The following is a 144,179-nucleotide window of genomic DNA, read 5'->3' on the forward strand; positions in this document are numbered from 1 at the left end:
AAATGCATGAGATCAAAGCTTGATTATGTTGCATGATTAAGGATTTTAGTTCACTTAAAATCTAACCAACATAGTAAGAGCCTTAAGTTCCAAACTTAAAAATTGAGTTAAAAGGTGCCATGCCAAAATATACACTTGCTTGGATATCCTTTACATCAATCTAGTAATAGTTTTCGCTCAGCGAGGTGTTACTTATTGGTCCTAAAGGGGCAAGGTACACAAATAATTGTGAGTACATGTTAGTTTTTGTGAAACTCAACGATATAAGTAAGGAGTCCTTTTATGTCGTGGCAAAATCGATAGGTTTACCTAATAAGTTCTTAGACGTACCTATCAACCAAGAGTAGTTTCTAGACTATTAGCAAAAGGCTTTTGCTTACCTAAAATGTTTTAGGATTAAGTCGACAAACTGTGCTTAGTTCTTCAATGATTTTAGGATCTTGGAATCATTTTATTCACACCTGCCGGAACAATAAAATCGAATAAAATGCTAATAACTTGTTTGAATTGCATGGTTGCTTTAATTTCAAGTTATTATTCATGATAAATGTTTAGACTTTGCATGCTTCAATGTATGTTTTAATTATTGTTTATAATTAAATATCTTGCACTGCAATAAATCCTTTTAGAAAGGTAACAGTAAATTTCCTCGATTGGTAGTGAATCCAAGAACGATTCACGGAAAAGAGAGAAAGTGAGCAATTTAAAATGTACGTTTCTTATATCGAATTTTATGGTTGTTTTCGAATATCAAAATCGAATGGCAAACCAATTGGTGCTTGTGAATTCAAAATACACTGTAGTTTTGAGATCATAAAGCATTGAGTTTAATACGCTCAGCTTTACCAATGGTTAACAACCTAATATCTTTGTCCATTTAATTCTCGAATGAGTCTAGTCCCTAGACATTCGAATAGATCGATTCTTAGAGAACTTTAGAAGCTTCTGGTAAGATCATCTAGTTGAAACTTAATATTCAACATAAATTAAATGGTAAGAACCTTGTTGGGTGACATTGGACATGTCTAACAAAGTATAAAAGTCAACACTAAAGAATTCAATTCTTAAGACTATAAGAAAGGGTACAAGAAATAGGAAAACGAGGAACAAATAAAAGGAATTTACGATTCCGTTTCTACCTATAAATTTATGTTTAAAGAGAAGTGACCTAGCAATCAAACTTCCTTGGTATCATATACCGCTTGAGGTTCTTACTTCGGTAATAACTCAAACAATGGAAGCTAGGATACACTAATGACCTACAAGTGGGAAATGAAGCATGGCATTGCTACATTAATTGTAGGATCATCTAAGTTTGTTTTAAGTCCTTTCAAAGGCTGGAACTTAATGGCTATTTTGTTCCATAATCAACATACCTAAATTTCTGTTTTCAAACACAGAAATACTCACATTCAAGAAAAACAAAAACAATGTTTGTTTGTTTATTTGAATGAAATGGTCAATTACAGGTTGAGACAATATGCTTGATTAAAACAAACAACTCTTTAAAGAAGTTTACTAGGTTCAAATCAACCCCTTGATTTGAGTTCCACTAATCTTTGGCATTGTTGCTTAGACCATATCAATAAGTTAACATTCAAAAGCTCTATTTTGATGGACTTTTGAAAGTTGATTGATTTCTAGATCAATTCAAGACAAGCTAGTCTTACTTGTTGAAAGTAACAAAAGATATGAACTATTGTAAGAACGCCTAGACAATAGAGTTCAAAGCTAAAGAAAGATTTTATGACTTTATTATTTCACATGGATTTGAGTGAATATAGGTTTATTTACTCAAATGTGATATAAGTTGAATCTGTTTGGCTAGTTCAAAAATTCAGAAGTATAAAATCCACTTGGTAAGAAATCATAAAGATCTAGGTTAGATCATGTTGATGATTACTTAAATCAAGAATGATCATCAATGATTGTATAGTAAAATTCACAATCTAGCTCCATAAGATATGGCATATCTAAGTTGGAATGATCGAACTCGATTAGTACTTGATTCGATCAATGATGGATCATAAAGACTTTTCCTTTAATTTCTAAAACAAAATGCTCAACTACCACCAAACTAAACCAAATTCGTCAAAGCTATTGAAAAGTAATTTCAGAATATCTTTTCATAATATATCTAAAGAGTTCCTAAACTCAGTGGGAGCTTAGTGTTTGTTATTCAACAAACTAAGGCCCAAGTATAGATATATGTTTCATTGTGATTTATTCAAATGAGACACAAGGGTATTGTTTCTACCACGAATTTTTGAGAGCATAATGTTTGTTTGCTCGAAATAATGTCCTTTTGGAGATTCGTTTCCAAAATGACAAGTGGGAGAAAATAGACCTCGAAAGTTTTCGAGGCGAACAACAAACATAAACGGACATTCCGGAGGCTTTTCGAAGTGCTTCAGAAAATCCGAACTTATTCTTTAAGACTTTAGAAGTGGCTTTAAAGAATAGACATCTCTTAGAAGACTTTACAAGTGCTTCAAGGAGAACAGAATATTCAAAGGACTTTCAAGTGGCTATTGATATTCCATTGTTTGATGTTCTATACCCTAGTAGGCATAGAGTTCAAGTCACTGGAACTATGAGATTCTTCTATTAGATAGTGAAGAAACATGGAGTTCAGGTCATTGAAGCTATGCGATTCTTCCATTAGATAGTGAAGAAACCTACAACTTGCAGTCAAACTATTATCATTAGATTAATGAGTTTGTGACTTGTAAGAAAGCTATGACGAAACCCAGATTCCCTAAAATGGTTAGAGGCCATATATAGACTCAAATGTTTTAAATGGTTAGAGGCCATAAAACATACTCAATGTTTTGATGACAAAATTGAAATTTAGTTGATTTGCAAGAATAGTTTCACACCTATTGGTTGCAAGTTTGTTTTAAGGATAAAAACCATCAAACATGAATTGTGTTCACACACAAAGCTAGATTAGATGCTAAAAGTTACAAGCAAATTCACGATGTGGATTGTGTTGAAACCTCATGCAAAATCGTAATGCTTCAAGTCTATAATTCAAGCAATGATTGCATATTGATAAATATGGCAATTGGATGACAAAAGTATTCCTCAATCAAATGTTGGAATAAACTATGTACATGGCATGTCATAGGATTTGTGGATCCAAATAATGCTTGAAAAGGAAAGCTAGCTTATGAAATCTAAGTCCAGATTTAAGCAAGCAATTGGGAATTAGAACTGTATTTTAGTGAAGCTAATAAGTATTTTAGTTTCATAAAATATACATGATTCTTATAGATATATAAGAAGTTTAGTGGGAGTACATAAAACTTAATTGGTCCTATGTGTATCACACACATATCTCTCTATTGTGAAATAACATTCAAATGCTAATAACTTAGGTTTGAAATTATTCATCAATGTTGGACCAAGGCGAAACTTAGTGCATACTGGGTATTAAGATCTATTTACAAAGATCTTATGATATTGTTTTGGATTAAGTAATGGCATTTACTAAATCAAACACGAAAGACTCCATTGGAGATATTCGACCCATATGAATAAATCTAAGTAAAGGATGTTTGAACTATGTATAAGCATTTACTAAGTTAAACATCAAAGAGTCTAAATGAGATTCTTAACCTATATTATATGTCAAAGAATTTAGCTGAATTTAGTATCTACTGAAACTAGATAAGCTAAAGTTACATGAATAGAATTCAATTGGGAAATATTCTGCAAAAGAATTTATCATGTATGATATAATATGAGGATCGCCAAAAACGTATCGTATGACTTTAGGCATGACGAACATATACCAATCTCTATTGATCTAAGTAAAGATCAACTAGATTGAGATCAAGAATACTTATGGTACTTGAAAAGGTACATAGGAATAGTTCTTGATTCAAGGAAATAAGGATATGCTAAATATTGATGCTGCACGCATAAACACTGGCAAAGGATCAAGCAAGACCCTTTGGAGTTAACCATTGACAAGGACGAGCTATAGAGCATTGTGTTTTGAAAATGGCAACATGGATTGGAGACCATGAGTTGTTGCGTGGGAAATTAAAATAATAATTTCTATGTTCTAAGATATAGTTGGAGAATCTTCCACATATCTATGAACTGTCTGGATAGGTAAATCCAAACAAAGCATCACTAGCAACCTATACAGTTGAAGTAAAAGTAATTATTGCCTAAGAAGCAATAAAACAGGGTTGTTTAAAGTTCTTCACTGAACTTGGGTAGATCACCTATCTGCTGGCTTGATGGTTCTTCATTGAAAAATGCGTAGAACCACTCTTGAAGCAAGAAAAACGTCTACTAACTTGATGGTTCTTCATTGAAAAATGAGTAAAACCACCATCGAAGTAAGAAAGACTAGATCACATAATAAACAAACTCGAAAAGATCTTATCATCATATCTCGAAGAACATTCGATGAAAAGGATATTAAGATTGGCAAAGCATGATAACTAAACCTATGCAACAAGTGAGAAGCAACACTCACGTTGTAGCACTGGAAATCAAGCATAGCTTTGAATTCCATGAATTGTTTTAGAAGATGGGTTTGAGGCCCATGGTTATAAAACATTGGGGTTGAACATTTATCATATATGAAATGTATTTTCATATTCCATTTAATCTTGGTTTAGTATTAAATGATGAGTCCCTTCAAATTTGACAATATATTCAAGATAGACTGTCAGGACCAGTCCTGTGACTAAGAAATGTCTATCAAGTGAACTTGAATGTCAAAGGTTGAAAATGGTCCCTAGTCGGAGTTTTCTATAAAATCGGACACATAGAAAACGTTAGACGACTAGAATACAAGATGACTAGTAGTTCTGTTTCTTGAACTATGTGGACATGGCAATGTCATAATCATTTGCATAGATACTTACTTTGGGAAGACTAGTATCGGACAAGACCTATGAAACTTTACTGTAAGAGATGAAAATCTGTCATGAGTAAATTTCATTAAATTATTAGACACTAAATCCTCAATACCTGAGTGATTTGAGATTACTTGTTTGATAACTGGTTGCTTTGACGTTAACCAACCGTCACACCGTAAAAGGAGGCTATAAAGGCAACGCTCAGGTAATCACCTATCAAACGAAGTCTAATCTCAAGATCGCAAGATTGGGATTGTCCTCCCATAAATCGGGATGAGATGCTTAAAAGTTGTACAAGGCCACTCGGAGAGCTAGAAACTGTGAAATGCATGGCCGTGCTCGGATGAATCATAGGCTATGATTATCTGTTTATTTGATCAGTTGAACTCTGAAACCGAGGAACACCTCTGGACATAATAAGGATGACAACTCTTACCTTATGTTCAAGAGCAAGCATCGAGCGACAAAGGAATTAGGAAATGCACACTTGTCCCTAAGGACAAGTGGGAGACTGAAGGAAATAATGCCCTTGGTCCAAGTATGCATTCTATGTTAAGTCTAATAAATGCGGTTCAGTATTAATTAACAAGTTAATAATTCAGTGAGATCAAGTGAGCTGAATGCCTAGCTAGAGGCCGCTTCAGTTCAAGTGGAATTAATGATATTAATCCACAGCTTACTCTTAACTGAACCCGTAGGGTCACACAAATAGTACGTAAACGGATCAAGTATTTAATGGCATTAAATACTCCATCTATGAATATTCGGAACCGACGGATCTTGGTTTCAGTGGGAGCTAAGATCGTCACAGGCAAGAAATGAATACTCCGGAAACGATGATATTGCCGGAAACGGAAATATGGATCGTATCGGAAAAATAAATATTATCCAAGTCGTAGATGTTGCCGGAAACGGAAACATGGTACGTATCGGAAAATATTATCGGAAATGGAAATATTGCCAGAATCGGAAATATTGCCGGAAACGGAAATATTGTCAGAATCGGAAAAATTACCGGAATCGGAAAATAATTCCGGAAACGGAAATATTAAATATTTGTTCGAAACGGAAATTAATTCCGGAATCGGAAATATTAAATATTGTTCGTATCGGAAATGAATTCCGGAATCGGAAAATTTAATCGGAAGCGCATCGTACGAATAAGCATCGGACGAGGCCTGCCGGACGAGGCCCAGCACGAAGCCAGGCCATCGCCCAGCAAGCCAAGCGCGCCGCACAAACAGCCACGCCAGGCCCAGCGCAAGGCCAGGCCCAGCAGGCTGCGCACAGCGCGCACAGCACGCGCAGCGCGCAGCGCGCGCGGGCGCTGCGTGGGCTGCTGCTCGCGCGCACGCATGGGGGCCCATCGTGGCTGCCGTGCGTGTGTGTGCAAGTGTTTGTGTTCGTGCACGTTTCCTAAAACATGCAGAGTTCGGTTAATGATTAAATTCCTAATTCTATTTGATAAATTAATTAAATTAGAGTTCTTGTAGGATTCTAGGTTTAATTAATTTGTATCTGAATAGGATTTCGATTCCCTTTCCATACCCCTATAAATATGAGGCTAGGGCTCACAATTTATAACAAGTTTCAAAGTATTCAAAAAGTGAGTTTTTGAGAGAAAACTAAAACACACATCTTGCTCATAAAAGTGCCGAAATTTTCTAGTACCTTAAGGGCGATTCTAGTTGGTCAATCTTAAGGCGGATCCGGACGTGCTGTGGACTATCTACGGAGGGACGACACTTGGAGTCCTAAAGACTTGTTCTTGTTCGGTTCGGGCGCAGCTAGGGAGGGCACGCAACAAAGAGTATGCATCTAAATTATGCTATATGATTATGTGTAAATAATATGTTGTCCTGGGTTAATGGTTGTTTCCGCATGATCTATGTAATGTCATATGTATCATAACCTAACAATTCAGGTTACAACTAAATCCGAGCATCCCTCGAAAGAATTCGCTCTTGCAAGAATGAATAAAAGAAATTCTCAACAGAAATCACGACTTGCCCACCTCAATCGGGCAAGATCGCGCCACGAACCACGCGAGTTCCAAATCGAAAAGACAAATTCAGGGGCGTCCACCCTTAGCAGACATGGCTCGCCCACCTTCAGCGGGCGGGGTCTGCGTCACAAGCCGCGCAGGTCCTTAGTATTCGAAAAATAAAGTCTTCAAATTCAAAATAGGCTCGCCATCTTTAGCCGGCGGGGTCTACGTCACAAACCACGTAGGTCCTTATTTTCAAAAAGCACAAACAAATTTCAAAATAGATTCCTCCACTTCTATCGGACGGGGTGTCCACCCTTAGCGGACAGGTTCGCCATCTTTAGCCGGCGGGGTCTACGTCACAAGCCGCGTAGGTCCTTATTTTCACATTTTAAAAACAGATTCTTCCACTTCAATCGGACGGGGTTTCCACCCTTAGCGGACAGGCTCGCCATCTTTAGCCGGCGGGGTCTACGTCCCAAGCCGCGTAGGTCCTTATTTTCGAAAAAGGAAAACAAACTTCAAAACAGATTCGTCCACTTTTTCGGACGGGGCGTCCACCCTTAGCGGAAAGGCTCGCCATCTTTAGCTGGCGGGGTCTGCGCCACTAACCGTGCAGGTCCTTAGTCGCTGCAGCGATAACTTTTTCTGGTTTTCCCTTTTCCAAAAAATTAAAGATTGGTTTTCCGTTTTTTTCCAAAAAAAAAAGAGCGATGTGCTGGATTTTCCTTCGTTTTACGTCCCATAAAAACAAGAGGGTTTTCTCGTTTAGCTAGCCCTGAAAATGAGAATCTTTAAAAACATTTTTACCTCGTGGTTGGGCTTGGCCAGGCCCAATTACACTTTATAGCTTTGATTTCGAAAACATCTGTAGCTACTCCCAATGACAAAGTGAGGGAGTTTCTACACTTCTTTAGATACTTCCAATGACAAAGTGAGGAAGTTTCTATACTATCCGTTGACAAATCCCAATGACACGTGAGGGGTATGTCGACACTTCAAGTGATGACCCTTAAGTCAAATGTTATCACTCGGGGGCTCGTGAGACCCTCGCCAAAAAAAGTCACCACGGCTTGTGCGACGCACTCCGTCTAATACTTTGACCATCGTCTTACTCCAAGACTCAGTCAAAGTGGGGGCTAACTGTAGACACCTACTTTTGTCCCCATTCCCGAAAGGGAAGGTTCGATGATGAAAACATAATTCTCCACTTGACGACGCATCTTCTATAAAATAACGAATCTCAATTCTCCTTTTCATTTCACCCGAAACCTGCTATTTATAGAAACCTGCTATTTATGGAAACCTGCTAAAAATAGTAACTGCCATATGGGTAGTTGTTAAAAGTGGCAAGTCATAAAAGATAGAAACCTGTCAGAATTAGGTGTTGCACTCCAACATAAATCCTAAATGAGATAGAGATTGCGAGAGAATCCTATTCCTAATACGATTCGAAAATAAGAGTTACGTATTAATTAAAATCCTAACGAGCCTAGAGTTCATAACGGGCCCAGACGCATTCCGTCATAAAGTTAATACGCACTAAAAGACTCAGATATGTCTCAAACACTCCGGATTCTAAGAGTCCGAATCTGACAAAGAAACGGCCCAAACATCAATTTCAACGCCCAGCCCTGGGCGCAGAAATTGCCTGGATCCTATTTTCTACGCCTAGAGCTGGGCGCCGAAATCTTTGACGCCCAGCCCTGGGCGCTGAAAATACTTGGGACGTATTCTTTCCTAATTCCTCCTGGATTAGAGTTCTATAATTCTATCTTTTCACGAACTCTTTTCTATAAATAAGGCCCTAAGTTCGACGTGAAAACAACAGACACAATTATTATTCTGAGTATTGACTCTGAACCCCTAAGCCTAAGCCTCACGCTGCAAAACCGATCACGCGTTCTGTCGCAATCGATCCATAAATCGAACAGAACGTATCCCGTCCCATAATTTGAGATTCGTTAAATAAAAGGAGAAATAGCAAAGTCAAAGTGGTTAGTTTTCTGAGAACCGTGACGCACCTCTCAAGGGTGCGTCGTAATGTGTCCCTTTTCCATGGTTTAATTGCTTTCCTCGCCCTTTTATGAACTGTTAAACTAACTAAATCTGATTGTTCGATCACGCCTAATAAAGATTATGTTTTTGGGAAATTGGATTATCATGCTAGGTCCCTTAATACAATCTAAATCAGATAATCGCGCTCGATCTAGTATGATATGGTTCATATTGTTAAAATCGACTCAGATTAGTTTAGTAGTTAACGCATGTCCCATCAATTATTTATGCTGAGCTAGTAAGGATATCCTGCCTATGGAGTTATCGAAGAGCGAGTACTCCTCTCGGTAGTTACAGTCCCCCGAACCCTCAATCTCTACCCTGCGGGTGTACGTTGAGCGATCCCCACCACCAGGGATCACAAGGGAACCTACGGCCATCGTGGTCAAACATAATTGCACTCCCTTTATGGCACGATAACCGGGTTTTGTCAGTTTTTCTCATTGTCGTTAAAAACTGAATGGCGACTCCTATATTACTAGTCAATTGGGTGTAAACTCACAGGAAATCCAATGACACTTGATTTGACAAAAAGAAGCGTCACACCCACGAGGGACGAGGTCACGCATTAGCCTCGTGCTTTTTCGACCCCCTCACACCTGGTGCCGCCATCGTCTCGACGTCGAGGCTGGTTGCAGTTGCACCCTCCTCCACGTCTTCTTCATCGCTAACGGCACCAGGGGGGATATAGTCCTCGGGGAATGCAGTGTTGAACTGAGCAATGTCTTCGTCAGGAGTCCAGTTCACATGTTTGCCCGCCTTGAACTCCTCCATCATCTCGGCCTTCATTTTCCAAGTGTAGTAACCAGCACACTCGTAAATCCTCGCCTTGACTTTGGAGAGAGACGTCTTCAGCTCGTCGACCCCAGCAACCAGCGACTCCTTCTCAGCATTCAACTGCGCGACCTTAGCGGCCCCCTTCTCTTGAGTCACCTACAGCGCCTCAGCCCTTGCTGTCGCCTCCTTGGCCACACCGCCAAGACGACCAGCCTCCTGCTTTGCCTTTTTCATGTCATTTTTCAGTTTTACTATTTGATCTTCTAAAATGATGACATGATGACGTGTGGCTAGAGCAGATTGCAGGGCCTGTGCGAAAGCGAATTATTTAAAGTTTCTAAAATGACGAGATGAGGATGGCAGAGGCGAAGAAATTTACAAGAAAAAGCAAACACATACCTACTTTTGTCCCCATTCCCTAAAGGGAAGGTTCGATGATGAGAACATAAATCTCCACTTAACAACGCATCTCCCATAAAATAACGAATCTCAATCACCCTTTTCATTTCACCCGAAACCTGCTATTTATAGAAACCTGCTATTTATGGAAACCTGCTAAAAATAGTAACTGTCGTAATGGGTAGTTGTTAAAAGTGGCAAGTCATAAAAGATAGAAACCTGTCAGTATTAGGTGTTGCACTCCAACATAAATCCTAAATGAGATAGAAATTGCGAGAGAATCCTATTCCTAATACGATTCGAAAATAAGAGTTACGTATTAATTAAAATCCTGACGAGCCTAGAGTTCGTAACGGGCCCAGACGCATTCCGTCATAAAATTAATACGCACTAAAAGACTCGATTAAATCTCATACACTCCGGATTATAAGAGTCTGAATCTAACAAAGAAACGGCCCAACCATCAATTTTAACGCCCAGCCCTGGGCGCTGAAATTGCCTGGATCCTATTTTCAACGCCCAGAGCTGGGCGCCCAAATCTTTGACGCCCAGCCCTGGGCGCTGAAATTACCTGGGACGTGTTCTTTCCTAATTCCTCGTGGATTAGAGTTCTACAATTCTATCTTTCCACAAACTCTTTTCTATAAATAGGGCCCTTAGTTCGACGTGAAAACACAACACACAATTATTATTCTGAGTATTGACTCTGAACCCCTAAGCCTAAGCCTCACGCTGCAAAACTGATCACGCGTTCTATCGCAATCGATCCAAAAATCGAACAGAACGTATCCTGTCCTATAATTTGAGATTCGTTAAATAAAAGGAGGAATAGAAAAGTCAAAGTGGTTAGTTTTCTGAGAACCGTGACGCACCTCTCAAGGGTGCGTCGTAATGTGTCCCTTTTCCATGATTTAATTTCTTTCCTCGCCCTTTTATGAACGGTTAAACTAATTAAATCTGATTATTCTATCACGCCTAATAAAGATAATATGTTGGGAAATTGGATTATCATGCTAGGTCCCTTAAAACAATCTAAATCAGATAATCGCGTTTGATCTAGTACTATATGTTGCATATTGTTAAAATCAACTCAGATTAGTTTAATAGTTAACACATGTCCCTTCAATTATTTATGCTGAGCTAGTAAGGATATCCTGCCTCTGGAGTTATCGACGAGCGAGTACTCCTCTCAGTAGTTACAGTCCCCCGAACCCTCAATCTCTACCTTGCGGGTGTATGTTGAGAGATCCCCAGACCAGGGATCACAAGGGAACCTACGACCGTCGTGGTCAAACATAATTGCACTCCCTTTATGTCACGATAACCGGGTTTTGTAAGTTTTTCTCATTGTCGTTAAAAACTGAATGGCGACTCCTATATTACTAGTCAATTGAGTGTAAACTCACAGGAAATCCAATTACACTTGATTTGACAAAAAAGAAACGTCACACCCACGAGGGACAAGGTCACGCATTAGCCTCGTGCTTTTTCGACCCCCTCACAGTGGCGACTCCACTGGGGATAATGAAGGAAATACTCGTGCTTGTAGGTAATCAAAATAGCCGAAGGGTGAAACGATCCTACCCCGTGTTTATTTCCCCATCAAGTTGGGACGACCTGAAAATCAGCATGTTAATGTGAACGGACAGAACCGCATAACGAATCTTGGCTCCCTTGGATGTTTCATCTCGGGAGTTGGGACTAAGGATACCCATCGCCAACCGGGGGGTGCATACGCTTCGAATGTTGTCCACTTGGCAGTTTCGCTAGTAGTACACCCGTCCCAAACCCAATCGCTCGCCCATTAGGTCCCTCTCATTGGTGCATGCTCCCTTGGCTTACATCGTGATTGGCCTCTTGGGCAAAATTCGTCTGTTGAAGGCACTACCTCGACCGGGGCATGTGTTTGATCTGCGATAGAAACGGTACCAAGCCGGCGCAAATACTACCCATAGAAGCCTATCATAAACTACATGACATATTATTATCTTGCCTCATGATGTAATGGTAGTTATGTGTAGCGAAATACGTGATTGTGTGTGACAAATAATGCTAGAAAACCAACGACCTTAAAAATTGCCCAAACATTCATAAACCAATTGGCCAAAGAGTTATACCAAAATACGTGTTCCGCAAACCCGAACGATCGCCACAAAAATAAGCGACGCTCGGGATGGCCCGTAACGAATCCCACAAAACGCTGTAACGCGTAAAGGACGTTATTAGGCAAGCACGCAAAATCAAAGTCGCTTAAACAAAAAATATACGCAATTAAGAAAACAAGCACCAGCCAGGGACGCATTTTCAACGCCCCTGGCTGGGTGCCAATGTTTCTCACGCCCTACGCTGGGCGCTGAAGTTGCTGCCTGGCCTTTTGGTCAGGCGCAACAGCCTCGGTGCCTGCGCATAAAAAATATACGTAGCAAAAAAAACTATTCGTAAAGATTGCTGCAAGGGCGTATGAAAGGCACTCGATTCTAAAAGCGACTAAAAAAAATAGTAATATATAACTCTTTGTGTCGTTGTTAGGCCTCCTACGACGACAATGCTCGGCATCAAAACCGAACATGCTAATAACTATGAATATCACATGGGTAAAGTATTCAAAAAATAATGTTCAAATAGAGTCTTCAAAGAAAAATAATGTTCGAATAAAAATAAACCCGAGTCTAGACTAGGCTATGCCAAAGTACAATCTAAATCCTAAAGTCTTAGTTGTCTTATCCATAGAATCGGTCCTAATGCTTGGTGTCGTTCTGCAAATAAAAAGGTTAAAACATATTGAGTCTCCATTCCTAACATTTAAATCAATAAACACCCATATGTAATTGTCATCCCTTGCTAAGAATCTACGGCCTCAATACTCTCTCTCACCAATAAAAAGAATATGTTATGTATTTGCAAAATGGAAACAATCACATTCTGGAAATCATTCCCCATAGTCGCACAACCCCCAAAGTGAACCTAAGGTGTCAATACCATTAGCAAAAAATTAATGGCCTCAAGGCTTATGATCACATTGGGTCACGACTATCATAGTCCTCTCGAGCCACTCGCTCCTTTAAATACTCCTAAGTACGGATTAAAAGATTTTCCATGAATGCAACATGACCAACCATGAAAATACCCAGATCGGCATACCATAAGGCTACCATTGGGGTAAAGCAATACACACTAAGAGAGAAGCCGCACTAATGATTCTTGTCTTGCAAAAAAAAAGATTCAATCTTCCCAATTAACTACCTTGCCCACATTAAGCAAAATGGCACATGACAAATGAACACCCAAGGGTTAAAATCTAAAGTGTCAACCAACGAAGGTTATGGTCCAATTAGCCTAACTCTGAAAGTTGCTTGGTCAAGTATTATAAGCTTACGCCACGTCATTATTTTGAGTCTAGGCCACCTCCTTGTATTCATACACGGGTTATAATCAGAAAGATTAATGAAAGTTCGAGTCTAAATCACAACTTCCAGTTAAATCCCGAAAACTGGAATTTGAAAAAAAGCAAAAAAAATTATTTTCGATGTAATTCTTTCGTTAAATTTCAATAAAGTAAAAACAACATTTTGAATCTACGCTATTTGCACATTTTAAGAAACGACTAAATACGGTTGCAAAGTAAGACAATTTAAAGGTCCACCCTAGGCCAAAAAAAATTAAAGGTCCACCCTAGGCCTACTAAAATTAAAGGTCCACTATAGGCCTACCAAACGAGGCTCATTCAGTCTCGCCTCGTGACTCAAAGACCACAACCATCTACCTTTTAGCCTAAATAAAAAGGGGAGAAATCCCGAGCGAAAAAGAAAAAAAAGAGAAAAAGAAAAGGGAGAGCGAAAAGAGCGAGCCATGAAATACTTAGCCCGTACCTCCCAAAGTGCAAAGAAAGAAAAAAGAGAAAGAGAAAAGGGAGAGCGAAAAGAGCGAGCCATGGAATACTTATCCCTCCCAAAGTGCAACCTTTACCCAAGTAAGCGAAGGAAAAGAATTGAGTCAACCAATCCAAATCATAAGATTCTACGATGTCTACCCTTTCCAATCCTTATGCTCTTAGACGCCTTCGCTCTGGGGTCCCTGTTCAACTCATTTAACCCATCCATGTTCTCATCGCCATAACCCAAGAAACCATTAACTCGACTCTTGTTCTTGAACTTGTTAACAACTGCAAACCACGTACGGCCATTGACACGTGCGTCATACCCATTATTTCCAAAGCCCAAACCTGTTCTTACACCACCGTTAGCATAATGACCATATAACTTGTGTGGATACATCCTGTTGATATACTCGTGAGCCATCCCCATGCTACTCATTGGCCTTGGTTGATGTAAACTCATGACACTAGCTCGAGGTTGCAAATTGTGAGGCCTAGTAAATATAATCCTCATGCTTGACCAATACCTATACAAATTATCCTATCTCATTCAACCCATCTTTCAAACCGTCTTGAGTCACAAGTAAAAAAGAAGACAAATGAAAAGTACAAAAATGTAAATGATACAAAAGAAACTTTGCAAAGCGCCTTTAAAGGTTCGTCTAAAAAGAAAATTAAGCATTTAGCGCACCAAAAAAAAAGATCCGCCTCGAAATCCTTTCCAGCGCCCACTGCTGGGCGCCGAAATCATTAACGCCCCAGCCTGAGCGCTGAATCTCTCTGCCTGCCAAATTTTTGTCCAGAAGTACTCGTCATTTTATCCGCACATGCACGGAACAATAACGAACACTTGGGGGGGGTACAGCACGTATTCAGATATATGTACCACCAAAGAAATACATGTACTCAATCAAAAAAATATATAAAACAAATTTTTGGCTTAAGGCAAAGCAGCAGATTAAAATAATAATAAACTTCACTTATTCTAACGTTTCAAATAATATGTTTCCACCTCAGAACATAGTTATCGAATTCGGCATTCTAAGAAACCATTTTCTAGGTTAAGAACTACGCAAGACCTGATTCCAAATTAAATCTATTTAAGGCGGATACGTAGGCAATCCATAATTCGGTCCAACCAATTTGCAAAAATATTAAAGCCTATAGAATAACAAGAATAAGAAATAGAGTCCTTTATTGAAATTTAATTACTTGAAACCCAAGTCGAAAGAAAAATTTAAGTCAAAGGAAGAATCCAAGTCATCAAGATGCCAAAATTAATGAGCACACATCGAAAAATAATAAAGGGCACGTACCCTTGCTTGAAGGAGCACTCACACTCCTAGGCACTTAGCCAGGACTAAAAGATCGCTTTGCCTCAATTGAATGGGGGCTAGCGCAATGCGTCCATGACCTCTAAAGTACTCAACTTGACCCTCCCTAAAGCGAACTAACTCACTTAAAGACCTTCTTTCACCACTAGACACAGTCATGATCGCCAACAAGTAGTAAAGGCAGTAAGCTTGCAATAAAGAAGATTGTTCTACGGCATCGCCCATCGTTCCTTCGAACCCAGGGCACCCGTTCATGGTAATTCAAATGCTTGCTAATCCCCTTTGAAAAAAATCAGACATTGTCAATAGAACTTGGCACTTAACCAAGGCTCACCCTACTTAGACATATGACACGGGCATCTAAAATTGAAATCTAAAAACATCATTAATGGGAAGACATAATAGCAACTGGGGGCTAAAAAATTGAAATGTAAGAACTAGGGAAAGAACTAAGTATACCTTGACCTTTTTTGCAGACATACACCAAGTAAATCTAAGTCAATTTGAAAACGGTTTATATTCCCGCAATTCTGGAAAAGATGGCCCTAAAAGCCTAAAAGCATATGCCAAACGGGTACAAGTAATATCTTGACACCTGCACCCTGGCTTCCAGCAAATCCTTAGACAGCATTCCAAAAATCGTAACACTATTTTGATTCACTCATGTTATCCTGTACGAACCCTTCTATAAGTCAACCTACTTAGGACACCTCGGATTGTACACAGTAGGACTCGGATTTCAAATAATTTTCAAAGACTTCTTCGAACATAATAAAGAGTCGTTTGTTTAATCTAAGTATGCGTTTATCTCGACGTTGCAAGTAAGTTAAAAAGATTTCTAAATATAATTAGGGGTAAAGAAAGGCACCTAGATTTTGGTCAAGGCGTCAACATGTGACCACCTTGACCATGGCAACGTCGCACAATACGACATTTACAAGAGAAGTAGAAAATCACTACTCGAACGTAACTCGCACTAAACGAGTCTGGTTCAAACTATTCATGATACATGTCACCATGAATACATAAAAACTTATTCCAAGCATTATAGAACCAAGCCAATCCCGTAGCTACAATTGGGGGTTTGAGGAAAACACTCTAAAAATGCCCGAAATGACGATTTTATAGCAAATTCTCGACGCTAATGCTATACATACATCATAGGGGCACAATCCTAAGGTTTGATCGTGTAAAACGAACCTTAGAATGGCTACGACCCCTCCCGAATTCTAAAGCACTACTTAGAATATATAAAGTCACCCCACTAACAAGGGTAACTGAAAATCGCGAGTCACCAAAACTTCGATTAAACTACTGCACATAACGCTCGCCCTACAAGCGCCCGCTACACAGTCTACATCATTCCAAAGCAAAAGCGAAAGAAAAATCAAACATAAGAAAATAAAAATAAAGAAACATCTATGAATCCTCGCATCGAACGAAGTAATAAGTCGTGCACACCCACGCTGAAGGTGCTACACTTGTTCGAGCACCTGAACGAGGCGCGATGAAGAACTCCAATGCAAAAAATAATAATGATATCCCAACACCTGGAGAAATGTTCTAATACATGCGGTTAGGCCACACAAGCCTATGTCGCACCACAAGTTCAACCATCCCACGGTACAAGTCTAAAAAAAAAAAGAGTAAGGCATATTGCACTAATGCAGGCACGACCAAGGGCATGTGTAAAGGAGGCAAAGACTACTTATCGCCCAAATTCAAAATGCAAGCCACACGACTTCTACATTAAGGATTAAAGATAGCAAAATATTACCTACCACGACAGGGATAGCTCGCACCTACACGAGCGGAACCCCAAGGCATCTTTCTCGAAAGAACCTACAAAAATCGTACGCCGAAAGGAAGCATCCCAACATGCATACTTGGGGGCTCCAAGATACGAAACGACCATAGCAAAATATAAAATCTCGAAGAAAATGTTTGAACGATCGAAAGGGCACGATGCTTGAGCCCACTTCATGAATGGGCCTGAACCCTATCAAGCTTCTAAGCAAACTATTCAAAAGCAATCATTGTTAAAAAAAAAATGATTCAAGCAAACTGATTAATGGACCGCACACGACGGCCATTCTATGAACGCTCGTTCGCACATACATATCTTCATTCTAAGTATCGAACATTCACGAACGCGTTCAAAATATATATATATATATATATATATACAAGAGCGATCAAAATCTTACGCCTCAAGGTATGTTCCTCGGGCCAAATAGACTCTCCCAACTATTGCAATAACTGTACGCCTTATGAGCAACAGTTCCTTAAAATAATCGCCCCAAAGCGACAAGCACCGTAGTCCACCAATCGGCTACGGCTTCTCAAGAAAATCATCACGTTCTAAAAATAAAGAAAAAAAACAAAAGAGAAGAGAATACATAGAACTTCCAAGTGAAATAAACGAATGAACAAGAGGCCAACTGTGTCATTAAAAGACCAGCCCAAATAACATTTTCAACGCCCCACCTTGGCGTGAATTATTTCAACGCCCAGGCCTGGGCGCCGAAAACGATCCCAGACCCAAAAAGGCCCCTGACTTCTATAGGGCCCTGCCGTATCTGTTCGACTCGAAAATTACCGATTTCTGAAGCTCGCACCTCACGGCTTTGTTAAGAGTAGCACACCACTACAAAGGTCGCTCTCACTTACGAGCACAATCCCAAACACGATCAAGGACATTACAGAATGCGTATCCCCAAGGAACCTCTTTGACAAGAAATGACCGTCAAGCACGAGTGCTTGGGGGCTCGAAAGAAAATATATATTACAAAAGGATGTATACAAAGTTAAAACAATATTCCCAGACTACGCTATACACAGTCTCGTGTTTGGATAATCTCAAAAAGAAACGGTATTTTAAAAAAAAAATATCGTTAACAAAATATACACAGTGTGGGCCCACTTATAGGACACACTTAATCAGGAAATATTGCGACCCACCAACAGGTTGTAAACACAAAAGCCCTTCTACATAGGCAAAATGAAAAGAAAGTAAGAAATTCAAAATGGGCTCGCCCACCTTCAACAGGCGGGGTCTGCGTCACTAGCCGCGCAGGTCCTCAGTTTTCGAAAAATAAAGTCTTCAAATTTAAAACAGGCTCGCCATCTTCAGCCGGCCGGGGTCTACGTCACAAACCGCGTAGGTCCTTATTTTCAAAAAGCACAAACAAATTTCAAAACAGATTCGTCCACTTCTATCGGACGGGGCTCGCCATCTTCAACTGGCGGGGTCTACGTCACAAACCGCGTAGGTCCTTATTTTCAAAACCTCAAAACAGATTCGTCCACTTCTATCGGACGGGGCGTCCACCCTCAACGGACAGGCTCGCCATCTTCAGCTACTCCCAATGACAAATTGAGGGAGTTTCTACGCCTCTTTAGATACTTCCAATGACAAAGTGAGGGAGTTTCTATACTATCCGTTGACAAATCCCAATGACACGTGAGGGGTATGTCGACACTTCAAGTGATGACCCTTAAGTCAAATGTTATCACTCGGGGGCTCGTGAGACCCTCGCCAAAAAAAGTCACCACGGCTTGTGCGACGCACTCCGTCTAATACTTTGACTATCGTCTTACTCCAAGACTCAGTCAAAGTGGGGGCTAACTGTAGACACCTACTTTTGTCCCCATTCCCGAAAGGGAAGGTTCGATGATGAGAACATAAATCTCCACTTGACAACGCATCTCCCATAGAATAACAAATCTCAATCACCCTTTTCATTTCACCCGAACCTGCTATTTATAGAAACCTGCTATTTATGAAAACCTGCTAAAAATAGTAACTGCAGTAATGGGTAGTTGTTAAAAGTGGCAAGTCATAAAACATAGAAACCTGTCAGAATTAGGTGTTGCACTCCAACATAAATCCTAAATGAGATAGAAATTGAAAGAGAGAATCCTATTCCTAATACGATTCGAAAATAAGAGTTACGTATTAATTAAAATCCTGACGAGCCTAGAGTTCGTAACGGGCCCAGACGCATTCCGTCATAAAATTAATACGCACTAAAAGACTCGATTAAGTCTCATACACTCCGGATTCTAAGAGTCTGAATATGACAAAGAAACGGCCCAAACAACAATTTCAACGCCCAGCTCTGGGCGCTGAAATTGCCTGGATCCTATTTTCAACACCCAGAGGTGGGCGCCAAAATCTTTGACGCCCAGCCCTGGGCGCTGAAATTACCTGGGACGTGTTCTTTCCTAATTCCTCGTGGATTAGAGTTCTACAATTCTATCTTTCCACAAACTCTTTTCTATAAATAGGGCCCTAAGTTCGACGTGAAAACACAACACACAATTATTATTCTGAGTATTGACTCTAAACCCCTAAGCCTAAGCCTCACGCTGCAAAACTGATCACGCGTTCTATCGCAATCGATCCAAAAATCGAACAGAACGTATCCTGTCCTATAATTTGAGATTCGTTAAATAAAAGGAGAAATAGCAAAGTCAAAGTGGTTAGTTTTCTGAGAACCGTGACGCACCTCTCAAGGGTGCGTCGTAATGTGTCCCTTTTCCATGATTTAATTGCTTTCCTTGCCCTTTTATGAACTGTTAAACTAATTAAATCTGATTATTCTATCACGCCTAATAAAGATAATATGTTGGGAAATTGGATTATCATGCTAGGTCCCTTAAAACAATCTAAATCAGATAATCGCGTTCGATCTAGTATTATATGTTGCATATTGTTAAAATCAACTCAGATTAGTTTAATAGTTAACGCATGTCCCTTCAATTATTTATGCTGGGCTAGTAGGGATATCCTGCCTCTGGAGTTATCGAAGAGCGAGTACTCCTCTCGGTAGTTACAGTCCCCCGAACCCTCAATCTCTACCTTGCGGGTGTATGTTGAGAGATCCCCACACCAGGGATCACAAGGGAACCTACGACCGTCGTGGTCAAACATAATTGCACTCCCTTTATGTCACGATAACCGGGTTTTGTCAGTTTTTCTCATTGTCGTTAAAAAATGAATGGCGACTCCTATATTACTAGTCAATTGAGTGTAAACTCACAGGAAATCCAATTACACTTGATTTGACAAAAAAGAAACGTCACACCCACGAGGGACAAGGTCACGCATTAGCCTCGTGCTTTTTCGACCCCCTCACAATACCCTCCATGCATCCGAGACGCTCTCGACAGTTGCAGCTACTGAGGACAAAGACTCCTGGCGCTCCCGGCTTGACGGCATCCAGAGACGATCGACTTCAGGCCATAGCTGAACCCGTGGCGCATCTGCCGACCCGTAGTCGTCAGGGAACTCCACTGCAAGCTTCCTCTTCCGAGATGGAGGCGGTAGCTTTTTCTCAGCAGGCAGAAGCGAGCTGGTCTCCTCCGTCACCGTAGTGTCAGTTGAAGCCTTTGGCGGCCTCGGTGGTGACAACACAGTGATGGGTTTGGCTCGAGACACACTTCCCAGTGACTCCAGCCTCTTCCTCAACAATGCATCCGCAGATGGAGCCTTGCCAGAGCGTGTCGACGGGCTAGTACCTGTTGATAGCATTTATTTGACGACTCAGTCTCGTCACAGCAGTTGTAATTTGCATTTTGTATTGAAAAGGGCGACGAACCCAGACAAAATGTAAACTAACCCTAACCCATGTTTACCTGTTGATGTCGACATGTTCGCAGGTTCAGAAACTTCTTCTTCTTGAGAAGGCTCATCGCGTTCGAACTTGAGGCCGATGAAAGCTCTGTCCTTTAGAGGGACCCCCAACAGCACAACAGTCTTTTCTATGGCTTCGGCACCAACACCAACTGTGTCGAAGGATGCACCTACAAAAACACAGAAGTGAGACAAATTCAAATCAACAAGCCCAAAAAACACCAAAAACAAACAAAATACCTCTAGCCATCCACTCCCCCATCAAGAAGTCGGAGTCGGGCCCTAAACTAGCCAACTCCACAACAAAGAACCGACCCATCCACCCGCGGTCGTTCGACTTGTCCGCACCAAGAAGAGCCTCCCTATCATCCTTGACATGCAGCAAGTACCTACCAGCCCCATAATTTTGGACCTTGTAGGTGTACACAAGGTCCTCAACCCGGAACTCCATGTCCAGTTTGCCGGCCAGGTGGTCGACCAAGTGCATCACCCTCCTGACCTGCGGCATCAGTTGCGCCGGCGGCACCGCCAGTGCCCTTAGAACTCCTCTCACTAGTGGCGAGAAGGGATAAGTATACCCAATTCTGAAGCGATACTCGTAGAAGCACACCCAGCCGTCCGATACCCAATCGGCCCGTTCGTCGGGCTGCGGAAAACGAATTACCGCCGACGGAGGAAAACCACACTCCTCCCTGAGCGCCTCCACATCCTCCTTCCCCCAAGTGGCCGGCCGAGCATTCTTTTTGTCCAGAATGTGGGTAGGGCTGAAAATCAGCCCCTCAGTCAGATCGCACTCCACCACCACTCTCTTGTTCCTCGCACGGGTGGATTTCGTCCCCATTCGTTGCGACATGAAAGGCATCGAAGAAAGAAAGAAGAAGAGAAGAAGAAGAAGGAAGCCGAGCAGTTACCTGGAAAAAGGAGAGAGAAAGAGCGCCGATCGTTTTTTCTGGGAAAGTGAAGAGAGAGATTGCAGAAGTGATTGCGGATGGTTGGAAGCGCAGTCCTATTTATTGGCGCAGATGGACGGTTGGCGTCTCCAAGGCAAAAGTCATCATGATCTTGACGCCTTCAGTGTTGGGGAGGTTAAGAGGCGATTTCCGTTTTTTCCTTTCGTGAAACCCATTTCTCCTTTTTTGAACTTCCCGGAATAAATTCAAAATGGGTTTGGGGACAATTGTTAGGGGGAAAAATACCCTCTTGGTGACGTGGGCATACGTGGCAAGCATTGCTTAAGTGGCTGCCAACAAGGCGCAAGGTGGCATTATTCGAACGGCATTCCCAACTGCTGGGCTCAAAACGGACGTTACAAACCTTTGGTGAAGCCGGCCTTCATTACGTATTTATTATCTAATTATGGGCAATTATTCCATAAACGTTACATTCTTGTTGTAAATGCCTATAAAATGGCTTAGTCTTGTCTATTTTACATACACGATTTCCAAGCAATAAACCTACGATTACCTTATGCTATTACATCTTGCTCTCACCTTTTTCGATTATCTAGCTCGATCGATTGTTAGCACCTTCATCAAGGCAAGTTCGTCTCTAAGTCGAATTTGCTCAAAACAGACACCTAAGGATATCACATTGTTATATTTATCATTTATCTTTGGGGAGTGTGCCTAGGTGTTTATGCCCTAACCAGATACTTTTGGTTGTTTTCTGACTTTATATTGATGTTTCTATAATTTATGCTTGTAGACTAAGGTAACCCATTTCTATAAATCATGGACTTAGAATTTAGTGTGCCAGTGGTTCTGAAATACAGGTAAATCCATTAAATTTCCCCTCCACTTTTAAGTAATTTGTTACTTTTCTTATCTTGCAAATAGAGTAACCTCGTATTGTCACTTAATAATGTCATATGTAACTATTAAATCTTAACCAGCAGACTATACAATGAACTTTTATGAAATTTCATACTTGGAATCACATCATTGTATCTTGCAATACTGAAGACGATATAAAGCAAATAGACTATGACTCAGTCTGTACAAAATACCAGATTCTGATATGCTAGTAGTTGTTCAGTTTCGCAAGGGTGGCTATTCAGTTAGGTTTCTCCCTTCATGTGCAGTTATGTTGCTAGTTTATATTTCATCCCGGGAAGCTGTTGATGAGTGACATTTATGGCACTCATAGAATAGTAATTTAGGCATCGTTCGAGTCATTTTATTATATTTTTAGCATATTTAGTCTTTAATTTCCTTAATTTCTTATTTTGATTATTTATAACTTATTTTAGTGTAATTAGTATTTTTTTATTAGTTTTTAGGTCTTATTTTCTTAATTTATTTATTTTTCTTTGTTTTGATAATGATAAAGTTTAATTATTTTAGTTTTCGTTATAATTTTTCCATTTCATTTAATCAATGAGATTTTCTTTACTCTTCTCTCTTCATTTATTGTCTTATTTATTGTTTTATATGTTTCTTTGATTAGATTAGTTTCATGTTTAATTTATAATTTAATCTTTAAATTATTTGTTGTTTTGCTTAGTATCATGTTATTAGTTGTTAAAGTCTTTAAATTTAGTGTTTTTATGTTGATTGAGTAGTGTATTGGTTAGGGTTTGGGTGAAAACCTAACAATGATTGATTTGGTAAATAAGTTTGAATTTGGTGATGTTGCATGATTAAATGATTGTTTGTTTAATCTTACTTGAATTTGGTTGTATGCAATTTAGCTACTTGTGTATGACTTTGATTATGGGATAATTGACTTTAGGAAAATCGAGGGATCGTGACCTAAGTTGACTATTGTCTGGTTTGTGCTTAATCGTGACCTAAGGGTAGTTGTGTGTAGGACGGGAGTTCACATTTGACTATTCTAAGAATCGATCCAAGGCGGGAGTCATTTGGGGATCTATTTCTAACCAACGCATCATTCATACTTTGCTTGTGCTTCATCATTGTTAATGTTTGCTCGTATACTTGTTTCATTATTGGTTGTGTTTGATCTCATTCCTTGACCATGGTTTTCCTTTGGTAGTTAGTTTAGTTTTAGTTGGTTAGTTGACTTTTTCAACTCGTTCCGACCTAGCTTGTTGTTCGATTAACATAAATTAGCGCACCTTAGTCCTTGTGGATTCGGACCCTTGCTTACCGCTTTACTTGTGTTTAGTGGTCAGTTTAGACTTTTTTTGTTTGATTAGGAGAGACTAGTAACGACCTAGTTTTCCCCTTGATCAAAATGGCGCCGTTGCCGGGGATCGAACCCGGGTCACCCGCTTCTCCACAATGAGTTCCTTAATGCTTTGAAATCCGAGTCGGTCATTTCATTGTCCGAGTTTCGTATTTTTATAGCTCACTTAGATTTCCAAGAAGAACATAAAATGGATTCTTCTATTAAGGACTTTGAGGTTGCATCTCAAGCTTTTGTAAAAGGAATGAGTGAAGTCTCTATCCTTCTAAATGAATCCATTCGGGATGCTTCATGTAGAAAGAGATGAATTTGAGGCTAAATTAGGAATTATATTCCTACTCATTCCTCCTTGAGTGAATGCTTCGATGATGTTGATGAAAATCTCTTTGCTCCATTTTGTTTTCAAGTGGTCAAATCGATTCTAATTGAGCGTGAATGTAAATTTGCCAACCAAAAAGAGTTTCTAGAGGAGAGTTTCCCTATTCGTTTTTGCATTCCTTATTTTTATTCTTCTTTTTCTTATTTTGTTGTTTTTTCTTTTGATCCCTCTCCTTGTTGGCATAGAATGGCACTAATCTTTGTGCATGTGTGAGGGGGTCGAAAAAGCACGAGGCTAATGCGTGACCTCGTCCCTCGTGGGTGTGACGTTTCTTTTTGTCAAATCAAGTGTAATTGGATTTCCTGTGAGTTTACACCCAATTGACTAGTAATATAGGAGTCGCCATTCAGTTTTTAACGACAATGAGAAAAACTGACAAAACCCGGTTATCGTGACATAAAGGGAGTGCAATTATGTTTGACCACGACGGCCATAGGTTCCCTTGTGATCCCTGGTGTGGGGATCTCTCAACATACACCCGCAAGGTAGAGATTGAGGGTTCGGGGGATTGTAACTACCGAGAGGAGTACTCGCTCGTCGATAACTCCAGAGGCAGGATATCCTTACTAGCTCAGCATAAATAATTGAAGGGACATGTGTTAACTATTAAACTAATCTGAGTCGATTTTAACAATATGCAACATATAATACTAGATCGATCGCGGTTATCTGATTTAGATTGTTTTAAGGGACCTAGCATGATAATCCAATTTCCCAAAATATTATCTTTATTAGGCGTGATAGAACAATCAGATTTAATTAGTTTAACAGTTTATAAAAGGGCGAGGGAAGCAATTAAATCATGCAAAGGGACACATTACGACGCACCCTTGAGAGGTGCGTCACGGTTCTCAGAAAACTACCCACTTTGACTTTGCTATTTCTCCTTTTATTTAACGAATCTCAAGTTACGGGACAGGATACGTTCTGTTCGATTTTTGGATCGATTGCGACAGAACGCGGGATTAATTTCGCAGCGTGAGGCTTAGGCTTAGGGGTTGGAGTCAATACTCAGAATATGAATTGTGTTGTGTTCACGTCGAATTTGGGGTTGTATTTATAGGGAAGAGTTCGTGGAAAGATAGAATTGTAGAGCTCTAATCCAAGAAGAATTAGGAGAGAACACATCCCAGGTATTTTCAGCGCTCAGGGCTGGGCGTTAAAGATTTCGGCGCCCAGCTCTGGGCGTTGAAAATGGGATCCAGGCAATTTCAGCGCCCAGAGCTGGGCGTTGAAAATGGTGTTTGGGCTGAGTTCTTTGTCAGATTTGGATTCTTAGAATCTTGAGTGTTCGAGACTTATTCGAGTCTTTTAGCGCGTATTAACTTTATAACGGAATGCGTCTGGGCCCGTTACAAACTCTAGGCTCGTTAGGATTTTAATTAATACGTAACTCTTATCTTTGAAGCATATTAGGAATAGGATTCCTCTTGCAATTTCTATCTCATTTAGGATTTATGTTGGAGTGCAACACCTAATTCTGACAGGTTTCTATCTTTTATGACTTGCCACTTTTAACAATTACCCATTACGGCAGTTACTATTTTTAGCAGGTTTCCATAAATAGCAGGTTCGGGTGAAACGAAAAGGGTGATCGAGATTCGTTATTTTATAGGAGATGCGGTTGCCAAGTGGAGATTTATGTTCTCATCATCGAACCTTCCCTTTCGGGAATGGGGACAAAAGTAGGTGTCTACAGCATATTTTTCTTTTAAGCATTGCATACTTAATATCTTGTGAAATGTGTTCTAGTGCATTTGACAAGTTATTGCGATCTTTGAATTGTTATTTACTAGAAAGGTCATGCTTGAGACCTTAAACAAGCCTTTTTCGGGAAGTAACCCGTGCTTTATTGCTTTAATTTTCTTAATTTTTGTTCTTACTTAAGTTTCTTTTATTAGGTACTTAAGTGGAATAAACGCTCATTCTCGATAGCATATGGAAGCAAAGCATAATTTTGGAGAAAGTTGATTTCATATGGAGAAATTGGATCATTTGCGGGCATTTACACCCACGTACTATCCGGTAGTGTCCTTCCTCTCCCTCTTTTTATTACTCCATGGGTTGATTAGGCATATGAATTGATGGGGTATGGGATTGGATGGTTGAAATTGTTGATTTGGTTGCTTCCATTTCTCTTTCTCCAATGTGTTGTGATTTGCGTAACTATGTATATTGGTTGAATGCGTGTTTCCCCCCCCCCCCCCCCCCCCCCTTCCCTTCCCTTGAGTCTTTCTTTAAAGCATTGAGGACAATGCTTAATTCTAGCTTGGGGGATAGCTTTTCGCTAGCTTGGGGGAGGCTTCATTCTTTTCGTTTTTTATTTTCTTATTCTTTATAAAATTCAAAATCCAAAAATATTTTCTTTATTTATTTCTCTTTATTTATCTTTTCTTTCAAATTATTGTTAAATAATCACAAAAAGATCGAAAAAAGTTTTGAATATCCAAAAAAAATTCTCAAGTGATTGAATAAAAGCAGTAAAAATGATTTGTTCGTCCAAAGGAAGAATCTTGGTGTGGATTCCCTTGCTTGTCATTTGGATAATTGAGTAAATGTATTTCCTTTGGATATTTGCATGTGTGAGATAGGGCAATTAGGGATAGCTTAATCTTTGTTGCTTGAGTCTCTACTTGAAAAAGTTTTCAATAATTCCAAATGGTAAGCTTTGGTTTGAAAAGAATTTATTTTATTCTCTTTTGGATGTTCTTTGCTACCTTAATTCCCTTTGGTGCGCTTCATTCCCCCGAGTATATGCTATGCTAAGAGTTAATTGAATTGTAGAACAAAAATATTGTGATTAATGTTTCGAGTCCAATAAATGGAGCCAATGAGCCCACAAGACGAAAGCCAAAGTGTCAAGTCCGAGTCAATAAGTGGCGCCAATGAGCCCACAAAACATAATAAGCCTATTAAAGTTTACAAAAAGAAAAAAAAGTCAATAAGTGGTAAATACCACAAGTCCTTGAGAAAGTGGGTTAGTTTAGATGATTGATTGGGAGCTTGAAGATTTATTAAGTAAAGTTTTCCCTAGTGATGATGAATGTCATTGCGGCTCAAGAATCGAGAATCTCGACCCATTACTCAAATTCTTTACTCTTACAATCCAAGATTCTCTTAGAAAAATTCAAGTTTGGGGGAGTCAATGTGCATTTTAGGTGGTCGTGATCATATTAATCCATTTGAGAACAACTTTTGACTTTTCGATGCCTTAGTGAACCTAATTGATGATTCGATGCTATGAATGTGATTTTCTTGCACCTTATATTAGTCTATCCCCTATATCCCTAACTTGTGGATGCATCTTGACGATGATTATGCTTTGAAAGTTTGTTTGAATTGACCATGTTTGGTGAACCGTGCTTGATGATATGACTTTGGGCGGATTGTCTTAATTGTGCTTAATAAGAGTTATGGGTTAATCTTGTTGGAAACCCTTGCGAGATCTCAATCGCCCTCCTAAGCGATCTTGGGGTTTAAAGAGTTTGTTATTGCATGTGCTTAAATGCAACCGTGATTCCTACGCCAATGAGTTAATGTATATTCTTCCTTGATTTCTATTTTCTATTTTTCCTTAGATTAGTTTCTCAATAACTCATTTTACTCAAAATTTCTATGCCATTTTCCTTTGTGTTTCATTGTTCTGCTCGTGGACGAGCAAAAGCTGAAGTTTGGGGGCATTTGATGAGTGACATTTATGGCACTCATAGAATAGTAATTTAGGCATTGTTCGAGTCATTTTAATATATTTTTAGGATATTTAGTCTTTATTTTCCTTAATTTCTTATTTTGATAATTTATAACTTATTTTAGTGTAATTAGTATTTTTTTTATTAGTTTATAGGTCTTATTTTCTTAATTTATTTATTTTTCTTTTTTTTGATAATTTATAGTATAATTATTTTTGTTTTCGTTATAATTTTTCCATTTCTTTTTCTATTATTATTATTATTATTATTATTATTATTATTATATTATTATTATTATTATTATCATTATTATTATATTATTATTATCATTATATTATTTAGTAAAGAAGCGATTACACAAAGTTGGATGGGAGCTTAACCACTAATTGGGCTCCGACACCCTTATTCAAAGCAAAACACAAACGATGAAAAAGAAAAGAACGAATATATGTTAGCAGCAGGCGTGTTACTCTGAGCAATCCGTGAGACCCTAGACATGAACTCGGGGGCATCACTCCCTAGTTCTCCAAAGGTGGAGAAAGCAAAAGCGATAAAACCATATCCGTTGCCTATGCATTTCGCTTCATACTTCTTCTTCTTCCTGGCAACAGCATTAGCGACAGCAACCCTAGGAGCAAAAGCATCAACTCCTGGCCCAGTGAATGGAGAGATTATTATTATTATTATTATTATTATTATTATTATTATTATTATAATTATTATTATTATTATTATAATTATTATTATTATAAATCGAATGAAAACAAAGTCAAATAATTTACAAATAGTTAGTGGGAAGCCGAGATACAATTTGGGCCCCCACTCCTCTAGCTATAGCAAAGCCTATCCTGCTGAAAATATAAGCAGCACGAGCCCCAACGTCCTGAGTCCTAGAGAACTTCTTTTTATTATTATTTATTATTGTTATTTATTTTCTTTTTATTTTTGTTTCTCCCCTCGTTTTCTTTTCTATTTATGTAGGTGAGCCTATCAAAGTTCAGGCCGAGTTTAAATAGCCTAGCAAATTGCAATGTTTAGGTGGGCATTTGAGCACAATTCACAACTACCTATCCTACACCACACAATCTATTAACCTACACCATTCATCCCACCTCACCATATTCACAACAACACCATTGCACGCATCAACACAAATCCCAGCCACTGCATCCCACAACTCCCACATCAACCACCTCTACACCACCCCCTCCTTATCCTTCACCACAACAGCTGCTACCTTCTCGCAAGCTGCAACACCATACCACCAACACCAACAACAACCTGTTCGACTCCCTCTCACCACGCAACAAAAAACGCAACCACGAAATAGAGAAAAACAGAGTAATTAAGTTTGGTCGAATAGTATTCAAGTTCGACCAAACCCGAATTTTAGAAAAGTTCCTGACAAGGCCGGGTCCGGCCGAACCCACCGTGTGTTCGCCCAAACCAGAAACGGGTTCGCCCGAACCTCCATTAAAGTTTGATCCAACATTTGAACGCGAAGTTTAGTACGGAATTAATGAAGGTCACGTGCCTTCTTGCCTTGGTTGTTGATGGAAGCTTCGATTTTCCGCCGTACAAAAACTCAACCAATGGCTGCGATTTCTTGTTGATGCTCGATGATGAACAATGAGATGCAATGATGATCTACGGTGATGATTGTGGATAATGATAGACGATGAAGGGGTGATGATGGACGTTGATGAGGCTGGGAGCTGCAACAAAGAGCCGTTGATGATAGATGGATGATGAACGCTGATGATTATCAAACGGAGCAGTGTGAGTTTGGAGGAGGAGCAAACTCGATGAAAATGACGAAGGAAATCAAGTGGGTCTGATTGTTTTGAAAGAAAAGGGATGCTGATTGTGTTTGGGCTTTTGAAAGGAAAAAGCTACGGTGGGCTTTTTGGGTTTTGTTTTGTTTTGTTTTACTCTCTTTTTTTCTTTCTTTTTACTTTCTCCTCTTTTTAATTACTTTTCTTTTCTTTGTTTTATTTTCTTTTATGAATATATTTCTCCCTTTTTTTTCTTCTTATTATTAGTTTTTGGGTATATATACTCCCTTTTCTCTATTTTTTGGGGGATTACCATGTAATAGACTATGACTCGGTCTGTACAAAATACCAGAGTCTGATATGCTAGTAGTTGTTCAATTTCGCAAGGGTGGCTATTCAGTTAGGTTTCTCCCTTCATGTGCAGTTATGTTGCTAGTTTATATTTCATCCCGGAAAGTTGTTGATGAGTGACATTTATGGCACTCATAGAATAGTAATTTAGGCATTGTTCGAGTCATTTTATTATATTTTTAGCATATTTAGTCTTTATTTTCCTTAATTTCATATTTTGATTATTTATAACTTATTTTAGTGTAATTAGTATTTTTTTATTAGTTTTTAGGTCTTATTTTCTTAATTTATTTATTTTTCTTTGTGTTGATAATGATCAAGTTTAATTATTTTAGTATTCGTTATAATTTTTCCATTTCATTTAATCAATGAGATTTTCTTTACTCTTCTCCCTTCATTTATTGTCTTATTCATTGTTTTATATTTTTCTTTGATTAGATTAGTTTCATGTTTAGTTTTATAATTTAATTTTTAAATTAGTTGTTGTTTTGCTTAGTATCATGTTATTAGTTGTTAAAGTCTTTAAATGTAGTGTTTTTATGTTGATTGAGTAGTGTATTGGTTAGGGTTTTGGTGAAAACCTAACCATGATTAATTTGGGTAAATGAGTTTGAATTTGGTGATGTTGCATGATTAAATGATTGTTTGTTTGATCATACTCGAACTTGGTTGTATGCAATTTAGCTACTTGTGTATGACTTTTATTTTGGGTAGTTGACTTTAGGAAAATCGAGGGATCGTGACCTCAGTTGACTATTGTTTGGATTGTGCTTAATCGTGACCTAAGGGTAGTTGTGTGTAGGACGGGAGTTCGCATTTGACTATTCTAAGAATTGATCCAAGGCGGGAGTCATTTAGGGATCTATTTCTAACCAACGCATCATTCAAACTTTGCTTGTGCTTCATCATTCTTAATTGTTGCTTGTATACTTGTTTCATTATTGTTGGTGTTTGATCACATTCCTTGACCATGTTTGTCTTTGGTAGTTAGTTTAGTTTTAGTTAGTTAGTTAGTTGACTTTTTCAACTCGTTCCGACCTAACTTGTTGTTCGATTAGCATAAATTGGCGCACCTTAATCCTTGTGGATTCCGACCCTTGCTTCCCGCTTTACTTGTGTTTAGTGGTTAGTTTAGGTTTTTTTGTTTGATTAGGAGAGACTAGTAACGACCTAGTTTTCCCCTTGGTCAGCTGTGTTGTGTGGTTGTGTTACGTTGTGTGGTTTTCAGCTGTTGTTTTGCATAATTGATCATATAATTTCATTTTAATTACATGCACTAATTTTCCTATTATATTGACTATTATTTTTTGTTTACAGGATGGTAGATGGAAGGAGAATGGTAAATTAAAGGATGGCAAGGACTTAGAAATTCTTTTGGACTGATTTTGGACAAATAAATTAAATACTAGATTTTCGTTATTAGAATGATTGTTATGGATATTTTATTTTCGTAATAAGTAAAACTAATATGAAATAAATGTTTTCTTTTTGTAGTAGTTGGATCTTTTGTTATAATATTTTCATTTTAACGAGCTGCTAAATAAACGTGTATGATATTGTTGCTATAAGCTCACATTAAAGTGCCGCAATAGTTGTATCAAGAAACGCAACTATAGACTCACAAAAAATATCGTAATAGTGTAGCAAGAAACTTTGCTATAGACTCGTATAAAAGTGTTGCAATAGAGGCTTTATTCTGGGCTCTTAACATTAACACGCTTGTTTCTTTTTTCAGCTTTTATTATCCTGTTTTTCTTCGAACAGGGATGGGCATAGGCGGGGTTGTCTAACTTTGGTATTTAACTGTGGATACCTCTTTAGTTGAGAATTAAAAATAACCCAACTATGAAGATTCCCTTTACTATAGATTAACATAATCTTACCTGATGTATTCTAAAATCTGGCATTTTTCACTCTTAGGTTAGAATATTTTCCACTACTGTTTTTCTTAGAGAGAGATTCATTATTCTCAATGACTCTTGCCATTTATTAGCAGGGAGAAGATATTAGCTCCCTGGTTTATGGTATAGGAAACATACAACAGCTTGTAAAAGTGCATTTTTTTTTGTAATTGTAAACTTGCACTTTGCATCACTTTCATGATCTTATCTTCTTTTTATCACTACCTCAAAATTGGCCAAAAGAATCACTAATAAGAAACCTCTTTTGTAAAAGAAAAGGTTTCTTAATTAAAGAAACCTATTATCTTAGAAAAGAGGTTTTTTTAATTGAAATGCAAGAGACCTCTTTTACGAAAAGTGGTCTCTTTTTGTTACTTAAATATTGAAAACAAATAAACAATTTAAATTTTTAAAAATTAGATAAGAAACCTCATCAATAAACCAGTTTCTTCATTTGTTTTTTTTTTGTTTTTTTTTCTTTTAAGTGAAAAGCAAAACCTACGAGTAACAATTTGGAATGCGTTTATTTGGGTGTTATCTGCGATTTTTTTTAGAACTGTGTCTTCGTCACCCTAGCTTCCCTCACTACAAAAAAGAGGTACATATTGAGACGGATTCATTGTGACGGTCTAACAAAGAGTCGCAAGAAAGTTGGGCGCGTGAATATTAATTTGTAAATTGCGACGCTTTAGAGAGCCGCAAAATATTTCGACGTTCTAAAGCGTCGCTATTTACAAAAAAAAGACACGTGTGTTGCGCGTGTTTGTGAGGCAGCAAAACAACTGAATTTTTGGGCAAAAAATCCCGCCTAACTCTCTGCTTTTTTCGCAGAATCCCGCCTAACTCTCAACCCACCTCCCACGTTTCTCTCAACCTCCTCCCACCGACATACCTTGATGCGTTACGAAACTAACCACCCTCGTCAGATTTCCGATGAATTCGTCTCTCTCCTCCTCACCTTCAGCACCGGCCATTAACGAATTCCTTGAATTCCGTCTTCAACCTTTACGTTAGCAAAGTCAAATCTCCCAGTATAAGCTATCTCACTCCTCATCCTATAAATTCATGAAAAATCCCAATTATTGAATTCATAATTCGCCCAACAAATTCAAGATAAATTCATTGCTCTCTCTGGTTTTTAATTGGAGAAATTCAAGCATACTCTGGTTTCTTAATTGCTGCTTCATCCTCGGTGTTGCCGGATATATTCGCCAGGTATTTTTGGTCTGCTTCACGCCTTCACTATTTGATTTTTATCATATAACAATGTTTAGGTTTGATTCACTATTTTAATTTCCGTCATATATTGTTAATTCACGTTTTTTCATGTCAATTTCTAATGTCAATCATATGCCTTTAAGTTTTCCATGTTATATTGCATCCTTAATTCAAGAAAAAAACTAGAATGGGTCTTCTTAGTTTCTGTGATTTTCTATATACCGCTTACAGAGTGTTTGCTATTTCATTTATTTTAGTTTTCAATTGCAGATAGTTGGTAATTTGGACGATAGTTGGAAAGTGGTGAACGTCTGACTTCTTCTTCCGTGTTGTTACTACTGTAGCTAGGTATTGTCTATCTATTTCTAATTTTGTGCGGTATCTTTCTTGAATTACTTTGTACTTTTGTGATTCCATAGTTTTAAATTTGCAACTTTTAGTTGGCCTAGAATCTTTGAAATTTGGATACATGGCAATGCTTTGTATAAAGACACACAGACATTTATTGAGATTTAGGTGATAATCTCTGACCAAGATATCTGGTACTTAGTATGAAAAATCTGTTGTCAATCTTTAAGACACCTAGCTGTACTTGGTTAGTTTAGGTTGTCTTTAGTGAGAAACTCGGTGCATCAAATGTGCATGTTGTGACCTTAGAGAGGCCTTTTCTCTTCTTTGATTTCTTCATTAGTGTTTCTATGATTTAATGAATGACATACTTGTTAAAAGTAGTAATAGTTAAAAGTAGTAATAGAAACAGAGGCTAATTAATATGGCACTTCTATATTAGTTCTATATGACAGCTTTCCTGATGATTAGTATCCAGATGCCGAAGTGGTTGCCATCTTGTTGATTAATCTGTATATATATTGAGCTTACTAGCTTTAAAACTCAGAGTTGTTATGATTAATCTATATATATATGTTGAGCTTACGTAACTTATATGACACCAAGACGGTCTTTTGCGTAAGACCGCCTTTATAAAAGTTTGTATTTTCCTTTGTTAAATCAACCACACTCCAAAATACATTGACAACAAGATGCTAAGTAAAAGCCACTCTCTGGAAATGGTAGTAGCATGGTAAATTTTATTACATATTTACTCTACTCATAGTTTCCAACAGCTCATCATGTTACTTTAGAAGAGTTGTTTTCTTTTTTGTTCTAGTAGGGCCGTAGGGGTAAGTTAATATAGCAGTGAAACCAAACAAGCAATCCATACATATGGATATTCCAGTCCATTCTTTCCCTTTTGAAGACGGTGATACAGCTTCCAAGCAATTTATAGTACTAGAATGAGATTTTTCAGCTTAATCATTGAGCTACGCCACCATTTAGGCAAACATAACTCGTAGAAAACTAAAAACTAGGGGAAGGAATTGGAGCTAACTGTTCAGTTGCATCCCATAACTCAATCCTCGTTAAAAATGAAAAGAGGTAAGTGTGACAGACTTACCTCGGGGGCCATATAACCAAGTGTTCCTGTCTCTCCAGTCATGTCACTAGGATTTGACGCCTCTACACGGGCTACATCAAAATCTGATATTTTCAGAGTCCTAGTTTTATCTAGTACCATGTTCTCTGTCTTTACATCTCTATGAACAATCTTCTTAGAATGGAGATAGCTCAGCCTGTTGAAAACACAACATATTAGGTTGGATGAGTTTGCAAAATTATTTGTCGCTATAGAACTTATACTAATTATTTGAACCCTTTCACTTAGCATTTTCTACTGTTATCTATAACTTCTTTTGAGGCTACACTGTTTTCTGTGACTGATTATGTGAAATGTGTGACCGATGGACTGACTGTAAGTAGAAAAGAACTGAACAAACTTTGCACAAAACAGAACTGAGCTTTACAAAGCAGAACTTAGTATTAGGTGACTGATAAGCTCATTGTCTGTCTGTCATCGTTATGTTAAGCTACTGCATGCTTTCTATATGTCATAACTGTAGTATTAGGTAGTGGCAGTGTATCGCAGTGTTAAATATCTTATCTTATCAGCACTTTGCTTATCTTTATTATAAATTTCTTTGCCTTTCCCTACTTTAGTTGGCACCAAATATAGGTTTGACTACCAGTTGTATGGAGTAAGGAATAAACCTATGCAGTAAGCACCCTAATCTGAATATATGCAGTTCAAAACACAGAGAAGTGAGAGTAGCTTTGAACTATAGCTTAACTGAGTTAAGGGATAGAAGATCCGGTTTTGATTTTTGAACTGTCATAGCTGGGATGATAAACTCAGATAACCATTTCTGAGTTTCTATCATCCGGTTTTGAACTGTCATAGCTAACCAAATATTATCTTATCAGCACTAGCTTATTGTTTATCTGAGTTTATCATGCCAAGTTGAGAATAGCTTTGAACTATAGCTTATCATCCGGTATTATTTATCTGAGTTTGCAAAATTATTTGTCACTCTACAAAGATCAAGCGCTAACTGGTGGACAACCTTAAAAGCTAGCTTCTTCCTTCGATTATCAATGAGGTATTTCTTTAGGGCACCTCTAGGAAGATATTCCACAACAACACATCAGATATTACTAGGGATGCTAATTAGGCCACTTTCTGTTTGTATTTGTAGTCATGAGGCCCCCATCTTTGCCCCAATAAACTGCAGCATGCATAAATTGTTTTTATGACTACAAGCTTTGATAATGACATATCAGTTAGTTTCAACATGTATCGAGTTAAAAGTAACAGTAGCAAATTTTTGAGATGGATAGTTTGGCTACACTTTAGGTTCTATTGTTAGAAAGAAAGACATTGTATTCTTCTGTTGAATTATTTTGAACTTGCTAGTAAGGGTTTATGGTAAAGAGTCGTTACCTAGATTTTTTTAGTGCTTCTCTATAGAGCTGTTTAGAGTATTTTTGATTACATACCTGAACTTTTTATCTCTATTGATTTTAGAAAATAGATCATGCATTACATGACAATAGATCAGTCCTAGGCTATTTACGACATAGAAAATAGATCAGTCCTGCTCTCATCAATCCTGATCAGATCAGTCCTGATCGGGTCATTCCTGATCAAATCAGTCCTGATCAGTCCTTACTGATCCATCCTGATCAGTTCTGATCAGTTCACTTCTTCTCCTGATTTGTGTTGGTGTTGTTTAGGTTTAATTACTTTATCCCACACATAAATAATGTAATTGGAATTGGAAAACATCCCAATTTATGTTGGTGTTGCTAATATAACTATCGAACCTTAACTATATACATCATGTGTTGCGCATAACCGGGAAAAAATGGGAAACATTAACAGAAAAAGTTTTAGAGGTTATGCAATTGCACCGGATAGGAGTGTTTCACTAAATCAGTTCAAGCTCAATCATGAGATTATCGTTCTATTTGAATAACTCTATTCTTAACAAATTAATAGAATCTAATCCAAAATTGTGATTACTATTCTTATTTCATTATTCAAACGAACACTAGCTAAGAGCTTAAGAAGTGGAGTAATACATACTGATTGCTACGGTGTACAAGTTATAAATAATTGATCGTGGAATTGATGAGTCATAATAGAAGAGTAATCTATAATGACTAATATTTAGATTAGACATAACAAGGTAGGATTAATATTATTATAAAACTTTTGGGAGTCTCTTTAATTATGTGTTGTGTTCTGTCAACTTCCTTGAATATGAGATAATATGGCTTCTTAATACGGAGTATGGTGATCACTTTTGAGTAATAAATGGAATAGCTAGCTTTCTATGGACTGTGACACTTGCACTCTCAGACGACATAGAAAATAGATCAGTCCTGATCAGATCAGTTCTGAACAGTCCTTACTGATCAATCCTGATCAGTCCTGATCAGTCCTGATCAGTTCACTTCTGATCAGTTCACTTCTGATCAGTTCACTTCTGATCAGTTCACTTCTGATCACTTCACTTCTGATCAGTTCACTTCTTCTCCTGTCCCTCTGCGTTCACCACTATCTCCTTTCTCTCTCCTCTGGTATTTTTGTCGCCCCACAATAACGACTTTCGTAAACTCAATTGCTTGATCCCCTTATCGCGGAGTAGATTGCAGATAATATTTGCTTTTACTTTCCATGTAGAAAAAACTCCCTTCTTTGACCTGCGCTTAGCACATTGCTTCCGTACATTTGTTCATTTTCATGGAGCATTCATGGTCATGAATTGATATGTTTATAGTGTTTTCTGTTTAAGTTGATAACTTCATCTACTATATTTTTTAGATTTTAAATTCCTGATAATGTTGTTGTCCTTATATTTTGACCATAATTTATCAACATTATCAGGTTTCGCCGACCACACCGGTTCAAGGTTTCCTGTGATTCTTTAGCGTTGTTTGTAGGTTCGTGCATCAGTTCGTGCGTTGCTACACCGGTTCAAGGTTTCCTGCGAGTCTTTAGCGTTGTTCGTAGGTTCGTGCATCGGTTCGTGCGTTGCATCTGCTCTTTGATACTAGAGGTATGTATACTATAAAGTCCCTTTTAGGTTTTTTATTGGACAATTGTTATTTCCCTAATTTTGTATGGACAAGGGTGGGCTACAACTCTACAAGTTAGGTTTGTTAAGTGTTAGAATATAATTTCCGTGGCTTTACATTTCCTCGATGTCCAATATATATACAATGAGCATATACCGACGTTTATTGTGCTATCATAACTTACGTCAATCATGCAAAAGTTGGATCTTTCTATTGTATTCCTGTTGATTTAATTTCAAATTTTTTGATATAATAGCTTCAAATTTGTAAGTACGTATTTTTGTTAGCTTTGGCATTTTGTGTTGGTATTGTTTGTCTAATTACATTATCCCCACTACATAATTTTGCTTAGCTTAATTACATTTAATCCAAGAAATTTTACCATAATTTCTGATTATGTGATGCCACGTTACTTAAGGTACTCTTACTCTTTTTAAAAAATGGATTTATATTGTTGTCTTCGTGTGAAGTTGAAAGTATCACCTTGTGCGCTAAAATCACATGCATTATTTTCCTTGCGAATTCATGTGAAGTTGAAAGTATGATCTTGTACGCAAAAAGAAAATATAATATGGAAGTGATAGAGGGTAATAACTTTTAGAAGATGAAGATAGATCACAAATATTAGTCACTAAGGAAGAATGATTAAACAAAAAGCCATAAGTTATGGTATGAATTAAGAAGAGTTGTGTACGGAGGTGTTATGTGACTTAAATTAATCTCGTGTGATATATCAAGGTTCTAAGAATGATCATAATATTTTAATAAGTACATATAAAAATTTCCTATTCTGCGACCGACGTATATTACTAATTACTCAACTAATTTCGTATAGATATGGATAAAAGTTGGATCGATCTACCCACTGGTCATCGTGAATATATCGACGGTTGTATGGAATTTATTGAGTTTGCCAAGCAAGATCTAGTCGAAGGAAAAATTAGATGTCCATGTAAGAACTGTAAGGTAGAGAAATGGTTCTCCGTAAATGAAGTGGAGAGGCATATTTTGTTTAAGGGATTTTATAAGCCATATAAGGATTGGATTTTTCATGGTAAAGGGGATACGTTTCAGCGTATGTTTGAGAGTGATGGAGGGATTACTAGTGAAGGATCCCTTGATAACCAAAGTGGGTTTGTAGGTCGAGATAATATGGGAGGGCTATTAAGATCAGCATTTAGTGTTAATATGCCTCCCAATTGCCCAAATTTAGAAGCACGAGAGGATGATGAATGGATTGAGGAGCCCGTGGCCTATGACACAGATGTAGAATATGATTATTCTACAATGGAAGAAGATGTGACATATAAGAAGTTGCTTGAAGCTTCTGAGGAGAAATTGTACGAGGGGTGTATCGATTTTTCAAAGTTATCTTTTCTGTTACACTTGTTTCACTTGAAGTGTATGAATCACTGGTCCATAGAATCTTTCAATATGTTGTTGAAGCTAATTCTAGATGCATTTCCTCAAATACTTGATTTTCCCTCTTCTTATTATTACAGTAAGAAAATGATAAAAGACTTGGGCCTTGGGTATGAAAAGATTGATGCTTGTCCGAATAATTGCATGTTGTATTGGGGTGAATTTTTAAAGAAAGACAAGTGTCATGTTTGTGGTACATCGAGGTGGAAGAAAACTAAGGATAGGGGCAACGTTGTAAGTGATCAAGGTACGGATACTTGTAAGAAAGGTGTGCCAGCTAAGGTAATGCGATATTTCCCTCTTATACCGAGACTAAAAAGAATCTACATGTCATCAGAAACAGCAGAAGATATGAGATGGCATGATACAGAGCGATTGGGTGAAGATGATAAGAAGATTTTAAGGCATCCTTCAGATGGCTTAGCATGGAAGGCATTTGATGAGCGTCACAGTGATTTTGCATTAGACCCTCGTAGTGTTCGATTAGGTCTTGCGAGTGATGGTTTTAATCCTTACCGTTTAATGAACACCACTTATAGTACGTGGCCAGTGATGTTGATTCCTTATAATCTTCCACCATGGTTATGTATGAAACCGTCTTCTTTCATTCTGTCCATGCTTATTCCTGGAAAATCAAGTCCCGGAAATGATATTGACGTGTATCTGCAGCCATTAGTGCATGAATTGAAATTGCTGTGGACAGGGGTTGAAGCTTTTGATGCTTTTGCCGGAGAGAAATTTAATTTGCGTGCGGCTTTGCTTTGGACTATTAATGACTTTCCCGGCTATGCAATGCTCTCTGGTTTGAGCACAAAAGGTTACAATGCATGTCCTATATGCTTAGATTCCACGCCTTCTGATAGATTTGGGAGCAAGATTTGCTATTGTAGCTATAGAAAATGGTTACCTGCAGATTACCCATATCGATGTCAAGGTGACAAGTTTTGTGAGAAGTTTGGAACTAATGAGTGGGGTAAAGCCCCATCTCGTCCTAGCGGCACTGATATATTGAGGCAGCAAGAAAAGGTGAAGCATGTTTACGGAAAGTCGAAGGCACCACCGAAAAAGAGGCAAAGAGGACACGATGATGACGATGATGTCCAAGATGAAAGTGACTTTGGTACCAAGAGAAGCATATTCTTTGATTTGGTGTATTGGGAGCATAATCTTCTAAGGCATAATTTAGATGTGATGCACATTGAGAAAAACGTGTCTGAGAATAATTTGGGAACTCTTCTTAGTATGGATAAGAGTAGAGATAGTAGGAATGATCGAGAAGCCCTTGAAGCATGGAGAATAAAGTCTCACCTTTGGCTGAGTACCAATCCTAACGGAGGTGAATGCATGCCTCCGGCTTCCTATTCTATGTCTACGGAGGAGAAGGAGAGGTTCCTAAATGTTTTGCAGAAAATTAAAGTTCCTGATGGATATGGATCCAACCTTTCTAGTTGTGTGAATATGAAGCAAAGGAAGTTGATTAACCTCAAAAGTCATGACAACCATGTTCTAATGCAGGATATCCTTCCCGTTGCCTTAAGGGCCTCTAAAGCTACAATAGTAATTGACTTGTTGGCTAGATTGTCTTCCTTTTTCAAGAAATTGTGCTCTACTACTATTGATCCAGATGATTTAGATGGTCTTCAAAATGAAATTATTTTAACTCTTTGTGAGTTGGAAAAGGAGTTTCTGCCTTCATTTTTCACAATCATGGTCCATTTGTTGATTCACTTAGTGGAGGAGGTTAAACTTGGTGGACCAGTGCAATACAGATGGATGTATCCCATTGAAAGGTTAATATCTTACACGTCTAAATTATATTCTTTTTATTTAATATTTCACATTTATCATATATTAAGTACAAATGTTTTATTTGAAAGGTACTTGTCCCATTTGAAATCACATGTAACCAATAAAGCCCAACCTGAAGGATCTATTGCAGAAGGCTTCCTTTTAGAGGAGACAATTAGGTTTTGTTCGAGATATCTTCAAGGTGTTAAGACCATCTTCAACATACCTAAAAGGATATGATGGATGATGACATTCCAAATCCCAATGATTACTTGTTTAATTCCGGTGGTCGAGTTATTGGGAAGGAGGTCAGCATTCGCCTTGATGACAAAAGCTTAAAACAAGCTCATCGCTACATTTTGCTTCACTCTGATGAGATAAAAGGGGATCTGGAGTAAGTATTATGTTGGTTTTCTTTTGAATTATCAATTGTTATAATAGATGATTTTTAATTTTGTTCTTCTTCCATGAAGTGAATTTTTAACCGAGAAACGTGAAATGAACTTACAAAATCCTGTCACGGAGAGTGATGAAAGTAACTGGATCATCAATGAATTTGGAGGGTGGCTGCAAAATAAGGTTACTTAAGTTCTTTTAATGTGAATACATACTTCTTTTAAAAAAAATGTATTTGATTTAATGATGTATCATCGTAGGTACATTACATAGATGCAACCACCGAAGATGGGAAACTAAGAAAATCTTTGGCGGGTGGTTTGCATTCTTATGGTAGAAAATTAAAAGGATACATAATCAATGGATACAAATTCCTTTCCACGGATCGCGATTCTCGTCTTTTGACACAAAATTCTGGAATTATGGTCGAAGCGGATGGAGATGCCTACTATGGAAAAGTGAAAGATATCTATGAATTAGATTATTACGGAGATTACAAAGTTGTATTGTTTCGTTGTGATTGGGTAGACATTCATAGGGGTGTAAAAGCATATCCAAATGGCGGAGTATGTGTCAATTTCTCTAAATTGATGCATTCTGGACGATTGTTGCAAGATGATCCATTTGTATTCTCATCTCAAGCAAAACAAGTTTTTTACATAGAAGATGAGATACAAAAGGGATGGTTGCATGTTGTTAAGAACAAGCCTAGAGATGTGTTTGATTTAGGGGATTCTTTACTAGTAGAGGAAGAGGGTGGGACCAATTGATCATGCTTATTTTTTATTGTTTTGCTTTGGATTTGTATTTGTTCATGACGTTGTGAGTCATATTGTTTAATCTGGTTGAATAATGAGTTATATACTTAATCTATACTCACTTATTTTATTGTCTACTAATGTCCAAGTACCCTACTACTAGTTTCTTTGATGGTGATACATATATTATTATACCGTTATTCCGTGAAAAGGGGGCAATTTATCTTTATTTTTTGTGATTTCCCCCTTTTGTATTTGATTTGGTTCATTGTTGTTGCAGTGTTGTTGTTGCTTTTCTTCTTTTTTGTTGCGCCTGTGGTACACAAGAAAATGTGTGTCAGGGGTGGGTTTGTCCATTATAACTAAACAATAAGGTTTATTGGGAAAAGATTGATTCTTGTTTGTATGCATCTGTCTTGGTTCTGAAAGTTTTACCCCCCCTTGACAAAGCGTATCTGTCAGAGTTGCCAAAATATCATGCCTGGCTATCTAAGGAGAACCACACAGACAAACCGGTTTGAATCTGTAAGATTAGTGAAATGCTGTGAGTTAATCATGAAATGACTCCAATGTAAAATATTGCTAAAAACAATTCACTAGATTTCATTGTTTATAACAGTAAACATCACTCCAGTAGTTTCCAATATTACACAAGTATCAACACGTTACCTCTTTACTTCTTTATTTATGTTTCTGTCTGTTTCGAATTCTGCAATTCAGGCTTGATTCTCCCTTAGATGTTTGTGTTCTGCATTCATGTTAACAATTAACAATGTGCATCCACCTCTTCAAAGCTGTCATTTACTACTATACTAAGCTGCTGGATCACCCATTGGATCCTCTTTCTATGTCTTTTGACTTTGAGAATCATATGTGACCACCGACTTTATATAATTATAGCTAGCTTTTCTCAAGCTTCTCTAAGCTCATTTGTATTGTAATATTGATCCTTTTATCGCCTGTTTTCTCTCCTATGGAATGTATAACTCTCTTGATAATCATTTTCTTAAAACTACAGGCTCAGGATATTACTGATTTAGGCTCTCTGAATCAAGCAGCAAAGATCTTTATTCCAGGTATGGTTACCCTCCTTTCTTTTCAAAACAGAATGGGGAATAACTAATAAGGTAGCCAAATCATTTTGTTAATACATGTCAGACATGCAGCTGTTGCTTGATGTTGTTTTGCTGGTTCACAGCTTCATGATTTGTTTGATGACTTGTTTTAGATTGTTCTTTAGCTTTTGCCTGGTGCCATGATAATATAAAAATTGAGAGTTTTCACTGTAGTCTGAATCTCAGAAAAGGAGGGTGTAGCAGGTTCATCTTGCCCTTTCCCTCATAACTGTAGAGCAAAAGTGTAGTAAATGAGTGTAGGCCAACTAAAATATTGCTTATAACTTCAGTCTAAACTACACCCAAAAAAAAGGAAGTGTGCCAGCTATGAGATCATCTCTTTGATCCATCAGAACTGAAAAAATTGTTTTTTGGCAACTGACAATAAGCTAGCTAGCAGATTTCTCAACCAAAACAGTTAAAATCAGAAATTGAGAAAGTACCTTGAGCTTCTTTTCTATATAGCGTGCATAGTCAGTCCACAAATCACTAGATATAGGAAACTCAGTGATAGCACGTTCATATAGAATCTGAACACGCGCAGGGTCACCTGCAGATTCTTCAAATTTCAAGTATCTCTGCAGAAACATGAAACAAAATACATGTTAAAACCAATAAAGGGATAATTTGAGTTCAAGGGAGATAAACAAAATTCTTGCTACCCTCATTATCTTGATAGCTTCTTGTTCGTGCACCCAAAGATGTGAGATCAATCCCTCCAAATGCCATCCATCACCCTCCTCATTCCACCAAGCTGCTACACACTCATTCGCATCCACATTCGTAGGGGCCATAGTGCTAATTCGACCTCCAGGGAGATTTGGTAGCCACCTGGAGGTTGGTTGTTTCCATAGTGCTAATATCTTCACTTTCTGATAATATCTTCAGTGCGTTTCCGTTAGTTGTTTCCTTTCTGGTTTGCCTACTCTATCTTGTTTCGTGCTTATGCTTGTAATGTGACAGGTTATAGTGAAACTTAATAAAGGGATGAACGGAGCAAAAGGCCTTCCAATATAAAGTTTTCAAGTTCCTTGAAGGTTTCAGACTTTTGAGTCTATGACTTGTATATTCTAGACTCTAGATCACTCGTGAGCTAACGACCAATTAGAGCCAGGATGAATTTCTTTTTCTCAATCAGATTTGCACTTTGCTTCTATATTTACTGAGTTTTCTGCTCATTGTAATTCTTGTTTATGTGAAAATGTTAAACTGATTTAACGTGTATGATTGTCACTTTGAGTGAATACCTATTATCCTATTTAGTGATTCATTCTTGTAGCAATTGAGTTGGTTTAATGACCTTTTTATTCATGGCTGATTGTGTTTCTTACTTTCTGAGCAGGAACTAAAATATGAGTTACAGGACTAAAAGAACATTGGTAGCTATTGACGAAGGGTCGAGCATTGCTGCATCTAAGTCCCCAAAATCTTCTGATCCATCCACCCAAAACTGGGGACCGTTCAGTCCTCCAACACTTGGAGTGTCACAGACATTTGGGACGATATCACAACCCATTAAGAAACCAATAGCTGCTAAAAAAACCATGGTTGCACCACAATCATCCTTGCCTCGGCCTACTTCCATGGTTTCAAAGCCACAACTGAAGGCATTATCAAAACCATCCTTTACCCAGACAAAACCATCCTTTAACCCATTACAACAACCAATTCCGCCCACTCTTACAGGAACAACACAAAGTAGATGGTATAAAGGACCTACGTTTCCCAATATGACTGAAATTGCAACACAAAAAGCGTCAACACCGAATCCACACCAGCCTACTATGCAGCCTGTGTTGCAGCCTTTCAAAGCTACCTTGCAGCCTTCTTTGCAGCCTTTCAAAGCTTCCCAACAGCCTCAAACAGCTACCAATCAGCCTCAAAAAGCTACCCATCAGCTTCACAAAGCTACACAACAGCCTCAAAAAGCTACACAACAGCCGGTATCTTCTTTTACAAGTGTCAAACCATATTTAGAGAAAAGAGCATTTGTTGCACCTTTAAAAGCAACAAAACATGTGATGTCACAATATCCTACACCACCAGACACCATGGCAATGAAAAAGAGAACCGGGAAGCAAGAAGGTCAGTTGCCTCCAACATACATGCATGTGAGTGAGAATGCATTTCAACCTCTGCGATCTCCTCCATCCAATCAGGTTGAGAGTGAAGTTATGCCAAACTACAACTGGGACGAATTTGAAGAATCGGCTTCTGAGAGTGAAAATGAATTTGATCAAGGAGAAGGAAGTGATACTGCTGTGAAGAAAGCAACACTTCGACATCGAATCATTATTCCAAATTGGCCAGAATCGAGGGAGTTTGATGAGAAGGTGGAGGCTATAGCTATAGGTAAACATGTCTCTACATCAAATATGCAAACTGTAAATTATCAATCTTGGTGATTTTTTAGTCTGATTTAGCTCCTGTAACAGATGCTGATGGAATACGACATCTGGTAAAGGGACCAGTTCTGCCTCGAGACGTTTGGCATGATGCAAAGGGGTTCAGATACATTTTCAAGCTCAATGAATTCAACCAACCTATTCGAAAAGGTGGGAAGATCCTTGTGAGCTTCCTTGGAGATATTGCAAAAAATGATTCACTTTGTCTAGTGGGAGTCCCAAGTTGGCGTGCTGTGAACAATCAGTTAAAAACTAATGTTGTTACAATGATTCGGGTATGTGGATTTATTATTCTTAAAACTTATGTTAATTGTAGTTTTATTTTAGCTTGGTTAACTGTGTAAGTAGCTTTAAATTTATTCTGTTTCCATCTGTGTTCATCAATCAGTTGCCCGTTTTTCAGGTTTTTATTTGGTCATGGGGGTTCCGACCCCGGGTTAAGTTTCTGCAGAATCACTAAGTTCACCTAGCTAGTTCTAATTAGATCAGTGCTGATCAGATCAGACAGATCATATCAGTCTGATCTGATCTGATCAGAACTAGCTAGGCAAATTATTTTGTTAACACTGGTTTGCACCATAATCATCCATGCTTGAGTATTGAATTTTTCTTTCTACTTTACTGTTTACTAATGTGGCGTAACTTAATTTTTCCTTTTTTTTTTGAAGAAACATTTTGTGTTACCTGATGGACCTCTAGTTAACAAGGCACTAGTGATGCGTATTGACAAACCATGGAACAATCATCGATACAAATTGAAGAAGGATTTTTTCGATCCAGTGAATAAATCTCGAGAAGAGAACTACGCCAACGTGCCTGATGGAGTGTCCACTAGGAGTTGGACGGAATTGGTAGATTATTGGCTTTTACAAGAGGCCATGGTTTGTGACCCCAAAATATCCTAAATTTAGTAAGTTTTATTTGTTTCACCTATATATGCTAACATTGGTTTCATGAAACTAGGAAAAATATGAAATGGGAAAAAATGCTCGAGCTTTACAAGGCAATAAGCACAACAGTGGTGCTACAAGCTTTGCTAATCGAAGAGTTGATATGGTATGCTTTTCAACCTAGCTATTTGGTTTGTAGCATTTCAATTGCTATAGGTGCTAAGTCTAAAATTCATAAACAAATAAGAGTGATATAAAAGTCTAAAATTCATAAACAAATAAGAGTAATATTTACTCGTATATGCATATCTAATCTCACACATAAGGACATTCTTTAGTTTTCTAATGTTAAAGTAGAGAAATGCAGAAAAGTTGGCTATGCGGGCAAATGGAATTGAAAGCAGCAGCTGGGAAAATCTTCCTACTTTCCGTTTCTGTTATAAACCATGTTGCAGAAGTATACATTATGTGAATCTTCAAACGTTTTGGAGATAGTTGTCCTAGATTCTCATGAACTTAGAGCTTTTAGGATCAGGAAACGGGGTTACCTGACACTATTACTGTCAAATAGAGTCAACTTTTAACAAGAACTAAGAAGTATGATTCTGGAGGGTGGTCTGGGGATGGGAGCGGGTGTGCGTGGCTACTCCAAGTTTAAAGTAGAAAACATCAGAAAGCAGAGGCAATGAAGTCCATCTGCAGTGCATGAAGCTGCAAAAACTATTCAACTTAAACAACAAAGGCAGTATTTCATTCTTCCTGCGAGCAGTAATAGGGTGATGAACCACTGATTTAACAGGATCAAATGCTGGTTGTGATATCTCAAGTCCTTCACTTCTAATAATGTTGATGTACCTGCAAACAAGTTTGCAAAAACTTATTTACCTAATATCTTAATAACTAGAACTAATATTTGCCACTTGTTACAGAAACAAAACAAACTGAATACAGGTATAAAGCAACTATTGGCTGATATTTCTTCTGTTTATTATCTTCCCTGCATCTACAAGGAAACGTACTCCTGAATTCCCCTTAGCCCGACACAATTAGCAGAGAGCTTGCTGATGTCACTGCCTCTGTTGCCGACTCTGTCACCCCTTGCAAAGTGGCAATGCACCCAGCAACCCTACTATGGGGATAACAACTCAAAGTGTTAAACAAATATAGTGATAGTCGGTTTAAGAACTTCAAAATTTCAGTTTTCAATTTTTTTTTTCCTGAAATTGCAGAAAGAGAAGAAAGGAGAGTTTAGCGAATTGGCATTTTTTAAATCAGTTTACGCCAAAGAAGATGAAAGCTTTAAATAGGGCACACTTCCTCATCAATTTGTGGTATCATTGCATTGAGCTAATTCTATAAATCAATCTTGTCTCTTGAAGTCTATTTATTTTTTTCTTTACTTGTACATAGTATTCTTGGTTAATAGATTTTGAGTGATCTTTTCATATTATATAACAGGAGGATGCCAACAAAAAGGTCCAAGAAAATCTTGCGAGTTCCTCTTCTTCAAAGCCCGTAATTGAAATTGAGAATGCAGTCTTTAATGAGCTCATGTATAAAGGTGAAGTACCTAAACGTCCTCTGAATTATGGATTTGGAGTGAAGCAAAGCGACATCTTTGGAGTGGAAGGTTTGCTGAGGAAAGAAGGGTCAAGCTATGTTAACAACAATGCTATGGAAGTGGAGAACATGAAAGGTGAAATATCAGTTGTCAAGAAGCTAAATGAGGACCTTGCGCAACAAAATCAAGTTCTGAACACCAAGTTTGAAGGAACAACACAATCATTTAAAATGATTGCTTCTTTTTTGGGACAAGTTTTGAAGGAAGTACGCAAAGGGAATGTTTCATCGAACCTTTTAGATGGTGCGGAATTGAGCATCATGTATCATTACCTGAAATGTGGCATATCTAATTTACATATTAAAATGCTTTTTGTAGATTACTGATGATTCTGGTGGCAATGGTGATAACCAGGCCGAGAAATGAGACTTTGACACTATTGCCAAATGCAAGGTAATTTCATAAGGAATTAATTAACTGCATTTCATGCTTTATAGATAAACTTATAGCTGAAACAAGCTTTATAGTTGTCGATTACTTATGGATGATGGTGAGATTAGAAGGTAGATGCTTAGATTTAGTATTATCATAATAAGGTATTATGTTGATATTAGCTGAAACTTTGAGAATTATCTTTAGGCTGGTAGGATATGACGATATGCACACTAATCGATCCTAGATTCTAGCTCAAAACTCCGCGATGTAATCCATGACCATTACCTTCTCATCAGCAGGTGAAAATATAAGCTTGAACAGAACTGGTCTGAACAGACTGATCATAACATAACTGATCTAAACAAAACTGGTCAGAACATAACTGATCTAAACAGAACTGGTCAGAACATAACTAACTGATCAGAACAGAACTGATCTAAACAAAACTGGTTAGAACAGAACTGATCTTATAAAAAATAATCAGAACTGGTCTGATCAGTTCTGTTCTGATCAGTTCTTTTCTAACTTGGCCGTTGTATACTTTTGAGAAGTAATTATGAAAAATTAGTCGAGTTTGTAAAGAATACTTGGATGGCCATTTCCTGGTTCTTCTATCACCGAATTTCTTAGATCTTACCACTTAGTCTTAACAAGTTCAGTACAGAAAATGCTACTGTCATTATTGATGTTTTGGATGTCTTTCCTTTAATATGTTTAATTCTTACTTCATGTCTTCATGTACCTAGAAAGTTGTTGTGCTTGACAGAATATTGTGTATTTGAATTGATGTGAAAGGGTCGGTTTCACTTCATAGGTTCTCTTTTTCTCTTTTTCTAAGCGATTTAATGCCGTTCTTGGTGAGAGTGGTCTCAGCAGTAAACCTTCATCTCAGCAGTATGCCGTTCTTGGTGAAGTTGACTATTGTGTTCCATCTTTCTCTAGTTTGAGTTAGTGTAGACATGTAAACAGAAGAAACATTAATACAATAATATCTAGCTTCTTAGCATGGATCCTACCCCATGCTGTCAGAGTTTAGTCGTCCTGCCTTTTCCTCACAAGTAGAAAATGCAATTTGCAATTGACCCGCATGGTACAACCTCCGTTTTCCTGATTAGCTACTTTAACAACAAAAACTAAGGAGAAATCAAGATACTCAAGTGGTTACCTTACTACCTTTTTCTTTTAGAAGGAAAGAGATTGAGAGTAAGAGAATTATTAAATATAATTGAGTCCCGTGGAATGGGGTGGAAGATGATAAATTGAGAACAAAAAGTTGGCATAAATAGGACTAAGTAAAAGCGAGTAGATTGCTACTACTGCTGCTGCTATTGCTATTGCTACGGCTGGTCTAGCCTAGTTGTGGCATAGTTCCCCTGCGTTCTTGCTTTTCTAATTGCTTATCGTTCTGGCCATGTTTTGTGTAGACACAAATAAATTCTAACTTATTGAAAGTGTATTTCTACATTTTGAAGTGGGTCTATTCAAAATTAAATTTTACTGCTTTGTCAATACTAAATATCAAGAATTAGCCATGCATCCTTTGCCGCAGGGAATTTAAGAAGCTATTATGTGTGTACAGATTATGAGCTTTATTTTAAAATTCAAAATAGCTGAATGAATTAAAATATACTCCAGAGTATCATAATTTTCCATGGGATATTTAACTGCCGGTGAACTTGCACTAACATGATTGAACACTGATGATGTTGTTTAAAATATGCAGTATAGACAATGCTGCTATCAACACATGCAGACAATTGTTCTTTTTCTTGGGTTAGTTTTCAAAAGTACAAAAGAATGTGTTTCTTGTAGTTAGTGCCTACGAACCAGAATTAGACACTTACGAACTGTAATCTATTCCTTGCTTTATCAGTGGTTCTTTTGGCTTTCCTATTTGTGTGACCATGTTAGAAATTTTTCCCGTCTTTCCTTCTCCCTTGGTCTGATTTTTCCTTATTCTGAAGTCCGAACCCTCTTAAATTGTGATTGAGTGTGCATGGCTAGCTGGTTCAAATATCTTGTATGTTGCATGTTTCCTGTGCTTTGGGATGTAGTTTAAGTTTCTGGACTCACGGTTTTCTGGGAGGAGTTTGTGTTGTACTTCTGAGTATGCTGGGCTGGTTTCATTTCGCGAATAATGTTATTTCCAATTGAGGTAGGTCATTGTATTTTCATTTGCGAATATTGATGTGACTCATGTTTAGAAACAATTTCACATACTGCATTAGAGATACTAATAGCATACTGCAGTTGTTCTTAAGAGAACGATACATAACTACAGCTAGTCTGCTAGTATTTTTTACGGTGATTCATCATTCTAAGGTGATATAGCTCGATAGTCCTTTTTTTGGCAACCATCTCAGCTAGTGTGCCATGAAACTCAGCTAGTCTGCCATGACTGTGGTAGGCCAAGAATTCTGCTGTCTTGTGGTAGGCCAAGCTTGCAGATGTCTTCTAGTCCACTGTTGTGACATGTAGGCCAAGCTTGTAGATGTCTTCTAGTCCATTGATGTCTTACATTTGTAGTTGGATGCATAACTTGATAAGAGCTCCTGAACATGTGTAAGTAAATTATCAATCATTAGCCACAAGCTCACATGCCACAGCTTTCCAAGACTGATCAATAATTAGTCACATTATCTAATTGTATTTTAGAATTAAGAAGCAGAGGAAAATGTGGCCAGTTGCAGCAAGCAAGAATCTGTTGCAATATATCAGCACCCAACCAGTAGACTACTGATTATTAGATTATGATTAGTAATTTAGTAGTGACTGAATTGAGTAGTAATTGAATTGTTATTGAGGTGTTGTTTAGGGATTCATGAGATTGGTAGTCCGTAGTTGTGCCTGACTGAGTTACTGACTTGGTATTTGCTAAATGGTAAACAACTAATCATGATTCTTTAACATTGTTCTTGACCTTGTTGTTAATTTTCCCTTGATTTTATGGAATGTTCATCATACTCAATTCATATATATTTGACATAAATTTTCTTTGCAGATTATTGATGATTCAAGTGGTAATAGTAAATGTAGATCAAGAGATGAACACGTTATCTTGAAGCTAAGCTAGCATAAGGATAGGTTTACTTGTTCGTAACCTTGTTTTTATTTAGTTTTGGACTATCTTGTAGAAAAAATGATAATGCTAGTTAGAAAGTTATTTTTGTTTTAAAACTATCGCTTTTATTTCAGTTTGACTAGACTCTACGAATTAATTTAATGTATAGATGATTTTTATCACTTTTTCTAAATTAACTACTTAAGTATATATATGAATCATAGCATGATGTTATATATATATATATATATATATATATATATATATATATATATATATATATATATATATATATATATATATATATATGAAAAAAAATATGATGCAAATTGTGACGCTCCAAAGTCTCTAAATTATTACGTATATATGAAAAATAATATGATGCAAATTGTGACGCTTCAAAGGGTCTAAATTATTTTGGAGGGAATGGGTAGACCTCGCACGAAAGTAAACATATAGTGACTCTAATAAGAGTCTATATATTTCGGGTGTCTAAAGCGTCTCTATATGGTTTATAGTGACGGAAAAATGTGTCTATACGCGTGCAAATAGTGACGCTTTATATAGTCTAAATATTGCGACTCCCTATAGAGTCACTATATCCCGAATAGCGACGGAGAAATACATCGCTGTTTTGCAAATTGTGACGCTCTAAAGCGTCGGTAAATAGCGGCAATGAAAATAGCGACCCTCTCCCAAAGCGTCGCTATGTGAAATAGCGACACTTTAGAGCGTCGCAATTTGTCCCAAAAAGCGTCACAATGTGCCGCGTTTTTTTGGTGATTGCACCGGCTTTTGATTAGTGATTTCTCTCTCCTGGGGTTTCAATGTCGACGTTTATGGGGCTTTCCTTTCCTATATATTTCGATCGGTGTTACGGTGAATGATCAATCTCTGTCACTTTCTCTCTTAGGTACTTTTTGTTCCAATTTTATTCTTAATTCGATTTTCCGCAATTTGATCAAATTTTCGGTTTTTGATTGTTCCGTTGATCATCGAATTTTGTTGTTGCTTGTTTTATTAATAAGATTGGATTGTTGTTTACTTCGATTTCTTGTTAAATGTTGCAATCTAGAGCAAAGATTTTTTTTTTGGGTTTTCGTTCCTTACCGATTCCACCTAAATGATCGATTGATTAGGTAGATTTGCAGAGCGGAAATTAAAACAACCGAAATCAAGACGAACTTCTTCGTTATTCGTTATGAATTAGCTCCCCACTCCTCCTATCTTCATCGGCCTCCGCCCCGCCGCCCGCTGCCTATTTCAAGCACAAATAAAGCTGCTAATTATGTAAGTTATTGATTTTGTAGAGATTGAAAGGCATTCCTTATGATCTGGGGATTATGTATTGTTGGTTAATTGTGATATCCATAAATTCATTCACTTTCATAGTTACACCCCAACAGAGGAAGGGTATTCCTGATTGCCATTGTCATCAATTTCTGTAATTATACATAATAAGTTGGGTTCATTACAGAATTCAATTTATATTCCATGTCAAAGTTTTGTTTTTATTCTTCGGTTTCAGCTGCCCCCTTATATACCTTACTGTTTATCTAAATTCCAACCAGAATTCCATTTTTTTTTACTGTTTGTTTAAATTCTAATGGGTTGATTCTAATGGGTGGGATTTTCCCTCGAAATTGATTCATAGCACTATTATGTTATACTAGAATGACTAGTAAACTCATACTATACATATCAATGCAAATATGTTACAGGTGGGAATTTTCCTTGAAATTTAGAACATGATGACAATACAAGTCACGGCGTTACAAGATAAAAATTATGGATTGGTTATGTTAGCTTATCCGGCGGGTAACTTTAGACATGAGTCACATGATTCAGGTCTACTGAGGGCTGCTCAAAGTGGTTGTGTGCTTGTGAATCATCAAAATCTTATAATGTTTATAGTGATTTGGGTTTTTTAATTTTGGTTTAAAGATTTAATTGATGTAGTGTAGTTGTTAGGTTGATTTTTGGTTAAATTGCGATTGCGTTACATGCTTAGTGTATAAAAACCAGTACTGCTTTTAAATGTTGGTGGTTTATGTGATTATTAGCTGATGTTACTGTTAGATCTAGCTCTGATTTCTATATAAATGATCTATTTTAGTTTCTCTATATTTGATTAGCTCTCAAAGTTATGATGTCCATTATTGTGCTTTTGCAATCAATTGGGTGACTTGTTTATATCATGTTACTTGGAAATTAAAGTTGTTCCCTAGATAGAAACTATCTAATGAGCTACCTATAACCTGCATAAAACATTAAAACCTAATAGGCGGCTAAATCTGAACTATAGCCGAATAAAGAGAAACATTTTTCACTTTTCATAGCAAACTCTCCTCCTCTTAACATTATGCAGCACATTTGAATCCGTTACCTGGTCCACTGGTGCTCTGGTATCCACCAAAATTCCTGCTCCAGCGGCAGCCACCAAAGCTGCAGTACTAGCAGCCAAACCAGAATTTGTTGTCATAGCCTTAGCAATATAATTAAATCCTCCTTCAGTTGTTCCTTCTCTTGTTGCAGGATTAGCTTTCTGCTTTGCATAATAGTTTGATATCATATTCTGCTTGCGAAGTGTGTGCAATTAGTAGTGAAACTGGATTTGACCCATATGACAGTATTTGTATGTGCCAAGACTGCCCAACCCCTGCACTATTGTCATTATGTGATCTTGAAATAATACTAGTGTTCTGTGAGTTAGTTCTTAATCTAATTTTGTTTGACATTATTGCCTTAGCAAGTTCCATTGACATCTTGAATCTTGATATATTTCTGCTTTGCATCACTCGTTCAAGATGGTTGACGACTGCGTTTTTATCCATCTCTTGGCTTTGCCTGGCTTTTTCAAGTTACAAAATACAGACCATAAGCCTGATAATACCTTTCAGTGATTATCAGTGATTATGCTCTGAATTGTCCGTAAGTAGCCTGTTGCTTTAGCTTGATGTTTGTGATGAACAATGATGCTGCTTAGCTGCCACGGCTCAGTGGAAGATGAGATCTCCTGCTTCCTTTCTCTTTGTGATGTTTCATACATAGTAGTTGATAATGTGGTTTACTGTAGATTTACATGGTGTTATGTGTACAATGTGAAGGAAATAATGCCCTTGGTCCAAGTATGCATTCTATGTTAAGTCTAATAAATGCGGTTCAGTATTAATTAACAAGTTAATAATTCAGTGAGATCAAGTGAGCTGAATGCCTAGCTAGAGGCCGCTTCAGTTCAAGTGGAATTAATGATATTAATCCACAGCTTACTCTTGACTGAACCCGTAGGGTCACACAAATAGTACGTAAACGGATCAAGTATTTAATGGCATTAAATACTCTATCTATGGATATTCGGAACCGACGGATCTTGGTTTCAGTGGGAGCTGAGATCGTCACAGGCAAGAAATGAATACTCCGGAAACGATGATATTACCGGAAACGGAAATATGGATCGTATCGGAAATATAAATATTATCCAAGTCGTAGATGTTGCCGGAAACGGAAACATGGTACGTATCGGAAAATATTATCGGAAATGGAAATATTACCAGAATCGGAAATATTTCCGGAAACGGAAATATTGTCAGAATCGGAAATATTACCGGAATCGGAAAATAATTCCGGAAACAGAAATATTAAATATTTGTTCGAAACGGAAATTAATTCCGGAATCGGAAATGTTAAATATTGTTCGTATCGGAAATGAATTCCGGAATCGGAAATTTAATCGGAAGCGTATCGTACGAATAAGCATCGGACGAGGCCTGTCGGACGAGGCCCAGCACGAAGCCAGGCCATCGCCCAGCAAGCCAAGCGCGCCGCACAAACAGCCACGCCAGGCCCAGCGCAAGGCCAGGCCCAGCAGGCCGTGGCAGCGCGCGCGGGAGCTGCGTGGGCTTGCAGCTCGCGCAGGCCTCGCTGCGTGGGCTGCTGCTCGTGCGCACGCATGGGCGGCCCATCGTGGCTGCCGTGTGTGCGTGTGTAAGTGTTTGTGTTCGTGCACGTTTCCTAAAACGTGCAGAGTTCGGTTAATGATTAAATTCCTAATTCTGTTTGATAAATTAATTAAATTAGAGTTCTTGTAGGATTCTAGGTTTAATTAATTTGTATCTGAATAGGATTCCAATTCCCTTTCCATACCCCTATAAATATGTGGCCTGGGTTCACAATTTATAACGAGTTTTAAAGTATTCAAAGTGAGTTTTTGAGAGAAAAATTCAGCCACACATCTTGCTCAAAAGTGCCGAAAATTCTAGTACCTTAAGGGCGATTCTAGTTGGTCAATCTTAAGGCGGATCCGGACGTGCTGTGGACTATCTACGGAGGGACGACACTTGGAGTCCTAAAGACTTGTTCTTGTTCGGTTCGGGCGCAGCTAGGGAGGGCACGCAACAAAGAGTATGCATCTAAATTATGCTATATGATTATGTGTAAATAATATGTAATCCTGGGTTAATGGTTGTTTCCGCATGATTTATGTAATATCATATGTATCATAACCTAACAGTGGTATCACGAGCCCCTTATTATTTTCATAATCTAAAATTGCATGAACATGGTTAAATATTACAAATTTGCAAGAATTAAAAGGGGTGATTAATTTTCGTAATTGTTAATTAATTGCAAATTGCGTTTATTTAATTATACGTACGCAGTTTTTCGGCAGTTTCTTCGTTACTCATCCAAATCGAGTGATTTTTGTGTCAATTTCGCATGTAAAAGGCATTCTAAAATTTTGACAAAAAAAGTATTTTTCTGCCGAACCCAGAATTCTCAAATTCGAAGCCTAACTATGACTTTTCGAAGGTTTTAGTTTTTCGAATGCAAAATTTCGTAAATTTAAGATGTTAAATTAAATATTTGCGATTCTTGTTGATAAATCTTGAATTTTGATTGAGCTACTGCATATGTTTAACAAGTTTGAATGCCTAGTCTTGTTAATTATGCAATCTAATTTGTAATTATGATTAATTTGTTGAAAATTAGAATAATTTAGAATTAATTTGATTTTCATAATTAATTGTAATTTAATTAGAAACCTATGATTCAAAACCACCATAAAAATTGTAAATTTATGATAAATTTTAAATTTTTATGACCTAGACTTGAATCCATAACAATCGGAAATCAATTGGATAATAAATTTACGATTTTTCGCCCTAAAATTATGAAATTAATAATATTTATTAATTTGTCATTAATTTTATAAATTTTAAATTTTTTATGCGATTCGTTCATATAACTTGCACGCACAAAGCAATGGACGCTTCGTGTTACCCTTAAGGGGTGTTGTATAGTGCGGGCATGCGACGACGAGCAAGGGAGCTCGTCGCCCGTGCGGCACGAATGCAATGAGCAAGGCATGGTGCACGTGCACAAGGCAGCAGCCCTGCCTTGTGTCGTGGGCCACGAGCAATGGATGAATGGGCATGGGCGAAGGGCGAGCCAAGGCAGTCGCGTGTGGGCAGCAAGCGAGCTGCGCCACAACGCGCACTGCCTCGCAGAAGAGCGCGCAGCCTCGCGCGCAGCGAGCGCAAGCTCGCGTGCCACGAGCGCTGCGCCCAGCGTTGCTCGCGCGCACAGCGAGCGATGTCGCGCGCCCAGCGAGCGATGGCTCGCACGCACAGCGAGCGATGTCGCGCGCCCAGCGAGCGATGGCTCGCACGCACAGCGAGCGATGTCGCGCGCCCAGCGAGCGATGTCGCGCGCACAGCGGGCGATGGCTCGCGCGCACTGCGAGCGATGGCTCGCGTGCGACGAGCGCTGGCGCGCGCGCAGCGTGCGATGGCTTGCGATGGAAATGCAGCAGCTATGCGACGAGCGCATGAGCTGCGTGCACATGGCCAGCGATGGTTGTGTGCGAGCGGCCCATGGGCGTGCAATGTGTAGGGTGTTTGCGTTACGATTAGATCGTTTTGAATGTTTAATTTGAAAATTTTCAGTTTACGTAATTTTAATTAATTTTAAAATTAATAATTTAAATTATTTTCTTGGATTTTAATTTTGAATATTGTAATTATAATAAATGTTATTTATTCTAATTATTTTACTAAAATTAAAATCATGAATTAATTTAAATAACGACTGAAATTAAATTAAACTTTTTGGATTCAATTATAAATTTATATGAGCTTTAAATTTTAATTAAATTTGTATGTTTCCGGTTAGACTAGAAATACATTTTTATGTTTAAAATTAGTAAAGCATATGAATTTATTGGTTTAAGTGGGAGCGTATTTTAGTCATAAACTCTTGATTAGGTCTACAAATCCTTAAGGTTAAAACAACTTGATTAGAATTAATAAGGACTGAATAATTGGTAGATTATTGGTGCCCTTGATTAATTGCTGCAAATGTTTACGTGATGCATAATGTGTTTTACTAACCAGCTATGTGGGCCATTCATGATAATGAATGGGTGAATGGTATATATTGTATATGTACTGTTTTGCAGGTTATGAAGTGACTAGTATGGCCCAAATAGGATAGAAAATATGGTCTGCGTACCATTAATTTGAATGTAATTGGTCTAAAGTACCAAAGTTATTTTTCAATTCAAATATGGTCTGCGAACCATCAAATAGTTGTAATTAGTTATAGCTTATCCTATTTGAAGAAAATGGTGCCTCCCACGGAGATTTTCAAGACGGACTTTGAAGTCAAAGCTTCAAGATGAAGTCGGGCCATACTAGATCACAAATATCTTATGCATGTTTTAAGTTATTTATTGCTTTTAAATATGTTTTAAAATGCATGAGATCAAAAGCTTGATTATGTTGCATGATTAAGGATTTTAGTTCACTTAAAATCTAACCAACATAGTAAGAGCCTTAAGTTCCAAACTTAAAAATTGAGTTAAAAGGTGCCATGCCAAAATATACACTTGCTTGGATATCCTTTACATCAATCTAGTAATAGTTTTCGCTCAGCGAGGTGTTACTTATTGGTCCTAAAGGGGCAAGGTACACAAATAATTGTGAGTACATGTTAGTTTTGGTGAAACTCAACGATATAAGTAAGGAGTCCTTTTATGTCGTGGAAAATTCGATAGGTTTACCTAATAAGTTCTTAGACGTACCTATCAACCAAGAATAGTTTCTAGACTATTAGCAAAAGGCTTTTGCTTACCTAAGATGTTCTAGGATTAAGTCGACAAACTGTGCTTAGTTCTTCAATGATTTTAGGATCTTGGAATCATTTTATTCACACCTGCCGGAACACATAATTTGAATAAAATGCTTAATAAACATTGAATTATGCATGTATGCTAGAATTTAAGTTTATTAAGAGAAACTGTGAATGGTTATTTATTTGTTTATTCTTTTCAATTGTAGTTTTAATATGGCAAACAACAATCAAAACATCATCATGGGTTCTGAGCTTATGGTCAAGCTAAACCTGACAAATTTTCTTGAATGGGAAGCTAAGCTAGTTGAAATAGTCAAACTCAATGGACTTGAGTATGTACTGTCACATCCCATGCCAAGCTACTATGCCAGAGACATGACCCCTGAGAGATTTTACGCCTGGGATGCGGATCTCAAAAAGGTTATGAGTCTCATGCTGAACAATATCCCTGATGATTGGGCTAAAAGGTTTGTAGCCTATGAACCTTTTACGCTCATCAAGAATCTGAGGGATATCTGTCGTGGAAGTACGGAGGACAGGGACCTGAACGTCCATGAGTTGATTGAATCAATGTCTGGTCTAAAGGTTAGTTCTCCCAACAGGTGTTATAGGATGGAGGTCCAAGAAACACATGTTCAGCTCCTTCGCACTAAACAGAGGGTAGGCGTCCCACTGAGGTTCCATGTGGATCTTATGTGTTCATATTTTGATCGCCTAAGTCTACTAGGAACACCAATAAGCGAAAGGATGGCAGTCTCTGTCTTGCTCAATTCACTACACAGTGGGTTTGGTCGCTTCAAGCAACTATACCTAAGTGAACCAAGAGAAGAAACAGTTGCAGAATTTATTCACCTTGTCAGAAAGGCTGAAGTAGTACTGGACTGTGAAGCCAAAGATTTACTCAAGGCTAGAAAGAGACCATTCAAGAAAGGTGGAAAGTCCAAGGGCAATGCTAAATCAAAGCAGGACAAGTCCACATCAAGCTGTCTTTATTGTGATGGAATAGGCCATTACAAAAGAGAATGTCCAAAGCTAAAGGAAGATCAGAAGAACGGAACAGTCGTTCCATCTTCAGGTATTTTCGTTATAGACTGTATACTTGCTAATTCAACTTCTTGGGTATTAGATACAGGTTGTGGCTCACACTTATGTTCCAATCCACAGGGACTAAGAAGAAGTAGAAAGTTAAGCAAGGGTGAAGTCGACCTACGAGTGGGAAATGGAGCACGGATTGCTGCATTAGCTGTAGGAACTTACTATTTGTCGTTGCCCTCCGGGCTAGTTTTGGAACTGGAAGAATGTTTCCATGTTCCAAGTCTTACTAAAAACATCATTTCAGTTTCTTGCTTAGATGCTAAGGGATTTTCCTTTTTAATAAAAGACAATAGTTGTTCGTTTTATTTTAAAGAGATGTTTTATGGATCTGCTAGATTAGTCAATGGACTTTATTTATTAGATCACGACAAACAAGTATATAACATAAATACCAAAAAGGCCAAAAAGAATGATTCAGATCTCACCTATCTGTGGCATTGTCGATTAGGCCATATAAACTTGAAACGCTTAGAAAGACTTCAAAGGGAAGGAATTCTAGAACCATTTGACTTAGAGGATTATGGTAAATGCGAATCATGTTTACTTGGCAAAATGACAAAGCAACCTTTCTCTAAAGTTGGAGAAAGAGCAAATGAACTACTGGGTTTAATCCATACAGATGTATGTGGACCAATGAGTACAAATGCTAGAGGTGGTTTCAGCTACTTTATCACTTTCACTGATGACTTCAGTAGGTATGGTTATGTCTACCTAATGAAGCATAAGTCTGAATCCTTTGACAAATTCAAGGAATTTCAGAGTGAAGTAGAGAATCAATTAGGCAAGAAGATTAAAGCACTGCGGTCTGATAGAGGCGGTGAATATCTGAGCTATGAATTTGATGACCATCTGAAAGAATGTGGAATTCTATCAGAATTGACTCCTCCTGGAACACCACAATGGAACGGTGTGTCGGAACGGAGGAACAGAACCTTGCTAGACATGGTCAGGTCAATGATGGGTCAGGCCGAACTTCCATTAGAATTTTGGGGACATGCACTAAATACAGCTGCACTCACTATAAATAGAGCTCCGTCTAAAGCTGTCGAAAAGACTCCATACGAATTATGGTTTGGAAAGCCTCCAAATGTGTCTTTTCTTAAGATTTGGGGATGTGAAGTATACGTCAAACGATTAATTTCAGACAAACTTCATCCAAAATCTGACAAATGTATCCTTGTGGGCTATCCAAAGGAAACAAAGGGGTATTACTTCTACAATACATCTGAGAACAAAGTGTTTGTTGCTCGAGATGGTGTCTTTTTGGAGAAGGATCACATTTCCAAAATGACAAGTGGGAGAAAAGTAGACCTCGAAGAAATTCGAGTCGAACAACAAACTCTAGAGAATGCTCAAGATGACATTCAGGATGAAACTCTGAGATCTTTAGAAGAATCTGGTGAGAATCATGGTCAATCTAGAAATGTTACCCCGCGTAGATCGCAAAGATATAGATCTCAACCAGAAAGGTACTTAGGTATTTTGACGAACGAGAGCTATGACGTTCTATTACTTGAAAGTGATGAACCTGCGACTTACAAACAAGCTATGACGAGCCCTAGCTCCAAGCAGTGGCAAGAAGCCATGCAATCTGAATTAGACTCCATGTCTGAAAACCAAGTATGGGATTTGGTCGATTTGCCAGATGGCTACCAAGCCATTGGAAGCAAATGGGTTTTCAAACTGAAAAAGGACAAGGATGGGAAACTTGAAGTTTTCAAAGCTAGATTGGTTGCAAAAGGTTACAGGCAAGTCCACGGTGTGGATTATGATGAAACCTTTTCACCAGTTGCAATGCTAAAGTCTATTCGGATAATGTTAGCAATCGCTGCATATTACGATTACGAAATATGGCAGATGGATGTCAAAACTGCTTTCTTAAACGGCGTTTTAACAGAAACTGTGTTTATGACACAGCCTGAAGGTTTTGAGGATCCAAAGAATGCTAAAAAGGTATGCAAGCTAAAGAAGTCAATCTACGGATTGAAGCAGGCATCCAGGAGCTGGAATATACGTTTTGATGAAGCAGTCAGTGACTTTGGTTTCATCAAGAACGCAGACGAATCTTGTGTATACAAGAAGGTCAGTGGGAGCAAAATTGCTTTCCTAGTATTATATGTCGACGACATATTGCTTATCGGAAATGACATTCCTATGTTGAACTCTGTCAAGATTTGGCTTGGGAAATGTTTTTCGATGAAGGATCTAGGAGAAGCACAGTACATATTGGGCATTAAGATTTACAGAGATAGATCTAAAAAGATGATTGGACTTAGTCAAAGCACTTATATCAATAAGGTGCTTGATAGGTTCAAGATGGCGGACTCCAAGCGAGGCTACCTACCCATGTCTCATGGAATGACTCTAAACAAAACTCAGTGCCCAAAAACACTTGATGAGCGTAGAGGAATGAATGGGATTCCATATGCATCATTGATTGGTTCAATAATGTATGCTATGATATGTACACGCCCGGATGTTGCGTACGCACTCAGTGCTACCAGCAGATACCAGTCAGACCCAGGAGAGGCGCAAAGATGACTTCCTGGTCTATGGTGGAGATGATGAATTAATTGTTAAAGGCTATACGGACGCAAGTTTCCAAACCGACAAAGATGATTTTAGATCACAGTCTGGGTTTGTCTTCTGCCTCAACGGAGGAGCAGTAAGCTGGAAAAGTGCTAAGCAAAGCACCATTGCGGATTCTACAACTGAAGCGGAGTACATTGCTGCACATGAAGCAGCAAAGGAAGCTATATGGCTAAGGAAGTTCATAGGTGAACTCGGTGTAGTCCCCTCCATTAAAGGACCAATAGCCCTGTATTGTGATAATAACGGAGCTATTGCACAGGCAAAAGAGCCTAGACACCACCAGAGAGTCAAGCATGTACTTCGTAGATTTCACCTTCTACGAGAGTTCGTTGAAAGAAAAGAAGTCGAGATAAGCAAAATTGGAACTGATGACAACATATCAGATCCATTAACTAAACCTCTGCCGCAGGCGAAGCACAACTCGCACACTGCAGCTATGGGAATCAAGCATATTGGAGAATGGCTTTGATGTCTCTGTTTAATGTTTTAAAGTTTTAGAGTTTAAATCTTTGTAAAACATTATTGGTTAATCATTCACAATAAATGAAAAGAATTCATTTTTCCATTTAATTTGTGGTTTATTAAATGATGAGTCCCTTCAATTTGACGATATATTCAAGATAGACTGTCAGGACCAGTCCTGTGACTAAGAAATGTCTATCAAGTGAACTTGAATGTCAAAGGTTGAAAATGGTCCCTAATCGAAGTTTTCTATAAAATTGGACGCATAGAAAACGTTAGACGATTAGAATGCAAGATGACTAGTAGTTCTGTTTCTTGAACTATGTGGACATGGCAATGTCATAATCATTTGCATAGATACTTACTTTGGGAAGACTAGTATCGGACAAGACCTATGAAACTTTACTGTAAGAGATGAAAGTCTGTCATAAGTAAATTTCATTAAATTATTAGACACTAAATCCTCAATACCTGAGTGATTTGAGATTACTTGTTTGAGAACTGGTTGCTTTGACGTTGACCAACCGTCGCACCGTAAAAGGAGGCTATAAAGGCAACGCTCAGGTAATCACCTATCAAACGAAGTCTAATCTCAAGATCGCAAGATTGGGATTGTCCTCCCATAAATCGGGATGAGATGCTTAAAAGTTGTACAAGGCCACTCGGAGAGCTAGAAACTGTGAAATGCATGGCCGTGCTCGGATGAATCATAGGCTATGATTATCTGTTTATTTGATCAGTTGAACTCTGAAACCGAGGAACACCTCTGGACATAATAAGGATGACAACTCTTACCTTATGTTCAAGAGCAAGCATCGAGCGACAAAGGAATTAGGAAAATGCACACTTGTCCCTAAGGACAAGTGGGAGACTGAAGGAAATAATGCCCTTGGTCCAAGTATGCATTCTATGTTAAGTCTAATAAATGCGGTTCAGTATTAATTAACAAGTTAATAATTCAGTGAGATCAAGTGAGCTGAATGCCTAGCTAGAGGCCGCTTCAGTTCAAGTGGAATTAATGATATTAATCCACAGCTTACTCTTGACTGAACCCGTAGGGTCACACAAATAGTACGTAAACGGATCAAGTATTTAATGGCATTAAATACTCTATCTATGGATATTCGGAACCGACGGATCTTGGTTTCAGTGGGAGCTGAGATCGTCACAGGCAAGAAATGAATACTCCGGAAACGATGATATTACCGGAAACGGAAATATGGATCGTATCGGAAATATAAATATTATCCAAGTCGTAGATGTTGCCGGAAACGGAAACATGGTACGTATCGGAAAATATTATCGGAAATGGAAATATTACCAGAATCGGAAATATTGCCGGAAACGGAAATATTGTCAGAATCGGAAATATTACCGGAATCGGAAAATAATTCCGGAAACGGAAATATTAAATATTTGTTCGAAACGGAAATTAATTCCGGAATCGGAAATGTTAAATATTGTTCGTATCGGAAATGAATTCCGGAATCGGAAATTTAATCGGAAGCGTATCGTACGAATAAGCATCGGACGAGGCCTGCCGGACGAGGCCCAGCACGAAGCCAGGCCATCGCCCAGCAAGCCAAGCGCGCCGCACAAACAGCCACGCCAGGCCCAGCGCAAGGCCAGGCCCAGCAAGCCGTGGCAGCGCGCGCGGGAGCTGCGTGGGCTTGCAGCTCGCGCAGGCCTCGCTGCGTGGGCTGCTGCTCGTGCGCACGCATGGGCGGCCCATCGTGGCTGCCGTGTGTGCGTGTGTAAGTGTTTGTGTTCGTGCACGTTTCCTAAAACGTGCAGAGTTCGGTTAATGATTAAATTCCTAATTCCGTTTGATAAATTAATTAAATTAGAGTTCTTGTAGGATTCTAGGTTTAATTAATTTGTATCTGAATAGGATTCCAATTCCCTTTCCATACCCCTATAAATATGTGGCCTGGGTTCACAATTTATAACGAGTTTTAAAGTATTCAAAGTGAGTTTTTGAGAGAAAAATTCAGCCACACATCTTGCTCAAAAGTGCCGAAAATTCTAGTACCTTAAGGGCGATTCTAGTTGGTCAATCTTAAGGCGGATCCGGACGTGCTGTGGACTATCTACGGAGGGACGACACTTGGAGTCCTAAAGACTTGTTCTTGTTCGGTTCGGGCGCAGCTAGGGAGGGCACGCAACAAAGAGTATGCATCTAAATTATGCTATATTATTATGTGTAAATAATATGTAATCCTGGGTTAATGGTTGTTTCCGCATGATTTATGTAATATCATATGTATCATAACGTAACACAATGTTTTTGGTGTTTCTGTACAGTAGTATTAGAATTCTTTGTAGTTTTGGATCTTAATTCTAAATGATGAAGAAATAAATGTCCTTTTCTTTCTTAAATTCACGTGGATTTGTTTGAGTATGACTATATATGCTTGCCTGTTTGCGCTTCTTACATCATTATTAATCTCCTTCTCAAAGTAGATTTGCTTTGTTAGTTTCATGTTAGTCCTGTTAAGTGCTGAGTTGCTAACCATTTGAACTAATATGAAAATTGAGGTTCGTAGCTCATGCCTTTCTTCTTGGCATTCATTTTACATGAGTGGGGCAATAATGCTTCTGCTAGCAGCTTAGAGCTTAGAATTTAGAACTTGCAGTAGCAGCTTAGAACATAGAACTTGCAGTAGCAGATTAGAGCTTAGAACTTAGAACTTGCAGTAGCATATTAGAACTTAGAACTTGCAGTAGCATATTAGAACTTAGAACTTGCAGTAGCATATTAGAACTTAGTATCAGATTAGAACTTAGAACTTGCAGAAGAAGAATTTGGTGGCTAAACATCAGAAGTGATGGCAATAGCCTATCTTGGTGATTGCACCGGCTTTTGATTAGTGATTTGTGTATTTTTCTATAACTTTTCCTCTCACCGATTTCAAGTTCTCGTGCACACAAACATTACACCAATGAACATTGCTAGAAACTCAAATATTATCAATGTATGTCCTAGAACTACACCAATGAACACTATACTAATGCAATTTTTTTTGATGTTTTTTAGTACTACAGTGGAGTACCTACTACTTATTCTCAAGCGAAGATTGACGAGTTAAGGAACATATGGGTTACATATGTGTCCGAGCATAAAGAAAAGAACTAGATGAAGAGTCTGAAAATGGTATGGATTATGAAGATGATGATACGGTGTAGGTGATTTTATGACTTCATTTAATTTTTGAAATTTGTATTTCTTTACGAAGAAGATTATAGTGTTAGGTTATGATACATATGAATAAACATAAATCATGCGGAAAATTCCTGGAAACATATTATTTACACATAATCATTTAGCATAATTCAGATGCATACACTTTGTAGCGTGCCCTCCCTAGCTGCGCCCGAACCGAACAAGAACAAGTCTTTAGGACTCCAAGTGTCATCCCTCCGTAGATAGTCCACAGCTAGTCCGGATCCGCCTTAAGATTGACCAACTAGAATCGCCCTTAAGGTTCTTAGATTTTCGGCTATTTGGGTGCAAGTGTTTGGCTGATTTTTGCTTAAAATCTTACCTTGAATACTTCAATAATCGTCTGTTAAATATGTGACCCTAGGCCTATATTTATAGAGTTTATGGAAAGGAATTGGAATCCTACTACGATACTAATTAGCTTAATTAGAATTATATTAAAACTCTTATTAACTATTTTATCCTATTAGGATTAGGAATTTAATCTTTGAATAAACCCCTATAGATTTAGGATTTGTATCAGACACAAACACCCACGAGCACGACCCTCGCGAGCGCTCAGCCCACGCAAGCCTTGCGGCCCACGCGAGCAGCGCAGCTCGCAGCCCACTCGTGCGCGCGCCTGGCCTTACGCTGGGCCTGGCGTGGCCTTGGCTGCCTTGTGTGGCGCGCAGGCTTGCTGGACGCGGGCCTGGCTTCGTGCTGGGCCTTCGTCTAGCAAGTCTCGTCCGATGCTAATTCGTACGACGCGCTTCCGATTAATTTCCCGATTCCGGAATTCATTTCCGATACGAACAATATTTAACATTTCCGATTACGGAATTAATTTCCGTTTCGAACAAATATTTAATATTTCCATTTCCGGAATTATTTTCCGATTCCGATAATATTTCCGATTCAGACAATATTTCTGTTTCCGGCAATATTTCCGATTCCGGTAATATTTCCATTAATATTTTCCGATACGTACCATGTTTCCGTTTCCGGCAACATCTACGACTTGGATAATATTTATATTTCCGATACGATCTTTCCGTTTCCGGCAATATCATCGTTTCCGGAGTATTCATTTCTTACTTTATGACGATCTCAGCTCCCACTGAAACCAAGATCCGTCGATTCCGAATATCCATAGGTGGAGTATTTAATGCCATTAAATACTTGATCCGTTTACGTACTATTTGTGTGACCCTACGGGTTCAGTCAAGAGTAAGCTGTGGATTAATATAATTAATTCCACTTGAACTGAAGCGGCCTCTAGCTAGGCATTCAGCTCACTTGATCTCACTGAATTATTAACTTGTTAATTAATACTGAACCGCATTTATTAGACTTAATATTATATGCATACTTGGACCAAGGGCACTATTTCCTTCAGTCTCCCACTTGTCCTTAGGGACAAGTGTGCATTTCCTAATTCCTTTGTCGCTCGATGCTTGCTCTTGAACATAAGGTAAGAGTTGTCATCCTTATTATGTCCAGAGGTGTTTCTCGGTTTCAGAGTTCAACTGATCAAATAAACAGATAATCATAGCCTATGATTCATCCGAGCACGGCCATGCATTTTACAGTTTCTAGCTCTCCGAGTGGCCTTGTACAACTTTTAAGCATCTCATCCCGATTTATGGGAGGACAATCCCAATCTTGCGATCTTGAGATTAGACTTCGTTTGATAGGTGATTACCTGAGCGTTGCCTTTATGGCCTCCTTTTACGGTGCGACGGTTGGTCAACGTCAAAGTAACCAGTTCTCAAACAAGTAATCTCAAATCACTCAGGTATTGAGGATTTAGTGTCTATTAATTTTAATGAAATTTACTTATGACATATTTTCATCTCTTACAGTAAAGTTTCATAGGTCTGTCCGATACTCTTCTTCCCAAAGTAAGTATCTATGCAAATTATTATGACATTGGCATGTCCACATAGTTCAAGAAACAGAACTACTAGTCATCTTGCATTCTAGTCGTCTAACGTTTTCTATGCGTCCAATTTTATAGAAAACTCCGACCAGGGACCATTTTCAACTTTTGACATTCAAGTTCACTTGATAGACATTTCTTAGTCACAGGACTGGTCCTGACAGTCTATCTTGAATATTTCGTCAAATTGAAGGGACTCATCATTTAATAAACCACAAATTAAATGGAAAAATGAATTCTATTCATTTATTGTGAATGATTAACCAATAATGTTTTACAAAGAATTTAAACTCTAAAACTTTAAAACATCAAACAAGGACATCAAAGCCATTCTCCAATATGCTTGATTCCCATAGCTGCAGTGTGCGAGTTGTGCTTCTCCTGCGGCAGAGGTTTAGTCAATGGCTCTGATATGTTGTCATTAGTTCCAATCTTGCTTATCTCGACTTCTTTTCTTTCAACGAAGTCTCGTAGAAGGTGAAATCTACGAAGTACATGCTTGACTCTTTGGTGGTGTCTAGGCTCCTTTGCTTGTGCAATATCTCCGTTATTATCACAATATAGGGCTATTGGTCCTTTAATGGCGGGGACTACACCAAGTTCACTTATGAACTTTCTTAGCCATATAGCTTCCTTTGCTGCTTCATGTGCAGCAATGTACTCCGCTTCAGTTGTAGAATCCGCAATGGTGCTTTGCTTAGCACTATTCCAGCTTACTGCACCTCCGTTGAGGCAGAAGACAAACCCAGACTGTGATCTGAAATCATCTTTGTCGGTTTGGAAACTTGCGTCCGTATAGCCTTTAAAAATTAATTCATCATCTCCACCATAGACCAGGAAGTCATCTTTGTGCCTTTTCAGGTACTTCAGAATATTTTTGGCAGCAGTCCAATGTGCCTCTCCTGGGTCTGAATGGTATCTGCTCGTAGCACTGAGTGCATACGCAACATCCGGGCGTGTACATATCATAGCATACATTATTGAACCAATCAATGATGCATACGGAATCCCATTCATTCGTCTACGCTCATCAAGTGTTTTTGGGCACTGAGTCTTGCTTAGAGTCATTCCATGAGACATGGGTAGGTAGCCTCGCTTGGAGTTTGCCATCTTGGACCTATCAAGTACATTATTGATATAAGTGCTTTGACTAAGTCCAATCATCTTTTAAGATCTATCTCTGTAAATCTTGATGCCCAATATGTACTGTGCTTCTCCTAGATCCTTCATCGAAAAACATTTCCCAAGCCAAATCTTGACAGAGTTCAACATAGGAATGTCATTTCCGATAAGTAATATGTCGTCGACATATAATACTAGAAAAGCAATTTTGCTCCCACTGACCTTCTGCGTTCTTGATGAAACCAAAGTCACTGACTGCTTCATCAAAACGTATATTCCAGCTCCTGGATGCTTGCTTCAATCCGTAGATTGATTTCTTTAGCTTGCATACCTTTTTAGCATTCTTTGGATCCTCAAAACCCTCAGGCTATGTCATAAACACAGTTTCTGTTAAAACGCCGCTTAAGAAAGCGGTTTTGACATCCGTCTGCCATGTTTTGTAATCGTAATATGCAGCGATTGCTAACATTATCCGAATAGACTTTAGCATTACAACTGGTGAAAAGGTTTCATCGTAATCCACACCGTGGACTTGCCTGTAACCTTTTGCAACCAATCTAGCTTTGAAAACTTCAAGTTTTCCATCCTTGTCCTTTTTCAGTTTGAAAACCCATTTGCTTCCAATGGCTTGGTAGCCATCTGGAAAATCGACCAGATCCCATACATGGTTTTCAGACATGGAGTCTAATTCAGATTGCATGGCTTCATGCCATTGCTTGGAGCTAGGGCTCGTCATAGCTTGTTTGTAAGTCGCAGGTTCATCACTTTCAAGTAATAGAACATCATAGCTCTCGTTCGTCAAAATACCTAAGTACCTTTCCGGTTGAGATCTATATCTCTGCGATCTACGCGGGGTTACATCTCTAGATTGTCCATGATTCTCACCAGAAACTTCTAAAGATCTCTGAGTTTCATCCTGAATGTCATCTTGAGCATTCTCTAGAGTTTGTTGTTCGACTCGAATTTCTTCGAGGTCTACTTTTCTCCCACTTGTCATTTTGGAAATGTGATCCTTTTCCAAAAAGATAGCATCTCGAGCAACAAACACCTTGTTCTCAGATGTATTATAGAAGTAATACCCCTTTGTTTCCTTTGGATAGCCCACAAGGATACATTTGTCAGATTTTGGATGAAGTTTGTCTGAAATTAATCGTTTGACGTACACTTCACATCCCCAATCTTAAGAAAAGACACTTTTGGAGGCTTTCCAAACCATAACTCATATGGAGTCTTTTCAACAGCTTTAGACGGAGCTCTATTTATAGTGAGTGTGGCTGTATTTAGTGCATGTCCCCAAAATTCTATTGGAAGTTCGGCCTGACCCATCATTGATCTAACCATGTCTAGCAAGGTTCTGTTCCTCCGTTCCAACACACCGTTCCATTGTGGTGTTCCAGGAGGAGTCAATTCTGATAGAATTCCACATTCTTTCAGATGGTCATCAAATTCATAGCTCAGATATTCACCGCCTCAGACCGCAGTGCCTTAATCTTCTTGCCTAATTGATTCTCTACTTCACTCTGAAATTCCTTGAATTTGTCAAAGGATTCAGACTTATGCTTCATTAGGTAGACATAACCATATCTACTGAAGTCATCAGTGAAAGTGATAAAGTAGCTGAAACCACCCCTAGCATTTGTACTCATTGGTCCACATACATCTGTATGAATTAAACCCAATAGTTCAGTTGCTCTTTCTCCAACTTTAGAGAAAGGTTGCTTTGTTCATTTTTCCAAGTAAACATGATTCGCACTTACCATAATCCTCTAAGTCAAATGGTTCTAGAATTCCTTCCTTTTGAAGTCTTTCCATGCGTTTCAAGTTAATATGGCCTAATCGACAATGCCATAGATAGGTGAGATCTGAATCATCCTTTTTGGCCTTTTTGGTATTTATGTTATAAACTTGTTTGTCGTGATCTAATAAATAAAGTCCATTGACTAATCTAGCAGATCCATAAAACATCTCTTTAAAATAAAACGAACAACTATTGTCTTTTATTAAAAAGGAAAATCCCTTAGCATCTAAGCAAGAAACAGAAATGATGTTTTTAGTAAGACTTGGAACATGGAAACATTCTTCCAGTTCCAAAACTAGCCCAGAGGGCAACGACAAATAATAAGTTCCTACAGCTAATGCAGCAATCCGTGCTCCATTTCCCACTCGTAGGTCGACTTCACCCTTGCTTAAATTTCTACTTCTTCTTAGTCCCTGTGAATTGGAACATAAGTGTGAGCCACAACCTGTATCTAATACCCAAGAAGTTGAATTAACAAGTGTACAGTCTATAACGAAAATACCTGAAGATGGAACGACTGTTCCGTTCTTCTGATCTTCCTTTAGCTTCAAGCAATCTCTCTTCGAATGCCCCTTCTTCTTGCAGTAGAAGCATTCGGATTCTGAAGTGGGTTGACTGACCTTCCTCTTTTCAGATTTGGCGCCAGTTTTCTTAGTTGGGCTTGCCTTGTTGCCACCTTTCTTAGCATTCCTCTTCTTTCCAGATTTCTTAAACTTGCCCCCACGCACCATAAGGACATCTTGCTTATCACTTTTGAGCGTCTTTTCAGCGGTCTTCAGCATACCGTGAAGCTCAGTGAGCGTTTTGTCCAGACTATTCATATTGTAGTTCAGTTTGAACTGATCATACCCGTTATGAAGAGAATGGAGGATGGTGTCTACAGCCATTTCCTGAGAGAATTGCTTATCCAGCCGACTCATATTCTCAATGAGTCCAATCATTTTGAGAACATGTGGACTTACGGGCACGCCTTTCTTAAGCATGGTTTCAAGAATTTGCCTATGAGTCTCGAATCTTTCGACTCGAGCCAGATCTTGGAACATGTTCTTTAACTCACTGATGATTGTGAAAACATCTGAGTTGATGAAAGTTTTCCGTAGATCTGCACTCATGGTTGCAAGGATTAGACATTTCACATCCTTGTTGGCATCAATCCAACGATTGAGGGCTGCCTGAGTGACCCCTTCGCCTGCGGCTTCGGGCATCGCCTCTTCCAGGACATACTCCTTTTCTTCCTGCATAAGAACTATTTGCAAGTTCCTTTTCCAGTCAAGGAAGTTTTTCCCGCTCAACTTCTCCTTTTCGAGAATTGATCGAATGTTGAATGAATTGTTGTTTGCCATAATTAAAACTACAATTGGAAAAGAATAAACAAATAAATAATCATTCACAGTTTCTCTTAATAAACTTAAATTCTAGCATACATGCATAATTCAATGTTCATTAAGCATTTTATTCAACTTATGTGTTCCGGCAGGTGTGAATAAAATGATTCCAAGATCCTAAAAACCATTGAAGAATTAAGCACATTATGTATTTAGACTCAATTCTAAAATCTTTTAGGTAAGCAAAAGCCTTTTGCTAATAGTCTAGAAACTACTCTTGGTTGATAGGTACGTCTAAGAACTTATTAGGTAAACCTATAGATTTTGCCACGACATAAAAGGACTCCTTACTTATATCGTTGAGTTTCACCAAAACTAACATGTACTCACAATTATTTGTGTACCTTACCCCTTTAGTATCGATAAGTAACACCTCACTATGGCGGAAAACTATTACTAAGATCGATGAAAAAAGGATATCCAAGTAAGTGTTATTTTGGCATGGCACCTTTTAACTCAATTTTTAAGTTTGGAACTTAAGGCTCTTACTATGTTGGTTAGATTTTAAGTGAACTAAGATCCTTAATCATGCAACATAATCAAGCTTCGATCTCATGCATATTTAAGACATATTTAAAAGCAATAAATAACTTAAAGCATGCATAAGATGAATGTGATCTAGTATGGCCCGACTTCATCTTGAAGCTTCAACTTCAAAGTCCGTCATGAAAATCTCTGTGGGAGGCGCCATTTTCTTCAAATAGGATAAGCTATAATTAAACTAATTACAATATTTGATGGTACGCAGACCATATTTTAATTGAAAAACAAATTTGGTGCTTTAGACCAATTACATTCAAATTAATGGTACGCGGACCATATTTTCTATCCTATTTGGGCCATACTAGTCACTTCATAACCTGCAAAACAGTACATATACAATATATACCATTCACCCATTCATTATCATGAATGGCCCACATAGCTGGTTAGTAAAACACGTTATGCATCACATAAATATTTGCAGCAATTAATCAAGGGCACCAATAATCTACCAATTATTCAGTCCTTATTAATTCTAATCAAGTTGTTTAACCTTAAAGGATTTGTAGACTTAATCAAGAGTTTATGACTAAAATTGCTCCCACTCAAACCAATAAATTCATATGCTTTACATAAAAATGTATTTCTAGTCTAACCGAAACATACAAATTTAATTAAAATTTAAAGCTCATATAAATTTATAATTGAATCCACTTATTTAATTTATTTTCAGTCGAATTTAAATTAATTCAAGGTTTTTAACTTTAGTAAAATAATTAGAATAAATTAAAATTTATAATAATTATAATATTCAAAATTAAAATCCAAGAAAACAATTTAAATTATTAATTTTAAAATTAATTAAAATTACTTGAACTGAAAAACTCAAATTAAAATTTAAAACGCGATAATCGTAACACGACGAGCACTTGGGCTTGCGCCCAAGCCTCGTCGAGTGCACGAGGCTTAGCGCCCCTCGACTGTTCGTGTAGCAATACGCAAGCAGGCCACACGCAACGCAGCAGTCCAGGCCACGCTGCGCGAGCCCGCTCGCTCGTCGCGCCTTGCCTCGCGTCTGCTTGCTTGCTGGGCGTGGCAGCGCGCGCTGTGGCGCAGCACACTTGCTGCTCACACGCGTCTGCCCGATGGCTTGCGCCTTGGCCCTTCGCCCTTGCCCACTCGCCCATATGCGCACAGCACTCGACACAGGGCAGCGTGCTGCCTTATGCTCGTGTGCCATGGCTCTTGCTCGTTGCATCGTACCGCATGGGCGACGAGCTCCCTTGCTCGTCGTCGCATGCCCGCACTATACAACACCCCTTAAGGGTAACACGTAACGTCCATTGCTTTGTGCGTGCAAGTTTTATGAGCGAATTGCATAAAAAATTAAAACTTTTATTTCTAAAATTAATGACAAATTAATAAATCATATTAATTTCATAATTTTAGGGCGAAAAATCGAAAATTTATTAATCAATTAATTTCCGATTAACATGGATTCAAATCTAGGTCATAAAAATTAAAAATTTAACATAAATTAACAATTTTTATGGTGGATTTTAATCATTGGTACCTAATTAAATTATTAATTAATCATGAAAATCAAATCAATTCTAAATTATTCGAATTTCAACAAATTAATCATAATTACAAATTAGGTTGTATAATTAACAAGTCTAGGCATTCATAATTGTTAAACATATACAGTAGGTCAATCAAAAACTCAAGATTTATCAACAAGAATCGCAAATACTTAATTTAACATCTTAAATTTACAAACTTTTGCGTTCAAAAAACTAAAACCTCCGAAAAGTCATAGTTAGGCTTCGAATTTGGGAATTCTGCGTTCGGCCGAAAAATAATGTTTTTGTCAAAATTTTAGAATGCCTTTTACATGCGGAATTGACATAAAAATCACTCGATTTGGATGAGTAACGAAGAAACTGCCGAAAAACTGCGTACATATAATTAAATAAACGCAATTTGCAATTAATTTCGAAAATTAATCACCCCTTTAATTCTTTGCAAATTTGTAAAATTTAACCATGTTCATGCAATTTAGATTATGAAAATAATAAGAGGCTCGTGATACCACTGTTAGGTTATGATACATATGAATAAACATAAATCATGCAGAAAAACCATAATGCCAGGAAACATATTATTTACACATAATCATTTAGCATAATTCAGATGCATACACTTTGTAGCGTGCCCTCCCTAGCTGCGCCCGAACCAAACAAGAACAAGTCTTTAGGACTCCAAGTGTCGTCCCTCCGTAGATAGTCCACAACACGTCCAGATCCGCCTTAAGATTGACCAACTAGAATCGCCCTTAAGGTTCTTAGATTTTCGGCTATTTGGGTGCAAGTGTTTGGCTGATTTTTGCTTAAAATCTTACCTTGAATACTTCAATAATCGTCTGTTAAATATGTGACCCTAGGCCTATATTTATAGAGTTTATGGAAAGGAATTGGAATCCTACTAGGATACTAATTAGCTTAATTAGAATTATATTAAAACTCTTATTAACTATTTTATCCTATTAGGATTAGGAATTTAATCTTTGAATAAACCCCTATAGATTTAGGATTTGTATCGGACACAAACACCCACGAGCACGACCCTCGCGAGCGCTCAGCCCACACAAGCCTTGCGGCCCACGCGAGCAGCGCAGCTCGCAGCCCACTCGTGCACGCGCCTTGGCCTGCTGGGCCTGGCCTTGCGCTGGGCCTGGCGTGGCCTTGGCTGCCTTGTGTGGCGCGCAGGCTTGCTGGACGCGGGCCTGGCTTCGTGTTGGGCCTTCGTCTAGCAAGTCACGTCCGATGTTAATTCGTACGACGCGCTTCCGAATAATTTCCCGATTCCGGAATTCATTTCCGATACGAACAATATTTAACATTTCCGATTCCGGAATTAATTTCCGTTTCGAACAAATATTTAATATTTCCGTTTCCGGAATTATTTTCTGATTCCGATAATATTACCGATTCAGACAATATTTCCGTTTCCGGCAATATTTCCGATTCCGGCAATATTCCCATTTCCATTAATATTTTCCGATACGTACCATGTTTCCGTTTCCGGCAACATCTACGACTTGGATAATATTTATATTTCCGATACGATCCATATTTCCGTTTCCGGCAATATCATCGTTTCCGGGGTATTCATTTCATGCTTTATGACGATCTCAGCTCCCACTGAAACCAAGATCCGTCGATTCCGAATATCCATAGATGGAGTATTTAATGCCATTAAATACTTGATCCGTTTACGTACTATTTGTGTGACCCTACGGGTTCAGTCAAGAGTAAGCTGGGGATTAATATAATTAATTCCACTTGAACTGAAGCGGCCTCTAGCTAGGCATTCAGCTCACTTGATCTCACTGAATTATTAACTTGTTAATTAATACTGAACCGCATTTATTAGACTTAATATTATATGCATACTTGGACCAAGGGCACTGTTTCCTTCATATAGGACAAGTAATTTTAGATATTAACATTTTTTGTAATATTTTTTTGGGATTAATGAAAGATGTGGATTATTTTGGTATTATAAGTATGTTACACTTGTGTAAAATAATAATAGTACTATCAGATGGCAAAAACTTGCTACAGGACTTGAACCCGAAATATAGGGTAGGCACAATTTAATGCTAAAAATAAATGGTGCGTGCAGTGCAATATACAACGACAAAAAAATATCTGCGAAAAACAAAGAAACCAAAGAAACCTCTTTTTCTGGAAAAAGTGATTTTTTAGGTTTATTAATTATTTATGCCTAGTAAAATATAAGAGACCTCTTTTCTGGAAAGTTGGTTTCTTAAATAAAATTAAAGAGACCTCTGTACGACTCGAGGTGGTCTTTTTGATTTTATAAAGAAACCACTTTTTTGGAATAAGTGGTTCCTTATATTGGGTAATTAAATAATAAATTTTATATATAAATAACCACCTTTCTAAGGCAGGTGGTTTCTTATTTTTAACAAAGAAACCACCACAAAAAAGTGGTTTCTTAACCTAAGAGACTTGTGATTCTAAGACCACCTCTAATGAGGTCTCTTATGTGTTTTTAAGGTGGTTTCTTTTGGGTTTTTTGAGGTAGTGTATGTAGTTTACACTGCATGACAACAAATAGCCTTAGTCTGGTACCTTTGTATTTCTGTTGTTGATTTCAAGTTGGAATCTACAGGTGTAATTGAAGTGTTGATCAATAGCGGCAGACAAATTGATGCAGTTAATTTGACCTTTCAATTTGAGCAGACTGATCTATTTCCCCCTGTGCCTCTGCTGCAATCCTATTTGAAGGAAGCGAAAAAGTTCTTTTCCCAGCTAAGCCTGGAAACGTATCCCCTTCATCTCCTGATGCACAGGTTTCCATCTCATTCTGCTGTTTATATTCTATGTTTTAGCTGTAGCTAATAGAAAATGGGTACATGTGTACATCATATAAAAACAGAGGCCAGAGGGAGTACATATGAATCATATAATTGCATGAACTTTGAACTTTTTGATGCATATCAGAGTCAGACTCTCCATGGATACTCCTGTCTATCTCCCTTTTTTTGTGGGCTTGCACAGTTGCACTTGTACTTGCTCATACTTAACCATGCACTGGTGAAAAACTAAAAGTCAATTGAACAGGTTAAGATATGATGTAGGCATGTAGGTTATATGATGACAAAACTTGATAGTATTACAATCTTTTACTGCAAACTTCAAACTTGATTTTCCTTTTTACCTGATGAGTTGTATCATTTGTTCAGAACAACGATGTGAATGAACGAGAGCTTAGTGCCCTGAAGGGTGTCATAAAATGTGTGGAAGAGCACAAGCTTGAAGAACATTTTCCTATGGAGACACTGGCAAAACGTGAACTCCAGCTCGAGAAGGCAAAAGCAGATAAAAAACAAGCAACTGAAGTTACTAAACCTCAATCGAAGAGGACCCGTGCTACCAATGTAGGGTATGGGCCTCGCATTACTAACCTTGCTGCCAACAACACTTCACCATATGCTGCTAGGCTGACTGACAGGTACACTCCCCAGTATGTGTTCGACAACAGACCCTACATTTACACTACTGACAATAACTGCCCTCCTCCTGTCTTGGGTGCTCCTGCTTATGGCTTTCCTCCGGGCCATGGAAATTACTACGCCAATGGTTATCAGTATCAGGCATCTCCTTATTGTCACTAGTTAGTACAGATGCTAATTGGTGGCCTTCAGGAACTTCTGATTTTAACTACTAAGTTTTTAACCATTTTCTAAGATGTCAGATATTGTATGGTTGATCTTAGTATTAGGTGGGAAAAAACTGAGATAATGCAAGGCTAAGAAAAAACAAGTTTTTAGTGTTTTAGCCTCTTTCAGTTTCGTGTATAGTGAGACCTTTTAATCCTCTAATATATGACTGTGTTTTCTGTTTGTACAGTTTCGCTCTAATGTTACTCCAATGTTTCTTAGCTACTTCTCCTAGTTCTGCTTGCATGGTTCCTTTATGGTTAATGTGGTATTTAACGGTGCTCTAAGGTTACAAGAGTGTTGGCCACACTTGTAAGGATGGCAACAGGTCAGGCTCAACCATTAGGTGGTCTATTAGTACCTACAAAAATGGACCTCATTTGGGCCCAGACAGTCCAGTTACGTTTATTAGATAAAATAAAACACTGTTGACCCTAAAGTTTTGATGATGACAAAGCAAACTCCTGACTATTGGTTAAGTTATGTTGCAAAATAGGTTCCGAGATCTTTAGAGGGATAATGCTAAGTTAGGGAGATACTGAGCTGGATAAACTAAACAAAGTGGAATATATGCAAGTCACTTGATCCATGTCAGACACTACGTTGAATAATTAATCATCTAGCAAGTTTACAAGGAAAGATCCTTAGGCGAGTTTCTGAGGCGAGATCCTCATATATTATGTGGATCCTCGATGTTCCAGAGAAGGAACAAACTGTGAAGATTTCGAGTGAAGCTTCTAAAGGTGCAACATGAAGACTACAATATATGAGATTATGTTTAGGATTTATTTAAGTATTTAATAATGTTTATACGTAGTTTGGAATGAAAGGAACATAAATATTTTGGCACGTTTTAAATGAAAATATTAACTGTAAATATAAAAGAGTTTTAAACAAGAAAATCTTTGTTAATAAATAAAATGAATTTAACTAATAAATGTAAACATAGGATTCTGTTTTCATTCTCCTTGTTTCTCAAGCAAAAGATTTTCGTTGATCCTTAAAACTCTCCCACATACTTCTGTTTAAACGTGCAATTAGTTTTTTGATTTGGTCTCCCCTGTTTCTCTCCAACTATGCCCATGTTACTGAGCAGTAACAGTTAGTGGGCAGTTGAGGAGAACATGGGTATCCAACCTTAGGTAAAACTCCTCTATAAAAGGAGAAGAGTTTTTGTTTTTCAAAACACAACTGATTTCTACAAAATATATCTTAAAGAGCTTAAACGTTTAAAAATAATCAGTTTGCAAAATAGAGTGTTCCTTGAGTTCCTTATTACTATAAGCTTTATTATGTACTAGAGTTTATCTATCATATTGTATTTGGGGTTTAAGGGTTGAGTGATCATTGAGTGACTTAGAGTTAAATCAAAGAGAGAAAGAGCGACTTAGAGTTAAGTCAAAGAGAAAAAGAGCGACTTAGAGTTAAGTCAAAGAGAAAAGGAGCGACTTAGAGTTAAGTCAGAGAGAGAAAGGGTAGCACAGTAATCGAAGGGGATTGATGTGGGGAACTCGTGTTCGAGAGGAACTCGAGTTAAAGAGTGTATTTGTAATAGAGTTATTGCATTAATACAAAAGAGTTGTGAGGTTCTTCTTGATTAGGATCAAGAAGGTTCATCAGTTTTATATCTTTCTTCGCTCATTATTCTCAGTCTCTTTATTGTTTAAATTCCGCAAGAAACTTACTCAAGTTCCCAATAAACAATTCACCCCCCCTCTTGTCAAGTGTTCCTACTGAACTATTAAACACGAACGTAAATATCACTTAATTCCACTTAATTCTCCACTTCTCTTTTAGTTGCAACTTTTACTATTTTCGTTCAAATTTTTATAATCCAAGTGGAAAGGTAGTAAATTGAACTGCAATATGAAATAAATAATAATACATAATAGATAAAAGATAATAAATATTGAATATTAAATACGAAGTAATAAACAATTATTAATTATAAATTATAAATAATAAACATAATGAAAATTAAGAAATAATCAGATATAAATAAGTAATACCCCGAATTTTTAAAACTCGATTAATTATGCTTAATTATTTTTATTTAGCTTAAATCATTTTAAATCCTAATTTCAAACTTTATTTTAGTTAACGAAGTTTTCTTGAATTTTTAATATTGCTACACGATTTGTTTTTCAATTCATAATTTAATTTCATATTTACGAGCTCAACGACCTTTTTAAATGTTAATTATTTTCGGATTTTTAATAATTTCGGAACGTTCTTATTTTATTCGAAAACTAAATTTATTTTTCGTTAACGATATTTTTATAAAGGATTATTTTAGAACTTAATTTTAATTAAACATTTCTATTCAAATTAATTTCCTAAAAATAGAAACCAATTTTCAGAACTCTTGCCTAACTAAGTGAAATGACCAAAATGCCCCTAAGGAACAAATTGGCATCTTTCTATCTCCTTCCTTGCTATTCACGTACAAACAATAGCATACAAACAAGAACAAGAATTCTACCCACAATTCAGTCTATTTTCATGCCTTAAGTTGTCACCGTTTTTCCAACAAAATCAATTAACCAAAAACTGAAAATCATTCTCCCTTGTTTCCTCTGATTCGAGCCACCACAACAAACACCACCAACAACCACATGTGCCACCACCTCAACCACCAACTACCACCACTATCACCTCCGTCCCACACCACTCAACCACCCTGACCACCGCCCACCGTCACACGCACCACCGTCCCCTGCTTCCTCTCCTTCGCACTCCCCTATTTCCTCCCCTTTCTCTACCTCGCCGCACCACCCCCATCGCACTCCACCACCGTCTGCCACCCTTATTCACTTTCACCACCACTTCCATCATTACCCGACCACCTGACACTACCACAACCACCCCCCTTACCTCCTCTCCTCCTCGCGACTTCACCCTCCCCTGCCTCCCCCTTTTCTTCGCCTATGCCGCACCACCATGTCGCAGCCGCCACTCCCAGCCACCATCACCCGCTTGTAAACCAATGTTCGCTCCTCACTTCATGGCAAGCCGCCGCTACCACCGCCCATAGACACTCCCCTCAACCTCCCCTGCTTCCTCCCATGTTCGCACTCCCTCCTCCTTCCCTCGCCTGTACCATCGCCGCACAAACCACCATAACCGTCGCCTCTGGCGCTGGTTCGCGCTGCTGCGCCGCCCAACTCAGTTGTCCCCTCCTCTCTTCCCTTCTCCTTCCCTTCGTGCTCCCCTGTTTCACCCCCTCCCTCTCTCTTGGTCGACTCCCAGAAACCAAAAACCAAATACGACCTTGTTTTACTACTTTAACCAAACCCAAAACACAAGCTGGCCCAACTCTAGATCTTTGGGCTTTAGGTAAGACAATCTAAAATTTCAGATTTTCAATTTATTAATATTTACGTTTTAATGAATTTCTATTTACTAATAAATTTTTTTATTATTTTTCAGGTTTTATTATCGATTTTATGAGAATTACATTCTAGTTTTATTTATCAAAATGGAATTTAAATATTATTTATATGGAAACCGGTTTATAAAATATATATATATGTATTTCTATTGAAAATTCGATTAATAATGATATTTTCGTTAAATTTCGAAATTATATTTTATTAAAATTCGTTATTTATAAATTCATTACTTAAAAAATTTACGATTTTATAAAATATTGATTTTAAATTATTTATCGATTTAGTACTAATTCAATGATTTAATATTCTGAAAGAAATCGGACTTGGAGCTCAGGAAGAACGATATATCAAACGGGAAGTGTAAACCGACGGTTGAGGTAACGGCTATTGCTAGTACCCGCAATCCCCTTATAAATGTATTATGAAATTATGATGTTATGATTGGATTTATGAATTAAATGTTTTGATGTGTTTTATGGATTGTGGGATGAAATATGATTTGATTGAATTGTTTCCTATAATATGATTTGATTGAGTTTTCTCATAAAATGATGTTTATGCAATGCTATGAAAGAATTGATATTTTATTGATCCCAGGATCAAAATGATGATTTATGATATAAAAGAGTTATGTTATTTCAACTGAAATACAAGCCAAGGCTTAGTAAAAATACATAAAACATGATAAATGAAAGTGAAAGACCTGGTTTGTGTGGCGGTATATAAAATAACATCTTCCTATCTACCGGTCATGCATGCACCACGGACACCTTTCCACCCATGGATTACAAGCCCAGGCTCCCATGGTTATGAGCCCAGGCTCAAGGCCCAGGCCCAATGTTACAGTTCGATGATGAGCCCATGCTCTTATGGGCCCAGGCCCAGTGGAGAATTCCTTCACGGTTCGTACTTGCCGACAACTAGCATGTTAATTAAAAGTTTATGAATTACGTTTTTCATTAAATGTTTATGAATGAATTAAATATGATGTTTTATTAAATGTTTTACTTATTCTATTCTCCATGTGTTATTAAATAAAATGAATTTAAATGAATTTACGTTGCTAGGGTAGTCGTTACTGAGTCTTCGGCTCACCGTTTTGTTTTTCGTTTTAGGTACTGTGTGGAACGATGGACACGAGTAGTGGCGAGGAATTTCACTTTATTAATATTCACCTAGTTTATTCTTAATGCTTTGATAGTTTAATTAAAGACTTTTAGTAAGTTTTGTACTTGTATTTTGAGAATATAAAGGATTATTATATTAAATTAGGAGGTTTTATGGCTTGTGTATGATGTTGCCTTGTAATTTCCAAGAGGGAATTACGGCAGGTAATGCCCCGACCAAATTAGGTTAATTCCGCTGCTAATTATACTTTAATAATTGAATTAGAGGTCGGGGTGTTACAGTTTGGTATTCAGAGCAAAGGTTCTGGACCATAAGTGCTAGACCTTAATGGTTTCGCACGAAGTAGAATTCATTAGGCTTTAAGAAAAGAGTTTTTAAGGAATAAGTTAAAAAGAATATGTTAAAATCAAGTCAAGTTAAAATGAAATGAGTGTGAGCGTAGGAACGCACGGGATAAAAGGGATTCATTTCTCCTGTTATTGATGTTTTCCTGATTGAATATGCTATGCGAAATAGCGATTATCGAACTTACCAACGGTGCCACGGACGAAGCTCACAACAAAGCGCAACATTCACGATAACGTCGCTCACAATGATTTCCTATGATGATTTCTATGACGAGCAATCTATAGTAGACCCCAAGGAGATGATGGAACGATTAAGAACTGCAGGTACGTTGTCAACTGAAGTGGTCAAAGATTCTTGGAAAATGAAAGTCACTAATGCGAACGAAAATGCGTCACTATGTAAGAAGTTTTCACCTCCAAATCCACCAATCTATGACCGCAAGCCGATTCGATGGAATTTGAAGACTAGATCAATCAACTACTCGAGACTTTCGAAATGCTCTAACGAATGGAAGCGAATATCGTGCTAAAACGAAAACTTGTTATCGATGTCGACGAAAAGATCATTAAAGATTGTCCTAAACCACCTCCAACGAATGCCGGAACATCAACCTCGACCAATCATGAACGAAACAATGACAAATGTTAAATCCATCACGCCTGTCAACATACGTAAGAGATTACATGATAAAGGACAAAGATGACGCCAACGCTGATATTATTCTGATTTGCTCTGTCTCGCTTTAGAATCGAACTTCCCTTGATTTCATGTTTATTGTCACATGTCATGTTATGAGTTTTCTACCCTAGATAGACTAGGCAAGGTTTAAGAATTTCCTTGGAAGAATTTAAGTTAAGCACGGTGCGAACTCAAAGATTTTGTGGATATGAATGGTTTTGAGGAATTTTGATGGTTGCGAAATCTTTAAGGATAGTATAAACGTTAGGAGTGCGAAACGAGCATAAGGTTGTGGTTGATCACTAATTATGTTAAGGTTATTCAAATTTTAAAGTGTTAAAGTCATGAACAAAAGTGATTCTTGGGTTACATTTCCGATGAATACTTTGATGTTTATAAGTACTAAAGGCTATTATCTAGAATGATTGAGTAAGGAAGCTAAGAAGTTATACAGAAAAGTTATAAACCCAACATGAGTTATGATAAGAGACCCAGTTGAGTTGACCCATGAATAAGATCTTGAGGATTTTACCAAAATAAGCTATCAAGAATTAGTCTATCGATAAGTTAATGATAGGGTACCGAAAGAACATAAGTTTATATTTTAAGTGGCAAGTCACCGATTAAATCAAGGTTATTCAAGGTTTAAAGCGTGCGAGTGTAATTGATTTTTGAGTTACTATTCCGCACCCTTTACAATAATTGTTCTATGGTTGTAAGTACCTAAGTGTGTATTCAGATATGATAAGGAAACTAAGCTATGACTTTTAAAAGTTATGCAAGAATATGATTTATGGTGAAAAGATAAAATTGAATTTACACATGAAGTTCTAAGGATTATACCAAAACAAGTAATAAGGAATTAGTATGTCAGTTAGGTTGATGGTATTCTTGGTTTACCTTTCCGCGTCTTTAATAGGGATTATTTTTGTGTATTTATCTAAAAGGGATGCTTGATAATCTCCATAAAGGAAGTTGAACTAGGGAATGTAAGGTTTTGCAAAAATGTTGTGACATGAAATTGAGGTTGCATATAAAGCATTGAAATAAGTTCTCGAGAATTATGTCTATCAGGTTGATGATATTAATGAATGTTATGAAATTCGAAAAGAGTTATGAATGATTGAGGAATGAAATGGAGTTGAGAATAGAAATTGACAAAATGACATGTCTGTAAAACCAGGTAGTATGAACTAAGTATTCTAGAAGCTAGGTTATTTATGATAAAGGCATGCTTGATGGCTTAGCATTCTCCGCATAATACGAGATTTTTCTACCTTAGGATAAGTAACCAAGTCGTATGTCTAACGATATATTCCTAGTCACATGATTGAATTCGAACCCCTGCAACGAACGCAGTTAACGAAGTCACTCAACATAGACGAAAGACCGGAGATCGAAATCAAAAAGAATCGAATAATGAAAGTCAACGACAAAGATTTCTGCAGCAAAGGAGCCAATAGCAAATGAAAGTGAAATGTCTCTAATTATTCACCCATGAACAATATGATGTATGAATGACTATGTTTTCTATGAATGACTATGTTATGGTCAACCATGCTCGTGTGTTAGATCAAATGATTATGAATGTTGTGCTTATGTTGAATTTGAAATTTTCAATTTATGAATTATGTCTCTATGATATGGATTACGTTTATGCTGACATGATTGTACTGGTAATCTAATGGTTATACGCGGATGCCGTCTTCGATGGAAGTTCTCCTGAGCTCAGAGTACGAGATTATTATTATAATAAATAACTTTTACAACTATTTGAGTATTGCAATTGATAGATAAATATTTATTTTCATTATATATACATATATTTTCAGAATTATAATTTTGCATCAAAAACTACTATTTTTGGTGGAAAATATTTTCGAACAGGATCTCACAAAGTAAAACGGGAACCTAGTCTATGCTAACAAGTTTGCCCCTTTTATGTTCTTTACTCCTCGATCGTATTTTATGAAGTAAGGTGGAGATACGAAAGACGATGGCGGAATATAATTGACCTTAATGACGATTAAGGATCAATATATAATTTTGTATTCTCTACTCTTCGATTCTAGGTCTCGAGTTGAAGCGGAGTCCTAAAAGATGATGGCGGAATGAAGGCTAGACATTGTCAGAATTGGAAATTGTGAGATCTTGGTTTTAAAATAAAACATCGCGCCTTTATTCAAGCGTTTTCAATTTTCAACAATCATTTTATAAATCTAATTTTCAAGTTTCGAGGACGAAACTTTTTCTAAGGAGGTAAGAATGTAATACCCCGAATTTTTAAAACTTGATTAATTATGCTTAATTATTTTTATTTAGCTTAAATCATTTTAAATCCTAATTTCAAACTTTATTTTAATTAAAGAAGTTTTATTTCGCTTGAATTTTTAATATTGCTACACGATTTGTTTTTCAATTCATAATTTAATTTCATATTTACGAGCTTAACGACCTTTTTAAATGTTAATTATTTTCGGATTTTTAATAATTTCGGAACGTTCTTATTTTATTCGAAAACTAAATTTATTTTTCGTTAACGATATATTTATAAAGGATTATTTTAGAACTTAATTTTAATTAAACATTTCTATTCAAATTAATTTCCTAAAAATAGAAACCAATTTTCAGAACTCTTGCCTAACTAAGTGAAATTACCAAAATTCCCCTAAGGAACAAATTGGCATCTTTCTATCTCCTTCCTTGCTATTCACGTACAAACAATAGCATACAAACAAGAACAAGAATTCCACCCACAATTCAGTCAACTTTCATGCCTTGTTTTCCAAGGATTTCAGCTTATTATTCACTCAACTCCACACTATAAACAAGCCCCAAATTGTCACCGTTTTTCCAACAAAATCAGTTAACCAAAAACTGAAAATTATTCTCCCTTGTTTCCTCTGATTCGAGCCACCACAACAAACACCACCAACAACCACATCTGCCACCACCTCAACCACCAACTACCACCACTATTACCTCCGTCCCACACCACTCAACCACCCTGACCACCGCCCACCGTCACATGCACCACCGTCCCCTACTTCCTCTTCTTCGCACTCCCCTATTTCCTCCCCTTTCTCTACCTCGCCGCACCACCCCCATCGCACTCCACCACCGTCCGCCACCCCCATTCACTTCCACCACCACTTCCATCATTACCCGACCACCTGACACCACCACAACCACCCACCTTACCTCATCTCCTCCTCGCGACTTCACCCTCCCCTGCCTCCCCCTTTTCTTCGCCTATGCCGCACCACCATGCCGCAGCCGCTACTCCCAGCCACCATCACCCGCTTGTAAACCAATTTTCGCTCCTCACTTCATGGCAAGCCGCCGCTGCCACCGCCCATAGACACTCCCCTCAACCTCCCCAGCTTCCTCCCCTGTTCGCACTCCCTCCTCCTTCCCTCGCCTGTACCACCGCCGCACAAACCACCATAACCGTCGCCTCTGGCGCGGGTTCGCGCTGCTGCGCCGCCCAACTCAGCTGTCCCCTCCTCTCTTCCCTTCTCCTTCCCTTCGTGCTCCCCTGTTTCACCCCCTCCCTCTCTCTTGGTCGACTCCCAGAAACCAAAAACCAAATACGACCTTGTTTTACTACTTTAACCAAACCCAAAACACAAGCTGGCCCAACTCTAGATCTTTGGGCTTTAGGTAAGACAGTCTAAAATTTCAGATTTTCAATTTATTAATATTTACGTTTTAATGAATTTCTATTTACTAATAAAATTGTTTATTATTTTTCAAGTTTTATTATCGATTTTATGAGAATTATATTCTAGTTTTATTTATCAAAATGGAATTTAAATATTATTTATATGGAAATCGGTTTATAATATATATATATATATATATATATATATATATATATATATATATATATATATATATATATATATATATATATATATATATATATATATATATATATATATATATATGTATATATGTATTTCGATTGAAAATTCGATTAATAATGATATTTTCGTTAAATTTCGAAATTATATTTTATTAAAATTCGTTATTTATAAATTCATTACTTATAAAATTTACGATTTTATAAAATATTGATTTTAAATTATTTATCGATTTAGTACTAATTCAATGATTTAATATTCTGAAAGAAATCGGACTTGGAGCTCAGGAAGAACGATCTATCAAAAGGGAAGTGTAAACCGACGGTTGAGGTAACGGCTATTGCTAGTACCCACAATCCCCTTATAAATGTATTATGAAATTATGACGTTATGATTGGATTTATGAATTAAATGTTTTGATGTGTTTTATGGATTGTGGGATGAAATATGATTTGATTGAATTGTTTCCTATAATATGATTTGATTGAGTTTTCTCATAAAATGATGTTTATGCAATGCTATGAAAGAATTGATATTTTATTGATCCCAAGATCAAAATGATGATTTATGATATAAAAGAGTTATGTTATTTCAACTATACAAGCCAAGGCTTAGTAAAAATACATAAAACATGATAAATGAAAGTGAAAGACCTGGTTTGTCTGGCGGTATATAAACTACCATCTTCCTATTGAAGGAAATAATGCCCTTGGTCCAAGTATGCATTCTATGTTAAGTCTAATAAGTGCGGTTCAGTATTAATTAACAAGTTAATAATTCAGTGAGATCAAGTGAGCTGAATGCCTATCTAGAGGCCGCTTCAGTTCAAGTGGAATTAATGATATTAATCCACAGCTTACTCTTGACTGAACCCGTAGGGTCACACAAATAGTACGTAAACGGATCAAGTATTTAATGGCATTAAATACTCCATCTATGGATATTCGGAATCGACGGATCTTGGTTTCAGTGGGAGCTGAGATCGTCACAGGCAAGAAATGAATGCTCCGGAAACGATGATATTGCCGGAAACGGAAATATGGATCGTATCGGAAATATAAATATTATCCAAGTCGTAGATGTTGCCGGAAACGGAAACATGGTACGTATCGGAAAATATTATCGGAAATGGAAATATTGCCGGAATCGGAAATATTGCCGGAAACGGAAATATTGTCAGAATCGGAAATATTATCGGAATCGGAAAATAATTCCGGAAACGGAAATATTAAATATTTGTTCGAAACGGAAATTAATTCCAGAATCGGAAATATTAAATATTGTTCGTATCGGAAATGAATTCCGGAATCGGGAAATTAATCGGAAGCGTATCGTACGAATTAGCATCGGACGAGGCCTGCCAGACGAAGGCCCAGCACGAAGCCGGGGCCATCGCCCAGCAAGCCAGCGCGCCACAACGCACCAGCCAAGGCTGCGCCAGGCCCACCGCAAGGCAGGCCCAGCGCGCGCCAACGCTGCGGCAGCGTGTGGGCCTCGTGGCAATGGGCTGCGAGCTCGCGGGCTGCGCGCGCGCGCATGGCGCCCCTCGTTGGCTGCTGTGCGTGCGTGTGTGTGTTTGTGTGCTATACGAATCCTAAAGCTATCAGGTTTCGACATATGATTAAATTCCTAAACCTAAAAGGATGAATTAATTAAAATAAGAATTCTATTAGGATTCTAGTTTAATTAATTCGTATCCTAATAGGATTACAATTCCCTTTCCATACCTCTATAAATAAAGGCCTTGGGTCATTATTTTGGATAGAGTATTCAAGTATTCAAAGTGATTTTTGAGAGCAAAAATTCAGTCATATAATTGCCTACATTAGCCGAAAATTCCAAGTACCTTAAGGGCGATCCTAGTTGGTCAAGCTTAAGGCGGATCCGGACGTGCTGTGGACTATCTACGGAGGGACGACACTTGGAGTCCTAAAGACTTGTTCTTGTTCGGTTCGGGCGCAGCTAGGGAAGGCACGCAACAAAGTGTATGCATCTAAACTATGCTAAATGATTATGTGTAAATAATATGCTTTCCTGGCTTTATGGTTTTTCCGCATGATTTATGAATTGTCATATGTATCATAACCTAACAGTGGTATCACGAGCCTCTTATTATTTTCATAATCTAAATTGCATAAACATGGTTAAATATTACAAATTTGCAAGAATTAAAAAGGGGTGATTAATTTTCGTAATTGTTAATTAATTGCAAATTGCGTTTATTTAATTATATATACGTACGCAGTTTTTCGGCAGTTTCTTCGTTACTCATCCAAATCGAGTGATTTTTGTGTCAATTCCGCATGTAAAAGGCATTCTAAAATTTTCGGCCGAACCCAGAATTCTCAAATTCGAAGCCTAACTATGACTTTTCGTAGGTTTTAGTTTTTCGAATGCAAAATTTCGTAAATTTAAGATGTTAAATTAAATATTTGCGATTCTTGTTGATAAATCTTGAATTTTTGATTGACCTACTGTATATGTTTAACAAGTTTGAATGCCTAGCCTTGTTAATTATGCAATCTAATTTGTAATTATGATTAATTTGTTAAAAATTGGAATAATTTAGAATTAATTTGATTTTCATAGTTAGTTATAATTTAATTAGATACCTATGATTAAAAACCACCATAAAAATTGTAAATTTATGTTAAATTTTAAATTTTTATGACCTAGACTTGAATCCATGTTAATCGGAAATCAATTAAATAATAAATTTTCGATTTTTCGCCCTAAAATTATGAAATTAATATTATTTATTAATTTGTCATTAATTTTGAATATAAATTTTAAATTTTTATGCGATTCACTCATATAACTTGCACGCACTAAGCAATGGACGCTACGTGTTACGCTTAAGGGGTGTTGTATAGTGCGGGCATGTGACGACGAGCAAGGGAGCTCGTCGCCCATGCGGTACGAATGCAATGAGCAAGGCCATGGTGCACGAGCGCAAGGCAGCAGCCCTGCCTTGTGTCGTGGGCTGTGTGCGATGGGCGAATGGGCGAGGGCGAGAGCAAGGCACGAGCAGTCGCGTGTGGACAGCAAGCGAGCTGCGCCACAGCGCGCACTGCCTCGCGCAAGCATGCAGAGCCTCGCGCGCAGCGAGCGCTAGTGTGCGTGCGACGAGCGCTACGCCCAACGATGGCGTGCAGCGTGCTTGTTGCGACGTGCGACGAGCGCTGCGCCCAGCGATGGCGTGCAGCGTGCTTGTTGCGACGTGCGACGAGCGCTGCGCCCAGCGATGGCGAGCAGCTTGCTTGTTGCGACGTGCGACGAGCGCTGCGCCCAGCGATGGGCTGCGGCAGCATGCTTGTTGCGTCGAGCGCTGGCGCGCGCATCGAGCACCAGCTCGCGTGATGCCTTGCGATGGTGAGCAGCAGCGATGCGACGCAGCGCATGGGCTGCGCGCACATGGCCAGCGATGGCTGTGTGCGTGTGGCCCATGGGCGTGCGTTGCGTGGGATTGTTGCGTTGCGATTAGATCGTTTTGAAATTTTAATTTGAAATTTTCAGTTTACGTAATTTATTTAATTTTAAAATTAATAATTTAAATTATTTTCTTGGATTTTAATTTTGAATATTGTAATTATAATAAATTTTATTTATTCTAATTATTTTACTAAAATTAAAATCATGAATTAATTTAAATACGACTGAAATTAAATTAAACTTTTTGGATTCAATTATAAATTTATATGAGCTTTAAATTTTAAATAAATTTGTATGTTTCCGGTTACACTAGAAATACATTTTTATGTTTAAAATTAGTAAAGCATATGAATTTATTGGTTTAAGTGGGAGCCCTTTTTAGTCATGTACTCTTGATTAGGTCTACAAATCCTTAAGGTTAAAACAACTTGATTAGAATTAATAAGGACTGAATAATTTGTAGATTATTGGTGCCCTTGATTAATTGATGCAAATGTTTATGTGATGCATAATGTGTTTTACTAACCAGCTATGTGGGCCATTCATGATAATGAATGGGTGAATGGTATATATTGTATATGTACTGTTTTGCAGGTTATGAAGTGACTAGTATGGCCCAAATAGGATAGAAAATATGGTCTGCGTACCATTAATTTGAATGTAATTGGTCTAAAGTACCAAAGTTGTTTTTCAATTCAAATATGGTCTGCGTACCATCAAATAGTTGTAATTAGTTTTAATTATAGCTTATCCTATTTGAAGAAAATGGTGCCTCCCACGGAGATTTTCAAGACGGACTTTGAAGTTAAAGCTTCAAGATGAAGTCGGGCCATACTAGATCACATTTATCTTATGCATGCTTTAAGTTATTTATTGCTTTAAATATGTCTTAATTATGCATGAGATCGCGGCTTGATTATTTTGCATGATTAAGGATTTTAGTTCACTTAAAATCTAACCAACATAGTAAGAGCCTTAAGTTCCAAACTTAAAAATTGAGTTAAAAGGTGCCATGCCAAAATATACACTTGCTTGGATATCCTTTACATCAATCTAGTAATAGTTTTCGCTCAGCGAGGTGTTACTTATTGGTCCTAAAGGGGCAAGGTACACAAATAATTGTGAGTACATGTTAGTTTTGGTGAAACTCAACGATATAAGTAAGGAGTCCTTTTATGTCATGGCAAAATCGATAGGTTTACCTAATAAGTTCTTAGACGTACCTATCAACTAAGAGTAGTTTCTAGACTATTAGCAAAAGGCTTTTGCTTACCTAAGATGTTTTAGGATTAAGTCGACAAACTATGCTTAGTTCTTCAATGATTTTAGGATCTTGGAATCATTTTATTCATACCTGCCGGAACACATAATTCGAATAAAATGCTAATGACTTGTTTAAATTGCATGATTGCTTTCATTTTCAAGTTATTATTCATGATAAATGTTTAGACTTTGCATGCTTCAATGTATGTTTTAATTATTGTTTATAATTAAATATCTTGCACTGCAATAAATCCTTTTAGAAAGGTAACAGTAAATTTCCTCGATTGGTAGTGAATTCAAGAACGATTCACGGAAATGAGAGAAAATGAGCGATTTGAAATGTACGTTTCTTTTAATGACTTTTATGGTTGTTTTCGAACATCAAAGTCGAATGGCAAACCAATTGGTGCTTGTGAATTCAAAATACACTGTAGTATTGAGATCATAAAGCATTGAGCTTAAACGCTCAGCTTTACCAATGGTTAACAACCTAATATCTTTGTCCATTTAATTCTCGAATGAGTCTAGTCCCTAGACATTCGAATAGATCGATGCTTAGAGAACTTTAGAAGCTTCTGGTAAGATCATCTAGTTGAAACAAAATATTCAACATAAATTAAAATGGTAAAGAACCTTGTTGGTGACATTGGACATGTCTAACAAAGTATAAAAGTCAACACTAAAGAATTCAATTCTTAAGACTATAAGAAATGGTACAAGAAATAGGAAAACGAGGAACAAATGAAAGGAATTTACAATTCCGTTTCTACCTATAAGTTTATGTTTAAAAGAGCAGTGACCTAGCAATCAAACTTCCTTGGTATCATATACCGCTTGAGGTTCTTACTTAGGTAATAACTCAAACAATGGAAGCTAGGATACACTAATGACCTACAAGTGGGAAATGAAGCATGGCAATTCCACATTAGTTGTAGGGTCATCTAGTTTGTTTTAAGTCCTTTCAAAGGCTGGAACTTAATGGATATTTTGTTCCATAATCAGCATACCTAAATTTCTGTTTCAAACACAGAAAGACTCACATTCAGAAGAACAAAAACAATGTTTGTTTGTTTATTTGAAATGGTCATTTACGGGATGAGTCAATATGCTTGATTAAAACAAACAACTCTTTAACAATAAAAACTTTACTAGGTTCAAATCAACCCCTTGATTTGAGTTCCACTAATCTTTGGCATTGTTGCTTAGACCATATCAACAAGTTAACATTCATAAGCTCTATTTTGATGGATTTTTTGAAAGTTGATTGATTTCTATATCAATTTAAGACAACTAGTCTTACTTGTTGAAAGTAACAAAAGATATGAACTATTGTTAGAACGCCTAGACAATAGAGTTCAAAGCTAAAGAAAGATTTTATGACTTTATGGATTTGAGTGAATATAGGTTTATTTGCTCAAATGTGATATAAGTTGAATCTGTTTGGCTAGTTCAAAGATTCAGAAGTGTAAAATCCACTTGGCAAGAAATCATAAAGATCTAGGTTAGATCATGTTGATGATTACTTGAGACCAAATATGATCATCAATGATTGTGTGTTGTAATTTCACAATCTAGGTCCATAAGATATGGCATATCTACGTTGGAATGATCGAAGTCAATTAGTACTTGATTCGATCAATGATGAATCATAAAGACTTTTCCTATAATTTCTAAAACAAAATGCTCAACTACCACCAAACTAAACCAAATTCGTTAAAGCTATTGAAAAGTAATTTCAGAATAACTTTTCATAAAATATATCTAAAGAGTTCCTAAACTCAGTGGGAGCTTAGTGTTTGTTATTCAACAAACTAAGGCCCAAGTATAGATATATGTTTCATTGTGATTTATTCAAATGAGACACAAGGGTATTGTTTCTACCACGAATTTTTGAGAACATAATGTTTGTTTGCTCGAAATAATGTCCTTTTGGAGATTCGTTTCCAAAATGACAAGTGGGAGAAAATAGACCTCGAAAGTTTTCGAGGCAAACAACAAACATAAACGGACATTCCGGAGGCTTTTCGAAGTGCTTCAGAAAATCCGAACTTATTCTTTAAGGACTTTAGAAGTGGCTTTAAAGAATAGACATCTCTTAGAAGACTTTACAAGTGCTTCAAGGAGAACAGAATATTCAAAGGACTTTCAAATGGCTATTGATATTCTATTGTTTGATGTTCTATACCCAAGTAGGCATAGAGTTCAAATCACTGAAACTATGAGATTCTTCTATTAGATAGTGAAGAAACATGGAGTTCAGGTCACTGAAACTATGCAATTCTTCTATTAAATAGTGAAGAAACCTACAACTTGCAGTCAAACTATTATCATGTAGATTAATGAGTTTGTGACTTGTAAGAAAGTTATGACGAAACCCAGATTCCCTAAAATGGTTAGAGGCCATATATAGACTCAAATGTTTTAAATGGTTAGAGGCCATAAAACATACTCAATGTTTTGATGACAAAATTGAAATTTTGTTGATTTGCAAGAATAGTTTCACACCTATTGGTTGCAAAGTTTGTTTTAAGGATAAAAACCATCAAACATGAAATTGTGTTCACACACATAGCTAGATTAGTTGCTAAAGGTTACAAGCAAATTCACGATGTGGATTGTGTTGAAACCTCATGCAAAATCGTAATGCTTAAGTCTATAATTCAAGCAATGATTGCATATTGGTACATATGGCAATTGGATGACAAAACATCTTCCTCAGTCAAATGTTGGAAGAAACTATGTACATGGTATGTCATAGGATTTGTGGATCCAAATAAATGCTTGAAAAGAAAAGCTAGTTTATAAAATCTAAGTACAGATTTAAGCAAGCAATTGGGAATTAGAAATGTATTTTAGTGAAGCTAATAAGTATTTTAGTTTCATAAAATGTATATGATTCTTATAGATATATAAGAAGTTTAGTGGGAGTACATAAAACTTAATTGGTCCTATGTGTATCACACACATATCTCTCTATTGTGAAATAACATTCAAATGCTAAATACTTAGATTTGAGATTATTCATCAATGATGGACCATGGCGAAACTTAGTACATACTGGGTATTAAGATCTATTTACAAAGATCTTATAATATTGTTTAAGTAATGGCATTTACTAAATCAAACACGAAAGTCTCCATTGGAGATATTCGACCCATGTGAATAAATCTAAGTAAATGATGTTTGAACTATGTATAAGCATTTACTAAGTTAAACATCAAAGAGTCTAAATGAGATTCTTAACCTATATTATATGTCAAAGAATTTAGCTGAATTTAGTATCTACTGAAACTAGATAAGCTAAAGTTACATGAATAGAATTCAATTGGGAATTATTCTGCAAAAGAATTTATCATGTATGATATAATATGAGGATCGCCAAAAACGTATCGTATGACTTTAGGCATGACGAACATATACCAATCTCTATTGATCTAAGTGAAGATCAACTAGATTGAGATCAAGAATACTTATGGTACTTGAAAACGTACATAGGAATAGTTCTTGATTCAAGGAAATAAAGATATGCTAAATATTGATGCTACACGTATAAACACTGGCAAAGGATCAAGCAAGACCCTTTGGAGTTAACCATTGATAAGGACGAGCTATAGAGCATCGTGTTTTGAAATGGCAACATGGATTGGAGACCATGAGTTGTTGCGTGGGATATTGAAATATTAATTTCTATGTTCTAAGATACAGCTGGAAAGTATTCCACATATCTTTGAACTGCTTGGATAAGCAAATCCAAACAAAGCATCACTAGCAACCTATACAGTTGAAGTAAAAGTAATTATTGCCTAAGAAGCAATGAAACAGGGTTGTTTATGTTAAAGAGTTCTTCACTGAACTTGGGTAGATCACATGTCTGCTGGCTTGATGGTTCTTCATTGAAAAAAATGCGTAGAACCACTCTTGAAGCAAGAAAAGACTAGATCACAAAATAAACATACTCAAAAGATCTTATCATCTATCTCGAAGAACATTCGATGAAAAGGATATTAAGATTGGCAAAGCATGATAACTAAACCTATGCAACAAGTGAGAAGCAACACTTACATTGTAGCACTGGAAATCAAGCATAGCTTTGAAATTCCATGAACTGCTTTAGAAGATGGGTTTGAGGCCCATGGTTGTAAAACATTGGGGTTGAACATTTATCATATATGAAATGTATTTTCATATTCCATTTAATCTTGGTTTAGTATTAAATGATGAGTCCCTTCAATTTGTCGAAATATTCAAGATAGACTGTCAGGACCAGTCCTGTGACTAAGAAATGTCTATCAAGTGAACTTGAATGTCAAAAGTTGAAAATGGTCCCTGGTCGGAGTTTTCTATAAAATTGGACGCATAGAAAACGTTAGACGACTAGAATGCAAGATGCCTAGTAGTTCTGTTTCTTGAACTATGTGGACATGGCAATGTCATAATCATTTGCATAGATACTTACTTTGAGAAGACTAGTATCGGACAGACCTATGAAACTTTACTGTAAGAGATGAAAATCTGTCATAAGTAAATTTCATTAAAATTATTAGACACTAAATCCTCAATACCTGAGTGATTTGAGATTACTTGTTTGAGAACTGGTTGCTTTGACGTTGACCAACCGTCGCACCGTAAAAGGAGGCTATAAAGGCAACGCTCAGATAATCACCTATCAAACGAAGTCTAATCTCAAGATCGCAAGATTGGGATTGTCCTCCCATAAATCTGGATGAGATGCTTAAAAGTTGTACAAGGCCACTCGGAGAGCTAGAAACTGTGAAATGCATGGCCGTGCTCGGATGAATCATAGGCTATGATTATCTGTTTATTTGATCAGTTGAACTCTGAAACCGAGGAACACCTCTGGACATAATAAGGATGACAACTCTTACCTTATGTTCAAGAGCAAGCATCGAGCGACAAAGGAATTAGGAAATGCACACTTGTCCCTAAGGACAAGTGGGAGACTGAAGGAAATAATGCCCTTGGTCCAAGTATGCATTCTATGTTAAGTCTAATAAGTGCGGTTCAGTATTAATTAACAAGTTAATAATTCAGTGAGATCAAGTGAGCTGAATGCCTAGCTAGAGGCCGCTTCAGTTCAAGTGGAATTAATGATATTAATCCACAGCTTACTCTTGACTGAACCCGTAGGGTCACACAAATAGTACGTAAACGGATCAAGTATTTAATGGCATTAAATACTCCATCTATGGATATTCGGAATCGACGGATCTTGGTTTCAGTGGGAGCTGAGATCGTCACAGGCAAGAAATGAATGCTCCGGAAACGATGATATTGCCGGAAAAGGAAATATGGATCGTATCGGAAATATAAATATTATCCAAGTCGTAGATGTTGCCGGAAACGGAAACATGGTACGTATCGGAAAATATTATCGGAAATGGAAATATTGCCGGAATCGGAAATATTGCCGGAAACAGAAATATTGTCAGAATCGGAAATATTATCGGAATCGGAAAATAATTCCGGAAACGGAAATATTAAATATTTGTTCGAAACGGAAATTAATTCCGGAATCGGAAATATTAAATATTGTTCGTATCGGAAATGAATTCCGGAATCGGGAAATTTATCGGAAGCGTATCGTACGAATTAGCATCGGAGGAGGCCTGCCAGACGAAGGCCCAGCACGAAGCCGGGGCCATCGCCCAGCAAGCCAGCGCGCCACAACGCACCAGCCAAGGCTGTGCCAGGCCCACCGCAAGGCAGGCCCAGCGCGCGCCAACGCTGCGGCAGCGTGTGGGCCTCGTGGCAATGGGCTGCGAGCTCGCGGGCTGCGCGCGCGCGCATGGCGCCCCTCGTTGGCTGCTGTGCGTGCGTGTGTGTGTTTGTGTGCTATACGAATCCTAAAGCTATCAGGTTTCGACATATGATTAAATTCCTAAACCTAAAAGGATGAATTAATTAAAATAAGAATTCTATTAGGATTCTAGTTTAATTAATTCGTATCCTAATAGGATTACAATTCCCTTTCCATACCTCTATAAATAAAGGCCTAGGGTCATTATTTTGGATAGAGTATTCAAGTATTCAAAGTGATTTTTGAGAGCAAAAATTCAGTCATATAATTGCCTACATTAGCCGAAAATTCTAAGTACCTTAAGGGCGATCCTAGTTGGTCAAGCTTAAGGCGGATCCGGACGTGCTGTGGACTATCTACGGAGGGACGACACTTGGAGTCCTAAATACTTGTTCTTGTTCGGTTCGGGCGCAGCTAGGGAAGGCACGCAACAAAGTGTATGCATCTAAACTATGCTAAATGATTATGTGTAAATAATATGCTTTCCTGGCTTTATGGTTTTTCCGCATGATTTATGAATTGTCATATGTATCATAACCTAACACCTATCTACCGGTCAAGCATGCACCACGGACACCTGTCCACCCATGGATTACGAGCCCAGACTCCCATGGTTATGAGCCCAGGCTCAGGGCCCAGGCCCAATGTTACAGTTCGATGATGAGCCCATGCTCTTATGGGCCCAGGCCCAGTGGAGAATTCCTTCACGGTTCGTACTTGCCGACAACTAGCACGTTAATTAAAAGTTTATGAATGACGTTTTTCATTAAAATTTTATGAATGAATTAAATATGATGCTTTATTAAATGTTTTACTTATTCTATTCTCCATGTGTTATTAAATAAAATGAATTGAAATGAATTTACGTTGCTAGGGTAGTCGTTACTGAGTCTTCGGCTCACCGTTTTGTTTTCCGTTTTAGATACTGCGGAGAACGATGGACACGAGTAGTGGTGAGGAATTTCACTTTATTAATATTCACCTAGTTTATGCTTAATGCTTTGATAGTTTAATTAAAACTTTTAGTAAGTTTTTGTACTTGTATTTTGGGAATATAAGGATTATTATATTAAATTAGGAGGTTTTTATGGCTTATGTATGATGTTGCCTTGTAATTTCCAAGAGGGAATTACGGCAGGTAATGTCCCGACCAAATTAGGTGAATTCCGTTGCTAATTATGCTTTAATAATTGAATTAGATGTCGGGGTGTTACAAAATAACTGTGACTAATAAATAGTAGTATTAATATTATTAATAATAATAGTAATAATAATAATAATAATAATAATAATAATAATAATAATAATAAATGAATGTATAAATAAATAATAATTATGATAATAGTTATATGAATAATAATAAATTAATTAGTTTATAAAGGATTAAATTAATAATAATAATCTTAATTGATTTAAATCGGATTAGATTGAATTAATTTGATATAATTTAATTTTACTAAACTCAACTGAACTGAATTTTTCCTAAAATTCAACCATAAAAAACAGAGCCTAAGTAGGGTAAGTGGGTTATTGGACAAAAATAGTTTGGTAAAGTTAAGTGGGTAGAGTTGCAAAAATAGAAAGGTTGCAACTGTAGGCATTAAAAAAGGGATCTTAAGAGCATCAACATCCTTGACAACATGAAGCTGTCAAGTGATACTTGACTCATTTTAAGTTTCACAATGTTAATAATTAGGAAATGTCAAGTATGGTCTCACTTGACTTGGGTCAGATTCTTGACCCCTTGGGCAACAAATGTACTCCCTCCGTCTCTTAATACTTGACCTGTTTTCCTTATCGGGCCGTCCTTTAATACTTGACCTGTTTCTAAAAATGGAAATATTTAACAATATTATATTATTTCTCACTCCCCCCTATTAACCCACCTACCTCTTACTCCATACAAAAAATAATAAAAAAATTCAACCCATACTCTACCCCTTTACACATTTCCCACTAACTACATTAAATAATACCCCACTATCTATTAAAGTAATAAGTCAATTCAAGTCTCTTAAACTCTGTGCCGGTCAAACCGGGTCGAGTATTAAGGGGCGGAGGGAGTAGAAGATAATTTTGTCTAATTGCTTTTTTATTATTAATTTTTAAATATTTATTAATTATTTTGGTGTTTAAATAAATTGTTTTTTTGATGCTTAGGAGGAATAAATCCAAAGGAAAAGAAAAATACAAAGTAATAGAAACAACTAAAACAAAAACAAAACACAAACAGAAACTAAGAGCAATCGAGGAATGAGCCGTGGCCAAGCCACACCTCTAATGTCCTCGTCTAAAATATTATTGAAAGCTAAGGGGATATCCTCCAAGATCAAGATCCTGTGAGGTTGAGCAACTCCATGATTAGCTAGCCAATCTGCAGCGCGGTTGCCCTCTCGATAGACGTGGATTACTTTAACATTTTAATCCGCCTTACTTATCAAGGAGCGACAGTGATCAATTAGGTGAGCACACTCACCACTTCCTGAGTTCGAATTTTTAAGAGCTAGCACACATGAGAGGTTATCAATTTGCACTACAAGGTTGCTTATCTGAAGGCTACGGGCTAGCTCAAGGCCACGAGAGAGGGCCAAAACTTCAGCTCGAAATGCCGTGCAACTGCCAAAGTTTGATACCAACGCAGAGACTAACACTCCTTGGTTGTCTCTCACTACTGCACCCCCTCCCGCAGGACCAGGTGCCCCCTTGGCCGTACCATCTGAATTTAGAGCATACCACCCAAATGGTGGAGGTTGCCAAGTGACGTGCACCTCCTCCTTCATGCTACCATTGTTCGAGTTTTCATCTATGTTGTTAGCTAAGCTTCTTCTTGTCTCATCAAAACGGACCTGTAGGAAAGCCACTGTGTCAATGGGAATATCCATGCTTCGGTTGAACACAAAACAATTCCGCCACCTCCAAATCCACCACGTACACCGCTAAACAGAAATAGGTAGGCCAAATTGGTTCATTCGTAGCATCCGTATACTCTAGATTATGTATCAGCCATTGGTGGGTTTTTCCTGGAAGAATGATGGTTTTAGCGCCGGACCACCCACCTTGCGCTATATACATTTAGCTGCAGGACAATTGCGTAAAATGTGGAGTGTGGACTCTTCTGCCTCTCCACAGATATAACATTTAGGGTCATCAGTGAGGCGACGCTTATAACGATTCGCATTACCAAGGAGTCGATCATGGCATGCTAGCCAAATAAAGGCTCTAATTGTCTGTTGGACTGGAGCGCTCCAAATTAAATCCCAACAATGTCAGTATATTCATTGCTCTCATTTCGAATAATCTGTAAAGCCGCCTTGATGGCGAACTTCCCTTTGGGAGCGTTGTGCCAGTGAACCAGGTCTCCCATGTCTTCATTAATTTTCAATTCATGTGCTTGAATGAGTTTAAGGGTGTCTGGTTGGAGATAAGGGGTAAAAATATCCCATTTCCACCCAAGGCCCTCCTCCCACATCTCCTGTACTGTTGATCCTGCTATCTCAAGGGGAATTTCTTGAATGGCCAAGTCACTAAGGGGGTGTGAGCAACCCATTTGTGATCCCAGAAGAGAGTTTTAATTAGCACCATTGCCAACCGCAACACGCATTCCTTCACACAAAATTCTGGCGTTATCAGTCACGCCCCTCCAAGTGTTTGACATTCCCATCTTGGGTTCAAACATATCTATGTCACAGCGGCCCTTACAATATTTGGCACGGAGCACACGTGACCACAAAGCATTGGGATCCGTAAACATTCTCCATCCAAGTTTAGTTAGGAATGCAGAATTAGCTTGCCTAACACTACGAATTCCAACCCCCCCTTGGTTTTTAGGGCGTTGCAGAGTCTCCCAAGAGATGAGATGGATTTTTCGTGTGTCTTCACTTCCACTCCAGATGAACCTACGAACTCGTTTGTCTGGATTTTTGGTGTTTAAATAAATAGTGTATTAACAGTTAAAAATTGCATGATGATGTTTTTAATGATTTAAGTTGGGTGCTTATTATGTTGTTTGACTTCTCACAAAATTGCATGCAATTGCTAAATTAAAGAAAAATAATACTCCGTATCAAAGAATAAATAATGAAATAAATGAAATATTTTTTAATTATGATATAATTAAAATTTATTAGTGTTTAAAGTTAGTAATCGTGTACGCAAGAGGATTTGAGGCGAGATATATGTAAAAAGTATACAAGAGAAATTAGTAACCTTGGGTCAAGATTGTAGAAGAAAATATAGGGTTATAGTATAGGTATGTCAAGTTAGTGGAAAATGAGGTGGAAGAAGGGGAAGGATGAGAGAGAAATTCGTTTACACTTGACCAAGAGTCAAGGATGCAGATGGTCTAAATGTGTGTTAAACAACTAAAAAAATGCGGCTCAAAATAAAAATGTTGCAACTAAAAGATAATGAAGGAAGTATTTTGTATTTTAAACAGCAGTATAAGCTCCCTTAACAACCCCCCTGGTTGCAAAATCTTTTTTTTTTTTCCTTTCTTAGCTTTTAGTGAAAACAAAATGAGTCAGTGAGCATAACTTGTGGTTCAGTCTATGCATTTTCTCTATCTTTGAAGGTGGTAGGCCGGTGTGTAGGATGAAGGAAGAAGGTTGTATGGGTGACGTAGGGAGGTGGATTTGGTTCTCTCGAGCCGTGGTTGTTAAGTTTAGGTTTTTTATGAGTTGTGTCTAGACCTGTCAAAATTGAACCGGCCCAAATTCTGATTTGAACCCGACCCGAAAATATTGGGTAATGAACAAGATTTTGTTACCCGTAACCCGATTTTATCTGAACTCGAACAAACCGAAAATAATGGGTCAAAACCCGACCGAACCCGTCTTTGACGTGGCTGATTAAAAATCATTGTTTTTATAGTAATAAAATGAGATTATGAAAAATGGTAAGGGTGTAATATGATTTTAGTTTGAATTATAATCCATTTTAGGGTTGAATTTGACTAAATATAAACTTGTGTAAAAAAATTTGTTAATTTGTTTCCATATTTTGTATATTTATTACCTAAATTAATTAAAATATAATACGCGTTTCAAAATCTCCGAACTCGTTGCAAACAATTTTTTACAACCCGAACCCGAAAATAATTTTTTACAACCCGATCTGACCGACCCATTTGACAGGTCTAGTTGTGTTTAGAATCTCTTATTTGAAGCATGATCCCCAAATAAAAATTTTGGAAGTTCAAAGCATGTTCACTTGTCCAGTCTCCTAACTTCTCTTGAAAGAGAGACCATAAATACCCTTTTCAGAGGGTACTGAGTCACTTTTAGTGGCTCAAATTATGCGTGCTTGTGGGCATTTCATCTTGCTCACATTAGCATTTCAAGTACCATGTATTTGTACTGTTCTTTCGTCTCTTCATTTGTCTTGTAAGTTGTAAGTGCCACAGGTTCGGGGTTCTCCTTATTGTTATCAACCAAGGGTCTGCTCAACTGGTGGAATGTGGGAGTGCAAGGAGGCTCAAGCGATCAAGAGCTAATTTTACTTATTTTAGTAACTTCAAATGTTAAGGGTTGTATATATGTAGCCTCAAAGCTTTTCGTATGATGTGTTGTACTTGTGAACTTTTAGTTTCTTAATGTAAGATTTACCCTATGTCAAAAAAATATGCAAATTTTTAAAAAAGTTACTCCGTGCTAAAGTACATAGTTACTACTCATATTATTTACAATTATCACTTGTCCACTTCTACCGGCCAGTGTCTCTACTGAATGTTTAATAAACAAGTAAAACAAAATTTTACCTTTTGTTAATTAACTAGAAATGTAACTCTAATTTCAACGACGTGATTGCATCCCTAACGATGTTACCCCTTAAATGAATTAATGTGATTTGTCATTAAAAATGAGGAAACTTGATTGAATAAAAGTCCCTATCCAAACATTGTACTTGATTGTATCCTTAACTACGTTACGTCTTAAATTAATAAATGCGATTTGTCATTAAAAAAGAGAAAACTTAATTGAATAAAAGTCCTGAATTTTTAGGAGACGGAACAAGTTAATGAAACTTGATTGAATAAAAGTCCCGATTTTTCTAGGAGACGACAGAATAAGCATAATGTTTAGAGAAATTAATTGGTATCCTCGTGTATCCTAACAAGAGATCTGCTATTCGGGTTTGGCCTCTAGGGTCTATTCGGGTCACTTTAATTAAAATTAATCAAGTTGTACGTTCTAGGATCGGATCATGAATTCATGATATATTCCAATAACTAATAAACTAGTAGAAGTCATATGTTATATGTATGTACATTGTACAAGAAAGAAAAGGGTAGGAATTCTGCGTTTAACCGAAGCACGTGCAAGAGTAAAGTCGGGAAGTCTTTAATAAATTAGAAGTTTCCATCACTTGATGATTTTCCTAGTCATTGTTGGATAACGTAACCTTAGTAATAATACCATAATTACTACTTCTATGCTTTTTCGGAATTTAAGAGAGCTGCCCTTATAAATATTGTTAGCCCTTGATACAAAAAAAATCATTCAAAAATATTGTTTTACAAAAACTTTTAGAGAACTAACTCTTATACACAAAACAAAGTGGTTTCATCGATCAATACATCAATGGCTAAAGTTGCAAAAACTTTTCTCTTAATTCTTGCGGCTTTTTTCTTTACTATTGCCGTGCCGGTTCATGCACTCCATGATCAAATTAATCCCAAAATTGATGCTATCTATCAATTTGGAGATTCGATCTCAGACACCGGTAATTTGATACGTGATAATCCAATTGGAGCACGCTCCAACTGCGGAAAACTTCCATACGGACAAAGCTTCTCCTTCAAACCTACTGGACGATGCTCTAACGGTCGTCTTATGATAGATTTCTTTGGTACGTGCCCACTTCTGTTTCATCCTTTTCTTTGTAATTATTATTTTGAGATTTTAGATTCTTTAAGGTCTAATAATCATTGTAGTAAAATATTAATTTTAATTATTGTACGTACCAACCTTAACTATTATGTTCAAATTTTGCAAAACAGCTGAATACTTCAAGTTGCCATACCTTGATGCATACCTTAACAAGGATGGTGACTTTAGCCATGGAGCTAACTTCGCCGTTGCCGGTTCGACGGCTCTAAGCCCATACACTTTAGCCGCAAGAGGAATTGTGTCACGAACAACAAGGAGTTCTTTAGTACCAGTACAACTTGCATGGTTTAGGTCTCATCTTCCTTCTATTTGCTCCAATCCATCAGGTAATTAATCAATTAATCATTATTTTTTATAGTAATTGACTTTGAATTCTTTATCGATCATGATACTAATTTTAAATTTATGTTATGTTACATATGTAGATTGCAAGAGTAAACTTGCCAATGCCCTTTTTATAATTGAATCGGGTGGTAACGACTTCAATTACGCTTTCTTCGGAGGTAAAAGTATGGAAGAAGTACGTAGCATGGTACCCCAAGTTATTCAGAATATTATCACAGCCATTCAGGTATATATGTCTCACTTCTTATATATTTTTCTCTTAACAATGTTAATTAACTGCATGTAATAATCTAAAAGTTATAAAATATAAAAGTTATAAAAAATTAATAAATTTATTTGTACACCTTATGTACGCAAGACCTTTTGTTTTCTCTTAACAATGTTATTTAACTGTAATAATCTACGTAATTATATATACAGAGTGCTAACGATGACTATTAATGTTGAATAATGCAGGAGTTAATTAGTTTGGGTGCCACTCGAATCGTCGTTCCTGGAAATTTTCCAATCGGTTGTTTGCCGATTTATCTTACTTCTTTTCAAACAAATGACAGAACTATGTACGATGAACTCAACTGTCTCAAAGGAATGAATGAATTCGCAATGTTCCAAAACAATTATTTACAACAAATTTTAAGGGAGATTCAAATGCAACATCCTACAGTTACAATCGTCTATGCTGACTACTTTACTGCTCTAACACAACTCCTTCAAAACGCCGCCTCTCTTGGTTAGTATAATATATTCTTCAAATTTAATTACATGTTTATATTCAAAGTAGTTTTTAAGAAAATTAACTTGAAGAAATCATTGACAATATTTATTTTATTAATTCAGGATTTGACAAGGATGAAACACAAAGGGCTTGTTGCGGAATGGGTAACAATGCATACAATTACGATGCTGCTAAAATGTGCGGAAGAGGAGTTCCAGCATGTGAACATCCTTACAAGAGTGTAAGCTGGGATGGAGTTCATATGACTCAACACGCGTACAAAGTCATGGCGAAGTGGCTGTTAAAGCATAATATTATTCCTAGTATCTCTAAAACGGCCCCTTAATTCTTTTTATACAGAATATATTATATTATACAAGACATAACACTTAGTTTTCTACTGAATCATATTGTATTTTGACAATATTGTATATGTTGGTATCATTGTTTTGCCAGATCTTCTATAAGGAATATATCATTTTTTAAAAACTCTGAATAGTTTCTGTTATGTTTCTGATAAAATGAGCATTAATTTGTGCTAATAAATCCTCTCAGCTGTAGTGACTGGCCGCAGAAACACCACGATGACTGTGATGTTGTCCTTGCTTCCACGTTGTGCAGCTTCTGTTGCTAATCTTTTGGAGCACATACTTGGTTCTTTGACCGTGTCCCTAATGATGCTCAAAACCTCTTCATTGCTTATCACATCCCATAACCCGTCACTTGCCATGACCTAAATAATTCAGGATATACATATATTATAAAAAATATACTAAGAAGTTTACATAAGAGACGCTTAGGCAAAGATACATATTCAAGTACACAAGTTTTCAAGGAAAATTTTATCATAATTTAATCAACCCGCCTAGTTTTGATGTGTTATAGTATTAAGGAGTGACTTTTTCTACTCACTACTCAGTATTATGTTTATGAGACCTTTTTTCAGGGGGTGACTTGTTACATTGGTTGAGGTGTTACGTGTTACGTTGTTCCTTCCACGATGCCTTCATTGCACGAGACAGAAAAGTGCAAAACTCAACTTCATAAGATATCTTATATGAGTATGTTGAAAAGCAGCCTTTAGCATAAACTAGATAAAGCTCACATGAGTATACTACGTAAGAATTTGCACAAATTCAGACTTGGGGTAACTTGTGATATAACATCATGAGGAAGTATAAATCAATATCTGATATGTATTTCCATATCACCCACTAAACAACAAAATAGGGATAAGACAAACGTTAAAGGACAAAATCATTTTTTTTTGAAAATGGCATCCGTTTTTGGAAAATGGCATTGGTTTTTTATGGCATCCATTTTTCCAAAATGACATCGGTTCTTTGAAAAATGGCACTTGCTTTCATTTTGTCTTATCTCTATTTTGTCGTTTAGTGAGGCGATATGTATCTTGAAATACATATCCGATATTGGCCTCTCTGCCCTCATAACATCATCACACATTTGAGGTTTTTACAGACAAAAATAAAAGGGAACAAGAATTGTGGAAGTAAAAACTTTAAATGAGAATGGATTTACCAGGTATTCATCTTCTGAAGATAAACCTGTCTCTGTTATCTCGGGTTCTGCAGTCACAGCAGGCTTCAGATCATCATCGCCAATAGATCGTGTAACCTTCACCAAGGGTCATACAATTAGCAATTAATTTCAAGTTCAATGTACACCCCTATTTCTACCAAGATTAACCCATCCCATAAGAAAAATAAAAAAATGAGTAAACAACCACAGCAGCAATAACAGTGCTCTGATGAAATACCAAATGCAATCCCAACTCAAGTTCTAGTTATTATGAGAAGCATCAATAAGTTTCCAAGTATTAAAAGATAGAATATGTTTTTACAACCTGAAGAGCTGCTGCGCCGACCCTCCATGTATCCAGTTGCCATTTAACTACACCCCCGGCCTTAACTATACGGTCTCTCTCCTCAAGACAGCTGGCAACATGATCCTATCATGTTAACTTCAATTATTAGAAGTTATTTTTCTTGAGTTTATTTCTAATATGATTTCTACTCACCCTGCTTAGAGCAATAGCATGGCCATCCCTACACAAAATAGCTCTACAGTCCCCAGCATTTGCAATGTAAAGCTTGTTTTTCACAAGAAAGGCAGCTATTGCTGTACAACCAGGATGCCAATCTTTCTTAATCAAACCCTTGGATTTACGATGGGAATCCAATGCATTTCTAAATTCAAGATCAGTCTCGACAAATGCTCTTACAAGAGACTCGGCAGGACTGCAGTTCAAAGTTCATATTTTCAAAAGTTTGGGCAGATAGACAGAAAGAAAAATAACAAGAGACAAATGACCTGCTACCACTGGAATGGGAACTCTGGAGTAATTTTGGCAAGGCTTGTGCAGAAAACTCAGCAGCAGCAGCTCCTGTACAAGCTTTTAAGTTATGCACACAACATAGAAGACATAATAGTTTATATACACATAGCGTGCAGTGTCGATCACAACATACACTCATTATACTATTCACACTACAACTCATGCACAAGCTACTAGGATATATTCAAAAAGACAACTAAAAATCATCACGCAACCCCTATCTATTAATGGGAAAGTTAATATAGAACACATATCACCCCTACCCATTCGTTTTAAGAAAGCCAATGTCACCCATATCCTGCATTTCTCATAAAAAGTCACCTTAATTTCAGTGTACCCCAGTCTTATGCAATTATGCAAGACTTGCTCCTATTACAGTGACACCACACCTCGTTTCAAATTGTAGCCTTTGACTAGCCCTTAGACCTTTACAACACACAATCCTTTAGCCTTTTATGTAAGTTGACACTAGAGCTTTGTACTGTGAGGAGAAAATGAGACTAGTAAAAAGTGAGTGAGATCTCTTAGTGAAACATTCATATGAGGAGGCAGTGGTGGCAGTAGCTGTGAAATATTGTACAAGTTTCTAACCATTGGACAGCAGCTTCTGAACTAGTCAAGTAAAATATCCTGAACATTGAAAGACTTCATTCACTATCGTTGCTCCAGTCCCTTCAAAGAGGCTACAGCAACAAGCGGGGTAAGGGGATGAACATTGTAAGACTCGTAAAATAAAACTTTCTATCGATCCCACTTTACATAGGAGGGAAAAAAGAATCGAAAAGGAAGTTGAAAACTTTTGATCTCAAGTTTTGAGAAAGGAAAAAGGCAATTAAGAACCCTGATCACGTTGGGTACACACCTGAAAGAAATTAGCATGAAGAAAATAATAGATGAAGGCTACATGCTGAGATAACTTAATACCCTTCATAAGCATAAAGCAGTATCTAAACAATTAAGACCGTGATAACATAAAAGATAAGCTCAACGAACACAATGACCAACAGAAACAGCAGTGGAGGGGACGAAAAATGAATAGTGATTCCTGCTAGCAACAGACCAAGAAACTAGATATATCATATATGCAGCTTTAACATTAGATTTTGCAAAGAGGTTGTTCAAAATATTGATGGAAACTAAGATTCTAAGATTCAAAGAAGAGTAAGTACGTCCCTTCAATCAAAACATAATAAAAACTGCCAAAGCAAATTCCATCAGAGATGCATAAGTAGACAAGAAGTAGAGGTTTAGATCACAAATTGCTCACCTCGATGACCATCAAAGATACCAAAAACGTAGATATCCTTCTGATCACATATCCAAGGCATTAGAAAATGAGTATCTTCCATCGTCTCCCTTTGGCCACATGCAGCAAAGGAACCCCAACACAGCACTGGGTTGTAAGAAGATATATCATTTGGAAAATCAAATGAAGTTCGAGTTATAGAACTGACACCAAGATAAATCGTATTGGAGATTTCTGCTCCCTGATTAGACCAGTTAATACTCTCTCCATAAAGTTGAGAATTGGAGCTCTGCTCCGTGAATTGCTGAGAAGAAGCAGTACGTTCAACGGATATATTTGTCTTTTCATCCATATTTTTTACCTCCTCACAAATTGACTTAAGCACAGAAACTATGTCTGTGAAAGAAGGCCTAGTGTCGGGATCTGCATCCCAACACCGCTTAATCAATGACAATAAACTCAAAGGAACACCTGATTCAGTACCAACCAGAGCAGGGCGCAATCTATCAGACACCACTGCCGCAATGAGTTTCTGCTCTGTATAACTCATTTCCAATACAGTATGGGCCTACAAGAATCGCAGGCATTTTGCAACAATCAGGCACCTATTTATCACCTATTCACAAAGAATCAATCATACCATAGATGCATGCCTGAAATTAGGGAGTTATTCATATAAGTAGTCAGCAAAACTATCAAGATTTCCACCAGTAGCACAGTATACCATGTTTATCTAGTTTTTCTATCTCTAACATGGCAACCAAAGGAACAAACAATAAGATCGTAGTAAACTGAACCTCACCCAGACCACTTGCATCAATTGCATGCTCTTAAGTCTTAAAGCTCATACCCCAGTTACAGATACCATGAATTGAACTATATGAAACCCTCATCTTGATAGAAGCACTGCTTAAGTTCCAAAATAGTTGACTCTTGAAGGATTACTACAAAACCTTCCATGTGCAATTAAGGGAAAATATAGTATTCAAAGGACGAATCGGAAATAGGAAACTAGAGTTATTAGTTTACATAAGCTGTAGAAAAAGAAGAATGTTATCTAGTGCAAAACACATAATACTTATCCAGTTAGTCATGAGCCCTAATGTACTTGCCAGTTGACACACAAATGCCTTCTGGTAAGAGATATCAGTCAGCATGCATGATAAGAAGCCGTGGCGACTTTGGACACATTAATAAACATACTAGCATGGTAGACAATATTATTAAGGAAAATAGAAGACAAAAATGATGCATTTGTAAAGGTATATAATAGTCTACATAACAGTCTCAGGGAACTATACAATATAAGTAAATTTCCAAGACCGCCATTTGCCCAAAAAAATTGTTTGCTTTCTTCCCTTGCATAAAATATCCAAGTTCATATCCCAAGTCGAAGTATTTAGCACCACAAAGACTTGTACAAAAGTACAAAACAATGAATCCATATAACATACAAAGGACTAAGTAATAAAGGCTAACCTCAGCTTCTGCACGAAGATCAGTGTATGGAACAACCCCTGTGAGAAGCTCACTGCAAATAATGTAGGTTAACAACACAAAGGGGAAGGAAATGAATTGTACTGAATACGGAGTTCGATTCGACCTATTCAAGTATCAATAGAGTGATAGACTATTGGTTCAAACTTCTAACAAAATAGAAACTTGTAACTATATAGGCCATCCACGCAAGCAAGCAATTGAGTAACACTTCAACTCAAACTGTTTTTAGTTTAAGAATAGAAGAGAAATTGTAGCAAGCCAATATGAACAACAACATGCAACTAAATACCAATACTCACTTGACTGATACTGCAAAACTGTAGACATCTGATTTTCCAGTGTGTATCTCCGTCCTCAGAATTTCAGGAGCCATATAAATAAGAGTCCCAACCATATTTTTCTTATGAAATCCCCCAGTCGGCTTTCCAGATGATTTCCAGTTCAGGAAAGAAGATTTTTTAAGATCTTTGCCATACTCTGCCAGGCCAAAATCTGCTAGGTGTGGAGAAAGATTTTCTCCCATCTTCGTTTACACACCACAATACAACAGTATGGGTAAAAAATTAGTCAGATAACTATTAAGTTGGGGGAATAAATAACTCGGTTCATGTTAATTAAAAATGATACCGATTAAGTGGAACAATTTTGAAATGGTTGATGATTACAAGAATATTTGCAGGTTTGACATCCCTGTGTACAATCCCAAGGTTGTGTAGATACAGCAGAGCCTCCGCTGTACAGTGAAAATAACCATTCAAAGTGGAGTATTCATGAAATCAAAATGTGCGTGTACACACGCTAGGAAAGGTAAAGATTCATTTTTCTTTTACTTACTATAACAACGGACGAGATTGAATTGCATCATGAAGTTGTCTTTTGTGAGGTGCATATTAGATCAAAGCCTCAAAGGCCAATTAGAAACATCATTTCTGTATCCCAAGATTAACCCTCTTGTACTGTTTAGGGGGGAAGCCTTTTTAGAAGCATTATTAGTGTATAGCGAGAGAGAGAGAGAGAGAGAGAGACTGAGTATCATAAGAAATATCTATTTTCAGAATTAAAATCAAGTCCTTTAACACTTCAATAAAAAAATAGCAGAATAGCACTAGCTGAACAGATGCAGCATAAAAGCACAGTTACAAAACAGCATACAAGATGACATGATTTTGCCATGTAGACAGCATACAGGACAATTAAAATACTCTGAGTTATGGAATAGCTCGTGAACTAACATGATTGACATAACTAAAAAGGTGGGTGGATGTAAGGAAAAATGATAAAATAAGAGAAAGTGAGTGGAAAATGATAAATGTTGTGGGGGAAGAGGGGTAAGATAGTAAATTTTCATGTCCAAAAATAGAATAAAGCACAATGTAAAGAACATTATGAAATGGACTAAAACGGAAAGCGTAAAGATCATTTTGAAACGGAGGTAGTAATTGTCTATGAGTTGTAGAATAATATGCCCGCAAACAAATAAACCAGGCTTACTCCCGACATTGATCACACACAAAAAAAGGAACAATAAACATACATGACCATTGAAGTAACATTCAATCATTGGATACGCTTAGACCAGTATATAGTGAGTAACTAACCCTTACCTCTTAAATCTCAATCATCCATGTCTTTATAATAAAATTTACTGTTTTCAAGGATGCAAATCTTGCAATACTTCTTTATAAATACTTCAAGATAATTCCCATTCCTAATTTCCCCTTTATGGTACCCCCCCCCCCTGTTAAGTTGTCATGCATTTATGAAACAAACCACCCAATTCTCTGAAAAATACAGCCCTGGCTATCATTTCTTTGCATGTCCCTAGCATAAACACTCAAACAAAGCCCTATAATTTCACCAATGCAGCAGTGAGTGGGAGTTTATGTTTTCATCTTCTATGACATCAAGTCCGTCAAGAAGATTCATCAGCCACTTGACCATAGTTCTAAGTGGATAACCCCAAATTTGAATTCGTAATCCATCCCAATGAGGGGCAGCTGTAGCTCCCATACTAGTTCTGTTTATCTATCTCAAGTCTAATCCTGTGAGCTGAGCCTTGGAAAGTTTGCACAAGAGCAACAGGGATTCATGAATATCCAACTGTAGAGCATGCATGCTCTGAAGTCTGAACCTAAACATGTTACTATGAATTTAAAGAATAAAAATCTTGTGACTATTACCAATTACCATCAGAAGGGTAAGGTAACAACTTCACCGTGTTAACCGATGGAGATGGATAAAAGAAAACATGAATTACAATCCTAAGAATGCTGTCATTATATAGGTAGAAGTTTGAATCTTACTAACGACTGAATGATCAATCATTTCTGTTCTCAAAGCCTCAACAGAATACCCATCATTCAACAACAACAACAACAACAACAACAAAGCCTTAGTCCCAAAATGATTTGGGGTCGGCTAACATGAATCGTCGTAGGAGATCGTCATTGTCACCAATCAAACCAAAAAGGAGCAAGAAGTAATAAGAAAAACAAGGAAGAGAAAGTGGAATTAATGAAAGTAAGATAAGAGAAAAATGTATATATATTATAGAAGAAATATTGTAAGAGATAATAAAAATAAGTAAAGTTTAAAATAAATGAATAAGTATAATAAGTATATTTCAAAATAGCATGTAAATTAAAAAAAATATATAAAAAAAAAAAATTAAAAAAAATTTAAAAAAAAAAAAAAATAAGAATAAAAAAAAATAGAAAGAAACAAAAACATGAAAACTGTATAAATCAACTTAAGTCATCAATGTATATTCTCTCCCTCCACTCTGTCCTATCCAACGCCATATTTTCCTCAATCCCAAGAAAGCTCATATCGTGTTCAATCACCTTCCTCCAAGTTTTCTTAGGTCTTCCCCTACCCCTTGCAATTCTATCACTTTGCCACCCTTCTATCCTCCTAACCGGGGCATCACTTGGTCTTCTGCTCACATGTCCAAACCATCTTAAACGATTTTCCATCATCTTAAACTCAATCGGTGTAACCCCTACTTTCTTCCTAATAATCACATTCCTCAAACGATCCTTTCTTGTATGCCCACACATCCAACGTAACATGCGCATCTCCGCCACATTCATCTTGTGCACGTGACAATGTTTCACTGCCCAACATTCTGTGCCGTATAACAAAGCCGGTCGATTGCGGTGCGGTAAAACAGTTGCCTGGAATTGCCTAAAACAGTTCTAGGTAATGATTGCAACATTTCCTTCATGGAAATGATCTGAAGCTTATAATTTAACAGGGCATCCTACAACCTTGACTTCTAGTAACACAATACAAAAAATTTAATTTGAAGCCATACTCAGCTATATTACCTATTCCCTTACTAAAAATTATGGTACAAGTGATTTAGGCAAAATCTCTTCCTAGATAAAACATCACCATTTCAAACAGATCATTTATCAAAAATCACAATCAAGCACTTTTATAGTTTTATGTAGGATAATGAACTAGTCAACCAGTCCATCCACTTTCAAGCAATGAAATAAACTTTTTTCTTTCTGGGGTAAGTAAAAAGAACGGATATTTCATGAAATACCCCCGAGTTTTGCCTTAATTCACCAAATGCCCATCAAGTTTCAATAATTCACCAAATACCCCTCACAAATGACTTAATACCCCAAATACCCCTCTATGACGTCATCATCCTCATAATCGACCAATTACGATCTAATTACTCACCTAATCCCTCATTAACCCCCTAATCCTTAATTACCCACCCATTAACCCATTAACCCACCCATTTCTTTTTCTTTTCTCACTCCCCTTCCTTCTTCTATTAACCCACCACCCACCTCAATTGATTCGGTCACCCTTGTTCCTCATTCCCTTTCCTCCATGGAAGCCCCCTGCTACTGCCTCCAGCACCCCGCCATCTCCTTCGTCCTCGTCGAACTCAATGCCCAGGAACCCTAGAAACCACCATAACTCAGGGACCACAAAATCAAGATTCTACTCAAACTCTCTCCCTTTTTCTGGACCATTCGATCACCACCACCAATTTACCAAACCCACCTTGCACCGCCATTTTTGGCTGGAAAACGAGAAGCAACTAGAATTTTTGGCTGAAAATTATTCGATTAAGACGGATTTTTGGCTGGAATTAACTAATTGAAAAAGTGTGAATTGAATGAAAATTTGATTTGTGTGATATAAGGAGATGAAAAGTGCGAATCCATCCAAAAAAAATTGGAGATGAAAACCTAAATAATGCAAAGAAATCAATAATGGAAAAAGATGGGTTTATTTTGAAGAAAGATAGTGGATCTGGAGGAGGATGATAATTGGGTTTAGAGTTGTTCTTGGATGTCGATTGATGAGATTTGACGCATCATTTGCTTTGAAGAATTGGAATTTGCAAAGGAAATAAAAATGGTGATGATGAGTGGTGTTGGTGTTGGTGTTGTCGGGGGAGGAGATCAGATGGTGGTGATGAGTGGCGGCGGTGGTGGTAATGTAGGGAGGGAGGGCGTGAGGGAGGAGGAAAAGGCGAGGGGCTTCAATGGTAAATGGGGGCGAGGTGGTGGCGGCGGTGATGGGTCGAGGAGGGAGAAAACGGGTGCGATGTGGTGGCGGAAGAAGGGAGAGGAAGAAGGGTTGGTGGCGGAAGGAGTGAGAGGAAGAAGATGGGTTAATTAGGAAAAAATGGGTTAATTAGGATAAATGTGTAAATGGGTGGGTTAATTAGATGATAATTGAGTTAATTAAGGATGATGACGTCATGGAGGGGTATTTGGGGTATTAAGTCATTTGTGAGGGGTATTTGGTGAATTATTGGAACTTGATGGGCATTTGGTGAATTAAGGCAAAACTCGGGGGTATTTCATGAAATATCCGTAAAAAGAATATATTTCATCCAAGAAACAATTTACAATGTTAACCCTCTAGGAATGACTCCCCTATCACCAAAGGGGTTGTACATCATCAGGCAACAAGCAGCCTGAAACAACCAAAAAACTCAACAAAAAAGGTTATTACAAAGTACTAAACCAAGCTTGGCTAACTGATTCTGTATGTACATGTATAACTCTGCTTTATAGTACATTTCACCTCTTGGACTATCCTCTCACATCAAGGAATACTAACATTCCATTGAGCACTAATCACTAATGAACAGAATGACAGAATAGTCAAGTTCTCAGCACAAGTTTAAAGCAATTAGTACTTTCTGATGACAACAGAGATGCTTAATGCCAAATTACATGGAAACACAAAAAGTAGTACCTAAATCAAGAGCGATAGCAAGAGCCCGATCAATACTTGGGATCCACTCCTCCACATGTAGTTTATGAGCAAGACTACCCAGCTCGTAGAACTCGAAAAAGAACAAGTAATTGGGTGGCTTCGCGTGAGCTGCTATTAACTTTCCGAGTCCCGGATGATCCAGTTTGCTTCATACAACCCATACATACAACAATAGTAAAAAAAACACAATGAGTGAAAATAGTAATTGTAGTGCTTCATTCTTAAATAAACACAAAAGGCAAACAACCTGCTCCTACTCCACAACTGATCATCCTATTCTCCTTTACAATTTCCTGTCAAAAAAATTCCTTTCTTTCGGAATTTTTGATTCAAACTCATGTCATACTTATAATGCATACAACCTGCTTCTACTCCACAACTGATCATCCTATTCTCCTTTATAATTTCCTGTAAAAAATATTTCCTTTCTTTCGGAATTTTTGATTCAAACTCATAACGTAGTTATAATGCAAACATAGAAAGGTCTTCATCAAATTCCAACACCCAAGAACAAAAAATGTTACTCTCTATCCAATAGCACTTTAATAGGCCACATTAGACCTACAATAATTACCCTTACATCGTATCTTAACACCACACAATAATTTATAGATGTGTTGCCGATTAAAGTGGGGCGCACCATGTACGGAGTAATATCAATCAAATAAGCAATCAAATAAATGGCAACATAAGAGACAAACCATAACAACTGCAATTGCTTGTGGAACTTATCAATAGCATCGGAAGTTGACAAAATGGGCTTCTTAATTGCGACTCTCCGGCCATCTAGTCGGCCTTCATACACAACACTCTCACTCCCTGCGTTATGGAAGAATTACCCATAATCAGAAATTCAACAAACAAAACAAACAAAAAAACCCAGAAAAACCAAAATTACAGGTGAAGACATACCTCGAGCAATAGGGGAGGAGAGAGAAAATGAAGAAGGGGGGAGATGAAGAGGGATGGTGTTGCTATGACAGCACCCTCTTATGCAAGTGTTTGGCTCCACAATCTGTAACCCCATTTTTGCAACTCTTCTCTTTTTTGTGCGTTCTTTCTCTCTCTGGTTTACGTTGGTGATTGTGGTGAGCGCGCGAGCCGTTTCAGGAGGAAAACAAGAACACGACACCGTTATAAAATGGTCGTGTTTTTGTTAGCACAAAAATTCTTATATCGACCCGGCCAGGGAGGAAGTATAAGTAGACCCGGTAAACGGGTCGTTTGGATCAGATTCGGGTCGGGTCATTTTTGACTTATTTTCCCGGGTTAATTTCGGGGTTTGGGTCACTTCAGTTTTTATAATCGGGTCGGGTCTAGTTCGGGTCAATATCGGATCGGGTCGTATCAGATCGGTTCATATCGGATCAGATTTTTCGGGTTAAATTGGGTTTTTCGGGTTAGATCGAGTTTTTCGGGTTGGAATAGATTTTTCGGGTTTCGAGTTTTGATCAGGTTATTTCTCTTTAGTTTTGGTGGTGAAACATTATTATTATTATTTATAATGTTATTATTATTATAAAAAAATTAAGGGTTTAGACTTAAGCGTATACGGTTCGAAGTTTAATGGTTTATGGTATGAGAGTTATAGTGAACAATACTCCGAACACGAGACTAGTTCTACTATTAATTTACGATCAAGAAAACGAGACTTGAGACATGTACAAATATAATACTCCCTAATTACTCTAGTATCACTTTTGGGCATAATATTTTGATATAAGCTAGTTAGAATAGAACATTGCCTATGACTTTGGCCATTTGCTTAGTTACTTATCAATTTTTATCTGAGAAGTTATATTCCATGTCAAAATGGAAGTCTTGAATTTTTGAAGATAGGATTTTTAAATCTATTTTACCATGTGCTAATGTTGGTTTTATTTCCATTATTTTCTTATCATTTATTAAATGATCTTATTTATATGAGCCAAAAAGAAGATAAGAATTACGAAACTAACATATTATTATTCTATGTTTTTTTTTACATTGACACTATCATAATATTGAAACTTTTTCCCTATAACACAAAAGAGTATAAATTAATAAAAGGAAAATAATAATAATAATAATTATTATTATTATTATTATTATTATTATTATTCTTATTATTATTAGTAACAATAAAAAAATTATTAAAATAATAATAATAATAATAATAATAAATTAAATAATTATAATATGAAAAAGTAAAAGGAACTTATATTTAAACTAATTGGTAAATTTTAGTTGTTTTTCGGTTCGGGTCGGTTTTAGATTTTCGGTTCGGATCGTTTCGGGTTGATTTAAAATTTACAGTTATTTTCGGTTCGGGTTATTTCGGTTTCGGGTGAAGATCGGTTCGGGTACTTCGTTTCTGGTCGTTCGGGTATCGGGTCATTTCAGGTCAAATCTCTTCCAGGTCGGTTTCGGTTTCGGGTCGGGTCTATTCGGTTTTCGGGTTAATTTCGGGTCGTTGTTCGGATCAATTTCGGTTTGCAGATCGGGTCAATCGGGTCGGTTTTTCGGGTCCGAGTCAGTTTTGCCAGGTCTAAGTATAAGTCACAAGTGACTTGTGTCCATATGGACACAAGTGGGATTAAAATAATATAAAATAAAAAATAAAAAAAGTAAAAGTAAATAACTAGTAACGGAGTCCGTTAGGGAAAAAGGGGGAAAGAAAAGGGGGCATAACAAATTAAAGAGAGAGAAACACCTCATTCCTCAATATTTCTGAAGAACAAGATAGAAAAATGCCTCATCATCTCAACAGTTCCGAATTTCTTATCTCCTCACCATTCTGCAGAAAATCAATTCTTCAAGGTAAGGTCTCATCCTTATTAATTTTTTGTTGTTTTTACAAATTTAGTTAGGTATTAACATTTAGGGCAAACAAAAATTGGAATCATAATTGTTGAAATTAGGATGAGAATTGTGAACATTAGTAATTTATTGTTATTGATTATTGAAATTAGAATCATAATTTATGCTTAAGTATGACCATTTGCACGTTTAAGCTTATTTGGTGTTGAAAATGGTGGCAAATGGGGGGTGTTTTATTGAAATTTTGGCTTAGATTTTTGTAGATTGGATATGTTACTTTCAATTTGTTTTAAATGAGAATTCAGAAAGATAATCCACCATATCATAGATAATTGTTATTATCTAGGCTCTGCTCTGTTAATGTTTGGTACTGAAACGTTATGCATTAGTACTAGCAAATGGTGTATTGGTATTAATTGTATATATGCGAAAAAAACATGGATTTGCTTGGGTAAATTATTGCAACTCGGCTCTGTTCTGCTTTGCTTTTGTATTGGTACTGAAACGTTATGCATTAGTACTAGCAAATAGTGTATTGGTGTTGTATATATGCGCAAAACATGGATTTGATTTGGTAAATTATTGCAACTCGGCTCTGTTCTGCTTTGCTTTTGTATTGGTACTGAAACGTTATGCATTAGTACTAGAAAATGGTGTATTAGTTGCATATATGCGAAAAAACATGGATTTGATTTTTGTAAATTATTGCAAGTCGGCTCTACTCTGCTCTGCTTTGCTTATGTATTAGTAGTAAAACGTTATGCATTAGTACTATATAATGGTGTATTGGCATTCAATATATGCGAAAAAACATGGACTTGATTTTGTAAAATATTGCTAATGGTTGTTTATCTTGAGTTTATAATGTGATTATGTTTATGCATATTGTTTGTTTGAATACGTTTCTTCTTTAACTTGTCATTTTTTTGGAACCAGGAAAAGAGAGACGGTTTCTTATACTCCCCGAATTGACATGATGACATTTCTTGTTCATGGTTTATTATCTCGTCCTCCATCGGAGTGGACATTATGGTGTTTGTGACGTTTATTACCATGTTGTATGGTCGGATTCTCCTTTTTGGTACCCTTATGTTATTTTCGCTTTTGGATTCTCCATTTTTGGGAACTTTATATTGTATTTTTATTAAGTGTTATGACGTTTGATATGTATTTTTTATTAAGTGTTATGACGTTTGATACTCCGTATTATTGTATTTTTATTAAGTGTTATGACATTTGATATAATAAGCCTTGAACTTAACAGTAATCAATATTGTATTCTCTAAATTATTGGTTTCGGATTCTACCTTTTATGGACGAATGATTCAAATAACTATAGGAGTAATCACATAATGTTGTCAATTCTCCCTCACGATGTTGTCAAAACCTCTGAACGTGACTCTTTAACTCATTCAAGTTGGTATACTATATTGTGTTGATACTTATTATAAAGGAAATAATACATTTACATGAATAAAAGGGGATCAATCAGTACATTTGAGAATCATAATAGTACCAAATTTTGTTGTATTGGTACGTATTGTTAAGGGCTTATCACACAATTGGAAATAAATATTGGTAATATTAAATGTGTGACATTATATTAGAAAAGCTTAATATTGATATAAGAATATAACAATAAAACACGATAATAATTAAAAGTCATAACATCCTCCTCCTTCAATAAGATAATCCCGTATTGAACTACTAACATTTTATATTTTTGTATGATCATAGGTTACATTAATTTATTAGCTTATGTTCAATTTGGTTTGACATTCAATATCTTAATTGTATCTCATGTTTAATTTATTTGATAACCATATGTTACATTTAATTTATTTGGTACACATGGTTCAATCTCATATGAATTTTATAAAATCATACATGTCTTTTATAAAATGATTCACTTAATATAATTTGTTTTTAGATAATTATTACTATTATTCACACTCATATAGTCATATGTTTCTATGTGAATTTGACCCATTGACAATTGAACCGAACAACTTTACCTCTAGACCCATTGGCCATTGAACACCTATTGTATTGGTACTTATTTTTGTAGCAAGTGATACATTTACATAGGAAAAAGAACCCTTGAAAACTGAGTTGGAACCCTTTGGGACAGGAAATGTACCCTCTTTTGTTGTATTTGCATTTTTTTTTATAAAGGCTTATCTTATTTGCAATTAATTTTTATTCAAAGTCTTATCTTAGTAACAATCAAATAAATATTGATAACATTGAATATCGCATTAGAAAAGGAAGAACGCTAATACTCAATATTCGTAACTCATAATTGTTCCTTTTAGGCATGGTTGTAGTTAACTAGTTACTCAAATCAATAAGACGGACTATTGATACTTTTGAATCTCGCATTAGCTGCTTATATATGGAACATACTATTACAAGTTAGCTAATGGTTGGTTTGTCACATAATACAATCCTTAATTTCATTTGTATTTTATGAATAATAATGTGTTTGATTCTTAGATTCTTGAAATAGATAAAGTATTGATGTTTGTGAATTTTGGTTTAATAAATAGTATAATAACATTGTTATGTAGCAATAGGTTATGTATAATTTATTTGAATTTTCTTCTTTAGTCTTCATATTATAAAATGATTCACTTCATATAATTTCTTATTAATCGCAATCGTATGCCCTTTAATTATGTGATTTGACCCATTGGCCATTGAAATTTGAATACCCTTTTTGTTTTGGGACCCTTGGACTTAGCGTCGGTACCCTTGCACTTAGCGTTGGTACCCTTGCACTTAGTGTTGCTGGTACCATTTAAGGCTTAGCCGAGCTTAAAATAAATACTGATAAGGTTGAATGTTTTTTTTTTTTTGAAACTCTAATAAAGTTGAATCTCGCATTAGAAAAGGCTAATATTAGCTAAGAATATAATAATAAAAAAAGTTATAACCCCATTCCGTTTAGTTTTGTTTGTAGTTACACAACTTTCGTCTTAAATAAAACAAAATATCTATACTTTTGAATATCGCATTAGCCCAGTACATATATATATGGAACATACTATAATAAATTTATTTTTATTTGTGTTGTCACTAGTATATTCCTTAAGTCTCATGTGTATTTTAAGTATTGGCTGTGTTCTTGATGCTTAAAATAGATAAGGATCTGACTATGAACATTGTGATGTTGTTAATTAACTTGATAGTTGATTCTCGTAATTATTCATTTGAATTTCCTTTTCCAATCCTCGTTATGTTGATAGCAATAGGTTATGCATAATTATTTGAATTTCTTTGTTTAATCCTCATATGAATTTTATGAAACGATTTACTTCACATATTTCGTATTAGGTAAGTACTACGATTAATCGCAATCATTTGTCCTTTAATTAATTATGTGATTTGACCCATTGGTCATTGAAGTTGGAACACGCTTTTTGTATTGGTACAAGGTTTACAGAATATAATACATTTACATTTCAAAAAGGGACCCTTGCACTCTAGGTTGGTACCCTTTACTATTATAAAGGTATCAATCGCTAATGTATTAGAACTTAGTTTATAATTCAAAGACTTAGCCGAATTTAATCTTGCATTTGAAAAGGCTAATATTGAAGAAGAATGTAATAATAATAATAAAAATTTATAACCTCATTCCGTTTAATGTTGTTTGTAGTTACACAACCTTCGTTTTGGGTAAGTCTCATTCTCGAGTTCGAACTCCCTTATATAATTAACATGAAAATATATTTATCTTGAGTAAGAAGTTTACACATCCGTATTACATTAATATTTGTATAATTTTTTTACTTTTACAACTTATTATTTCATTAAACAAAACATATGTACTACATTTATAAAATAGAGGGTAAAAAAAACTAAATATTTGTATTGTAAAAAAGAGGGAAAAGGTGAAAAAGAGGGAAAAAGGTGAAAAGGAGGGAAAAAGTGAAGGGGGGTTTTGGTGGGAAAATCAAAGAGGGAACTTAATCAAAAAATCTAGTCCCATCAGCAAACTGAAGAGAGAGAATCAACAAATCCCTAACTCCATACATCGCAAGAATCGTCATGAACACTACTCCTCACCAAGTTTCTGCAAAACAAATTCTACAAGGTAATAACCCATCTCTATATTTTGATGTTCTTTCAAATTTTTCTAATTAGTGATTCAATGTAGCTAATTAAGTGTAATTCAATTTAGGAAAAACACCATTGGCAAGGAATTAAGCGACAAACGATATAAAAGGGAGAATCTAAAAGCAAGAATACAACATTATATCATTACTCCTATAGTTATTTGACCTCATTAGTCCATATAAGGGAGAATTTAAAAATAAGAATACGACATTGATTACCGTTAAATTCAAGACTAACTATATTAAACGTCATATTCCCTCCAAAAAAAAAATATTAAACGTTATAATAATTAATAGGAATACAATATAAAAGTGCCTAAAAAGGGAGAATCCAAAAGTAAGAATACAACATAAGTGCCCAAAAAGGAGAATTCAAACATACACCATGATAATAATATAAATAGCATAAACACCAAAATGTCCAACTCGATCCGATGTAGGACGAAATAATAAATCACCACCACAAGAAGTGTCATCATGGGAATCCGTGTAGTAGAAGGAACCGTCACTCTCATCCTTAGAAGATACTTACTCATTATTTCTAGCATAATGCTGTAAAAACAATCATTAGCAATATTTTACAAAATCAAGTCCATGTTTTTCGCACATATTCAATACCAATACAACATTATATAGTACTGATATATAACATTTCAATACCAATACATAAGCGAAGCAACCATTAGCAATATTTTACAAAATCAAGTCCATCTTTTCCGCACATATTCAATACCAATACAACATTATATAGTACTGATATATAACATTTCAATACCAATACATAAGCAAAGCAACCATTAGCAATATTTTACAAAATCAAATCCATGTTTTTTCACATAATTTTAATACCAATACAACATTATATAGAACTAAAACATAACGTTTCAGTACCAATACATAAACAAATCAAAGCGGAGCAGAGCAGAGCAGAGTTAAACATGTAGAAAATTGAGTGTAAAATAATAATAAAAAATTCCCCAAAATTACTACACAAATTTATCTCTCCTCTTCCTGTTGTACTTGCAACATTCTTAATCTTAATACACAACAAAATTCAAAAATACCCCTAAATTCACAACAATTGTAGTTCTTTTAGCCCTGAATTCTTAAATTCTGGCCGGTGAATTTTGCCCTAAATGAACTACAATTCATAATCAACAATGAGGGAGATCTTAATCACACAACCAAAATTCAATAAATTCAAACAATCATAGTTCTTTTAGCCCTAAATTCACAAATTGAAAACCCTAAACCTAAACCTACACCTAAACTTAACCTTGAAAAGATCCATACCTAGAATTTTCGAGCTATCAACAATGGTTAATGTAGATGAGTTGTAAAGAAAAATACCTATTTTCATGAAAAAGTGGAATTAGAGTAAAATCATGAAATTGTTTACAAATAGAGATAAACTTACAATTGTTAATGAAGATGAGTTCTTGTGCACATAATTTTGGACGGTTGACAGGAGAAGTGTTGTGGGAGATGAGAGCTCGGTAGAGGAGTCAACAATAGTGAGGACTTGGGGAGGAGAGAGAAATCTCTGAAGTTGGATGTTTCACAAAAAGGAAGAATCAATTGCCTTTTGATTTTCAAAAGCTTTTTTTTACATCTTGAAATCCCGTTAACGGAGTCCAAGTCAGCAACATGGGACAATTAGAAAATGCATACGAAATTACTATTTTACCCCCGCTTGTGTCCATATGGACACAAGCCACTTGTGGTTTAGACAGCCTCCCCGGCCAGGGGTGTAGATTCTCAATCCGAAAAAGTAAATCCGATTGATTTGTCCGATTGTTTAGAATTCGAAACGTTTAGAACCCGTGAGTTACAATTCAAAATTCGACCCGGTCCGATTATATTCAACCTGAATCCAACCCAACCCGTTATATTGATCCGATTAAGATATGAATCCAATAACAGGTCGATCCGTGACAATCATATTTCTTTAATCCGAACCGAAGCGATCTGAAACACGTTTATGATCTGATCCGTTTGAACCCCAATCCCTTCCGACCCGAGGAAAATCCATATAATCTGATCCATTTGTAATCTGTGACCCATTTAATCTGAACCGTTTCAACTCATGACCCACTTAATCCGAACCGCTTCAACGTAACCCATGACCCGTTTAATCCGAACAATTTTCGCCCCAAACCCGTTTAACCCAAACCGTTCACGACCCATAAAACAATATTAATTATGTTGCACTACCAATTAAGCGTATGACTATTAGTTGTACTTGTATTTCATGTCTCCCTTTATATACTCTGCTCAAATGAAACTTGTAATTGATGTACATTCAGGGGTAGATGAACCTGCTTTAGTTCAACTACTTAAGCGTTTAATTGTAAAATTCATCATAAGTTGTAAATAGACTCATGGATATGCCATTTGACCCAAGTGTATAATTTTTTTCAACTACCTTACATGCTTCTATTGAGTATGGGTTGTGTGAGATATTACGTAGGGAGGCCATAAGACCTGAATACGCACCTAAAAATGGTGAATTTGTTTCAATATCTTTGAGCTTAAAGCTTTGCTACCTGCTGGAACTGTAGATCATTATGTTGAAAGGATTTACCAAGAGGTAATTGTACCATCCTTCTTTACTTGGGAATGGTAAACCTAAACGCATATTGTGTGGAACCTTTGGATACACATTGTCTTGTTCTTACCCGAATCCTCTTTTAGAGCAATATAGATACCGCGGTGGGAAGAGACTATTTTGGGTTAAAGGAACATATATGAGCATGTCATCTAGGCGCTCACCAGATAAATACCTTAAAGAAAACTTATTGCTAGTCACACACGGTAAGCTTTATTTGACATGATTTTTTTACTGAATTCTGCAACTCCTAAATGGAATACCTTTTAAGGTTATACTTTTGTGGAGGACAACATGGTAATGTAAAGTGCAAATTGTCAACGTACTAGAGAAATAGACAATTTCTGTGATCAAAACACTAGTAGAGAAATCATCATTTGCAACTCATCAATTACAACTTACGTTAGTTATAAGCTTTGCAACAGTGGTCTGGTCAACGCGGGTCAAACTTTAAATGACCTTGTCGCAGCATTTTAGTCCATTGAGCGTTGGGAAAAATACAGTTTAAACAAATTTAAAAATCGCAGTGTGCGCCTTGATGTTTGCTGCAATTAGTTAGGTTAATTGCAACTCTTGCATTAATTTGTTTGCCGCAAGAAAAAATTCGTCTCTAATTTGCAACTCGGTCCCATATTTGATCGTTGCAGCTTGCGCTAGGTCATCCTAATTTCTATCACTTCCCATGTAGTTTTCTATCGTCCTCGATCGATCTCCATCAGATCTAACACTTCCAGTAAACAAACGCAATCTCAATCTCAATCTCAATCGCAAATCTCACCTTCGGTAGTCTCCTTTTTCATCTTTAATTTTCTCTTTTTTCGGCCACCACAAAAGTATCACGCCAGTAGTCTCCCTCTTCATCTTTGAGGAGCTCCTTCGCTACACTCACTCGCTGTTTTTAAGTAAACATTTCAAAAATAAGACAGTAATACTACTACTATATACTTTGTATTAACTATAAAAGGTCTGCATATGAATCATGTTTCCAATGAAAATTTACGCTCTTTACTACTCTCCTGGATGATAATTTACTATGATTCTTGTCGAGTTTGGATTTACAGCTTAACACTATGACACCGACTTATTCTTGTTATGTTTTTCTCACTTGTTACATTTGATGTTGCCATCTATGTACTTTAAGCTTTTGTGTGCCTATGATATTCTTTTGTTGCAGTTGACTGAGTCTGCAGGTTCTTTAGATTTGTTAGGTTATGAACAATATAAACAATTTAATTCATGCGGAAAAACCATAAAGTCAGGAATCCAAGTTAATAGCCACATTGTCAATTAGCATAATTTAGGGTACATACAATGTGATGTGTGCCTTCCCTAGCTGCTCCCGAACCGAACAAGAAAAAGTCTTTAGAGCTCTAAAGTGTCGTCCCTCCGTAGATAATCCAAAACACGTTCGGATCCGCCTTAGGTTCAATCAACTAGGATATTCACTAAGGTTTTATGCACTCGGTTACGCTATAAATTATGTTCTCCTTTGAACACAATCTATGTAAAGTATATGTTATATGTTGTATAAATTGTGAATGCTAACCACATAATTATAGAGTAGGAAATAAAGAATTAGAGTTCTACTAGGAAACCAATTACTAATCTTATCGGGATTAAAATTAGTTTGAATCTAATCCTAACTATCTAATTTTAGTAGAAGTAGGAAAACTATACTTAAGGTCCAAATTACTTGGCACCTAAGTAATCGTACAAGTCTTGGTGCACAAGACGAACGCCACCAATGCAGCCACGAAGGCCAACGTTGGCGCGCGCGCCTGGCCTGGCCCAAGCGAGCCTCGCTGCTGGCCTTCGGCCCGCTATTGTGTTGCTCGTGCCTTGTCGGTCGATGCTAGCCCATTGCTTGTTGATGGCCCATCGCACAATGCCAGCGCCCAGCTGGGTGCTGAAGGAAATAATGCCCTTGGTCCAAGTATGCATTCTATGTTAAGTCTAATAAGTGCGGTTCAGTATTAATTAACAAGTTAATAATTCAGTGAGATCAAGTGAGCTGAATGCCTAGCTAGAGGCCGCTTCAGTTCAAGTGGAATTAATGATATTAATCCACAGCTTACTCTTGACTGAACCCGTAGGGTCACACAAAAAGTACGTAAACAAATCAAGTATTTAATGGCATTAAATACATCTATGGATATTCGAAATTGACGGATCTTGGTTTCAGTGGGAGCTGAGATCGTCACAGGCAAGAAATGAATGCTCCAGAAACGATGATATTACCGGAAACGGAAATATGGATCGTATCGGAAATATAAATATTATCCAAATCGTAGATGTTGCCGGAAACGGAAACATGGTACGTATCGGAAAATATTATCGGAAATGGAAATATTGCCGGAATCGGAAATATTGCCGGAAACGGAAATATTGTCAGAATCGGAAATATTACCGGAATCAGAAAATAATTCCGGAAACGGAAATATTAAATATTTGTTCGAAACGGAAATTAATTCCGGAATCGGAAATATTAAATATTGTTCGTATCGGAAATGAATTCCGGAATTGGGAAATTAATCGGAAGCGTATCGTACGAATTAGCATCGGACGAGGCCTGCCAGACGAAGGCCCAGCACGAAGCCGGGACATCGCCCAGCAAGCCAGCGCGCCACAACGCACCAGCCAAGGCTGCGCCAGGCCCAACGCAAGGCAGGCCCAGCGCGCGCCAACGCTGCGGCAGCGTGTGGGCCTCGTGGCAATGGGCTGCGAGCTCGCGGGCTGCGCGCGCGCGCATGGCGCCCCTCGTGGGCTGCTGTGCGTGCGTGTGTGTGTTTGTGAGCTATACGAATCCTGAAGTTATCAGGTTTCGACATATGATTCCTTAACCTAAAAGGATGAATTAATTAAATAAGAATTCTATTAGGATTCTAGTTTAATTAATTCGTATCCTAATAGGATAACGATTCCCTTTCCATACCTCTATAAATAAAGGCCTAGGGTCATTATTTTGTATAGAGTATTCAAGTATTCAAAGTGATTTTTGAGAGCAAAAATTCAGTCATACAATTGCCTACACTAGCCGAAAATTCTAAGTACCTTAAGGGCGATCCTAGTTGGTCAAGCTTAAGGCGGATCCGGACGTGCTGTGGACTATCTACGGAGGGACGACACTTGGAGTCCTAAAGACTTGTTCTTGTTCGGTTCGGGCGCAGCTAGGGAAGGCACGCAACAAAGTGTATGCATCTAAATTATGCTAAATGATTATGTGTAAATAATATGCTTTCCTGGCTTTATGGTTTTTCCGCATGATTTATGAATTGTCATATGTATCATAACCTAACAGTGGTATCAGAGCCTCTTATTATTTTCATAATCTAAATTGCATGAACATGGTTAAATATTACAAATTTGCAAGAATTAAAAGGGGTGATTAATTTTCGTAATTGTTAATTAATTGCAAATTGCATTTATTTAATTATACGTACGCAGTTTTTCGGCAGTTTCTCCGTTACTCATCCAAATCGAGTGATTTTTGTGTCAATTCCGCATGTAAAAGGCATTCTAAAATTTTGACAAAAATAGTAATTTTCGGCCGAACCCAGAATTCTCAAATTCGAAGCCTAACTATGACTTTTCGGAGGTTTTAGTTTTTCGAATGCAAAATTTCGTAAATTTAAGATGTTAAATTATATATTTGCGATTCTTGTTGATAAATCTTGAATTTTTGATTGACCTACTGTATATGTTTAACAAGTTTGAATGCCTAGCCTTGTTAATTATGCAATCTAATTTGTAATTATGATTAATTTGTTGAAAATTGGAATAATTTAGAATTAATTTGATTTTCATAATTAGTTATAATTTAATTAGACACCTATGATTAAAAACCACCATAAAAATTGTAAATTTATGTTAAATTTTAAATTTTTATGACCTAGACTTGAGTCCATGGTAATCGGAAATCAATTAAATAATAAATTTTCGATTTTTCGCTCTAAAATTATGAAATTAATATTATTTATTAATTTGTCATTAATTTTGAATATAAATTTTAAATTTTTATGTGATTCGCTCATATAACTTGCACGCACAAAGTAATGGACGCTACGTGTAACCCTTAAGGGGTGTTGTATAGTGCGGGCATGTGACGACGAGCAAGGGAGCTCGTCGCCCATGCGGTACGAATGCAATGAGCAAGGCCATGGTGCACGAGCACAAGGCAGCAGCCCTGCTTTCTGTCGTGGGCTGTGTGCAATGGGCGAAAGGGCGAGGGCGAGAGCAAGGCACGAGCAGTCGCGTGTGGGCAGCAAGCGAGCTGCACCACAGCGCGCACTGCCTCGCGCAAGCATGCGGAGCCTCGCGCGCAGCGAGCGCAAGCTCGCGTGCCACGAGTGCTGTCCAGCATCGATCGCTCGGGCGCAGCGAGCGCTATTGTGCGTGCGACAAGCGCTGCGCCCAGCGATGGCGTGCAGCGTGCTTGTTGCGACGTGCGACGAGCGCTGCGCCCAGCGATGGCAAGCAGCTTGCTTGTTGCGACGTGCGACGAGCGCTGCGCCCAACGATGGGCTGCGGCAGCATGCTTGTTGCGTCGAGCGCTGGCGCGCGCAGCGAGCACCAGCTCGCGTGATGCCTTGCGATGGTGAGCAGCAGCGATGCGACGCAGCGCATGGGCTGCGTGCACATGGCCAGCGATGGCTGTGTGCGTGTGGCCCATGGGCGTGCGTTGCGAGGGATTGTTGCGTTGCGATTAGATCGTTTTGAAATTTTAATTTGAAAATTTCAATTTACGTAATTTTAATTAATTTTAAAATTAATAACTTAAATTAATTTCTTGGATTTTAATTTTGAATATTGTAATTATAATAAATTTTATTTATTATAATTATTTTACTAAAATTAAAATCATGAATTAATTTAAATACGACTGAAATTAAATTAAACTTTTTGGATTCAATTATAAATTTATATAAGCTTTAAATTTTAATTAAATTTGTATGTTTCCGGTTAGACTAGAATTCGAAATACATTTTTATGTTTAAAATTAGTAAAGCTTATGAATTTATTGGTTTAAGTGGGAGCCCTTTTTAGTCATAAACTGTTGATTAGGTCTACAAATCCTTAAGGTTAAAACAACTTGATTATAATTAATAAGGACTGAATAATTTGTAGATTATTGGTGCCCTTGATTAATTGCTGCAAATGTTTGTGTGATGCATAATGTGTTTTACTAACCAGCTATGTGGGCCATTCATGATAATGAATGGGTGAATGGTATATATTGTATATGTACTGTTTTGCAGGTTATGAAGTGACTAGTATGGCCCAAATAGGATAGAAAATATGGTCTGCGTACCATTAATTTGAATGTAATTGGTCTAAAGTACCAAAGTTGTTTTTCAATTCAAATATGGTCTGCGTACCATCAAATAGTTGTAATTAGTTTTTAATTATAGCTTATCCTATTTGAAGAAAATGGTGCCTCCCACGGAGATTTTCAAGACGGACTTTGAAGTTAAAGCTTCAAGATGAAGTCGGGCCATACTAGATCACATTTATCTTATGCATGTTTTAAGTTATTTATTTCTTTTAAATATGTCTTAAAATGCATGAGATCAAAAGCTTGATTATGTTGCATGATTAAGGATTTTAGTTCACTTAAAATCTAACCAACATAGTAAGAGCCTTAAGTTCCAAACTTAAAAATTGAGTTAAAAGGTGTCATGCCAAAATATACACTTGCTTGGATATCCTTTACATCAATCTAGTAATAGTTTTCGCTCAGCGAGGTATTACTTATTGGTCCTAAAGGGGCAAGGTACACAAATAATTGTGAGTACATGTTAGTTTTGGTGAAACTCAACGATATAAGTAAGGAGTCCTTTTATGTCGTGGCAAAATCGATAGGTTTACCTAATAAGTTCTTAGACGTACCTATCAACCAAGAATAGTTTCTAGACTATTAGCAAAAGGCTTTTGCTTACCTAAGATGTTTTAGGATTAAGTCGACAAACTATGATTAGTTCTTCAATGATTTTAGGATCTTGGAATCATTTTATTCACACCTGCCGGAACACATAACTTGAATAAAATGCTTAATGAACATTGAATTATGCATGTATGCTAGAATTTAAGTTTATTAAGAGAAACTGTGAATGGTTATTTATTTGTTTATTCTTTTCAATTGTAGTTTTAAATATGGCAAACAACAATCAAAACATCATCATGGGTTCTGAGCTTATGGTCAAGCTGAACCTGTCAAATTTTCTTGAATGGGAAGCTAAGCTAGTTGAAATAGTCAAACTCAATGGACTTGAGTATGTACTATCACATCCCATGCCAAGCTACAATGCCAGAGACATGACCCCTGAGAGATTTTACGCCTGGGATGCGGATCTCAAAAAGGTTATGAGTCTCATGCTGAACAATATCCCTGATGATTGGGCTAGAAAGTTTGTAGCCTATGAACCTTTTACGCTCATCAAGAATCTGAGGGATATCTGTCGTGGAAGCACAGAGGACAGGGACCTGAACGTCCATGAGTTGATTGAATCAATGTCTGGTCTAAAGGTTAGTTCTCCCAACAGGTGTTATAGGATGGAAGTCCAAGAAACACATGTTCAGCTCCTTCGCACTAAACAGAGGGTAGGCGTCCCACTGAGGTTCCATGTGGATCTTATGCGTTCATACTTTGATCGCCTAAGTCTACTAGGAAAACCAATAAGCGAAAGGATGGCAGTCTCTATCTTGCTCAATTCACTACACAGTGGGTTTGGTCGCTTCAAGCAACTATACCTAAGTGAACCAAGAGAAGAAACAGTTGCAGAATTTGTTCACCTTGTCAGAAAGGCTGAAATAATACTGGACTGTGAAGCCAAAGATTTACTCAAGGCTAGAAGGAGACCGTTCAAGAAAAGTGGAAAGTCCAAGGGCGATGCTAAATCAAAGCAGGACAAGTCCACATCAAGCTGTCTTTATTGTGATGGAATAGGCCATTACAAAAGAGAATGTCCAAAGCTAAAGGAAGATCAGAAGAACGGAACAGTCGTTCCATCTTCAGGTATTTTCGTTATAGACTGTATACTTGCTAATTCAACTTCTTGGGTATTAGATACAGGTTGTGGCTCACACTTATGTTCCAATCCACAGGGACTAAGAAGAAGTAGAAAGTTAAGCAAGGGTGAAGTCGACCTACGAGTGGGAAATGGAGCACGGATTGCTGCATTAGCTATAGGAACTTATTATTTGTCGTTGCCCTCCGGGCTAGTTTTGGAACTGGAAGAGTGTTTCCATGTTCCAAGTCTTACTAAAAACATCATTTCAGTTTCTTGCTTAGATGCTAAGGGATTTTCCTTTTTAGTAAAAGACAATAGTTGTTCGTTTTATTTTAAAGAGATGTTTTATGGATCTGCTAGATTAGTCAATGGACTTTATTTATTAGATCACGACAAACAAGTATATAACATAAATACCAAAAAGGCCAAAAAGGATGATTCAGATCTCACCTATCTGTGGCATTGTCGATTAGGCCATATAAACTTGAAACGCTTAGAAAGACTTCAAAAAGAAGGAATTCTAGAACCATTTGACTTAGAGGATTATGGTAAATGCGAATCATGTTTACTTGGCAAAATGACAAAGCAACCTTTCTCTAAAGTTGGAGAAAGAGCAAATGAACTATTGGGTTTAATCCATACAGATGTATGTGGACCAATGAGTACAAATGCTAGAGGTGGTTTCAGCTACTTTATCACTTTCACTGATGACTTCAGTAGATATGGTTATGTCTACCTAATGAAGCATAAGTCTGAATCCTTTGACAAATTCAAGGAATTTCAGAGTGAAGTAGAGAATCAATTAGGCAAGAAGATAAAGGCACTGCGGTCTGATAGAGGCGATGAATATCTGAGCTATGAATTTGATGACCATCTGAAAGAATGTGGAATTCTATCAGAATTGACTCCTCCTGGAACACCACAATGGAACGGTGTGTCGGAACGGAGGAACAGAACCTTGCTAGACATGATCAGGTCAATGATGGGTCAGGCCAAACTTCCATTAGAATTTTGGGGACATGCACTAAATACAACTGCACTCACTATAAATAGAGCTCCGTCTAAAGCTGTCGAAAAGACTCCATATGAATTATGGTTTGGAAAGCCTCCAAATGTGTCTTTTCTTAAGATTTGGGGATGTGAAGTATACGTCAAACGATTAATTTCAGACAAACTTCATCCAAAATCTGACAAATGTATCCTTGTGGGCTATCCAAAGGAAACAAAGGGGTATTACTTCTACAATACATCTGAGAACAAGGTGTTTGTTGCTCGAGATGGTGTCTTTTTGGAGAAAGATCACATTTCCAAAATGACAAGTGGGAGAAAAGTAGACCTCGAAGAAATTCGAGTCGAACAACAAACTCTAGAGAATGCTCAAGATGACATTCAGGATGAAACTCAGAGATCTTTAGAAGAATCTGGTGAGAATCATGGTCAATCTAGAAATGTTACCACGCGTAGATCGCAAAGATATAGATCTCAACCGGAAAGGTACTTAGGTATTTTGACGAACGAGAGCTATGACGTTCTATTATTGAAAGTGATGAACCTGCGACTTACAAACAAGCTATGACGAGCCCTAGCTCCAAGCAATGGCAAGAAGCCATGCAATCTGAATTAGACTCCATGTCTGAAAACCAAGTATGGGATTTGGTCGATTTGCCAGATGGCTACCAAGCCATTGGAAGCAAATGGGTTTTCAAACTGAAAAAGGACAAGGATGGGAAACTTGAAGTTTTCAAAGCTAGATTGGTTGCAAAAGGTTACAGGCAAGTCCACGGTATGGATTACGATGAAACCTTTTCACCAGTTGCAATGCTAAAGTCTATTCGGATAATGTTAGCAATCGCTGCATATTATGATTACGAAATATGGCAGATGGATGTCAAAACTGCTTTCTTAAACGGCGTTTTAACAGAAACTGTGTTTATGACACAGCCTGAAGGTTTTGAGGATCCAAAGAATGCTAAAAAGGTATGTAAGCTAAAGAAGTCAATCTACGGATTGAAGCAGGCAACCAGGAGCTGGAATATACATTTTGATGAAGCAGTCAGTGACTTTGGTTTCATCAAGAACGCAGACGAATCTTGTGTATACAAGAAGGTCAGTGGGAGCAAAATTGCTTTCCTAGTATTATATGTCGACGACATATTACTTATCGGAAATGACATTCCTATGTTGAACTCTGTCAAGATTTGGCTTGGAAAATGTTTTTCGATGAAAGATCTAGGAGAAGCACAGTACATATTGGGCATTTAGATTTACAGAGATAGATCTAAAAGGATGATTGGACTTAGTCAAAGCACTTATATCAATAAGGTGCTTGATAGGTTCAAGATGGCGGACTCCAAGCGAGGCTACCTACCCATGTCTCATGGAATAACTCTAAGCAAGACTCAGTGCCCAAAAACACTTGATGAGCGTAGACGAATGAATAGGATTCCATATGCATCATTGATTGGTTCAATAATGTATGCTATGATATGTACACGCCCGGATGTTGCGTACGCACTCAGTGCTACGAGCAAATACCAGTCAGACCCAGGAGAGGCGCATTGGACTGTTGCCAAGAATATTCTGAAGTACCTGAAAAGGCACAAAGATGACTTCCTGGTCTATGGTGGAGATGATGAATTAATTGTTAAAGGCTATGCAGACGCAAGTTTCCAAACCGACAAAGATGATTTCAGATCACAGTTTGGGTTTGTCTTTTGCCTCAACAGAGGTGCAGTAAGCTGGAAAAGTGCTAAGAAAAGCACCATTGCAGATTCTACAACTGAAGCGGAGTACATTGCTGCACATGAAGCAACAAAGGAAGCTATATGGCTAAGGAAGTTCATAGGTGAACTTGGTGTAGTCCCCTCCATTAAAGGACCAATAGCCCTGTATTGTGATAATAACGGAGCTATTGCACAGGCAAAGGAGCCTAGACACCACCAGAGAGTCAAGCATGTACTTCGTAGATTTCACCTTATACGAGAGTTCGTTGAAAGAAAAGAAGTCGAGATAAACAAGATTGGAACTGATGACAACATATCAGATCCATTGACTAAACCTCTGCCGCAGGCGAAGCACAACTCGCACACTGCAGCTATGGGAATCAAGCATATTGGAGAATGGCTTTGATATCCCTGTTTAATGTTTTAAAGTTTTAGAGTTTAAATCTTTGTAAAACATTATTGGTTAATCATTCACAACAAATGAAAAGAATTCATTTTTCCATTTAATTTGTGGTTTATTAAATGATGAGTCCCTTCAATTTGACGATATATTCAAGATAGACTGTCAGGACCAGTCCTGTGACTAAGAAATGTCTATCAAGTGAACTTGAATGTCAAAGGTTGAAAATGGTCCCTAGTCGGAGTTTTCTATAAAATTGGACGCATAGAAAACGTTAGACGATTAGAATGCAAGATGACTAGTAGTTCTGTTTCTTGAACTATGTGGACATGGCAATGTCATAATCATTTGCATAGATACTTACTTTGGGAAGACTAGTATCGGACAAGACCTATGAAACTTTACTGTAAGAGATGAAAATCTGTCATAAGTAAATTTCATTAAAATTATTAGACACTAAATCCTCAATACCTGAGTGATTTGAGATTACTTGTTTGAGAACTGGTTGCTTTGACGTTGACCAACCTTCGCACCGTAAAAGGAGGCCATAAAGGCAACGCTCAGGTAATCACCTATCAAACGAAGTCTAATCTCAAGATCGCAAGATTGGGATTGTCCTCCCATAAATCGGGATGAGATGCTTAAAAGTTGTACAAGGCCACTCGGAGAGCTAGAAACTGTGAAATGCATGGCCGTGCTCGGATGAATCATAGGCTATGATTATCTGTTTATTTGATCAGTTGAACTCTGAAACCGAGGAACACCTCTGGACATAATAAGGATGACAACTCTTACCTTATGTTCAAGAGCAAGCATCGAGCGACAAAGGAATTAGGAAATGCACACTTGTCCCTAAGGACAAGTGGGAGACTGAAGGAAATAATGCCCTTGGTCCAAGTATGCATTCTATGTTAAGTCTAGTAAGTGCGGTTCAGTATTAATTAACAAGTTAATAATTCAGTGAGATCAAGTGAGCTGAATGCCTAGCTAGAGGCCGCTTCAGTTCAAGTGGAATTAATGATATTAATCCACAGCTTACTCTTGACTGAACCCGTAGGGTCACACAAAAAGTACGTAAACGGATCAAGTATTTAATGGTATTAAATACTCCATCTATGGATATTCGGAATCGACGGATCTTGGTTTCAGTTGGAGCTGAGATCGTCACAGGCAAGAAATGAATGCTCCGGAAACGATGATATTACCGGAAACGGAAATATGGATCGTATCGGAAATATAAATATTATCCAAATCGTAGATGTTGCCGGAAACGGAAACATGGTACGTATCGGAAAATATTATCGGAAATGGAAATATTGCCGGAATCGGAAATATTGCCGCAAACGGAAATATTGTCAGAATCGGAAATATTATCGGAATCAGAAAATAATTCCGGAAACGGAAATATTAAATATTTGTTCGAAACGGAAATTAATTCCGGAATCGGAAATATTAAATATTGTTCGTATGGGAAATGAATTCCGGAATCGGGAAATTAATCGGAAGCGTATCGTACGAATTAGCATCGGACGAGGCCTGCCAGACGAAGGCCCAGCACGAAGCCGGGACATCGCCCAGCAAGCCCGCCACAACGCACCAGCCAAGGCTGCGCCAGGCCCACCGCAAGGCAGGCCCAGCGTGCGCCAACGCTGCGGCAGCGTGTGGGCCTCGTGGCAATGGGCTGCGAGCTCGCGGGCTGCGCGCGCGCGCATGGCGCCCCTCGTGGGCTGCTGTGCGTGCGTGTGTGTGTTTGTGAGCTATACGAATCCTAAAGTTATCAGGTTTCGACATATGATTCCTAAACCTAAAAGGATGAATTAATTAAATAAGAATTCTATTAGGATTCTAGTTTAATTAATTCGTATCCTAATAGGATAACGATTCCCTTTCCATACCTCTATAAATAAACGCCTAGGGTCATTATTTTGTATAGAGTATTCAAGTATTCAAAGTGATTTTTGAGAGCAAAAATTCAGTCATACAATTGCCTATACTAGCCGAAAATTCTAAGTACCTTAAGGGCGATCCTAGTTGGTCAAGCTTAAGGCGGATCCGGACGTGCTGTGGACTATCTACGGAGGGACGACACTTGGAGTCCTAAAGACTTGTTCTTGTTCGGTTCGGGCGCAGCTAGGGAAGGCACGCAACAAAGTGTATGCGTTTAAACTATGCTAAATGATTATGTGTAAATAATATGCTTTCCTGGCTTTATGGTTTTTCCGCATGATTTATGAATTGTCATATGTATCATAACCTAACAGGTGCACGGTCCAACGCTGGCGATGGGCCTTTGTGCTTGGCGTTGGCGATGGCCCTTGTGCCTAGCGCTGTGCATTTGGCCCTTCCTCGTCGACTGATGGGCCGGCTCCCTTGCCAGCTTGTCGTTCGTCGTGCTTCCGATTCATTTTCCGATTCCATAATATATTTCCTTTTCGAACTATATTTACGTTTCCGTTAACATTTCCGATTCCGGTCCAGTAATAATTTCCTATTCCGACAATAATTCCAATTCCGACAATATTTCCAATTCCGGTAATATTTCCATTTCTGGCAATATTTCCGATTCCGGTAATATTTCTATTTCCGATAATATTTTCCGATACGAACCATGTTTCCGTTTCCTGCAACATCAACGACTTGGATAATATTTATATTTCCGTCATGAACCATATTTCCGTTTCCGGCAACATCTTCATTTCCGGAATATTCTTTACTTTGCCTTTTGACGATTTCAGCTCCCAATGGAACTGAGATCCGTCATTTCCGAAAGATCATAAATAGAGTATTTTAATGAATAAGATATTCACTTAAATACTTGACCCGTTCACGTACTATTTGTGTGACCCTACAGGTTCAGTCAAGAGTAAGATGTGGATTAATATTATTAATTCCACTTGAACTGAAGCGGCCTCTAGCTAGGCATTCAGTTCACTTGATCTCACTTAATTATTAACTTGTTTAATTAATACTGAACCGCATTTATTAGACTTAACATTAAATGCATAAATGTAAACTTGGACCAAGGGCATTATTTCCTTCAGTCTCCCACTTGTCCTTAGGGACAAGTGTGCATTTCTTAATTCCTTTGTCGCTCGATGCCTGCTCATGAACATAAGGTAAGAGTAGTCATCCTTATTATGTCCAGAGGTATTTCTTGGTGTCAGAGTTCAACTGATCAAATAAACAGATAATCATAGCATATGATTCATCTAAGCACGAACATGCATTTTACAGTTTCTAGCTCTCCGAGTGGCCTTGTACAACTTTCGACATCTCATGCCGATTTATGGGAGGACAATCTCAATCTTGTGATCATGAGGTTAGAATTTGTTTGATAGGTGATTACCTGAGCGTTGCCGTTATAGTTTCCTTTTATGGTTCGACGCTTGACAACGTCAAAGTAACCAGTTCTCAAACAAGTAATCTCAAATCACTCAGGTATTGAGGATTAGTGTCTAATAATGTAATGAAATTTACTTATGACAGATTTTCATCTCTTACACTAAAATTTCATAGGTCTGTCCGATACTAATCTTATCAAGTAAGTATCTATGCAAATGATTGCGACATTGACATGTCCAAATAGTTCAAGAAACAGAACTACTAGTTATCTTGCATTCTAGTCGTCTAGCGTTTTCTAAGCGTCCACCTTTATAGAAAACTTCCAACTAGGGACCATTTTCAAATTTTGACATTCAAGCTCACTTGATAGACATTTCTTAGTCACAGGACTGGTCCTGACAGTCTATCTTGAATATTTGTCAAATTGAAAGGACTCATCATTTAATAAACCACAAAATTAAATGGAAAAATGAATTTTATTCATTTCTATGAATGGTTAACCAAAACGTTTTACAAAGTATTAAACTCTAAAACTTTAAAACATTCTTTAAGAACATCAAAGCCATTCTTCAATATGCTTGATTCCCATAGCTGCAGTGTGCGAGTTGTGCTTCGCTTGCGGCAGAGGTTTAGTTAATGGATCTGAGATGTTGTCGTCAGTTCTAATCTTGCTTATCTCGACTTCTTTTCTCTCCACGAACTCTCGTAGAAGGTGAAATTTACGAAGTACATGTTTGACTCTCTGGTGGTGTCTAGGCTCCTTTTCTTGTGCAATATCTCCATTATTGTCAAAATATAGAGCTATCGGTCCTTTAATGGAGGGGACTACACCAAGTTCACCTATGAACTTCCTTAGCCAACTAGCTTCCTGTGAGGGGGTCGAAAAAGCACGAGGCTAATGCGTGACCTCGTCCCTCGTGGGTGTGACGATTCTTTTTATTCAATCAAGTGTAATTGGATTTCCTGTGAGTTTACACCCAATTGACTAGTAATATAGGAGTCGCCATTCTGTTTTTAACGACAATGAGAAAAACTGACAAAACCCGGTTATCGTGACATAAAGGGAGTGCAATTATGTTTGACCACGACGGCCGTAGGTTCCCTTGTGATCCCTGGTGTGGGGATCTCTCAACATACACCCGCAAGGTAGAGATTGAGGGTTCGAGGGACTTTAACTACCGAGAGGAGTACTTCGCTCGTCGATAACTCCAGAGGCAGGATATCCTTACTAGCTCAGCATAAATAATTGAAGGGACATGCGTTAACTATTAAACTAATCTGAGTTGATTTTAGCAATATGCAACACATAATACTAATTCGATCGTGATTATCTAATTTAAATAGCATTAAGGGACCTAGCATGATAATCCGATTTCCCAAAAATATTATATTTGTTAGGCGTGATAGAACAATCAGATTAGGTTAGTTTAACAGTTCTTAAAAAGGGCGAGGAAAGCAGTTAAATCATCGAAAAGGGACACATTACGACGCACCCTTGAGAGGTGCGTCACGGTTCTCAAAAAACTAACCACTTTGACTTTTCTATTTCTCCTTTTTATTTAATGAATCTCAACTATGGGACAGGATACGTTCTGTTCGATTTATGAATCGATTGCGACAGAACGCGTGAACAATTTCGCAGCGAGAGGCTTAGGCTAAGGGTTGGAGTCAATACTCAGAATATAATTATGTGTTGTTGTGTGTCTTTCACGTCGAATTTAGGGGTCTATTTATAGGGAAGAGTTCGTGGAAAGATAGAATTGCAGAGTTCTAATCCACAAAGAATTAGGAAAAAACGCGTACCCAGGTATTTTCAGCGCCCAGGCCTGGGCGCCGAAGATTTCGGCGCCCAGAGCCAGGTGTTGAAAATAGGGTCTGGGCTATTTTCTTTTGTCAGATTCGGATTCCTGAAATCCGTAGAGTTTGAGATTTAATCGAGTCTTTTAGTGCGTATCAATTTTATGACGGAATGCGTCTGGGCCCGTTACGAACTCTAGGCTCGTTAGGATTTTAATTAATACGTAACTCTTATTTCCAAATCATATTAGGAATAGGATTCTCGTAGTTTCTATCTCATTTAGGATTTATGTTGGAGTGCAACACCTAATTCTGACAGGTTTCTATCTTTTATGACTTGCCACTTTTAACAACTACCCATTACGGCAGTTACTATTTTTAGCAGGTTTCCATAAATAGCAGGTTTCTATAAATAGCAGGTTTCGGGTGAAATGAAATGGGGAATCGAGATTCGTTTATTTTATAGGAGATGCGTTGTCAAGTGGAGATTTATGCTTTCATCATCGAACCTTTCCCTTTCGGGAATGGGGACAAAAGTAGGTGTCTACAGTTAGCCCCCACTTTGACTGAGTCTTGGAGTGAGACGATGGTCAAAGTATTAGACGGAGTGCGTCACACAATCCATGGTATATGTGACCTGTTTTGCGAGGGTCTCACGAGCCCCCGAGTGATAACATTTGACTTAAGGGTCATCACTTGAAGTGTCCACATATCCCTCACGTGTCATTGGGATTTGTCAACTGATAGTATAGAAACTTCCTCACTTTGTCATTGGAAGGATCTAAAGGTGCGTAGAAACTCCCTCACTTTGTCACTGGGAGTAGCTACAGATGTTTTCGAAATCAAAGCTATAAAGTGTAATCGGGCCTGGCCAAGCCCAATCACGAGGTAAAAGTGTTTTTAAAGATTCTCATTTTCAAGGTTAGTTAAATGAGAAAACCCTCTTGTGTTTATAGGACGTAAAACGAAGGGAAATCCAGCACCCTTGTTTTTATAGGACGTAAAACGAAGGAAAATCCAGCACCCTTGTTTTTATAGGACGTAAAACGAAGGAAAATCCAGCACCCTTGTTTTTATAGGACGTAAAACGAAGGAAAATCCAGCACCCTTGTTTTTATAGGACGTAAAACGAAGGAAAATCCAGCACCCTTGTTTTTATAGGACGTAAAACGAAGGAAAATCCAGCAAAAGTTATCGCTGCAGCGACTAAGGACCTGCGCGGTTTAATGGCGCAGACCCCGCCGGCTAAAGATGGCGAGCCTGTCCGCTAAGGGTGGACACCCAGTCCGATAGAAGTGGACGAATCTGTTTTTGAAATTTGAAAATAAGGACCTACGCGGTTTGTGACGTAGACCCCGCCGGCTAAAGATGGCGAACCTGTCCGCTAAGGGTGGACACCCCGTCCGATAGAAGTGGACGAATCTATTTTGAAATTTGTTTTGTGTTCATTTTTTTTGAAAATAAGGACCTACGTGGTTTGTGCCGTAGACCCCGCCGGCTGAAGATGGCGAGCTTGTTTCATTTTGTTTTTTTGAAGATTCTATTTTTCGAAAACTAAGGATCTGCGCGGCTAGTGACGCAGACCCCGCCCGCTGAAGGTGGGCGAGCCCTGTCCGCTAAGGGTGGACATCCCTGAATTCGTTTTTCTATTTGGAACTCGCGCGGTTCGTGGCGCGATCTTGCCCGATTGAGGTGGGCAAGTCCCTATTTCATTTGTTCTTGTGATTTCTTTGAGAATTTCTTTTCCTATCCATTCTCGCAGGAGCGAACTCTTTCGAGGGATCCTCGGGTTTAGTTGTAACCTGAATGTGGGTTGACAACGTGCTTAGACGGACCACTGTCTTGTGGTCATCATCTTTCATGGTTTTGAGCTAGTCTTTACGGCTCAATCTTGCCACTACCTGGGTCCTTGATTAGGGGACTATGTATAAGCATCAATGACGACCTTTGTCTTGAGGTCGTAAACCGGTTTTATTTTTTGAGACATCCAAACACGGGACTTCGTACAGCGTAGTCTGGGAATATTGTTTTTACTTTGCATAATATATATTTTCTTTCGAGCCACCAAGCATTCGTGCTTGACGGTCATTTCTTGTAAAATAGGTTCCTTGGGGATACGCATTCTGTAATGTCCTTGATCGTGTTCGGGATTGTGCTCGTAAGTGCGAGCGATCTTTGTAGTGGTGTGCTACTCTTAACAAAGTCGTGAGGTGCGACTTTTAGTAAGGAAATCGGCAATTTTCGAGTCGAATGGATGCGACAGGGCCCAACAGAAGTTAGGGCCTTTTTTGAGCCTGGGTTCATTTTCGGCGCCCAGGCCTAGGCGTTGAAATAATTCACGCCCAGGTGGGGCGTTAAAAATGTTGTTTGGGCTGGTCTTTTGATGACACAGTTGGCCTCTTGGAAGTTCTATGTATTCTCTTCTCTTTTGTTTTTTCTTTATCTTTAGAACGTGATGATTTTCTTGAGAAGCCGTAGCCGATTGGTGGACTACGGTGCTTGTCGTTTTGGAGCGATTATTTTAAGGAACTGTTGCTCTTAAGGCGTACAGTTATTGCAATCGTTGGGCGAGTCTATTTGGCCCGAGGAACATACCTTGAGGCGTAAGACTTTGATCGCTCTTGTATATATATATTTTTTTCTTTTGAATGCGTTCGTGAATGATGATATGTATATGCGAACGAGTGTTCATAGAATGGCCGTTGTGCGCGGTCCATTAATCAGTTTGCTTGAAGTTTTTTGAGCAATGACTGATTTTGAATATTTTGCTTAGAAGCTTGATAGGGTTCAGGCCTATTCATGAAGTGGGCTCAAACATCGTGCCCTTCCGATTGTTCAAACATTTGCTTCGAGATTTTTTTTATTTTGCTATGGTCGTTTCGTAGCTTGGAGCCCCCAAGTATGCACGTTGGGAAGCTTCCTTTTGGCGTACGATTTTTGTAAGTTCCTTCGAGGAAGGTGCTTTGGGG

The 144,179-nt window shown here is 37.5% G+C and overlaps 3 protein-coding genes and 2 long non-coding RNA genes across 8 annotated transcripts; 4 read left to right on the plus strand and 1 right to left on the minus strand.

The window, feature by feature from the left end:
• The first annotated feature begins 29,185 nt into the window (after positions 1-29,185).
• LOC130466316 (uncharacterized) lies at positions 29,186-31,787 on the plus strand. Of its 2 annotated transcripts, none has more exons than XR_008926412.1 (2): positions 29,186-30,363; positions 31,609-31,787. It is a non-coding gene; the product is annotated as an uncharacterized lncRNA (long non-coding RNA). The 2 variants fall into 2 exon arrangements; XR_008926411.1 differs by having other exon boundaries at positions 29,186-30,339.
• Positions 31,788-38,723: 6,936 nt separating this feature from the next.
• LOC110776707 (uncharacterized) lies at positions 38,724-41,336 on the plus strand. The gene is made up of 2 exons (XM_056832516.1): positions 38,724-41,098; positions 41,186-41,336. Exons 1-2 carry the CDS (start codon positions 38,724-38,726, stop codon positions 41,334-41,336), a joined length of 2,526 nt encoding a protein of 841 aa, XP_056688494.1.
• A 10,977-nt stretch (positions 41,337-52,313) lies between these two features.
• On the plus strand, positions 52,314-66,282 carry LOC130465777 (uncharacterized). Its single transcript, XR_008925793.1, has 3 exons — positions 52,314-52,630; positions 52,857-53,007; positions 66,035-66,282. It is a non-coding gene; the product is annotated as an uncharacterized lncRNA (long non-coding RNA).
• A 38,309-nt stretch (positions 66,283-104,591) lies between these two features.
• LOC110793597 (acetylajmalan esterase) lies at positions 104,592-106,398 on the plus strand. The gene is made up of 5 exons (XM_021998487.2): positions 104,592-104,951; positions 105,103-105,318; positions 105,418-105,563; positions 105,794-106,067; positions 106,175-106,398. The coding sequence occupies exons 1-5, from the start codon at positions 104,684-104,686 to the stop codon at positions 106,396-106,398; spliced, it is 1,128 nt and encodes a 375-aa protein (XP_021854179.1). The 5' UTR covers positions 104,592-104,683.
• On the minus strand, positions 106,340-117,564 carry LOC110793596 (protein kinase and PP2C-like domain-containing protein). 3 transcript variants are annotated; one of them, XM_021998485.2, is made up of 12 exons: positions 117,326-117,559; positions 117,115-117,232; positions 116,393-116,559; positions 111,820-111,887; positions 111,454-111,677; positions 111,134-111,185; positions 109,676-110,222; positions 108,384-108,456; positions 108,091-108,310; positions 107,917-108,021; positions 107,592-107,687; positions 106,340-106,785 (listed from the first exon to the last, which is right to left on the minus strand). In XM_021998485.2, the coding sequence occupies exons 1-12, from the start codon at positions 117,438-117,440 to the stop codon at positions 106,591-106,593; spliced, it is 1,980 nt and encodes a 659-aa protein (XP_021854177.2). In that variant the 5' UTR covers positions 117,441-117,559; the 3' UTR covers positions 106,340-106,590. The 3 variants fall into 3 exon arrangements, 2 of the variants coding, with proteins under 2 accessions (XP_021854177.2, XP_056691166.1); XM_056835188.1 differs by lacking the exons at positions 117,115-117,232; positions 117,326-117,559 and adding an exon at positions 111,989-112,110 and having other exon boundaries at positions 116,393-116,533; XR_008926413.1 differs by lacking the exon at positions 106,340-106,785 and having other exon boundaries at positions 107,638-107,687; positions 107,917-108,007; positions 117,326-117,564.
• Positions 117,565-144,179: the final 26,615 nt, after the last annotated feature.

This window comes from Spinacia oleracea, chromosome 1 (assembly GCF_020520425.1).
Source record: "Spinacia oleracea cultivar Varoflay chromosome 1, BTI_SOV_V1, whole genome shotgun sequence".
In the NCBI taxonomy this organism is placed as follows: Eukaryota; Viridiplantae; Streptophyta; class Magnoliopsida; order Caryophyllales; family Amaranthaceae; genus Spinacia; species Spinacia oleracea.

Coding starts and splice junctions, on each gene's coding strand:
- LOC110776707 (XM_056832516.1), top strand. CDS start 38,724: ATGGATAAAAGTTGGATCGATCTACCCACTGGTCATCGTGAATATATC. Junction 41,099..41,185: donor TGGATGTATCCCATTGAAAG/GTTAATATCTTA, acceptor TTTATTTGAAAG/GTACTTGTCCCATTTGAAAT.
- LOC110793597 (XM_021998487.2), top strand. CDS start 104,684: ATGGCTAAAGTTGCAAAAACTTTTCTCTTAATTCTTGCGGCTTTTTTC. Junction 105,319..105,417: donor TATTTGCTCCAATCCATCAG/GTAATTAATCAA, acceptor TTACATATGTAG/ATTGCAAGAGTAAACTTGCC. Junction 106,068..106,174: donor TCAAAACGCCGCCTCTCTTG/GTTAGTATAATA, acceptor TTATTAATTCAG/GATTTGACAAGGATGAAACA.
- LOC110793596 (XM_021998485.2), bottom strand. CDS start 117,440: ATGGGGTTACAGATTGTGGAGCCAAACACTTGCATAAGAGGGTGCTGT. Junction 111,186..111,453: donor AGTTTTGCAGTATCAGTCAA/GTGAGTATTGGT, acceptor CATTATTTGCAG/TGAGCTTCTCACAGGGGTTG. Junction 106,786..107,591: donor CTTCAGAAGATGAATACCTG/GTAAATCCATTC, acceptor TGAATTATTTAG/GTCATGGCAAGTGACGGGTT.